The 144,179-nt window shown below is 39.5% G+C and overlaps 6 protein-coding genes across 8 annotated transcripts; 3 read left to right on the forward strand and 3 right to left on the reverse strand.

Annotated features, from left to right (window-relative positions):
* The first annotated feature begins 13,053 nt into the window (after positions 1-13,053).
* Positions 13,054-34,750, forward strand: htra4 (HtrA serine peptidase 4). The gene is made up of 9 exons (XM_084947356.1): positions 13,054-13,563; positions 21,297-21,396; positions 21,491-21,695; positions 27,662-27,856; positions 27,975-28,007; positions 28,592-28,718; positions 28,808-28,865; positions 29,744-29,839; positions 32,653-34,750. Exons 1-9 carry the CDS (start codon positions 13,140-13,142, stop codon positions 32,816-32,818), a joined length of 1,404 nt encoding a protein of 467 aa, XP_084803482.1. The 5' UTR covers positions 13,054-13,139; the 3' UTR covers positions 32,819-34,750.
* A 4,253-nt stretch (positions 34,751-39,003) lies between these two features.
* On the reverse strand, positions 39,004-51,702 carry tm2d2 (TM2 domain containing 2). Its single transcript, XM_084946619.1, has 4 exons — positions 51,347-51,702; positions 50,894-50,984; positions 50,686-50,801; positions 39,004-42,772 (listed from the first exon to the last, which is right to left on the reverse strand). The coding sequence occupies exons 1-4, from the start codon at positions 51,577-51,579 to the stop codon at positions 42,559-42,561; spliced, it is 654 nt and encodes a 217-aa protein (XP_084802745.1). The 5' UTR covers positions 51,580-51,702; the 3' UTR covers positions 39,004-42,558.
* Positions 51,703-54,319: 2,617 nt separating this feature from the next.
* Positions 54,320-61,138, reverse strand: LOC146375745 (uncharacterized). Its single transcript, XM_084947492.1, has 7 exons — positions 60,626-61,138; positions 60,279-60,546; positions 59,876-60,022; positions 59,686-59,762; positions 58,600-58,706; positions 57,734-58,179; positions 54,320-56,146 (listed from the first exon to the last, which is right to left on the reverse strand). Exons 1-7 carry the CDS (start codon positions 60,955-60,957, stop codon positions 55,841-55,843), a joined length of 1,683 nt encoding a protein of 560 aa, XP_084803618.1. The 5' UTR covers positions 60,958-61,138; the 3' UTR covers positions 54,320-55,840.
* A 21,457-nt stretch (positions 61,139-82,595) lies between these two features.
* Positions 82,596-93,406, forward strand: lman2lb (lectin, mannose-binding 2-like b). The gene is made up of 8 exons (XM_084946669.1): positions 82,596-82,855; positions 84,053-84,171; positions 84,457-84,574; positions 86,308-86,390; positions 87,634-87,795; positions 87,950-88,064; positions 88,259-88,378; positions 89,057-93,406. The coding sequence occupies exons 1-8, from the start codon at positions 82,651-82,653 to the stop codon at positions 89,197-89,199; spliced, it is 1,065 nt and encodes a 354-aa protein (XP_084802795.1). The 5' UTR covers positions 82,596-82,650; the 3' UTR covers positions 89,200-93,406.
* Positions 93,407-95,929: 2,523 nt separating this feature from the next.
* Positions 95,930-117,454, forward strand: LOC146375747 (leukocyte surface antigen CD53-like). Of its 3 annotated transcripts, none has more exons than XM_084946782.1 (7): positions 95,930-96,054; positions 96,483-96,564; positions 99,981-100,169; positions 102,756-102,866; positions 103,148-103,255; positions 115,150-115,233; positions 115,450-117,454. In XM_084946782.1, the coding sequence occupies exons 2-7, from the start codon at positions 96,502-96,504 to the stop codon at positions 115,513-115,515; spliced, it is 621 nt and encodes a 206-aa protein (XP_084802908.1). In that variant the 5' UTR covers positions 95,930-96,054; positions 96,483-96,501; the 3' UTR covers positions 115,516-117,454. The 3 variants fall into 3 exon arrangements, with proteins under 3 accessions (XP_084802908.1, XP_084802909.1, XP_084802907.1); XM_084946783.1 differs by lacking the exon at positions 95,930-96,054 and adding an exon at positions 100,750-100,824 and having other exon boundaries at positions 96,068-96,564; XM_084946781.1 differs by lacking the exon at positions 95,930-96,054 and having other exon boundaries at positions 96,068-96,564.
* On the reverse strand, positions 106,918-108,256 carry LOC146375748 (uncharacterized). The gene is made up of 2 exons (XM_084946784.1): positions 107,256-108,256; positions 106,918-107,150 (listed from the first exon to the last, which is right to left on the reverse strand). The coding sequence occupies exons 1-2, from the start codon at positions 108,178-108,180 to the stop codon at positions 107,056-107,058; spliced, it is 1,020 nt and encodes a 339-aa protein (XP_084802910.1). The 5' UTR covers positions 108,181-108,256; the 3' UTR covers positions 106,918-107,055.
* Positions 117,455-144,179: the final 26,725 nt, after the last annotated feature.

The raw sequence follows: 144,179 nt of genomic DNA on the forward strand, positions 1-144,179 counted from the left end.
AGGGGCTTTACAATTTGCCAAGCATATAACAGCCTTTCTTCTCAAATCATCCCTTTGGATACAGAAAAACACCCAAAAAATGTTAACTGAAAAAAGGAGATCTCAGGAGAAGCAGTTGGGGAACGTATTAAATGAAAAAAAAAAAAAAAAGTAAAAATACACATTTGTTTGTTCACGTGTATGTAAATGCACTGCTCCAAAAATTAACAGCACGCTTAAATCAAACATTGAATCTTGATTAACAAAATATTCAGTTTGAAAATCTCTGCTCTTATAAATCTCTTATGAATCTCCTGAGAATAAAATGACAGTCAACTTCAAATATAAATCATAGGCTGATCTAACTTTGGTCATAATGTGGCTCAGTGGTGTGTGTGAACCTCATGTACCTGTTTGCATACCCAAAGAAATTTGGGCATACTCCTTAGGAGAATGTGCCCTGGGGGTCTCCGCTGTGAAGAGAATAGGATCTCCCAGTTCTGGTGTTCTCTTTTACGAATGCGAGTGGAGCTCTATGGTCTTGGGCTATGACTAGTGATCCAACTAAAGGATTTTGGGATCTTGTACCATGCTCATGGAGTCTGTTTCCAACAGTTCGGTTAGAAGAATGCACAAGAACAGGCAGGTGAAGGCCAGTTTGGAAGTTTTTGGCAGTGCTCCTTCTGTTCTTCCGCATTCCATTATTTAATTATTACTACACCCTTCTACAGCCCTGGCCAGGTCTTCTCATGTAATGGCTTGTCTCCTGGTAGCTTTTTCACACTCTTGAGACTGTGCTGGGAGACAAAATAAACCTTCTTGTGGTGACATGTATGGAAACACCTAGCAACAACAAATGGATGTGCTTCAGTGATTTAACATCATAATAAATGAGTTTCCTTTTGCTAACCACCTTGGCTAGCATGTGTGATTGAGAGAAGATGAAGTGTGAAAAAGTTGATGGTGGCTCCTTTAGTGTATAAGCAAGGAAAACTGTGACAATGATGGAGAGGGGATGGCAATTCTGACCATGTCTGGTCCAGTAAAACAGGCAAGTTGACCAAGTGAAGGCTCAGATGGCGGCACTTTCAGATTAGAATCTATAAGCATCACATCATCTGCTTGCCTTTCTGTAAAACTTACTGCATGCCACCAGTACATGCTCCATCCATTTGCTTATCCTTTTCAGGGTTGCAGGGGGCGCTGGAGCCTATCCCAGCGGTCATAGGGCAAGAGGCAGGGTACACCATTTAGACTGATCAATTAACCTATCCCCACTAAGTGCATGTCTTAGACTGCGGGAGGAAGTCAGAGTACCCAGGAAGAACACAAACACACAGAAAGACACTGGCCTGATGGTAGACTTGAACTCAGGACATTCTTGCTGTGTGGCAACAGTGCTAACCGCCGTGCCACCCTACTACCGTTTTCCTCATTACCTATTAAGAGATCATTTAGACTAACTCTAACCACTTACATAAGCTGTATGTGGACATAAAGCCATACATTGCATAATATGCTATGAATTGTATGAAACATTTGCAGTAATTTGGAAGTGTTCCGACCTTTGGGGGTGGTAGGTTTGATAAAAGAAGTTCCTGTTTTCTATGGCTCTTACACTCTTACATAACTAAATGCTGAAGTTGGGGAGTGATAAAATATCGACTTCTTCTATAGTTTGGTAATGAATCAAAATGTACCCTCTATGCTTTCCTTATCTGAGGACACATATACTGTTTGTTGGTACTAAACCGCTTTCCCAGCTAATGAGTTTCTCCCAGATCACCACTGAAGTCGCCCTCACCTCTTGTTCCTGTAGAACTTCCTGACATTAAGAAGGCTAATTCCCAGACACTTGTGCCCTCAATTTCAAACTAGCACCAAATCCTCTTAATAGATTACGCACCATCAATCAGCACACACAAAAGCAAGTGAGGGAGTAAGCTCAATACCCATGACTAAGCTTATTTGCCCTGGTGGTGATATGACAGCAACCATCGGAGAAAGGGATGTTGAGATGCACTTTTCCACCACATTACATCTCATCCACAACAGCAGACAAGGCTAATGAAATAGGATATGGAGAGTTCCCCTCAAACAGCCTTGCCTGTGACAATTGCCATATGGGACCTTTAAAAAGCTGCATCTCAGATAATCCAGAGGGGCTGTCATTTCGCTTCAGTTTCATTTTCAGTGTCGCAGAGGCAGCCTATAGCCAATTAGTCCAGCGGTCATCAGTGGAAGAGGAGATGGAGCTGCGGTCACTGCCGGTCCTCAGATGGCTGACCTTGGGAGCAGCAGACTTTCCCTGCATGCATCTGGGTCTATAGAGGAAGTGGAGCTTAAAAGCATCCTCCCTACACCTCCTGCCCCAAATTAGATAGAAGCCACTAGATAGCACATAGCATCAAATCTGGATCACTCCTGCCCCCTACTGGCAAGAAACCGGTATACCAGAGACCAACAGCAGCAGCACAAGGTGATGATCAAATGTTGCACTGATGGCTTAAAAGAGAGGACTCTGGAAAAGGTGGAAAGTTGCAGAGGCTTGGCTCACAGCACAACACATGACATGACAAATGCTGAAAGTCCTGTGAACAAGCACTTTGAGTGAACTAGACTTCCGAACACATGAGTACAAACTGACTTCTTTCAAAGTCACCTAAAGAATCTCTAGAAGTTAGGAGACTGAACGGTTTTAGAAACTGTTCCTGACTTTCAAAACTAGGCCACTCCTGATTGGGGAAATTTCACAAAGGACGCACAGCAGCTTCTTCAATTCACACCCTTTGTAGTGAGCTTAGGAATTATGAGTTTTCCAGGGGAAAAAAGGGGATTTGTATGCTGAAGGAGCCACTGGAATGACAGCCGCTATAAATGAAAAAAAGAAAAGAAAAAAAAGACTCACACAGTAACAGTAAGCCATTATAGAAATGTCAGGTCACTTCTTTTGCCTCTCATATAACGCTTCTATGTTAAATGTAATCCATTTACTGTGCGGACATACTGTAATTATAATAATAACAAAATAATCAGGAAATTAAATTCCATCCCAGTCAGTCATTATTATGTCTTTGACAATTACACAGTGAGCTGGGAGGGAGAAATGCAATGTGTCATTCTTTGAAAGGTCTGTGCCAATTTTACAGTTTTCACCACGAAAGCACAACGGACTCTGCTTCTGAGCATATTAAATAAAATACAATCTAGATAAAAACATTATCTACATCAGCCACAAACACACTTACAGTTTATCAGTGATCCCTTCATGTTAAATTTGTATTAGTTTTCTTTTTTTCCTTCAAATGAGGATGATGTGTGGTTGGCAAAAAAGGGTTTTCAGCACAAATACAAACTGTTACAGGCGGAATGAACCCTGGCAGATGCTCCTGGTTGGTTCATCTGCTCTCTATCACCATATAATGGAACCTGGAAGGCAGTCAACACATCATACCGTACCATGTGATTGAGCTCCAGCCAACGGGTGAGCCAGTTGTAATGCCAGTATCATTACTTTTACCCAAACTGTAGCATTATCATCAAGGGCTCATTAAAGCCATCATGCCTCCATATGTTTTAATCAGCCTGTCCAATTACTATCACAAAGTCCACCCCCAAGGTGCATCTGAGCTAGATGTGGATCATATCATTTTTTTAATGACATATGACTTGACATATGTTAGGTCTGAATTTTTTTTTAAAAAAGCAAGAACAGCAGGGTATTTTCCCTGTTTTTCTGTTATCTATCTGTAGATCGACAGAAAAAATCAAAATGTTTGTAACACTTTAAGAAAAAAAATAGGGGGATCTCTGGGAGTCCTCATTGTCATATTTTTTTATTTCACGATGTGTTAAATGTTTTAGGTGGTGAAAAGTCTTGACAGCTGGCCGGTCGGTTCAGGACAAGGACTCCTCTACTATGAAGTTGTGCTGTTGTAAGAGCTGAAGAGTGTGGTTTAACATTACCTTGCTGAAATATACAGGGCCTTGCCTTAAAAAGATGTTGTCTGGATAGGAGCACAAGTTGCTGTATGTGCAACATATGTTTTCATGTTACACCAGCCCTTGTAACCTTTCAAATCACTGAAAACAAACAAACTTTCTTAAGCCAGTTGAAGTAGAAATATCTCATCTTAAAATATTTAAACACATCCATAATTGCAGTGCTGCTCACTGGCCATGATAATTTCAGTTAAGTTCTGCAGAGAGGGATTAAAAACATAATCCGTAAACCCAATAACTGCATCTGAGGCCTGCCATTGAGTCCCAGGTAAACTCCTTCAGACGTGTTGTAAGTGAGTAACTGTGCAAAAATGTCCTCACTCAGATCAAACAGAAAACTTGGTTGTTATTCCCACTTGCTGCCAACCAGCTGGTTTCATTCCAGAGCATTACTTCATACCTCAGATCTGTGCATAATACTGTAAATCTCATGTAGGAACCTTGTTTTTATTTTGTTTTGAAAGATCTGTGTTCAAAGTCTTTTTTTTTCAATAAAGACTTTTGGAAAAGGGTAAACCGCTTTGTTTTAACGACTTTGAGAGGTTGTCCATGCTTTTCTTGCATCCAGACTGGATTACAGCAGATGGCTGAAAATACTGCCAATAGACTCTTGACTCTTACATGTACAGAAACATATTTCACCTACCTCAGCATCACTCCACCAGCTAAACAGAGAAGATGTATTGCTGGACCACTGAGGAGGACGGTAGGACACCTGTAGAACTTCAATGATCAACACATTTTGACTTTTGGCTTTCATCAGGTGATGTATATACTACAACTTTAACATGGAGCCACATTTGCAATGTAGGATTATTTATAGAGCTTTTGGTTACATATATGTTCTTGCAGAGGCTTGCTTCTTCTTTTTCCCACACAGCTTGTTCAGGAAAGTCGAACAACAGTTGGCAGACTCTTACTAGCTATAATGATTTAACAAAGAACATAAATCAGATCTTGTTTAAAAAACAATACTAGCTGTTTATCTTCATAACTTACAATCAGACATCTCAGGACTGATGAGGAATTAGACCTCACAGGGTCAAATAAAAGCAGAATATCTGGATATCAATAAATGTATTAAAAGTTCATACTAGAGAGTAATCTACAGCACGGGAACAACTCCCCTTCCATCTTAGATTGTTTATCTCACCATGTGTCTTTACGTGAACACTATAAATTACTTCTAATTGTGTTCCCTCATTGTTTGTTCATTCCTTTTACTAAAGAGTTTTTAAGTCTATCATAAATTAAAGTAAGATTATTATATTATTATTATTATTATATATTATAAGATTATTATAAATTAGGATTATTTTCTAATGGCATCCTAGTATAAAAGCCATCTCAGTCACAGCGTAAATTATATTTGATGACACCCCTGTACACACACTCTCGTGTCAAAATCCAGCATATTTTGATTCATAATTAAGCAAAAATCATTAGACCAAAAAATTTACAACACTGAGGAGACGGTAAGCGGAGTCAAAGAGCCACCAGTTAAATATACTGCTGCTCAGATCACAGACAGGTTGATGCTTTTATAAAGCCTGGGTGCTTGTCAGAAACTATCGAGCTGTTATCAAGATCTCTTTTGCTGTGCAGAATGAGAAGAGCAAAAGAATTTAAACTGTGTGCAATCACAGTCTGACTGACACTGAGAAAATAAATACACCGATGGACAATCTATGTTTTCCAATCAACACTAAGTAAATAGAATCGTCTAAACGCTATTGAGCGGCTGCTACCAAATCATATCATTGCCATTACAAGTGAGAAAAATTTTGACTCAAAAAGTGAGCTTACAAAAGAAGCAAAAACGAACAAATGTTATTTCAACAACCAGGACTGCTTCACAAATACTGTACACAGCCACTTCCTGAATCACTGTTTAGTTCACTTCAGTTTTACTTATGAAGCGTATGTTCACAGCAGGCACCTTAGTGTGCTTGATACTGTAAGGTAAGTCCCTACATTATTAGAGAGAAAACCCCAACCTGTATGAGAGAACACTTGGCAACACTGGGAAAGAAGAACTCTCTTGAATAAGGTTATATTATAATTTCAGGACCATGGACAGCAGTGTGATCTCATGAGCTGTGCTGTAACACAAAAGTTCTTTTAGTAGTCCCAAGCCCTCCAAAGGTCTATCTCCCCTCACCACACTCCCTGCCGGTAACTGATGCCCTCAGGGGTCGGTGCGTTGGTGGTTCTTGGTGTCTGGGGCTGGGCGCTCAGGTATGTACCAGCTCACTCCCGGTGACTACTTGGCGGGGCCTGGTGCCTGTTGCTCAGTCAGGCCTCTCCCGGGGCAAAGGAGTCGGTCCTACGTGCTGCACAACAACATTCAATATTTAGTATTTACTGCTGTTTACACTTAGCTAGATTAACGTGATGATGTTGTGTTTAGTATGTTGCTCTGTTTTTTTTTTTGCTTGTTTTCTCTTCTTTTTCTCTCAACAGGTGATCCAGGAGATTTTTTTTCTCTTCTTTCTCTTTTTAAGTGCCCTTTCTCACTGTCCCTCTTCCCTTCTGTTTTTCTTTTCCTTCATCTTTCTTTCTCCCTTTCCTATCCCTCAGTCATGTCTGTCCCGTCTGTAACAACTGAAAACAAAATAAAATAAATAATAACAACAAAGGCTGATCAAATGGACCAATACGGCAAGGCCGTGATGATCCATTTGGCAAAGTAAATCCACTGGGTATCCTTGTTGGTCTTCAGACAACAATTCTGACGGCTAAAGAACCAAATGGGACAGGCAAAAAAAAAAAAAAAAGAAGTAGTGGATTAACACAAATTACACTGTATAAAGAATAAATCTCATTTGTGTTAAATGTCTGCCTTCTACTTCTCTTTGTTTTGAAAACAAACACACACATCAATAAAACCAATAATAATTAGTTTGTTTGTTTTTAAAGTTTATTAATGTAAATGCACTGTCCGAACAAAAGCAAAGACCTCCTTCATGATATTAGAACAAATCAAATCATTAAAATAAAAAAATGAGCCGCTTTTAAGACTTCCTGTCTCTGACGTCCATAAATGATTAATTTAGTTTAGTTTAGTTCAGTTTATTAAGAGCTGCATTAGCTCCTGCAATAGAGTTGCTACTCTTTCATGAACATGAAAGACAAAAAAGACACATAAACAAGAAAACAATACAATTAAAAACAACAGCTCTACATTAAACATACAACATTAAACATTAAACGTACGTTAACTGTTACAAATAATCTATAGGATTCACAATAGCTCATTCGTGCTTATTTAAATTATTAATTCTGTCCCTGGGACCAACATGCTCATCACATAAAACGTCCAAGACCTAAGAAAAAATAACAAATTTTGAGGATTATTCCTGTGTAAATATATAATGTCTCGATTCCTTATAAAAGGTTGCTTTGTTCATTCTTAAAATCAAAAATTGTGGAAGTTTCTCCACTCTTCAGCCATTTTGCTGTGAACTCCACTTTTTAAGGCTGCAAAAAGAAAACAGCCTGAAAAATGTTGAAAAGAACCCGAGGCCAAAAATGGGATGGAGAAAATTTGTTTCTGCTGGTATTGTGTGAGGTCGATGGCTCCAGTGCATGTATGAATTCCAAACCATCTCAGCCTTGCCTCTGTCTCCAAACTGCTCAACCTGAGCTCTCCTTCTGTTAGAGTCTGATCCTGCAGACTGATTGGAGTTAGTGTTGTAGACCAAAAAAGCAGACACATAAAGCAAAACCTGGTTTTAACAATAAGCTAGCTGTTTAATAAGGCCGGTGAAAAAATACAAAACAAAGGACAAAGGTGGACCGAAACTAAACTAAACAGTAACCTAGACTGGGTAAACTAAAACCATGAAAACCTGGAGTTGAGAAACATGAATACCTGGAACATGATACATGGTAAACAAATGACCTGACAACGAATGACAGAAAATTCAAACACTTACACAGAGGTCTGAGGAGGGAAGCGAAAACACATGGGGAACACAGCTGGGAAGAATAGACCTAATGGCACAAGAGGAAGCAAAACTGTACATGGGTACGAGAGACTATCAAAATAAAAAAGGAAACGCACAGACCAGGGAAGAAACAGAAATAGGAACAGGAACAGGGGACAAAAACAATTACATTGTTGAGAGAGAGAGAGAGAAGGACACAGAGAACATAAATGAACGCACATGACAGACAGGGGAGACATGAAACGAAACACAAGGAGAAGAGCACGTAAACTGAAAAGCGTGGGGGACTCTAGGACACAAAGGGAACCTAATAGAGAACAAACTATAAACTGCAAAGACAAGGAAACTGTAAAACTTGAAATTACACCATCTTTATAATATGAAACTCACAAATAACACTAAACTCAAAATGCTGGACCAAATGACCCAGAATCATGACACCCTCTGATATACTCATTTCTAATACTCTCCATTCTGGTCACTCCTAGGAAAAATCTTGTCATCTTTAGCTCTGGCACCTCCCGCTCCATCTCCTGCCTTTAGGTTAGTGCTACTATCTCCAAATTATACAAAATAGCTGCTGTCTTTCTGTCACAAATCATCACTGATGGTTATTTGCACCCACTCTACCTTGCTTGCACTCTCTTCCTCACCTCTCATGGGCACTGTATGTTGCTTTGGATTGTTCATGCCATTAAACTCGCCTACCAACACTATTTTCCTGCATGTTCACCTTTTCCTCTGTTCATTCCACTTCTTTCCACTGCATACCTTCACTTCTCCAGGCTCTCTCCTATCACTACACAGATCACAATGCCATCTGCAAACATCATAGTCCATGGAGTTCAGAGTCCATCCCTAGTGCCATACTACCTGTGCCTTGAATCCATCTGTCACTCCTACCACACACCTCACCACTGTCTACCTGTGCTCATACATGTCTGCCACCACCCTCACATACTACTCTGCCACCCCTGATCTTCCTATGCAGCACCAAAGTTCCTCTCTTAGCACCCTATAATATGCTTTTTCTAGATCAACAAAGATATATAATACAAATATAAAATATAATAATAATATATATAAAACAGGTCCACGGCTCCGAACCGTAGTAAAGGGACCTCTGGCTAATACGTCGGGTACCGCGTCGGGCTCATAACTGAAATCTAGGTTTACTTTGTTGTCTGGGTCAACTTTGCGAACGAGAGACAGAGAGGGGTGTTGAAAGGCTGCTCCAACAGAACATATTGTATTGGAGGAAAACATGAACACAGTGTACAGTCGAGTCTTAATAGCTTACTTACAACTGGGCTCGTCAGGCACTCTTTTTGGCTGCAGTGGTTATTATTATATTTACATGCTTCCATCTCTCGTTTCTGGTCGGTGACAACTCTTAATTTTCGACTGTCCTTTTTCTCCCTCCCTGGCGCTCACAGATACATGACGGGTATGGCAGTCCATTCTCCCTGCAGCATGGACTACACTGCCCATGAGGCTACATACTTTAGGGTTATGCCTGTAACACTCTGCCTATTGCCTTCATATTAAATCATTTTTTGAATAATAATTTTTAATAATATTTCTTCACGCCATTATGCGGGCTGCAAGTAGAGGTGACATGGGCCGCGAGATTGAGACACAGGCATTAGAACCTCTTAATGCGTGTTTTGTTTGAGTTTCCATCGGTCTGGAATTACCAAAAATAGAGAGGGGACAGCCTAACATATGAAACAGGAAAAGACCACCGTGTAATCCATTTATTTCAACAAAGTAACTGTATTCTGAATACCACCTTTTTAAACGGTAACTGTAACGGAATATAGTTACTCATATTTTGTATTTTAAATACGTAACGCCAGTACATGTATTCCGTTACTCCACAACAGAGACTGGGAGGACACAAATGCTCGGGAAAACAAGAAAGTCTAAGGAGATAAACATAGAAACATGGAATGACACACACAAGGAAGGGAACATGGGCACAGAAAATGGAGATAAGGCACAAGGACTAACACACCTAAACACAAAGACATGAGGGGAGAATAAAGGTACAAAGGTTAACATTGAATAAACTCAGGATTCCCACTAAGAATAATAAACCATAACACAAAAGGTCATAAAAAAACACAAGAAACACAAAATGCAGGTTCAAAGGGACCAAGAACCACAACATGAACCGGACAAAGAGGTTTTGAGCTTGGTGTCCATTCTACATTATCACGCTATGAGTGCATCAAAGGGCACTTGGGATCGTTCTGAGAAGCCCTTCCACATGACATGGGTGTGACACCTAGAGTTAACATTTAACTAGTTTTAAGGAACAGTGTCAAATAGGTTCTACCTTCGGATCAAATGGAGGCACTGGTCCTCCAACAGGTGTAATTATTATAGTTAATTATGAGGCCGAAAAACCCGAAGAAAGAACATCATGGGCAAAGCAAATTAGAATGAAACCTGCATCGTTTGAAAGAAGCCGACTTGAATATCAAGCGCAAGTGTGAACAAAAGATTGAACAGCGTTATTTATTTAAAAGAAAAAAAATTGGACAGCCTGTCTTTGAGCTCAAGTCAAGTTTGTGCAAGATAAAATCATAACTGATGAGTTATAAAGCTATGCTCAGTGCTGTTTTGCTATAACATGTTAACTCTGAAATTATTTTTGTTATTATTATTAACAAGTTAGATATTAATAATTGCAAAAAATTGGAAAAATGTTTAAGAAGTCATCACAGATTAAGTCACCCTAGCTCTACTCTAACCATATTTTGGAAAAGGCCAAAATATACCTTTTGAGATAAAATGTGAATAGTTTTTTGTTTTGTGTGATGGAGTATGATTATTTTCTTTGTTCCCTGACTTCCAAGACTCAGTAGAACAGTTTAATTAAAACAAAAAGTGCATGTTCTGATTGCCTAGTGTTTGCAGATCTACGTCAGTTTGGTTAAGTAAATAAAGTAAGTAAAAGTAAACAAACATTTTCTTTGTACCATACCTTTTAACATAAATAACACAAAGTGCTTGAGAACAAAATATTAAAAGCATAAAGACAATGAGTTATGCAAAAGGAAGTAGTTTTTTGTGGGCAGGGAACCTGCTGGGGTTGTAAGTGCACTGGTGTATGCTGGGGTTGCCCATACAGAGCTCTGAAAATCCAAACTAGAATATTAAAGTGGAATCCAAAGTTAACTGGGAACCAGCGCAACTGAATTAGTAATTGTGTGACATTTGTGTGCTTAAAAGGTTTAGTCAGTGCTGAAACCGCTGCAGACATTCAAAGGAAACTTTTTTAAGACAAGTAAACAATGAATTACAATAATTCCAACAAAATGAAATGTCCAAATCTAACAACTATTATAAAAATTTAAATCAAATATAAAAGATTTATCATACCATTTGTTACCATCGGTTATTTCATCCGTAGTCACTTCATCATTCGGTATGCCTTATTTCTGGTCACCAGGTCACCGCAAATCCAGTGTATGTGGCTTTATCTGTGTAGCATACAGTAAGTCAAGACCATCAAAGTGCATATATAAAAAAAAATTCTCTCTCGCCCCTGTGGGCAGTCTTTATCCTTCCAGCTCGGGTCCTCTACCAGAGGCCTGGGAGCTTGAGGGCCCTGCGCAGTATCTTTGCTGTTCCTAGGACTGTGCTTTTCTGGACAGAGATCTCAGATGTTGTTCCTGGGATCTGCTAGAGCCACTCGCCTAGCTTGGGGGTCACTGCACTGAGCGCTCCAGTTACTACTGGGACCACTTTTACCTTCACCCTCCACATCATCTCGAGCTCTTCACTGAGCCCTTGGTACTTCTCCAGCTTCCTGTGTTTCTTCTTCCTGATATTGCTGTTATTCAGTATCACTACGTCCATCACTGTGCCATCTTCCTCTGTTTGTCCACCACCACTATGTCAGGTTGGTTAGCCCATCCGTCTGTATCTGGAAGTCCCACAGGATCTTAGCTTGGTCATTCTCGACCACCCTTGGGGGTGTTTCTCATTTTGACCTCGGGACTTCCAGGCCATATTCGGCACAGATGTTCCTGTATACTATGCTGGCCACTTGGTTACGGTGTTCCATGTATGCCCTGCCGGCTAGCATTGTGCACCCTGCTGTTATGTGCTGGATTGTCTCAGGGGCATCTTTACATAGCCTGCCCCTGGGGTCTTGTCTGGTGTGGTAAATCCCAGACTCTATGGATCTTGTGCTCAGAGCTTGTTACTGTGCTGCCATGATTAGTGCCTCTGTGCTGTCTTTCAGTCCAGCTTTGTCTAGCCACTAGTAGGATTTCTGGATGTCAGCCACTTCATCTATCTGCCGATGGTACATACCATGCAGGGGCCTGTCCCTCCATGATGGTTCCTTCTCTTTCTTGGGTTTCTGCTGCCTGAGGTATTCACTGAGCATTCAGACGTTCATGGCCATCTTACTGAGATAGATAGATAGTTAAAAAAATAGGGATTTTTCCTTCTCCAGTCAGTAAGTGTTGTCTGTACTGCCAGATATGGTGTTATTTTGACTTTCTGACTTTATGTCTGTGCAAAGTGCTCAATAAATAAACATTACTTAGACAGTGACTAGGGTTACACCACCTGTTGCTCTGGTGTGCTTTTGACTGTGCATGTCATTACTTTTGTGTGTTTTTCATGTGGACCTTAAGAAAAATCCATTTTTTAAAAATACACAAATTTTGGGGACTATAGCCTTAAAGCGTCCACATGCTGCAGTTTAATGTTCACTGTTAGAAATTCCCAGGATACACACATTGACATGGAAAGTGTGACAAGTGATAAAAACAAATGATTAAATGATGCATTTACTTGTAATTGTGAGTTCTGATCTGTTCGGCCTTCTGGCTCGCTGCAGTATTAAAATCCTGCGCTCTAATTATACACCACAGACTAAAGACAAAAACCATTTATCATCATATGCATTTTTATCTCCATTAATTGGAGGCCCTACACCACCCTTGCTTTCTCACACAAAAGCCGCATACATGTACCATGAACCGTGCTGCAGCTGCATTCCATTGTCCTTTAATGTGATACAGCATGCAGCAATACGAAGTAGAAGCCAGGAGCAACATGCTGCAACTCGAACCTCACTGCCATCAGTGTTGGGGGCTGTAAGAAGAGCAGCTCCGTTTAGGTGCATTACACCTGCAGCCTCTTTAAGAGCACAGAGACTGCTGCAAACTGATTCTTCACACGATGAAGAGCCTCGCTTACCTCACGCTTGTGTTCTCTGCAGTCCATACAGGCCTGCTAAGAGAAAGACAAACCTGCCCACAGGTGTGTGCCACCTCTCAGTGTCCTGCCCCACCGCACGCGTGTTACTACGGCCAGGTAAAGGACGCCTGCGGCTGCTGCGTGGTGTGTGCGGCCGGGGAAGGTGAAGCGTGCGGGAAGCGCAGCAGCGGCCACCTGCCCTGCGGTAACGGGCTACGGTGCGACTCAGGCCCGGGGAAAGCCGGAGGGTTCCACAGCCTGTGCGTGTGTGCCTCCTCCGGCCCTGTGTGTGGCAGCGACGGCAGGACATACCCCAGCATCTGCCGCCTGAGAGCCGAGAACAGGAGAGCCGAGCTCGGAGAGTCCTCCCCAGTGTTTTTAATCCAGAGGGGTCGGTGTGACTCTGGTAAGCTGTGGGATATTAGCTTTGGTCTAATATCCCATCTTTGTTGTTTTCCTCTTTCTTTCCTTTTTTCTTTAAAAAGAGATCTGTGTATAACTGATATGAAACAGCAATTGTTAAAGTTAAAACTGTGAATAATACTGAAGAATGATCTTATGACAACATTTTCTGTGGAGCAGGTAAATTAACATATAAGTGATTTCAGAGAAGCCAGAGTGCATGTCCTGACGCGTGATGACACCGTAGCCTCTAAACAAAGGGGGTAACCTACTTCTGCTGCACAAAGGGTTTTTGTTTTTTTTGGGTTTTTTTTACATAAAATCGATAATGAACCAAATTAAAAATGCATCCTCATACTTCTGTTTCTCTTTATGTTATACTTTTCTGCTAATTAAGGGTTAATAGTTTGATAAAGATGAACTAAATTATACAGTGGCGTTAATAGAGTAGTATAAGCAATGCTATAGCTGTGTAATAGCAATCAGTTTTCACATATGAACTTGGGGACTTTTCTTACAGGTCTCTAGACTTTTAAAAGGTAATGATGTTGAACAGCATATCTTTCCTTAACACCAGTGTTTCTGACAATGCACACGTTCTGCTGCTATTATACACTGTGTATAAAAGATGAATACAGTGATGTCACCCAGTTTAGCACCATGTTGAGTTTTTGGTGAAATTTTCTGGACAAGCCTCTTACCACCAACCATCCATTTATGACCACAGTGTATCCATCTTCTGATAAACCCAAGAACAGGAGGGCAACAAGCCAGTGAACTCCTAGTGCCAGTCCTAAGCCAGGGTAAATGGGGAGTGTTGTGTTAGGAAGGGCATTTGGTGTAAATTCTTGGCCAAATCAAGCATGTTGATCATAAAGAATGATGGAGTCCGAATTAACGACTCAACCTCAGAAAACGGTTCAGTAACCCACTGAGCCAGTTTCTGCTGACTAGATGTCAAAATGGTCTACTGTATAAACATCAGGGCTAAAATCAGTTTAAACTGGGTTCGGAGTTGGAATTTCAAAAATGAGTGGCAGATCAAATGCACTGGAGGATAAAATTATGCCCACTTACTGCTGAGTATTTTTTTAATTAGTTAGACAGACAGAAATGCTGTGATTTAATAAATATTTCTGGGGAAAATGTATGTGGGAGTTCCACTTAGGTGCTTACATAACTACAAAACTCTTGTCTCTCCTGGGATGGTAGGTCTTCTCATTGTGTGTTGCCTGGTGATATTATTTGTATGGCCCCGTGGACAATCAAAACATACTGTTCCCACATACTAGTGATGACACAATGGTTAGTACTGCTGCTGCATAGCAAGAAGATTCTGAGTTCTAATCCATAAATTGTCAAAGGAGTTTGCAGAGGTGTTGAGGAGGCAACAATTTTCCTTCACTTTTTAGCCAAATTTAGGGGGAGAGGGTGGTATCTTCTCAGCAAGCGTTAAATAGACATCCGGCAAAGTCATCTAAAGAAAAGCAGTGACTGCTGTTGCATTATGGGGGGTATAGGATTCACATTTCTTGGATTTATTCAAATGTTAAGCCTCAACTGGTCTGTTGCTGCTCCTGTGACGCTGAAGATTGCTGTAAATCTCAGATTTTTCTATTTCTGTGGTTCGTGGCTACTCATCATCACCTGTGCTTTTTAATTTCACTCATAAAGCTAATAAGTCATTCCCCAGAATGTGTCGGACTCAAAATCATCTACCTTGGGAAAAGTTGTCTTCCTGGAATATGCTGATATAGGGAGCCTCATAATGTTCTGCATATTCATGCGACATAAAACAGTGCATTCTCAAATTCTCCACTGATGGCTTTTCGTTCTCCTGAGAGAAACCCAGCACCACACTGCCACCCAAATATATCCTCTTCATTTTCCCTTCCTGTCCTATCCATTTTCAGTTGCACGTTTTATCACAGCCTTCCAAAGAGGTGAGAGAATACATCATGCATTAGACCTCCAACTGCTCGCCTATGCAAGCTGGTTTATGCAAATCCCTGAGCACTGACAATGTAGATGAGGCCGTAAAATATAAAATATAGCAAAAAGGAGATGGGAATATCCCTGTCAGAAGGATTAAATATAGCCTTCACTTTGCTCAGATACTGGCATCATAGATATGTGACCTCCTTTGCGGTATGTGAGTAGAACGGTATAAATCAGAATATATCACAAAGGAAGGCTGCACAACACAAAGTAATCCATTCACATCCAATTAGATTTACCCTAAACAGAGGAAACTCTTGTGTCTGGTATCTGCCATTTATTTAATGGAAGAAGTGGAGATGGGGACACTCAGTTTTCCCCAGCATGCATCATGAAATGTAACAAAATACTAAGCAGAGATGAATGAATGAATGAATGCCTTTATTTGTCGCTTGCAGTTGCCTGCATCAAAAGGTCTTGTGCGTAGCATGGAACAAAACTGCAAAGACTCAACTACCCTAGTTGAGTCTTTTCCTTTTTCACCTGTCTGTATATCTCAAATTGAAATCTGTTGTCTTGTGGGTTTAAACCGAAAGACCTTTCTAAATAGACAACTTAGTATCCCAAGCAATTCCTTTAAGATGTTCCCCCACTTTCAGTCTACATTCAGTTTTTAATGTTCACTGTCAGTGCAGCAAGTAATGTGCCTTTGATGAAAGCGGCTGTTTTATTCTTTGTTACCATGGTGTAGTACAGCCACGCTTAAACTTCTCCAGAAATTTACATGTAGTCTTAAGTAGAACTTTTTCTTTAGCAAAGGCTTCACTGTCTATGTTGGCCTACTATCACTAGATTTCTTTATGTGTCACTACTACCAACTGCTGCCCAGTGAAAGGTCTGTCTTTTCAAAAGCCAGCTACACCAGTGAATGAACTTTGCGATGATAATTCCTGCAAACCTCTGTATAGCTGTCACAATAATATTTCAAAATAAAATGATTCTTACGCAATCTAAACATGTATATGTTAGCACACTGGATGACTTCTGTTGTTATATTTCCAGCATCAGGACTGATCTAGCCTTAAGCTACCGTTTATCTTATTAAAATCTTTATTTAGACTCTCATGCATACCAGAATGCTCCAATACAAAACAGACTAATCTAGCTTGTCAACCACACTTAAAATACTTATCTGAAAATTTAGGTTTGGATTTATGTAATTTCTGTGGAGTGAGGTGAGCTGATAAAGGCAAGTCTGCATTTGGAATTAACTGTAGCTGACAAACTATTATAGCATAAATCTGACCCGAAGTGTTCATAAGTATATATATTCACTCTTGATTTCTGCAAAGCTGGCTTTGGAGTCTGATTCTGTAACACAGATCATGCTTTACAAATACATTTTTGCCCTGTATTGTGATGAACAAGTCTCTGCATCAGTCATAGCAATTTGAGGGCCTGTGCTTGCTCTAAAAAAGATCACAATGCTTGTTGGGGAGATTGCATTTGCTCTTCAATTGTTCAAAGGACACAAAATGTCAATTTTCATAACAGTCTTCCACATACTGAATCCCCTTTCATTGCCATATATCCACAGTCTTCATCAGATGTACGAGTTCATTTAGTCTCAGAGAAATCTTTGAAGACAGTCCAAGTTTTCAGTCCAAGAGTTCTGTGACCTTTGCACCAGATTTTAACCAAATATCACATATATGGCTAACCAGTTGTCACTTTAGACTCACTGACTAACATTACATTGTATGTGTTTGGACTGTGGGAGGAGGCTAGACAACCTGTGGAGAGTCTCAGGCTCAGGGAAAACATCCAAACTCCACGCAGAAAGGTCATACAGCTACTAGGTCCTGGGCATAACCGTTCCAAGAAGGAATCCTCAGCCTCACAATATCTCTTTGAGTCAGTAATTCCACTGATTGGTGGAGCTTCTCTTTTTGGGAAGTGACATTGCTAACTACTGCACCTCCGTGCTGCCTATAAGTCCCATTAATACAACCTATAGGTGGCACATGACGTTGATGACAACATTATCAAATGAATGTAATTAATTTTGTATTTAATAAGAATTGAAACTACTAGTTGAAGAATTTTCTGCAAGGTTTTTTTGCAACAACAAATGTGGCCCCCTACTGGCCATTATAAAGAAAGCAGGTTTAAGTCAATTGTACTGTGGTTTCAGACTTCAGACCTCGAAGTTACATCCATCTTTTCTATACAGTCTATGCCTTCTCTTTTGCTCTAATCATTAATATAAAATGCCAAATATGCCACTTGATCATAAGCACAGATTAGGGACTAGTACTAGGACTTAGCTAATATATTAAATTGAATATTCTGATAGTAACTAGCACTTGGGTAAAGTAAAATGTGAAGTGAATTTAAAGTTTATATCAGAAATTGCTGATAACCTCACTGCTAGCAGTCTACATAAGATAAAATGAGGACACTGCTGCCCTATGACTTGCAGATAACAGTGTGTATGTCGGGAGTCCTGTCGTTACATTTCATCACCTTCCTCTGCTGTAAACAAGGTGATCAGGAAACAGACAGGCGAGAAATGTTGGCATATTTACGGCTGCTATTTCTGTTGATACAAGATGAAGATTGTGTGTGTGTATGTCAGAGAGAGAGAAAGAGCATCAACTAAACAGAAAGTGCTCAGTTGACTCTTGAACTATTTGTGTTCCTTACTGGCTGTGTGTAGAATACCAGGTAATATGGGCATTATTTACAGAGGAGCATATCTTCAGTGGCTTATAAAGCACCTTAAGTTACATGAATAAAACATGACTGAAACTGGAGGATGGAATCACATCCCTTCAAGCTACTTTGTCATTTGATGTTTTGCTGATAATGACTACAATAGAGAGTGCCATCTAAAACATCATTCAGTTGGGTTGAGATTTGTAATTGCTTAGGTCATAGCATGTGAGTGACGGATGAGATCTTTGCAGTGATTTGCTGCAATCTTGTAAAACTATGCCAGCATAATGGCCCCAACACTATGGATCCAAATTTCTAGATGGAAGCTATTTTAAATTTACATTGTTTTCATTTTCATTTGTATATTTCAGGTCTAACAAAAGGTTAAACTACTTCATCAGTAGGGCTGCGCGATATGATGAAATATATTGGATACACTGTTTATTTAATTTTTTTCATTGTTTGGATGGTCATCACATGGATGCAGGCACAGAGAATACCAGCATAGCCATTAAAGATGAGGCAGAAACAGGTAGCTCCAAACAGAAGGACCAGTCAAAACAAATCAAGGACCTTATTCCTAAACTAGTCCCCACCACAGAGTCAAACATGACAAACCTCTTCTACCACATACGCAAAAATCACATGAAAGAGTATGGAGAGAGTTTACGGATGAGACGCAAAAGAAGAGCCGTCAGGTGCTCAAAATAAACCTTACACACAAACGTTAGAACAGGCTTTTCCCCGCAGCACACCATGTAATAAATACTCACAAAGAAAATTGCGGAAGTTACAACTTATATTTAACAATGCATAGTTTCATGCATCGGTCAAAACACTCGACTCCAGGTACACAATGTCCAGCTGAAAACACTTCACACAAGTTGAGCTGCCCGAGAGTGGCAGAATTTACAGAAAAAGCACTATTTTGCCATAAACATCGTTGTTGGGATGAGAAATGTCTTTTATCGGGATATGAGATTCTGGTTATATCACACAGCCATCAGGTAATGCATGTAATTTTCACTTTACAACTTTTTTGAAGTGCCTAAGAACAATTCCTGCTAAAAACAAAACAAAATATAATTTACTGGGCGCTGGTTTAGCTCACTGGGATGAGCAGGAGACCATATGCCGCACGGCTGAGAGCAGCTGGTTCGAGTCCGACCCCCCATGTCTTTGTTCCGCTTTCCTGTTAGCCTTCACCATCCCTATCAAAAACAAATCCATAAAAAGGCCCCCAAAAAGTTTAACAAACATAATTTACGGTATAAATTCTTAATAGAAATGTTGAATTTAATGTGTGATGACAATATGAAAATTTAATAGCAGATTAGCATCAAACGCTGTATTCATTTGATGGAAGATGGAGGGACATGCAAGCTGGCAATGCTGTGTGTCATTTGTGTAATTGAGAGGATACTGAAAGCTACAAATTTATCCTGTCAATGCAGAGCTCACTCTTGATTTGTTGGAAGAGCTTTCAGAGGCAGAAATAGTTGGCATTTTGCCAAAGTAGCTTTTGGCAAAAACACAGACTGTCATTTGCATTTAAGACCATTTCTGCACAGACAAGTTTGTTTGTGCAAACAAACACGGCGTCAGCTCAAGAACCTGGCAGCTTCAGACCAACAAGTTTGTTTACCGAGCTAAGGAGAACTTGGGAGATATTGCCCCCAAGTGAGGAAAATACTGTTTTCCAAAGCAGGGTAAATTCCATTTCCTTTCATGAGCACTCAAGCATCAGACTTATTTCATGTCAGATTAATAGGAAGCTTCTAATCTATACTAGCAAAAACATATGGGTGGGTATTGTGTGTGCTTTTGTATAAACCAATGAAGATGTTTGTGTTCGCAGTAAGCCTGTGATCCCACTAATATTAAAAACCATACAAGCTCTGAGTGGAGTAATAATGTGCCAGTACTTGCCTGATAAGTATTCTGTAAGTCTGATAAGGAAAGAATTGTAAATGAAACTATTATCTTCATGTCACATGATACACAGATTCAGAGACATGCAAAGCAAAAGTGTTGATATAAATGTTGGAATTCTGAATAGGAGACTGAGTAAACTAGTGCATACAGGTGTAGGTGTTCTGGCGGAGGGCCAGGAAACACGGACACAGCAAAACAACTGCAGGGCAGATAATGTCCTTTTCTCCCATCTTGGCTTCTCTAATGGCAGCAAAAGTGCAGTCAACTTAATAACAAGTAAATGACTGCATTCGATCTAGTTAAGACCTCTCTAAAATGACAAAACCCTAAAAATAATACTCATAAAAAAGCTTTACTGCTCAAATGAAAAATCTATAAAAGGCTTCATTAATAAGACAAGCCAGTAATGAACTTAACCTAGTAATAACTAGGTTCGACCAAACATTAACAGAAGCTGAAGATGTTTGTTGCTTCCAGCTCTTTGTATGAGTCTTTTTACTATGAGATGAAGTATCTGATGATTGACTAATAGAAGCATCTAGATTCTGAGTTGATTAGTAGTTATTTATTTATTACACCTGTCTAAGAGAACCATGCATGATTAGTTTACCAGCAGACAATTTCTGGAGTTCTTTTGAAAGTTAAGTTGCTGTTAACCAGTTAGTCCTTCCCCTTCCTATTGTGTTTTTGTCATACTGGCTGGCTTGGTGTCTGGGTTGATTTTGTGACAAACCTAAATATCTTATCTAGGTTATAACATGGTTAACATTAAACAGTGTGCTACCATTCATTATGAGGATTTTTGTATATATATTTGCTTCAACCCTTAGTCATACAATCATTGTTAGCTTTTGTAAAATCTGCCTAACCAGTGTGAAGTTGGCAAAACGGAGATGGGAAGATGGAGAACACCAAAGTCAACAGGATTCATTTCCCAGAGATGATAGCTACAGCACAAATTTATACAAGTTGCTTGATGTTGACTAAAATTGACTAATGGACTAAGGAGCCATTTTTACAGCCCCACTTTCTTTTAAACGATACATGACTGTTTTGGAAATAAAGTCTGTTTAAGTTTTAAGATTTCATTTTTCTATTAAAGAAAATTTTTTGAAAACTTTTATGCCTTTTCTTTTATACTAAAAGGGGCACAGCATCCGGGAAGTATACGCTACAAGTTTAACTTCATTGCAGATGTGGTGGATAAGATTGTCCCAGCTGTGGTACACCTGGAGCTTTTTCAAAGGTAAACCAAACCAAAGCAGAAAAATTAAGTAGCATTTCAAAATGCTCTTTTAGATGCAAAATGACCTTTGCTATTAATCTTTTTTTACTGCCAGAGTGCCATTTTCCAGTGAGGAGGTCTCTGTGTCGAGTGGCTCTGGGTTTATAGTGTCAGAGGATGGCTGGATTGTCACAAATGCTCACGTGCTTACCAACAAACAGCGGATAAAAGTTGAGTTGAAAAGTGGCGTGCATTATGAAGCTGCGGTCAGGGATGTGGATCAGAAGATGGACATCGCTCTCATCAAAATCGATCCAGATGTGAGTGTCCTGCTGTTTTTGTGGGGCTCCCCAAGGGTTTAAGGAAAAATCAGTGGTGCGTTTCCTCTTGCTGAGTAGCTTGTCATCAGAGGCTAACATCAAAGTGTATTAATCCTGCACACAAAGCAGTGAGAAATCCAGGGAGAGAGTCATCAAGGGCCTTTGCCTACCAAAATTAGACTCTGTTCCTTAACATGGCCAATTTGCAGACTGAATTCCTTTGGGGTGCTATTTGTTCATGTATCATGAATTCAAAGCCCCAGCTATTTTTTGTGTGTATACTTACAAGAGCGGTTTTGAATAAAACATGTTCCAACTTAGACTTGCTCATACAGAACTGGCTGCTTTGTATGGTAGCAGGTGCTCTATTCCCAACCACTTCAGTCAGACGGCACTCAGTGTGAAGCACATGATTAACATCTTTAGGGCTGATCTGAATACAGGAACACCTCAAGATCAGCAGAAGTTAACCAGAAGCATCACTGGATTTAACTGCTTTAAAGCTGAAGGAGTTTTCTCTTTTTAAAAACCTGGGAGTGGTGACAGTTGTACAATGCTTTAACACTCTGTGATACATTCTTTGCAGAAGGGGTTCTAAAGCTTGCCTAAAAGGCATATTTGTTGTGACATAAGAGCCCATACCCCGGGAGGTGCAGCTATAAATTAAATTAAGCATTACAATTCACACTAGAGATAAATGGCGTGAGCCTGGCAAAGGAGGAACCAGGCAGAGTCAAGCTGAAGCATATTTTAGTTTGGCGTACAACTAAATGTTTTTGTATTAAAAAATGCACTTTAAACACTCATTTCCACCGTAGGGCTTTGGCAACCTTTTCCAACCAGTGACAGTTAACCTTCATCAACATCAACAGAAATCTCAACAGAAAAAGAAAAAAACTGCTAATAATAATGTTTGAACAAGTGAGTGACTGGAACAAGTTATGCAGTGGAAGATTTTCTAAAATTCAGCAACATGATTTTTGCTTGCAGGACTAGTTTTGAGAGACCATAAACAGCTGGTCTCTGAATGAGTTGAATTTCACAGAGGAAGGATCGTTTCACCAATGGAAACCTTACAAAAAAGTATAACAGTTTTATTACTGGTTTATCTCAGGTTTAGTGGGCAACTCATATCTTCTGAGGCTATTGCAGAAGCTAGCAGTAGAATCTGCCATGGTCCATTTGCTGTGTCTCCTTCACGGTTTCTTGCCGGACCCATACTTAAACTCCTCCTCGGAGGTGGTGATTCTTATTCCTGCTACTTCTCAGCAATGAACTGTTCCACTGCAAGCTGGAGGCCACCACCTGGTAAAGCCAACATAAACACAAAAAGCAGAGACAAAATCCACCTACAAATTCTGTCTATAAAAGTTGCAAACAGAATTTGTGTCAAAGGGCAGCCCCAGCAAAGTCCAACAGCCACTAGAAACAAGTCCAACTCATTGTCGTCAATGCAACCAAGTTCTCTCTTCCAAACAGTCCATTTTTTTTTTTTTTTTTTTGTGTCCCGTTTGGATCTTTAGCCATCAGAATTGTTGTCTTAAGGCCAAGAAAGATGCCAAGCAGATTTATTTTACCAAGTGGATCATCATGGCCTTGTCATATTGGTCCATTTGATTGACCTTTATTATAATTATGAATTTATTTTATTTTCGGTTGCTACAAACGGGACAGACATGACTGGGGGATAGGACAGGGAGAAAGAATGAAAGAAAGAGAGGGAGAGAAAGAAAACCAAAGGGGAGAAGAGACGGTGAGAAAGGGGGGAAGAAAGAAAAAGAAAAACAAACAAAACACCTGGATCACCTGTATGGAGAAAAAAAAACAGAAGAGAAAGCAAACAAAAAAAGAGCAACATAATAAAAAACAGCACCATCACAATAAACTAGCTAGCAGTAGATAACAGTAGATACTAAATATTAAACGATATTGTGCAGCACGCAAGATAGACAGCGCACAATGTGCTTTGAGGCAGCAGCCAAGAAAGGTGTAGTCCGTGTCTGTGAACACCCGTGTGTACACCTGTGTGCATACCTGTGTGGATCAGCATGCTTGTATTCCAAAGGTTTCTCCATGTAACGATCTGCTAGGGAGTGTGGGGAGCCATAGCCCCGTCCACCAGGGTATGAAGCAGGTATAGAGGAGATCCAGGCCCCAGATATCCAGAGGCCCCAGAGTACAAGGACCCGAGGAGGACCACCAAAAAGGGGGGGAACCGTGCCACCCTCCTGGGAAGAGCTGAGTAGAGCCCCAAACGAGAGGTCACCCAGCAGCTACGGAGCAGAGGCCAGAGGGGGTTGCAGTGGCGTGCCCGCGGGCTCTGCCGGCAGCCAGCTGTGCCAGAGAGGACCGAGCTTCAGGCCCAGAGGCCTGAGGGCATCCCACCCCCCGGAAGGGGCCCAGCCGGGCCACAGGCGCCAGGCCCTGCCAATCGGCCACCAGGAGTGAGCCGGTACATGCATGAGCGCCCAGCCCCAGACAACAAGGACCACCAACACACCAACATCTGAGGGCATCAGCCACCCGCAGGGAGTGTGGTGAGGGGAGATAGGCCTCTGTACTTTGGAGGGCCTGAGATGTACCCAGAGAGGTTGAGTCTAAGACCCAACCTGAAATATATAGACACAGACGAACAGGCGCACGCGGTCACAGTCCATATTTTCAAAGTGCCTCCAATAGGATCCCCCAAGGGATGATGTCAAACACCTTCTCCAAGTCCACAAAAAACATGCAGACTGGTTGGGCAAATTCCCCACTCGAATATCTCAAGAGGATAAAAGCCAGGACAAAAAACACATTGTTCCTCTTGAATCTAGGTTTGACTAATGGACAGACTCTCCTCAGTAGTACCCTAGTGTAGACCTGTCCAGAGACCCTAAGTAGTGTGAGCTCTCAATATTTAGAGGACACCCCTCTACTCAAAGATGGGAATCATCACCCTAGTCTACTAATACAAAGGCATTGGCACAGATCTCCACATGATGTTGCATAGGCGTGGCACCAAGACAGCCCTACAACACCCAGGATCTTTGGGAATTCAGGGCAAATCTCATACATGCCAGGGGCACTGGCATCAAGGACCTGTTTAACTGCCAAAGTGACCTCACCCCCAGTGGTGGGTGAGTCACCCCGCTCATCTCCATACTCTGCTTCCTCTATGAAAGGCATGTTAGTGGGATTGGGGAGATAATCAAAAATATTCCTTCCACTGCAGCATCCTGTCAAAGTTCAACAGGAAGTGGGTACTTGTGATCTTGCTAGACGTGCCGAATGAATCCTCACTATATTTGGGTTCCCCCCCAAACTCATCACCAGGTGGTGATCAATTTAAAGATCAGCTTCTCTCTTCACCTGAGCATCCAGAACACGCAACTATAGATCTGATATATAGGGTGGGCCATTTATATGGATACACCGTAATAGCATGGGAATGGTTGGTGATATTAAAGTCCTGTTTGTGGCACATTAGTATATGTGAGGGGGCAAACTCCTCAAGATGGGTGATGACCATGGTGGCCATTTAGAAGTCAGCCATCTTGGATACAACTTTTGTTTTTTCAATAGGAAGAGGGCCATGTGACACATCAAACTTATTGGTAATGTCACAAGAAAAACAATGTTGTGCTTGGTCTCAACGTAACTTTATTATTTCATGAGTTATTTACAAGTTTCTGACCACTTATAAAATGTGTTCAATGTGCTGCCCATTGTGTTGGATTGTCAATGCAACCCTCTTCTCCCACTCTTCACACACTGATAGCAACACCGCAGATGACCCCAAAGATAAGAGTCTAAGGGAGTCAGATCGGGAGACCTTGGGGGCCATTCAACTGGCCCACGACGACCAATCCACTTTCCAGGAAACTGTTCATCTAGGAATACTCAGACCTGGCACCCATATTGTGGTGGTGCACCATCTTGCTGGAAAAACTCAGGGAACGTGCCAGCTTCAATGCACAAAGAGGGAAACCCATCATCATGTAGCAATTTCAAATATCCAGTGGCCTTGAGGTTTCCATTGATGAAGAATAGACCCACTATCGTTGTACCCCATATACCACACCAAACCATCACTTTTGTTGTTCCAACAGTCTTGGAGGGATCCATCCAATGTGGGTTAGTGTCAGACCAATAGCGGTGGTTTTGTTTGTTAACTTCACCATTCACATAAAAGTTTGCCTCATCACTGAACAAAATCTTCTGCGTGAACTGAGGGTCCTGTTCCAATTTTTGTTTTGCCCATTCTGCAAATTCTGTGCGCCGATCTGGGTCATCCTCGTTGAGATGCTGCAGTAGCTGGAGTTTGTAAGGGTGCCATTTGTGAGTTGCTAATATCCGCCGAAGGGATGTTCGACTAATGCCACTCTCCAGTGACATGCGGCGAGTGATACGCTGTGGGCTCTTGCTGAATGAAGCTAGGACAGCCACTGATTTTCCTTCATTAGTGAAAGTTTTCTTGCGTCCACATTTTGGCAAATCCAACACTGAACCAGCAAGCAGTTTGCTAACTGTAGCATGGGAGATGGGTGGTCTCGTAGGGTGTCTTGCATTGAAATCTGCTGCAATGACCCGGTTACTGCGTTCACCAGATATCAACACGATTTCGATCCGCTCCTCACGTGTTAACCTCTTTGACATGTCAATGGCTGTGAACAAAGAGAAACTTGTAAATAACTCATGAAAGAATAAAGTTACATTGAAACCAAGCACAACATTGTTTTTCTTGTGACATTACCAATAATTTTGATGTGTCACATGGCCCTCTTCCTATTGAAAAAACACAAGTTGTATCCAAGATGGCCGACTTCTAAACGGCCACCATGGTCACCACCAAGGCATTTTATAATGCCTTGGTGCCACTGGATTTAAACATGTTCCACACTCACACTATAAGACAAATGGTGGGGGTGTAGTAAGGAAGTTGGGGGAAGCAGACCACTCCACAGGAAGAGTATTTTGTCTCTTCGAGGACTCTGGGAGGTAGCAAGGGAGTGTGAACCCTAAGGTGTGAAACAGCTGTGTACTGCCTTTTGTTCCTGAAGAAGGTATTTAACTGAGAGCCATGCTAGGCTCAGTGAGACTCTGCTGACCGTCTGCCCCGCGGTCATGCAGGCTCTCCACAAGCTTGGTTGTCTGTTTTTTGTGTGTTTGGATTAAAGAATGTTAGCTACCGCTCACCGCTCGTCTACAGGCTTTATTTAAATGGAAAACTTTCACAACTCCCCTCACATATACTTATGTGCCACAAACAGGACTTTAATATCACCAACCATTCCCATGTTATTATGGTGTATCCATATAAATGGCCCACCCTGTAGAATTACAAAAATGATCGACCTGTGACCCAGGCTGTCCTGGTGCAATATGCACTAATGACACTTATGCCCAAAATATGTGGTTAGCACAGAAGTCCAATCACAAAACACCACTCGAGTTCACATTATGCAGGTTGTTTCTCCCAATCATAGCCCAGTCTCTAGATATTCATACAGCAATTTATTCACCTTTCATCCATGGCCAATTAACCTCTCTCTTGACTTTGAGAGGAAGCTGGATCACCCAGAAGAAACCCACACAGGGAGAAGATGCAAATTCCAAACAGAAAAGCCAGAGATAGGATTCGAACCATGTTTTAGATCTCACCCTAGGTCAGCACACCTGAATCAAATGATTAGTTCATTACCAGGCCTCTGGAGAACTTTAAGACATGTCGAGGAGCTAATTTAGCCATTTAAATCAGCTATGTTGGCTCAAGGACACATCTAAAACCTGCAGGACACCGGCCCTTGAGGCCTGGAGTTCCCCCACCCCTCTTTTAAGCTGTTACCCTCCTGGACTGCCCTTTCACCCTCTGTTTGGATCAAACCCCTCTGCTATGACAGTGCCTGTATCTGGCTCCCCAGCCTTTTAAGTTCAAGGTGGTCCTTAGGCCGGTCCTGTCATGTCTCTTTGTGGCTCACTCGCAGGGTCCCTTGCCCGTGCTGCGTCTCAGCCAGTCCTCAGACCTGCGTCCAGGTGAATTTGTGGTGGCAGTAGGAAGCCCTTTCTCTCTGCAGAACACTGTCACCACTGGCATTGTCAGCACTGCCAATCGCAACAGCCTAGAGCTGGGCTTTAAGGACTCTGACATGGACTACATCCAAACTGATGCCATTATAAATGTGAGTGAATAAGCATTATAAACCTATTGATGCCTTTCATTTTAACTGCCTTTATTTGTTTTTATTCTTAATGAACAATGGGTAAGAAAATGTTTTTGTTTTTTTGTATTATTCATAGTATGGAAACTCCGGTGGACCGCTTGTCAACTTGGTAAGAGGATTTATAGTGCTGTCACGTGTAAAGAGATAAGACCAGGCCATTTCCATGTTTGTTATGCTTGCTGCTATGTAGGCGATTTTCTTGTTTTATTTATGACTGTGTGGACTAAGGTCATGATATTGTTTTATTTAATACCCAGTATCTTCACTCTACTCCCTCAGGTTCAAAATTAAGCCTTCCACAAAATATTTTAGGACAAGACCCGATTATGGAGGTCTTTGCATTGTTACTATGGAATAAAATGATACAGATTGTATATTCATTTATCAAGGTTGCTGCCTCCAGCCTGCCTTCCCGAAAATTGCAGCTTTTTTCTAAAGGAGAATAGTTGCTATACCGAGCATGCATTTTTTTTTAATTGTCCTTTGCTGTGAAAACACAGATAAGTTATGACAATAACCAAGACTGATGATTTGCATTGTGGGTAAAAAGAACACTTAATAGACACTGAGTTGTGTTATGTGCAGTGGAAGAAAAGGACACAGTACTGCTGTTTCTTTCTCTACATGAGGCAAAACTCTGAAATCAATGAAGACCACAGACACAGCTGCCCCTCTATTTTGTGCTTTTAACAGGATGGAGATGTAATAGGCATAAATACTCTGAAAGTGGCTGCTGGAATTTCTTTTGCCATCCCTGTGGACAGAATACGTCAGTTTCTTGCCAACTCCTACAACAGACAAGCCAGCAGTGAGCAGAATCGTATGTTTTTGTCACAGCCTCCAGGAATTCAGTTCATGATAACATTTATTCAGTGATAAAGTCATATATATGTGTTTATTTCCCCTCAGGAAATTTACTACCAAAAAAGAAATTCATAGGTGTCCGGATGGTACAACTCACACCATCGTAAGTAAAGGAAAATTCATTTTTCCTAAACTGTCCTGCATTTTAAATGAAGCTAGTACCAGTGCCTTAAACCTTCCTGTTTTTTTAAATGGCCAGCAGACTCTGACTGCAAAAGTGCAGATTCATGTAAAATGCTGAAGTAACAACCTGCTTCTATTTGTGGATAGCATATCTTTGCCTCTGGAGGGTATAATTGGCTGTTTTTGACTACTTTTGATTTTATCTTTATATTTCACCTTTGAAGACTATTTACGTTGCCTTGTTTGGCATCATTCTTTTCAGCACAACTTCACATGTATGAATTTACAGTTTGTTTTCATTTTGTCATACGGATCTAAAATCACACAAAAAAACTCTGAGTAGGAAAAAGTTCCTTTTTTTTTACTTTGAAAATCACAAATATTATATCAAATGTCTATATTATCAAATAAGTGGCCAATTAGCAAGGAGCATCTTCATAGGAATTATAGTTTAAAAAAAGTAGCATGTGCAGTTACCATTACCTATCGATCAGTAAATATCACAATATAGATATCAAAGATATGAAGAAACAGTAAAATAACCAGATAAAAGTAAAAAGATAGATGCATGGTTTTGACCAATTTTATTAAAAAAAAAAATACAAATTTCTTATCTGGTGTTCCTGTAATGTTGTCTTGCACACTGAATTTCAGTAGTACTACCACTCAGAGGTTTAGCTGAACTACACCTTTTGTACTAATTATTGCCCTTTTGAAATATATAGGCATGTATTTAATACTGCATAAAACTATAATTACTTTTGTCATTTCAAAATAAAATGTAGATGTTTGATGAGATATGAAACAAATTTCAACCAATGGGATAACCTGTTTCTCTGTTGTTGTGTGATTGTCCAGTTTAATCCGAGATCTCAAGGAACGTGAGCCAGAATTTCCAGATGTGAGCTCAGGTGTTTACATCTATGAGGTAATACCTGGAACAGCTGCATCCAGGTAAGAATTGTGCTGCAATACATTTATTCTTTTGTGAAAAACTGAGATTTCATGTAGCTTGAAAATTAATAGGTAGGGGGCAGAAATGTACTATTAGAACTTGGCATCCGGAGCTCAAGCTCTGGATATTTTCTGAAAAGCGTCAGATTTCTGCCTGACCAACCTGCCCTAATAGTAAGATCATAGTCAAGGATCCATGCAGCATATTCAACTTAACACCTGCACCTGTTAGCTTCCATTGTTGTTTAGTGTAGGTCTGACAATCTACATTTAAAAAAACAGAGACTCCAGCTGCTGGGTTGCAAAGCAGGCTAATCTGGTGGTAGCCAAACATCTAAAGAACTTCCAGCACAAAAAGGCGATGTGAGAATAGTGGAGAAGGAGTTGCCTCGTGTTGCTTATGTGACAAATATGGGGCAAAAGATGGCGCTGCCTTGGACACACACTTGTTTTAGAGCCATTAGTGCTTTCAGTGCTTCAAAGTGTTTATTGTTATAAGTTATGGCTTCCATCTCTGACACCCCAGAGATTCATGCATATCTCTGATCTGTGGGTATTTCCTGCTATCCCCTGATATTGAGGGCAATTATCATATTGTAAACATCACATCAGGAATGCTGTTCGGAGTGATGTCAGGCTCAAATAGCAGCACCCTCTCTCTTCTTTCTCCTCCCAAAGTGTGTGCAGGGGTACATGAGAGTGACAATGCTCTGTGTCAACTTGACAATGCTCTGTGTCTCACTCTGAAACTCTTATGATTCCTTATAAAAGATCTCAGATCATTATGTCAAAGCAAAATATCAACAAGTATGTACTTTAATGCTAAAACCTGGGCATGGAAGTTATGCACCCAGTTCTTGTTTTCAAGTCTTTCAAGATGTATGCTGTACAATCATTCCACCTTGGAAAAAAAATGATTATAATAAGTTAGAAAAATATATATTCACCTCCACTAATAGTTGGTTAAATATCCCTTAGTAAGTTGCAATTTAACCAGATATTATTAGTAGCCATCAATAAGCTTCTGGTAGGATATTTGACCACTTTCTTGGCAGAATTTTAGAGTTAATTTAAATTGATTGACTTGGCTAGTCCAGAAATTTTCAAAAGGGTTGAAATGGCCATCCCACAAACTTAGATTCAAGCTTAGAATCATCAGTCAAACAACTGTAAATAAGTGCAAGTTATTTGTATGTGTCTCCAGTTTGCCAAGGTCTGGAAGAAGACCCAAACTGTCTTCCTCAGATAAGAGAAAATTATTTAAGACCCAGGAATTACTAAGGCTTGAGCCTGCCATGAACTAGAAATGGCTGGAACACTAGTGTCACTGTCAACAGTGAAGCGAGTGTTACATCACACAGACTGAGGGGGTGTCAACCAAGAAAGAACAGCTCCAAAATTGAAGGGCTTTCAAACTTGAGAACATTGCTGTTTAGCTGCCAGTACAGTGCAGCTAAGCTTCCACTGTATCTGCTGCATACACTGGAACATTGCACAGAGTAGGTGGAATATTTAATAAATCCAAGTTCTTCAGATTCACCTTAAATCAATAGTTTGACAGTTAAAACTTGGACACAATTCAGTGTTTTGACTTGTCAGTGCTCTCAAACACACATCCATGGATAAAGCAGGCTAACATTAGACCCAGCTCCAACCTGACAAAAAAAATTGTGGACTATGCTTAAAAACTGGGTCTGTGCCAGAAAACCAACAGATTGAAATGAACTCTACCAATTCTGAAGAGAAAAATAGTCACATATATAACCATACTTATTCCAGAATCTTGTTGATGGCTATTTTTCAGCCAACAGGTCTATTTTTGTATGCATGCACACACATCCACCTTGATGACTTCTGATTATCTTTGATTATCAGAAGTTTGATTATCATATTGTGTTATGATTCATCACAGGTGATAGTTTTCTTACTCACTATTGTGCTAAGTTTACTAAAAGATACTAACACAGTCTTTAGAGTTGGGTGATACATTTCCTGGGGATTCATTTGAGTGTAACTTTCCCATTATAAACTACACAGGAAAGGCATTGCTTCTTCAATATAATATCCAGTGCAGCTTTAATGTTATGGGTTTTGTTTGCTGTATTTTAAGTCTACATTGTAGAGATTATTGTAGACACTTTCCTATTGTTATCCTAAATGCTACACTGTTTTACAGATTAAATCTTTTCAAAGTTGGATACCACAGCTGTGGGCTTCATTTATTTATGTATTTTCTTATTTTTATTGCAAAGCTGCACAGTTGGGACTTGTTTTGGTACTGGTTTACAGAGTGTAACAATATCTGCTGTGAACTGGCATTTGGAGGCCTTTCTGGGTGGATTAAGAAATTTCTTGCAGGTCTCAAGGCTTTAGATTAAACTCATTATTCTTGCACTTCCCAAAGGCAATGCTGACATCTTTTTTATGGAAGACAGAATCCTTCTCTCTTTCTTTAGACTCTATATTCTTAATTGTCCTCCCATGACATTGAAGCCTTATGCTTTGCACAGAACACAGCAGTTGACTAACATCCAAGCATTACAGCACAGCCTGTCAATTCACAGTGACAACTTGGATTGCCAGTCTAGTAACCTACTAACCTACTGTCATCCTGCCAACAGCAAGACAATCAGCAAATGTACATACCTAACATGCAAATATCTGCCAGTGAAGAGATTTACAATCAGTGAAGGGGTTTTGGGGGGGGCTGACACAGGAGCAGGCTTGTCTTGTGTGAAAGTTACTGGTGTTTTCCTTAGAGTTTGACACCTTTTCAGCTTGTGATTGATGGTATGGTGTTGATATCTCTGCAGGGGAGGTATGACTGATCATGACGTCATCATTGGCATCAATGGACAGCCTGTCCACACCACTCAGGAAGTGAGCGATGCCGTCAAGCACAGCACCTCACTCTTTGTTTTGGTGAGGAGAAAGGATGGAGATCTTACGCTAATGATCATCCCTGAAGAAACTGACTGATACCACTGTCTGTCTGCAAGTAGCTGGGTTTCCATCCAATTGTACTGTGCATTTCCAAAAAGCAGAAGTATAAGAATTAGCAGTGCCAAAATGCCCCAACATGCTATTACCTTAGTTTTATGGTTCCCTTTTAGGAGGGTTACAGTTTCCTCATCATAGAAAAGAAGATGTTTTTTGGCATTTTGGTTCTCAGTTACAGTGTAATGAATCTGTTTTACTTTGCTTTCAAAATTGTCAGAATTCTGAAACAATTCACAAGTCCAGAAGAGCAAACAGTTGGATATCAGCCACAAGTTGGAAATTAGCACCAGTGACACCATAAGATCTTTCAATGATGTAACATGTTCAAAACACCATAGTAGCATTTATAAAGATCTATGCCTTTTTTTTCCTCAGCTGTTCATTAGTCACACAGAAAGTACAGAAATTAAATTAAATCATCAGAGGTACAAATGAATATTTCCAGTCTCAAGTTATGAAGTTATGAGCACACTGCTCATAATTCAAGATTCAAGATTCTTTATTCGTCACATGCATAGTTATACAAGTATAACACGCAGTGAAATGTAACCTGATACGCTCCTCGACTTGTGCAAAAGGGGGAGAGAAGAACAACATTATATATTATATACATTAGGTGAATGTGCAGTAGTAGATTTGTATGCAGCAAGCAGGTGAATTCTGTAAAAAATAATTTGATTTAATTGACAGTACACATGTCTGGTTAGATCCAGCTGTTTAATAGAAACCTGTAAGAAGGAAATAGACAGCTAAAGTTAAATTTGCCAAAACAGGTGTGTTCAAATTAATCCCAGTCCATACAGGGAGGTCTGGATTTCTTTCCCAGAAATTTAGAAACATGTTTCTGTAGTCCATTCCATTTGTGCTCCTCAAATTAAAAAAAAAAAAATTGTTTTTGCACAAGCAGACAGCGTAACTTTTACTCTGGATAATCCACAGACATCACTGTGAAGATTTAGAAGTGCTCTTGACAGTGTGTTCTTGGATTTCTTCAGAGTAATAAGGATGCTGGGGGTTTTTTTTGGATTATCAGCCCATACCCCGTTAAATTTTGTGTGTCCCAAGTCAGTTTCACACTAAACTCTCTGTAAGGTGTCATGGGTATCATTAACATCATTTCCTGCTCTACTTTGTAGGCAAATTTCCCCAGAAATGTTACAGCAAAATGAAATGTAATAAATAGCTGTGTCAATGTTGGCAGAGGACCTGAATCATTGTCAGAATGTGTAGGTGTTGACACAGTTGTCAGGGGCACCATCTTATCAAAATTGTGCTATTTTAGTTGTTTTATTTACTTATATTAAAATCATTCAGATTCATGAATTCCCTGAAATAAAAAATGTAGAAGAAATTCTTGAATGCCATGAATATTCAGCAAGTAAACTTCCCTGACAAGGTGGGTATACTGTGTACTACACATTGCAGTGAGCCAACATTTGCATTTGCACACTTCTATGTAGTGTCTGAATTATGACATATACATTTTGTAGAGCTTTTGAACACACATTAAAAAAATTACACTGAAAATTATAGTTTAACATTTATAAATAATAGGACTCGTTGCCTATTATGTCAGTGTAGCTGACAACTAGATTGCTAGAAGTTTCATTACCATCACTCCTGACAATAAATATATTGTCTTCAGGTCAGCTGTTGTATGGTCCCACCCTTTCCATGGTGATCATTGTGGGTGAATAAGTGCATTCAAACTATCAAGCACAGGCAGTGTTGGGAGTAACGGAATACACGTACCGCCGTTACGTATTTAAAATACAAAATATGAGTAACTGTATTCCGTTACAGTTACCATTTAAAAAAGGTGGTATTTAGAATACAGTTACTTTGTTGAAATAAATGGATTACACGGCGCTATTTTCCTGTTTCATAATGTGGCGGGTCAGGACTGTTTGGGTTTTGTTTGACAGCTATGTTCTGTTGTTCCAGGCGGCAGCGTTACGGTTGCCATGGTTACAGTACGGTGGCCCCTAGAGACAAAGCACATGCAAACTCCAAAACACTTGCAAACTGCAAAACACTTGCAAACTCCAAAACACTTGCAAACTCCAAAACACATGCAAACTCCAAAACACGTACAAACTCCAAAACACTTGCAAACTCCAAAACACTTGCAAACTCCAAAACACTTGCAAACTCCAAAACACATGCAAACCCCAAAACACATGCAAATTCCAAAACACAACGGAAGTGCTCCAGGACGCTAGGGGCAGTGTTGAGCTCGATTTGCAAAATAAACGGCAAGTTTGTCTGTATGGGACGGTCTAGTCTCCGTCGCGCTTCCCAGGTTGCCTAGCAACCATGATACTAACCGCTGGAAACGTGTCATACAACTTTGTTTGACAGAAATGAAGGAGAACATATTTTGTTCATTTGTTTGTTTGTTTCTACAAGAGCTTTGTGTGATTTGATAAGTATCTGAGGCTGAGACCACGGGACTGTAAAAACATGATTGTTGGGCTTCATTTCTGTACTGAACAGTCATTTTAAGATTAGTTAGTAAATAACAATTAGCTTATGTTGTTCATGAGACTAAAGTCATCTCACGTTAGTAATGTAAATATAATATGGCCAATATTATATTTATTATTCGATTATTATGATTTGTTAAAGCAGTGAACTTGAACTCTGTGTTAAATACTGAGCTTCAGTAAAGATTCAAGTTGCATTTATTTGAATTTCCTATCACCTTAAATCTTCACTCAAAGACAAGTATCTTTGACAGTGTATATATAGATGTATTATATATAAGAGACAAATATTGTTCGTTTAATATGTTGGCATTACTAAATTTGGCGCAATGCTTACATATATGTGTAAAAAGAAAATGTACGAGCTGTGAAAACTGTTTCTGATAGAATGAAGTGTAGACTTCATTCTATTAAATATTCCTTTATTGGGTGAGAAAATCATACCATGTCATAACTGCTTTACGTCATACAGAATAGATATCAGAGCCTTAAACAGGCTGATTTCTGCTAAATGGGTCAAACTGGGCAGAAAGTATACAAACACATAACATCCTTAAAGAATATGATGTAATACTATAGATCAACTTACATCAGAATATATAAAGCATATAAATAATTACAGCAATATGATGCAACAAACACAGCAGTACTACTAATCCAAAATACTCAAAGCTTCATAGAACTGAAACAAACATTTATTTTTAGGTCCATTCTGCTGCTGATACATACTTTAGGTTTCTGAACATTAAACTGGTTGCTGTGTTTCATAGTGTTTAACTTGAAGGCCCTGAGTACTTTCTCCCACACTGAAAACACTGGAATGATAAAATTATTTGAACATTACCTAATAAGACTGATTCAGGACAGACAATTAGTTATGTTAAACTTTTCTAGCAATCCTTCACAAACAGGGAGCAGTCTGTCTATTCTCTCCATCTGTCAGCTGGTGCTGGCTCTTCCTCCTCCTCTTCCTCACACACTGCTGAGTTTGTCCTGGTGCATCATCAGGGGTGCAAAGCCTCACAGATGATGTGCAGCAGTGGGTCCCTCAGTCTGTCCTCACTCTGGACACTTGCAGTTGTCACACATGGAAATCAAATGTGTGATAAGCTGCAGTATTCAAACACAAGTGTGACTTATAAATACATGTTCATACGTTTATTACACAATCAGAGAGAAAGAAGGAGATAGAGTGCAGGACAGACAGACAGGTGACAGTCTCAGGTGTATACACTGCTACAAAACAGCACAAGAGAAGGAGGATTTAGTGTTTGTGTTATTACGAGTGCTAAACAAGAAGAGTTCCCAGATGGTACAGTGGACACGTGTGACTCCTGTGATTAAAGCATCTTTCTTTCAGCTTAACGAGTGAACTGTCAGCTCGTTCAAACGCACGTTAAAGTCCATTTGGCTCGACACCACCGAACAGAGGCAGCAATATAACATAGCTAACATTAACAGTGCAGTGAATCCTGTTTGTGAATTATACATAAAATCATTACATTCTCTGTAAGATTAAGGTCAACTATTGAACAGCGTATATTTTAAAGTAAAGGCTTTAAAACCAAGCTGACGCTGAAAGTACTAACATCACTAATGTCACATAACTTTGCCGACACGTGGCCAACAGTAATGTTTTAATGTTCTTCATTATTAAACATTCGCACATAAATAAGTGACATAATATTCAGCACTTACTTTTGAAAGTTTACTCTTTAGCCACCCCGCTTCAGGCATCCGCCGTTTTTTTCCGAACAAAATATCCACACCCACCGCCGCGCTATGAATTGTGGGATATATGGGACCATTGGACCACACTTCAAATTTGGGGAAATGAACTGCACATTTGTCAACCGCATTTGGAGTACACTTCGAATTGGGACACCCTTCCTAGCGTCGCTGTGACGTAATCGGTCTCCAAATGCACACTACGAAGCGTGCGGTCGCTGGATTGGGACACAGCCCTGAAGTCCTCCAGAAACCTGGTAATGAACATTTGATTCAGGTGTGATGACCCAGGGTGATATCTAAAACCTGCAGGACACCGGCACTTGAGGCCTAGAGTTTCTCACCCCTGATCTAAACTAACAGCTGGGAAACAAAGTCATTAACATCTATCAGTATTGAAAGACAGAACCCTCCCAGGAGTTAAAGGATTACCAAAATGATTCTATTATTGTGTCAACAACTGATCCATGACGTGTCAAACGAAACCAGAACAACATGTGAAGAACTGTAGCCTCAGCTAAGGTCAGTGTTCATATTTCAACAGTATAAAGAGACTGGGCAAAAATGGCATCCATAGGAGAGTTTCAAGGTGAAAACCACTGCTGACTAAAAAGAACACAAAAGTTCATCTCATTCTTTTCAAAACAACATCATGTTGATCCCCAAGACATCGGGGGATCAACATGTTCTGTGCACTGACGGGACAAGTAGACCAGAGCATCAAGTTCATGCCCTGAAGCACCAGAAAGTTCACCTCTGAATGACTCAAAAAAAAAAATAAAGAAAGAGTGACCTAATCAAAAGTGGGGACTGATTGAATTGTTTTGACATGTTTTAAACATGACATTAGTGCTTTAAAATTCTCCAGTGTTGTTGAATTTATACCGTTCTACAAAGAAGGGTGGGCCCAAAAGACTTACCATTATTGCAAATACTTGATTGCAGTTCTTGCCGCCAAGGATGGCATGGTGGTTAGCACTGTTGCTGGACAGAAGAAGATCCTGAGTTCATTTCTACCATCAGACCAGGGTCTGTCTTTCTTTCTTTGGAGTTTGCATGTTCTCACCGTGTTTGTGTGGGTTCTCCCCGGGTACTTCAGTTTCTTCCCACAGTCCAAAGACATGCAGTTAGTGAGGATAGGTTAATTGATCAATCTAAATTGCCCATAGGTGTGAATGTGAGTGCAAATGGTTGTCTCTCTCTCTGTGTTAGCCCTGCAACAGACTGGCGACCTGTCCAGGGTGTACCCTGCCTCTCGCCGTATGACAGCTGAGATAGGCTCCAGCGCCCCTCGTGACCCTGAAAAAGGATAAGTGGAAGCGGATGGATGGATGGATCAGGTATGTTTGGGTAGAGATTTTTAAAAACTTATGTCTAATAATATGTGTAATATGTCTAATATAAAAATCTGTACATACATAAGCATCACTGACTGATGTAGATTAGAGGAGTTTTTATTATCTAAAATTTAAAATCTATGGCTATCCGGTTATTTCATAAGTAAAATAAATAAATAAAACCAAAGTCAGCAAAACTGATGAAGTGTTTTATGACCACCTGTCAAATACAGTAAAACAAGACTAAATAAGCGCATACAAAATTATTTAAATGTTGGTACCTGTAGTCTGTTTGCTGAAACACTGTGCTAAACCACTGATAGAAAAAAATAGTACTATGTAGTTATATGTGTAATATTTTATAGTATTAATGCGTATTTCTAATGTTTGAAACCTAGCACCTTGAGGCGACTGTTGTTGTGTTTTGGCTCTATATAAATAAAATTGAATTGAATTGTCTGAAACCATAGATAATATCAAAAATGTTTTTTTTAATCATGCCAAATCTATAACCTCAGTCAAAATGCAAAGTACTGAGAGGAGGCAACACACTCTTTTACTGACATTCTACCCCAGCACTAACTAGACTCCAATGAATGTAAAGAACACCATGTCCCAGATACTTTTTATTGGGTAATAAGGACTGTGAACAATGAAAACATGAGAAAGTTTGGATTTTTTTTAACACCATCAGAAAAGGGAACATTGGACCTCCTATGCACACACCTGGTTTAAAGGCTTAAGAGTACAGAAAAGAAAAATACGTCTTATAGTAAACATTGGTCTCAACAATGTACACTACCAATAATATTCCCATGAATTCATCTTTTTTTTTTTAATCAACAGATGAAACATAAATTAGCAATGTGTGGATCAAAGTTAAATAACATTAACACCCAGCTCAGGTGACGCTTCCATCAGTTGGATCCATATCATATACAATATCTATATCTGTACAAGCTGAAAAACTCAAGAAAATATATGTCTCAAAACATATTAATGTAGGGCAAGTGTACAGAGCTTTAAGGAGGACATCACACTAAAAGAGAGATATGGTACCTGGAAAAAACTGTGTGCAGATCTTTTTTCAAGTGGCATATAAACCGTCACTCTATGAATTAAGTGGAAAATTAAATTATGTAAAGCAGTGTTTTAATGCTTCACTCTACAAAGGATGTTTAGCCAGCTGAAAATATATTGCCTGTTGAAAGCACACTCCTGCTGCTGGATGAGTCGTCACATTGACGATGGTGTCTTCTTCAACTTTTTACGATGAGAGCTAAGAGGGTTTTCACATATCCTTAGGTAATGAAATGAGCTCTATCTATGGAACAGCACATAAACCCTGGGTCCTGGTAAAGATTAGAAATTTAACAAAGTGGGAGATGAAGATTTGAATATTTAATGTGAGACCTGAGCCTCACTCCTGAAAGTCAATGGAGATCAAAATTTGTTTTAGTTTAAGACATTCGGATGAGATGAGGTTTTGGAGGTAAATGCTTCCACACAGCAGACTTTTTTTTCCCTTCCAAAAGTAAGGAACCTTGAGTTAATACAGAAGACTGCTACATCGATATCTGAAATGTGACTAATAGGACTGCTGTGCATGTCCATGCCTGCTGTGCTGCTTGCTTGGAGCTCCGATGTTAATCAGTCCAAGTAAAGAAAGAACATATTAAAAAAAAACCTGCAATATATAAATACAGAATTCAGACAGCTCTGGTGGAAGAGGCAAGTGAAGGGTCAATTCTGGTCTGTCGAGTAATTTGACAAAGGGAAAAAGTGATAACTTGTGTATGATGTTGCCCTCAGGAGAAGAAACCTGCTAAGCGTTTTATGGAATGGAAGATTCTTGTTCAGTTTGTAAGTCACATAGGTAACAAAATGAACCGAGCCACAGAACTTGCAGATTTAGGATATATCAACACTGAAGTTTCAATTTTCTATTCCTGAGACATTTATAGCATATACAAGGCTTCCAGGATATGAGGACACATCGACACCACGTGGTCACCGGTGCTGATGTGCTTTAACTTGTTTGTAAAGACCGATTTATGCTTTCTCTGTCTGAGGTCCAGTGTTGGGTAATGTTACTTCTAAAAGTAACTTGTTATATTGCATAATTACAGCATTAACAACTGAAAACTAATTACCTTTAGAATATTTCTGCATTCAAAAAAATAAACCTTTCTATTTGAATTTAGTCTGGGTACACTAGTTATACATCTAGGAGTGTAATCTACTGTAACTCTGAATGTAGCTGATAGTGGCAGCTTGTGCTCTACCACATAACCAGAAACACACCTCATTTACCTCAGAGTGACGGGTTATTGCAGGTGCTTCTTCAAAATGTGAACAGTAGTTCTCTAATGGCTCTGTGGTGTACTGGTTAACACCTTCACTTTACATGGAAGAGGAGCTACAAACACAGCCAGGGGGTCACAAGCTACTCCTAGTGCTGGTCCTCAGCTCGGATAAATCGGGTGTAAAATGTACTGCTTTGGGAATGGATAAAGTGCAGCTGAAAGTACCCAACTCTAATATGTGACTTTGCACTTTACAACACGATACACCCAACACTGCTGAAGGACTGATGTAGGCTTATATCTGTAGGCCATATAAAAGATGGATGAGCAAACATGAGGGGGCAAAGGCTGCGGGTCCATATGTACTCCTGGTCCTGTAACAGTGTATGGGAAAATACCTAGGTGAGGGCCGAGGGTCAAACACTTTCCTGATGAGTTTATGTTATCAGTCACTCATTTTGAGTCATATTTAGTCCTAAGTTTGAGAAAGCAGGATTATCTGAGATATGCTCATTGATTAACAACAAGCTGGCAGCCAATAAGTGTGTGATTTGTCCGATCCACACCGCACACCCGGCTTTAAAACACCAAGATGAAGATGGCCAAAAAGCCTCATCTCGAGGCTTCAAAACGGGTGGCATGATTGACTGTGTCAATTTTTTATACAGGCTATGCTTGAACCAAAAATACCATAACTGATAGTTCTACTTTGTCCTCCCGACAGCAACAAAGAAAGGAGCCTGGTTCATTGTCTTTACTGGATGACATAAACAAGTCCAGAAACTTAAACTGTAGACGCCCGCATAAACAAGGAAGGCGGCCCAAACATCCACTGAAAGACATCAAAAATGAAATACTCGTGAATCACAAACGAACTGAATTGTCCTCAGAATTAGAGTTCATGCTGTCTGCACCGTGAAAAACAAACACACTGTTGCTTTAAATTCTGGATTTCCACAAAACTGTGAGCATGTTTGAGTACATTAAATGAGAGTATAACACGCCTAAAACACAAACTCCCATAAAATCCTCCATTTGGTAGTTTTGCTTTCACACCTCCACCAGAATTGTCCTTTCCTCATGAAATCTCAGTCTGCACCAGCTTTAACAACACTTTTGAGCCAAACGGGCAGCAAAAACTGTTACCCAGGCCCGGACAGATGTGGTATTGAGGCAACCTTTGGATCATGGGGCCTCCGTTTGCTTCCAAATGAACTCTGGTGGCAGCCTGTGCTGTGAAAGCAAACTGATTTCTATCAAGCCTATCTACTGAGCATCAATGCTAAAGAAAGCTGCAAGTCTAAACCCTTTGATATAACATGTTGTGCTTGTGTCCTAATCCATGTGAATCTGTATGCTTGATTAGAAAGTGGGTGTAACAAACCAGCTACACTGGAAATATACTCATCTTTCTCTCCATTGTGGGTACTGACATTCAGGATGCAGGATGACATTCAACAAAATAAAAAAAACAGAAGCCCATTCCAGCAGACCAGAACTAAACGGCAACAATGAATCATATTGTTCCACTCATATCGGACAAAATGAACTGAACTACAAGCATGAAAGTGACCTTTTTTGAGAAATCAGGAAACTGGAAAAACCACCATCACTGTAGCTGTGGTAAAAGCCTTGAGTTTTATGCATTCTCCAAGAACTGAATTTATTTTAATGATAGCAAATTATTCCTCCTTTTTCACTGGAGCTCCTGGGAACCCCATAGGAGCCCTCAGGAGGTCCCCGATTCCACTTCTAGTAAGCCAACTCAGGCAGAGGCCACGTCCTGGGAGTCCTCCTTATTAGGCTGATAAATATCAGACAGCAAAGTGGCCGGAGTCCTTAGTTGCGGTTTGCTGTCGCTCTCAGTAGTATGTGCACCAGTTACTGTAATCGCTGGGCATCAGTCCACCGGTGATAAGCAGAATTAGGTCCACAAACCACCAGATTCCCAGGCCTCCCAGAGTGAGCAGCTTCCCAACCGCAGTCCCTGTGTGGCCCAGGCAGAAACGATCAACCCCAAAACAGCCCAAGAAGAAGGAATACAGCAGTGTGGTGATGAAGTAGTGTCCAGTGTATCTGTAAAACACATGGCAAGAATTTAGATGAGTTGCAAAATGTATTTCATTTACACACCTGGACCTCAGCCAGGTTCCAAAGTTGGAAAGAGTTTAAATCGGCATCAGTTCACTTTATTTCAGGTTGCAGCAAGTTACTGACATTTCACAGTCTGGTTACGACAATCTCATCCTTTGTGGATGCCCCATATGGCTCAAGAAGGTAATAAACAAACACATAAACAGATATATATTTTAATCATAATGATGAAACAAGCCACATGATTAAAAAGAAAAGGTGTAGACCACCTGCAGTTGTGATCTACAAGGAGCGGACAGAATAAAAGAAACACCTGCTGTGTATTGTATAATTGGTGGACAGAGGCACGGGGGAAACTGAGCATTTGAGCCTGGTTTATCCGAAGCCTGGGCGGCAGCACAGTCTTTGTACAGGTGCTGCTTTGATTGTGCCCGTTCACTGCAAATGTCTGATGTCTATGCAGTTACTATAGAGATTAGCCTGATGTGCTCATGAATGCTGTGTGTGGTGTGAAGTTATGAGGGCAAAAAGAAGTTGTGATCCTATGGCTAAACATTGCCATCTAGTGGTGAGCCTATGCTTTGTCACTGTGGAAAAGTACCCTTCCTCGGTCTTTAAAGCACAAATGCGTTCCTCTATAAAAGATCCATGAGAGCAACTTGATTTTGACTTTATAAAATCCTTCCTGTGGAGAAAATTACTGAAGAGGCAAGGTGGATCGTATTCATTTTGAAAATAATGTATACATCAAGAATAGAATAGAATAGAATTCAACTTTATTGTCATTGCACATGCACAGGTACAGGGCAACGAAATGCAGTTTGCATCCATCCAGAAGTGCTTTAGCCATGATATAGATATATTACAATATATATTAGCAATAATATAGATATGTGAGTATATTACAGAAATGGGTCTATTATGGTATGTTATAATGTACACGGTATGAAGTATGTTATGAATATTCTATAACTATAAGTATGTACAGGCTGTAGTGAGTACAAGCTATGTACAGGCTATGAACAGGATATAAATATGAAATAAAAAACTATACAGAAATCTGAGATATACAGTTATACAGAAATGAGAAAGAAGTGACCATATCTGGGTGAGATTGTGGAGTTCTGACTAATAAGGTAATGAATATGTGCAGGATCCACAAACTACATAACATACAGAGACGTACAGCTGCTAATAGACTAGTACACCAATTTCACTGACCAAAACCACAGCACAAACATCTACCACAGAGCAGACCATGTTATTTGTCAGACAACACTACCACAACAACCAGCTGGTCTGTGCAAAGTCAGGCAGAGTGCACATGAGGAAATAAATAACTACACATATGTATCGATACATATGTGTAGTATCGGTCAGGCTCTGAAGTCTATGGCTATCGACTCAATTTTGGAGTCAGCTTCAAGTGGCCATTAGAAGAAAATGCTCTTTTTGGTCCTTGTGTACTGGCTTCATTTTTCAGGTCCATAGGTTACTGCTTGGTTTCAGCGGCAGCAAGATGATGACAAACACACACCAATAAATAAATACATATATGCATACATACATTTTTAAAAAGTTCATTAATAGCCCGAGAAACACAACAAAGGTCTCAAGACACTGTTTAATTCTGTGTAAACAACTGTTATTCCAGGCACAGAGTGAGTCATCCTCTAGTCGAAAGGTCAGGGGTTTGATTCACGACTTGAATTCCAGTCTGAATGTCAATACATTCTTGGACAGGATACTGAACTCCAAATTGCCCCGATGTATCCGTGGTGGCGTGTGATGTTCTGTAGGAACGTCTTTGTGAATGTAGCCTGTAGTGTAAGACTGCGTAATTCAATTTCTAGAACAATAATTTTAAATTAGTCAGAATGTTATCTAAAACAAATGTCGGATTTCAAAGCTTCACAGCTAGAAGATCTCTAAAGTGACAAAGAACGATATAAATATATGCTTTTCATGCCACACTATCAAGATATTGGCGCTAAGGGTCAGGTTGTTCACTGAGAGATAACTTAGAGCTGTAGATAATAAATATTACATTACACCTTCAAAATACGATTTTGGTTAGAGCTGTAACTAACTGTTATTTATCAACTGTGAATCTGTCATTTATTTTTAGATGCCGCAAGTTTAATCATGATCATAAATAACCCAAAGAGTTCATAATGTGCAAAAGAAAAACATTCTCTTATGGGAGGCTGAATGAAATAGCTGTGGTAGTTTCTGAAAAAAATCTGACTTCAAATTAGGTGCCAATTCACTTCCTGTCAGTAAGCTGATTAATTAGATGTTTCATCTCTGATTTGGACATATGAAGGTGTGTGAATAGCAAGTTAATCATTCCTTATGTCTGACAGGAAGAGATCATGCCTGATCAGTGGCTTGAAGTCTAATTTAAATAACAATTTGAGGCTCCAGTCCTGGCTTCAACACCACCACACAGCTGCTAAGAAATCGTAATCTTCTGATAATGTTAATCCTAGCTAGGTACTGAGGTCATGCCGCCATTGTGTGTCAATTTCCTTCTGTCTGTCAGAAACTAAAGGCCAGCCAGACCTTATCATCCAGATAGCAGAAATGAAGTCAACTGATTTTTTGCAACGCTACAACCTTTCAGTTGCTGCAAACACCTTCAAGTCTTACATTTTCAAATGGAGCCTCTTAGTCATACAAAAACATCCGTCTAGCACAACCATCATCCCTGGCTCTGGCTTCTCTCATAGTCCCTTTCCATTAGTACTTACTCAGATTGGCTGAACTTGTTTTCCATTTCAATAGAGTACCACCTAATGTGCGCAGGGTCGTTATAGCAACACGGCCGAATATCCCATTATGTCGTGTATGAGTTTTTGTCAGATTCTGGGACGACGGTGTTGTTTTTTGTGCAGCCAATTCCCTCGTTGCCGGGTTTCAAAAAGGGCGGTTTTGATTTTTGTGAGGGAGACACTCTCATGACTCGAGTGATGCCACTGACTAGCCAATCTGTGGTATACAGTAAGTTGACATTTTTGGATCCCTTGGAGCCCCAGCAGAGTTCAAATCAAATCAAATCAAAATTTATTTATATAGCACATTTAAAAACAACAATGTCAATCAAAGTGCTTCACAAATTAAGAGCAAGTAAAATAATTTACCAACAGTGAGACAACAGCAACACAAGACAAACATAGAAAAAAAAAAGTACTGCAAAAATATCAAAAATATATTACTTTTCTGAAAAGTAATGCAGTACATTACTTATTAATTACTCACTAAAGAAAACAATTTATTACACTACTCGTTACATTACTTTCATGATACTCTGAAACATGACCTCCAATGCATTGGGACTAGAACCACCTGAGAAGCCTCACTGTGATCGCCACTGTACAAAGATATACGTGTAGAAGTGGAGGCTACAATGATATAAGCCTGACTGCTCATCACTGTCTGTGGGAGATCAGCTGGTACGGGGTCAAGAACCAAAGTTGTGTTAGCAGCATAATGATGTCATTTCTGTCCTGGATGCAGTTTGCACTTTACCACAGGGCTGTTGTCCATTAAGGCAATAAAATAAAAGTAATGAATAAGAGTAAAAAGTTCAGTAAAGCAAGTAATAAATGTCCTTATCACAACTCATCAAAAGTTTTCGAGCACTTATTGTAGGAAAAGTGCACAGGAACAAACACGATTTTGATGTTTGTTCAGGTTTTTTTGTCCCCCCCCGTGATGGCTGCCCTTATAGCCACACAGTGGTAATATCCACCATGTTAGTGTAGAGGCTTATACATAACATTGCATTCACATTTGTCTGTCTTTAAATATAGGAATTAATTTACAGGACAATAAATAACTGGTTTTGGTTTAGAATTAATTCACATATCCACATAACACTGCATTCTAAAATAAGTGCGCACGTTTTAGTTTACACTGTTATGTATGATTAATCTTTTGTTTTCTGAGTCACCTTAGTTGCAGCTGTTCCAGTCCCTTAATTAAGGAGCCAAGAGGTGGAAAAGGGGCAGAGCGAGCTTTAAAGGAAGACTGCAAATTGGTTCATGCCATAACGCGGGACCATGGGGGGGAATTGGAGTTAATTATGTTAGGTTTTGTGTGTTTTACCCCTTCTCGTGTTTTTTGTGGGCTGATCAGCCACTATTTAAGTTTCCTCTTTGTCTCGTTAAGTTAGGTCAGTTTGTTTGAGTTATCAGTAGTGTTGTCAACTTTAAGTAGAGTTCTGTTATTTTGACCTCTTTTATGTGCCCAAGATTTTGATTCTTTTTGCACGAGTTAACCAATTATGTTTTTTGGGTTAAATAAAAAAATCATTTTTTTGGACTTTAACCTGTGCCTAAGTTTCCTTCACTGCGCAGTCCACCCCCCACCCCCCCCACACACACACCTATAACTAGTGTTATAGATACCTATAACACTAGTTCACCTTTGGTTCTAAGATGTTACCCAACCATTTGCTACTAGCTGGGACTGCAGCTCCACAGATTGCACAGTCCTTCTTGCTCAGTGTTATAGAAAGAAAGTTTGGTTCTGCATACACTGACTAGTATGTAGTTTGTATCAGTGTAAACTGGCACAACTACCCACAGAGGATAGGCTAACCATGTTCTGTACAGGAGTGTGGATGTTAGCCAGTAAGGAAAGAAGACTGCTGCTGTAGAGCTGCCAGCATCAGCTACACTCAGCAAACCAATGTAGAACGCTTTCACAGTAAGAGGTAGCACACATTTCAGTGGTATTTCAAATAAAACCGGGTTATTGAAAAATGAAATTAATGGTTTCAGTTTCAAATGGCTCACAAGTGAATCACTGCAAAGATCATTTTAACCTCATCTGTTAGGTAAACACTGAAAATTGAGCACACAGTGTTTTCTTGGTTATGTGAAGAGTGTTGTATTTTTTTTTGTCCCACTTAGGTGCCAAGGAAATTAGTCAGCAGGAACATCTACGCTTTTGACACAGATTCTGTCTTAATCTGTCCGCTTGTTTATTTTCCACATAAACCTTTCACAATAAAGCTCAAGATCCTGTTGCAAAATAAACTGAATCATGTGAAAGAGTATGCAGAGTATTTACAGATGAGAAGCAAAAAAGAGCCGCCAGGTGCTAAAAGATAAACCTTAGACTCAAACATTAGAACAGGCTTTTCCCCGCAGCACGCTGTGTAATAAATTTTGGTGATGGAGTTTTTATTTTGGTGATGGAGTTTTTATTATGAATGAATGATGAATTTTTATGAATTATTATGTCTATTTTTTATGCTTAAGGACAACAGATGGAAATTAGCCCTTGGCTATAATCTGGTATGTTTACATTCATGTAATTTTTTATTTTTTTACATTTATGTTCATTAACATGCACTGTCCTAAATAAGTTTAAGAAAAAATACTCACAAAGAAAACGGCGGCTGTTACAACTTATGTCTAAAAATGCATCGTTTCATGCATCGGTTAAAACACTCGACTCCAGGTACATGACGCCCAGCTGGAAACACTTCATGCAAGTCGAGCTGCCCGAGATTCACAGAATTTACAGAAAATGTTAAATTTTTGTGATTTATATCGTTATCGGGACGATAGATGTCTTATATTGGGATATGAGATTTTGGTCATATCGCACAGCCCTAGGTGTAAATATCAAAAACTATGACCATATGTGAGAACTCTACAGTAGAGTAAAACTAGAAAAAAAAATCTACAGATAGGGGAAATTCAGGAGCAGCCATTTATATATTTAAATACATGCTACCCATGTATGGACTACAGACTACTGCACAACACCCTGGCAATCATGTGCTGAAACTGGTCACAAACAAGGTGATGCAACGAAAACCTCCTCGTGATTGCTTTGGTCGCTACTAGATTTCCACTAAAACCCATAGTTTACATCAAAGACACTGACTTGTCAGGAGGGGCAAGTCAGGAAAGGCATCCAGCGTACAAATCTAAGCCAAACATGCAGATTAACAAGAATGACATTCATATACTGGATCGCCCTGGGTTAAAAATGACTCCCTCGCGTGCTGCTGCCCAACAGGGTTCCAGTACTTCTGACTAGGGCTGGGTGATATGGCCTAAAATCCATATCACGGTATAATTTGAAGCATGTGCGGTAACGATATATATCGCAATATATTCTTTTCTTCTGTACAACGTATTTTACACACTATAAGGCACACTTAAAATCCTTTAATTTTCTCAAAAATCAACAGTGTGCCTTATGTATGAATTCTGGTTGTGCTTACTGACCTCGAACCGATTTTATGCAGCACACGGCGCGCAGAAATCTGTCAAAAAATGTTCTAGTACAACTTTGGTAAGCTAAACATGATATGCCATGTTCTGACTGAGAGATTTCTGAAAAAATTAAAACGTACAGCTCTGCTATCACTTCCAACATAAATGAAGAGAGAAAACTAAACAGCAGTGATGTTTGTAGGATTACTGAAGTTGGACTAGCTGGTGTATAATGATGTCCTACGTGATTGCTAGCAAAGCAGCTACATTAGCATAACATTAGCACAGTGAAGCTGAAGGATGAACGCTAACATTTTTCCATTTGATAAAAGTTAACGTAGGGTTTCAGGTGGTTAGGGACAAATGCAATTGCATGGCAGGATGCTATAAACGGACCAAACTTCAGTCAGGAGGACAACTGAGATAATCCAGTCACAATACGAGGTTAGTCATTAACATACTGCAACAACATGGGAATAGAGCAGCTGCGAGAGAATTTAGCATTAATGAATCAATGGTACGGAAGTGGAGGAAGCAAAGTTTTTGGCTTTCCCCATATTCCAAAAGTGCGTCGTCTCTTTGCTACTACTGTCGCCCGGCATAATTTGCAGATGATATTGTTTGCAGCCGCTGCAATGCTTTCGACCAAAATAGGCGCCGCTTGGTGACACCATCAACATGTGCTATCGCGGTAGAGCAGTATAGTCAAAATCTCTACTGCTGGCCAAATTTATATCGTTTCTACTGTATACCGTTTATACCGCCCACCCCTACTCCTGACCTAACAACACCGTCAGACAAAACACCCAAACACAAGCTACAAATTCATAGAATCATCTCAACAGGACAAGGCTCAGCTGTACATCTGCATCTAAAGGATAAAGGTCACTTTTTCCAGAATGCCAATGTTCGCATTCTGGAAAGAGAAGACAGATGGTTTGAGAGAAGTAAAGGAGCCTCATATAGAAGCTATGAGCCACCTACAGTGCAGTCTTAAGATCCCTTTCCTGGCATTTTGACCCCACTCACAACCTGCTTCAGGTGACCTTAATAGCTCACATGATGGTGGGGTGTGGCAATGTCTCACAGAGGTTTGACTCATTGGACCTGGAGACAAAAATGACTAACACCCTTTTAAATACTTTGGCTCATTTGACAACTCACATGCTCAACAGTAGGTCAATAGTAGTCAACAACCCTTCAGAGACCACCTCCAAAGGGGTGCAACCATACTAGGAGTTAAGTAGCTGGCACGCTCAGCTTGTTGTTTTAGATCTGAAGAAGCCTGTTGGATGAGAGGTGAAAACTCTTCATAAACCTGAAGCGCAGCGGCCTTCGTTTTTCAATTTCTCAAGACTACCATGACCTGGATAACTAAAAACCTGGACAGACATTCTTTTCAACATACATACTGTAAATCAAAGCCCAAGTGATTCCTGTGTTCTGGTGTAATGGAAATACTGAGAAAAGCAGCTGATTCATGTTTACATTCACTGAACAACAATCTGTTTGTTCTACATATTTTGGATGCATATGGAAAAAGAGGCAATGTTTGAACATTTAAATATGATGCAGATCCACTCTAAAATGAACCCAGAGAACTTAACATGGTTTTATATGAGGTAACAGCTGTTTATCCAGTGTGGCATCTCTTACTTGATGCAGGGTACATTCTCTCTGAGGAACTCTCTGGGTCCGGCACATTCTATATCATCGAGTGCAGTGCAGAAAACCCGTGTGTGGTTCACCTCTTTTTGGGTCTGGCCACCCCACTAGGTAGAGATAAAAGGCGCAAAGTCAGACATGTTCTCGATTACTCAACACTAACTAACAGTATAATGTCCTAAACACCAACAATACCTACCCCGATGCAACCAACATGTTCCATCTCCTGATAGGCAGTGTAGTTGCCCGCGTGATCCACAGGGTCTTGACAGTAGATGAATTCCTCCGGTCTTCACCACACATTGAATTTAGAAAGAAAGCAAAAGACACAGAGGTATAGTTCAAAGAAACTACGGTGTGTAGTCAAGCCAAACTGAAATGTGTAAAGACAGCCCGAGTTTTGAAGATATTATATTGGAATCTATCAACAAATGTTTTTTTTTTTTTAACAAAAAATAAGTTTGGAAGGGGAAGTGCGGTGCTTCCAGTTCAGTGTTACTGGTGCGTAAGTAGGCATGAATTGGCAGATTTATAAACGTAGTCCTGTGTCAGTTTAGAGTTAGCATTGCCCAATGCTAACATGCTAATAGCTACTTCCAGTTAACAGCATCTCTGAGTTACTTCCAGTTAACAGCATCTCTGAGTTACTTACAGATAACTGCAGAGGACAACGGGTGACGGAGGTTTGTACTCGAGATCCGTATAGTTTGCAGTGTCGGGCGGTTCGCTGGAGGGGAGCAAAGTAGAAACCGGACCGGGAGAAGAAGCAGGAGTCTCCGTTGTCGTCGAATTTTGCGAGTGGATTCCTTCCAAACATTGTAACAATATGGCCGTTAATAGCAGCAGGAACTGTCCGCACATCAGAATATAGCTGACCGAAATCATTGTCAACTCCAAATACTACTAAGCTATTCCTCAAAGCTGTTCATGGCAACATTTGGCTAGCCACATTCAGCTAAAGATGTTTGTTTGGATCTCGATGGCCGTCTCGTGTGAATGGCGTCATCAATGAGCGTCGCGAGATGAAAGTCGTTTCCGTTGAGCTACTTTTTTTTTTTTAATCAAATTGGCTTCGTGTATATCCTAATATTATAATATGATAATATTAAGAATGTCTTGATTGTACGATATAGCTTTAGGTAGTTTATGTTTCTATGTCACAAGAATATGTTGTATATACTAATATATATGTATATATATGTATGTGTATATAAAACATAATGACAGAGATACAACAGTGAGTTGTATCTGTAAAACACAGTGGAGGCTCTGTCGTGGTTTGGGTCTCTATTTCAGCCTGTGGTGTAGGGGACCATGTCAAAATTGATGGAACACAGAAGGGATCCCAAACACACTGCAGATGCAGTAAAAACATACATGGATAGAGCAGGTTCATCATGAATTATCCAAGTCAGAATTTTCATTTGGTGTGCCTCCTCAACTCGTATCTCTAAACAAGCTGCAGCTGTGTTTTTAACAGTGTTGGGTAAGTTACTTTAAATTAGTAACTTAGTTACATTACTAGTTACTTCTATCAAAAGTAACTCAGTTACTTCAAGTTACTCGTTACTTTCAGAGTAACTAGTTACTAGGGAAAGTAACTTTGGTTTTACTCAGAATTCTCTTGTTAATGTGTTGCTTCCGTAACTGGATACCCAGCAAGATTGCCAGTCTTCTAGCTTGCTTACTTGCCACAACTGCACTGTGCCACCTACCAACAGAAAGGAAAAAATAATGTGCACATTTCCACGAGAGAAATCCCACACCTGATTCTATCCTAGCCTGCTTTTTACATCCAACACAAAAACTGCAGTCGTGGTGCTTTCGATTGTACTCAGAACTCGGAAATTCTGCCTTCTGAATAGGAAGATGTAGGTAACACCAGACTGCAGATGACATCTCCTGGTTTCATCTTCATGTTTCCCTCTCACCACATATCCAAACCGATATCATGACCAGCAGCTTTACAGCTGTGGCTCCAGCAAACATCAGCTGATACTAGAAATTAATATTAAATAAATTCTAACAACAGCTGATCAAGCTTAAACGTGCTGCTGTTGTTTAGCGCGACATCCGCTGGTTTCCTCTTTCTGGCGCAAAGTGGGCGATAAATAAACGAGAGAAAAGCCGATCAGCTGATCATTGATCAGTTTCATGATTGAAGTAGAAACAGGAGAGGCAGGGGGAGAGAATGAGAGAAGAAGAGGCAGCTGTGCAGCGTAAACACAGAATAACTCCAGCTTTGTGTCTTTTTCATTGTAGCTGAAGTCCGGGACAAACTGTGTTCCTTTTCACCTCAATACGAAACGCGTAATATTTTCTCTGGATACGAGACGATTCCGTTTTTACGGGACAGTTGGCAACTCTAATAATTAACCTTATGAACAAAATAATGTTCAACATCAGTAACATAGCACCCACCCAGCTGTATAGAAACTCCGTCATGCTAGCTAGCACGCAGTACGAAAAAGTCAGCATAACGAAAATAAACTCCAACTAATATTGGTTCATATCTGACCCAGATGGACTGCAGGTTATAACTTCTTACCTGAAGTTCAGTTCACCTGACACTCTCGGACCAGCGGCCGCTTCGGGTCTCTCCTCTTGCCTCCCTTTTCCTTCATCCACCTGCTGGCTTCCACCACTTGCTAATGTTATTGAATCTGTGGAAGCTCCGCGATAGCCACCACACGAAGTAACGAATAACGAGCCTATCTAAATCCCAGTAACGAGTAACGCGTTCCTGGTTTTGGCATAATAACTAGTTACCGTGCTCGTTACCACAATAATAACGTAGTTACTGTAACGCGTTACTTAATAACGCGTTAGTCCCAACACTGGTTTTTAAGTACAAAAAATGTATTGGTTTGTTTTGCTAGTGATGCTTGAATGGCTCTACATTGTTTGTTTGTTTGTTTTTTTGGTTTGTGAACTTGAATTGTTTTATGTGTGTATTGTATACGAGTATTGCATTGTATATAGTTAAACAACTTTTACAACTTTACTACCTGGAATGATTGGGGAAGCCAATGCAGAAGTCCCTTAAACCTGTATTCTATCTGAAGGCCACCAGATGGCAATAGATGTGGTTGTGAAAAAAAACTTCTGGTTCTGTTGAAGTCTAGTGGAAAGTGGCTCTGTCCTAACCTCTGTAAACACTTTCATGCTGGGTTTATCAGTTCAGTCCCTCACTTGAATCATTTTGAATAAAAAAATCAAGTCTATTTTGTAAATCTTGGTGATATAGTGTTTTAACACGGAGGACTATTTGTGCAGAAAGACCTGGGTGAACACTGTGGGTAAATAACCCTTGGCTTCCTTTCTCTGTGACCTCAGTAAACACTTCCTTCAGAACTTTAGAGGCTAGTTTCATATTCTATTGAATAAAAAAAATGCAGTTCACATTATAAATTATGGTCATTATTAGAGTAAGAAACATGGATTACCCAGGGCATGCTCCTGGGCTAATGACTGGTCGATTACAAGTTGTGAGCATCAAGAAGTTCTGCATGTCTTTATAGAGTCATTAAATCATTATTCATGTAATACATCAGACAGCATATCATTTCAATCATGATCTAAGATGTTATTTATTAACTAATTTACATTTTACATTTCCACAACAAGAATACTAGATGTCAAGGACAGTCAAGCTTCATCAGTATTTTAATCAGTATTTAAGAACATGTTAATGAGCTGTTTCAAAGCCAACAAAGTTGGTTAGCAAAGTACGTAGATTTTACCACCATGCAGTATACTGCACATATATAATGGGCAAAATCAAAATATCTTCAACAAAGAACTTCTAAATACTGAAGAACTCTCATCTCTGAATTCCCAGTTTCAGAGGCACTCATCAGAATGAATTGGGTCCTATGGAGTTGTAGTCCAAAATAAAGTTAATTTTATGAAAATTGTAATGTTTTCAATAGATGAGGTTGAAAGACGAGTTAGGCTTCCATTTTTTATTTTTAATCGTACTAAAATATATGTATAAGAAACATAAAAAAAAAAAAAACAACTTAAACCTCAACACCAACTACCATTTTGATTTCAGGTATGAAACAAGCACCACCAAGGATCACCATCATCCACTACAACCAACTGTTTCTCATACGTACATGGAAGTTTCTGTTGTGATTTGAGGACTCTAGACAAGTGGAAGACAAAAGAAGTAGTGGCAGGTCTAAAAGAAGTAATGTCATTAAGATTCATCTACTGTTCTCTGAAACTTCATCAGATGTGATCCGAGTGGAAGGGTGGCTGTCAAAAAAATGTACTCTTAAGGAAAAGAAACAGGGGGAAAGGGCTGAGGTGTGCCAAATTAAACAAAAACTAGACTAAAAATCAGCATCCAACGGTCTCACGGAGTGAGGAATCCAAATTTGGAATTTTTGGTTCATCATTTGTCAGTATGTAGAAAACATAATGACAGAGGTACAACAGCGATTGTTTACAGCTATCTGTAAAACACAGTGGGGTCTCAGTTTCAGCCTGTGGTGCAGGGGACCATGTTAAAATTGATGGAACACAGAAAAGAGGGTTCAGATTATCATCCGCCATGCACAACCAATTGGAGAGGGTCTAATTGGCTAACCACTTTGTTTTTCAGCATGACAGGGATCCCAAACACACTGTAGATGCAGTAAGTCTTTTAGACAGTGTGGTACGCTTACATTTGGGGTGAGCAAGAGGTGAGACCGAGAATACAGATCTGTGCCGAGTGGTTATCAGATTCTGATTACAAATGCAAAACAAATGTATTTAGATTTATGTTCTTTGGAGGGGAAAACTAACAAATGGAGACAGCTCACATTGTTTCAGACATTGTGTTGATGTATTTTACTTTCGTTATTTGGCAAAACCTCATTCACAAAGCAACATGAACCTGCATTAAGGAGGCATTAGATAAGCATATAATGCATCAGACAGCAGAGTTTCTATAAAAACACACCCTAGAATATTGTAGGGTGTATTTTGTTGTAATGAAAAGTCTTTGTTACCTGTTCATCAAAGCTGCTGATGACTTGTGAGATACACAACCATTCCTTATGAGTTTAAAAGAGCACCAAATAAGGAATTTAGAAGGTTTTGGAAACAACCTCAACAACCACATGCAGGGACACTAACAAGCAGCAGAACTCCCTCACAGGTCAGTAGACTCCCACTGTTCTTTACTTATCCTGGCTCCAGTCACTTCCTGCTCTGTCTTTTCCTCCATCTTAGGCCATGTAAGCCAATCTGGGGTGAGATATTTGAAACTGCCACTTGCTGCAGGAACAAATGAAAATATTGCCGGAGAGGAGAAGTAATCCCGACTGCGGATGCTTGGACAGCCTCTGAAATCCAATCCGGACTGGCCTTGTGGGTTGAGGTAGTGGGCCGATGTTGCTAAGAAGCTGGAATTAGGATAAAACAGAAATCCTCCAAAGTGTGAAAGGCTCATCAGGTCCTGATAACAAGAATAAGATAGATAGAAAAGATTATCCGAGGATCATGGACAGCAACAGCCCAGGTCAAGAGTCGTTTTCAGTCCAGAAAGACTGAAAAAAAAAAAAAAAACGTACAACACACATAATGCTCTAGCAGTGTAAATACATTACATGATTATTTATTGTATTGTGTATTATTTTCAAAAAACCTAAAAGTACAGTAGATCAAGTAATAATAGGAATGGCTTTCATTTTAGTGTTAATTAAAAAAAAATTAAAAGAATTCCTACTTGTACTTGTCTACTCATTTTTCCAGGGGTACATAAATGCAGGTAATTCTGCAACTATAGCTATTCAGCTATATAGAGTATCTATATAGACGCATTTTTTAAAAATAGAAAACTCTGCAAATCTCTTTGGAAACCGTTTGAAATACTAAACTAAGGCATATCCACAGCCTCTGGAAACTTCAGGTAAGAAAGTAGTTCAAACAATATGAAGTTAAGTCAAAAAATACAGATGAAGACAATTTTCTCAGTCATCTATAGCATGAGTTAAAAATAAAACATGAGGGTACTTACAGAATGTAAAAAGCAGACACATTCTTCATTAAACTTACAAGTAATTATGCTGTAATTTCTTTAAAATAATCCTTTTGATTTGAGGAAAAATACTATTTTTTTTAATTTAAAATTATGAACAACATCCATCCATCCATTCTCTTCTATCCATCATTTTCAGGGTTGCAGGGTGAGGGAGGGGGTGGGATGTCTAGTTATGCACAACTATGAGACATTTTAATAAAAAATTTACAACTTTGAAAATAAAATCTGACATCCTACTTTTCTGCTCTTCACTACATTAATTAATGGGCTATATTTACTTAAATTAGGATAAACAATGAGACCACAGTAAGGTAACACACTAGTTGACAATGAGTTATCCTTTCCAACCTTTTAGGTTCCTGTGCAGACAAACCAGCTATATACGTTGTTAAAACATAACCAGTGCTTTGTCCTTTGTGTTTCTTTTAGTATTAAATGTGGAGTGTGCCAGTCTGTACATGTATGACCGGTCAGAAAGACTCTTCAAAAAGTTGCAGTCACATGAGGGTCAAAGCGCCTCTCTCCAGCCTTTGGAAATACATTCTTTGGAAATGCTGACTGCATTTTTTAACAGATATAAGACTTGTTGTGCATTCTGGGTAGTAAGCACCTTAAAAACATGACCAATGGAAAATGCACTAAGTTTTGCTATAAAAACACTATTTGTGCTTCATGTGTCTGTTCATATTTACTCTGTAGTTGAATGAAAGTAAAAAAAAAGATAAGTAAATAAAGTATAAGTTAACAGTTAAAATAGGCTAAATCTGCACTTTTTACAACAATTAAATGCTACCTACAGTAGTATGCATAATAAGTATTAAAACACACCATTCTTTAAGTTTGATTACTAATAATACTTCCTATGCTCTAAGTCTCATCATGTGAGCCTTAATGCCTCACTTTGACAGGCACTTAAAGGCTATGGGTGCCCTAATGGTTTTCTGAGGTTATGCAGAAGTCATTTGATATAGCTTTCAAATTGTGTTTTGTGTTGCTATGTACCTGTGCCATTGCATGTTGTTGATTAATAGGAAGAGGAGTCAGTGCTGGACTCAATCCACATGGCACTACTCTGTCCACGTTGGCACAGCTGTGCCAGGTGTTCAGCCGAGATGAGTGGAAAAGGCCATTTGAAACACTGGGATCCCACAGATATCTGTTTAATTCTGGAGAATAAGCACAGCTGTATGCAAAACCGGTGGAGACATCAGACAGTTGTTCTGTCTTTGCATCTTGTTTCTGGCAGCGATTTGCTTGGTCAGTTGTTAGGCTGCTGACATGACTTTGTCCGAGGTCCACATCTTTGTGGATCCTGGCTGTAGTCTGCATGGTTGCTTCTGTGATGGAAACCTTTGGCTCTGGTTCTTTTTCCTGGTGTGTTTCACACACCTCTTCTCCAGGAAGCTCCTCAGAATTTGTGTCCTTATCACTGTCACTCTCATGGGGATCTTGCAAAACCAAAATAAACAAGAAACAAGACATATTCATGCTTGTTCAAATGTCAACAAAATTCCATCGTAGATCACTGTCTTAACACAGCCTATAAATATTGAATACAGGTTAAAAAAATATATATAGGTCACTCATATACAAAGTTAGTTTAGCAAAGATAATTCAAGTTAAAATATGTTTAACTTTAAGTGTACTTATTTTTTTAATCTTCTATTAAGTGTATATATACTGAGCCAATCATATCGTATTAACAAAATTAAAATACTACGAAAACTGTGAAAAGTCAACGGTAATCATGGTCATCTATCACGTTTTTAAACCCTTTTCTTAGTTCTGTAAGCTTTTGTGTTTTTTATAGTGTAGGGGTTGCACTGACATTATGAATACTGCGCAGGTGAAGTGGTGAATTCGCTCACCTGAAGACTTGGAATTGTGTGAATGCTGTGGAGAGTCTTTTACAGGTTCATGTTTCACGTCAGTCAGCTGTGTCTCTTTAGAGCTGTGGGATGAGTGTTGTAGTTTCCTGATATAACCAAGAAAAACACAATAAGAAGAAAAAGGTCACCCGTATCATTGCTGAGTAATAGTGACTTGCGGCAGTTTTGTTCAAACTGACATTACTTTGGTGTTCAGTCGTAAAAAAATGGAACTTCCGCAGTTTTGTTTTGTTTTTAACTCAGAAGCTCAGAAACAGATTTTATGTGTGAAATTTGTCGTCCTAGAGTAAAAGAGACATTCTGTAAAGCAAAGCATGCAAAGACACATTTGACCTTTTTTAATGGGAAGCTGAAATTTATAGTAATATTCTGTAAACAAGATTAGTGGCTTACTGGGAAAAAATGTTCTTCTAAAGTAACATTAATTTTTTTTTTTTTTTTTACAAATACTGATGGCTGCAGTTACCAAATTGAGGCCAAAGTGTCTGTGTTTTTTCAAGAAATGTGGGAATGTTAGCACTGAGTTCATAATTATACTCTGTGATTACTTCATGAGGTTTTAGATGCACATTTGACTCCTCGAGCAGTAAAAAGAATTGTCACAGCTACCTGGATTCAGATTTCTTTTAGTAGAGAACACTCTGAAATTGAATTTCCAGTTAATTAAAACTGCACAAACAAAATAGGATAAATAACACATAAAAAATACACTTGAGGAAATTTTGTTTAGGTTTTGTTTTGTATTTTCCTAGATGTCTCTAGGAAAGAATGAAAAAAAGTGTCCATAATGCTATAAGTAAAATTAATTGATAACTTTGTTTATTGTTTTAACTTTGTTTGAGAAAAAACAGTTATATAAGCACATGTTATCATGTTATTGGCATGATGTTTAATTTTTTAATATCATTGTTATCACCAATACATATAATTTTTGGAGATAATTTTCATTTACTCCTTTTTGTACTTCTACACAACCACAACAAGGTACTGCAGGGTTTGGTTTCATATAGAAACAAACATGTACATAGTATTTTCTTTTTTCGTAACTTATAAGAAATAACTTGCCTCTTCTCTCTCCTTCCATTGCCAGTATCTCGGAATCCCTTGGCGAAAGGATTGTTGTCTATTTTCAGCTGTGTGATCTAATATTTGATACAACAACAAAACAACAACAGATAGAAACATTTCTTTATGATTGCAGACTCAAAGTCTTCACCTTCCTTTCCACTTTGTTCTAGGGAAGAGAATTCCTTACCTTGTCATTCTGGTAAGCTGTAACTGCGATGAATTCAGTCTCAGAGAACACATATGTCCTAAAAGTGCAGTAAGGGAGCGTTAGGATGTCGTGTGCCTTTACTATATGAAACCTGGGCTGGTACTTGTGCATCGAGTTGAGAATTGTCTGCAAATGAAAAGAATTAGAAAAACTCAAAATTGGAAGCATAGTGCATAGCAAAAATAAAAGGAAAGCGTTAGTAACACTTAAGTGAAAACAATTTCCCAGCACCCCCAAGCTACTTTACGCATTGAGCGAATTTACTGGATTTCTGTGTTATTGCTCACTAAAAGACCATAAACAGCACGTCTTGATGCGCTCTTTGACAGCATGGTGGTTGTTCAAAGCCACCTTTAAAACAAGGTGTTAGGTGAAAACTTACAAATCCATGCTTGTCTGATATGTTGTTGGTTAGTTTCAGCTTGAGGAAGTTGACCACTTTGGACATCCACTGCTCTCCCGTAGCCGGACTGTCCGGGTGTATGTACATGCGTTTGGGCATCTCGGGGTCCGCCTTGCCCGCCACCATCCAGCGTGAGTTATGGAATTTATATCTACAGTCATCAGCTGCCACGATGTCCATGAGGAGAATATATTTGGCTTTTCTGTCCATCCCCGTGCACCTGGCCCTGAGCGGCGGAAACATACGTCTGCGAGGAGAAGAGACCGTGACAGGAAGCACGCATTCATCAACACCTTTCCATTCATGCGTAAATGTTAGAAAATTACCTCCCAGATTTTGTAATGACCATTTCTGTTCCGCATTTGTGGAACTGTCTCCAAAGCTCACTGGCTTCTAAATAAAGTTTGGGCTCATCTTCTGCCGTTTCCTCGATTTCCACAAGTTCACGAGGCCGAGAAAATAGCGCAGAGCTCTCCGGCGTAGATGTGCGAAGGATCGGATCTACGCTGGAATCCAGGCTTCGGTTTGGCGGTCCTCCCGTGGATGCAATTGGGAACAAAGTGAATCCGGACAGGAGAGTCGCGCGGGGAGCCGGATCTCCTCCTGGAAAAGTTTGAGGCACCGCTGCTGAGACGCACAGCTCAGAGAAAGTGCGCATGGTTTCCAAAGAGAAACTTTATTAGGAAGACCTTACACTTTTATGCAAAATAAAAACAGTTGCACATAAAAAAAAAAATCAGCAAAACGTGTTAGAGGAAACAGCTGTTATACTTGTTTATCAGCCGAAGGTCCACTACTCTCTAATGCCTCCCAGCTTGTGTCGAAGCCGATTTGCTTATTGACACGTTTGAACTCCTTGTGACACTCGGCAGTGGGTGGGGTTTATTTATGTGGAGAAAAGTGCTGTCCTAAGTTGAGTGAAATTCAACTTTATTAATCACAAAACAAAACAGCACATTACACACGAACAACACTGAGATATACAAATAACCCCGACTTGGCTCACTTTAAAATTATTATTATTTTTTTAAGTTGCCATTTATAATACAGCACCAATATGCAACATCGCCATAAATATGAAATTATTCAAAGTGTCACTAAAAATTACAGTTTTTTTCCTAAATAATTATTTTCCTATTTTATACTATTTTCTTATTTTAACACAAATACGGCTGTGACACAGGAGCAAAAAAGTATTTAAGACACTAAAATGAGTGTATTTATTTGTGATTTACAGTTACCCTAATCACGTTATCATTTCTATAAAATTATATTTAAATCATAGCATTTTCCCGTATTAGGGTTAACTTGTAGAATTCAGAGTTTAAAAAAGGGGATTAAGAGGTTAAGAATCCAATAATGGATCTGTGAGATCGCATCTTCTGTAAAAGATCATTTATGAGAAGTAGCATACAAACACACAAAAAATGTATAAAACCTTGATTTACAAGAGAACTCTTTTGTTCCATTCTGTGTTTGAGTTGGGACAGGTTTTGTACTTGAGGGTGTGATTTGTCTGTATAAACCTGGTTTCTGGACTTCAAAATGGAAGTCCAGAAACCAGTTTTATACAACATTTGGTCAAATTTGGACCAGAAGGTGGAGTGCTATTAGATATCGGCTAATTATATGGGTACAGCACACACACACACACACACACACACACACACACACACACACACACACACACACACACAGATGAACAGCAACACATGATATAACGATATATTACAACGTGCTGTCTATTAAGCACACCCATTATTCATACACAGGGACATACACTCCTAGGAAGATTGGCAGCTATACTAAATGTTTTCCACTTCAAGGCACAAGAAAACTGTCAAAACGTCTGATTTTATAAAGTTGGTCACGCTTTCTACAGATTAATTAATTAAGTGCATTTGATTATCAGCTCCTGGTTGATACTTAACTTAATTCATATGGAATACATGTAGTTAGTTTTTCACTCACTGCTTTTGCATTTTGCTAATTTTTCTGTTAAATACATAATAACAAAGTGTAATTTTTTTTCTGAGGACCTGATAAGGACCAGATTATGTTTGATTATGTTTTCATATATAAAAAAACTTCATCATTAAATTCATATAGTTCAAACAGCCAAATAAAACACAACAACTGAACTTATCAAAACTGTAGCACAAACTTCTTGAAAAAACTGTACTGCGCAGCAGGCCATATTATTTTCAGGTATTCCATTAAAATGCTCCAAAAGGCACCAACAACACAAACCCAGTGGAGAGGTCCAGTTCAGTGACCCTGATTAGTGGAGGTGAGGCCTAGCAGACCGCTACCAGCTACAATTGCCTGTATCTGGACACCTGTCAATCAAAGAGGCTTTTGAGGCTCTCCTTTTTTTCTTTTGTCTTTGGTACTTCCATATTGGTTTCATTTGTCAGCTCCACGATTTGTCCATTCAGCCTTTTTGTTTTTTTACATTGTAGTGTAAAATCCATCTACTAATTAGAAGGTTGGTTGTTCAATCCTCGTCTGCTCCAGTCTGCATGCCAAATATCTGTACGAGATACTAACCCCAAGTTCGTCTCCAGTGCATCCATTGGAGTATGAATGTGTAGGAATGTTAGACTGAAGCACGTACGGAGAAAGCATAGAAAAAAAGCGCTTGTGTGAATGTGTGTGAATGGGTGACTGAGGTAAGTTGTGTAAAGCGCTTTTAGTGCTCAGATAGTGTAGAAAAGTGCTAAAAGAACCAGTCCATTTACCCATCTATGCTTTCTTCAAGTTTTCTGCTGCATCATGCGCTGTTTCTTTTAGGGTTTTTTTTATAGCTCAGGAGAAATTGGAAACACATCTTTACAGTGGTGCCCTATATTGACACCACAGACAGTGAGCTACTTGATCAGAAAGGCAAGTACCTCAGACATGCCATAGAGGTTATCAGTGGAAGTTTCTTCAACAGGTCTGGGAGCATGAAGGACTGCATGATATCTTTGTAGGTGCCAGTGAATGCACAGTCCTGACAGTGAACCCTGAAGGTGAAAAGGTTTTGGGAGAGGAGCTCTCTAGATGGCATCATAAATGCCTTTTGATAAAGCAAACACTGACTGACAACATGGCTTCTAGTCTTCAAAAAGGAAATATTCCAGATGCTCAATGGTGCTCAAAACACTAAAACACTGAAGTGTTTCTAAGAAGAAAAAAGTCAACACTTTTATCATTGCTGTGTGTGTTGTTGTGTCTTATAGTGGGCCTAGGTGTCTAAAATAAACTGTTTTAGCTCTCGTCCCTTTGAGCTCATTTTCTTCCAACTGTCTCCCCTCGCCAACAGAAGGTTTAAACCACAGTATAAAAGATGGACATAGCTTCTGGGTCTGAACAGTGAAGGCAGCATGGAAGTGCCTTTAAACTGCATTCTTTTTGATGTCTACCAAGAGGACGATAACTGTGGTTGCAAAAGACTTCCAGCCCTATAAAAGTCTATGGGAAAACAGCCCCCTGGTCTGACCTTAGTAAACTCTTCTCTAATGGGTTTATGGGCTCACTCACTCATTTCAGGTCAAATTGTATAAAATATAAAGTCCATTTTGTATAACACAGTCTGTCTTAGATCCTGCATTTCGGTTTGCATAGAGGTATACTCAATATTGTTGGCTGACTCAAGGACCCTAACCTCCACTCCCCACCTCCTATAAACACTGTAACAAACACCATAGCAGCACCACTAGTGAAATCTGTGTAACAAACAAACCTTCTGTCTTCCCACATCATTGCCATGCCTTGTGGTTTCATTTGCTCCACTGATGTGGTCTCTCTATACAGTGCTGCATGGGGACAGTGTGGGAGGATTCGGCTCTGTGGAGAAGCAGCCAGTGATTTTCCCGGCTGGATTAGACTCTAGATTTGGTTACAGACTTTTTATTGCTCAATGGTCCATGACACTGCAGGGAAAACTTTGTGTGAGTGAGGGCGGCAGGTTCGGGATACAGTTGTATCACACGTGTGTACAACACAGGAGGGGCTGGACAGCATGTCAGCATGAGGAGATAGCATTGAGTATAAAGTCACATAACATAGTTGTGTGTGAAATTTTACTGTATGTAGTCCTAATACAAATAACAACAACAGAAACATTATTAAAACCAAAGTTCTTGAAAATGAAAATTGTCCTTTACTAGAAGTCCAGTTAGTCCAGGGTAAGGGGATTTTAAGAAGTATGTCCAGCTGACAGAGACATTATATCTTTGATGTCAGAACCTGCAAGACATCCAAGACAAGGCAGCAAGAAAAGGCCACCAGCTGACCATTATTCAGTGATGAAATGCTTGCTGGGGGCATTTTTTCCACTTTTAAGTCAAATATATAACTTAGTTTTAGGCCACTATGTCTCTACAAGTTAATAACAAACTATTTGACAATGTACAACTGGTGCTATCAAAGACTGTGGCTAATTCAGACCGCTGAGAGTAACATTATGTTTGCAAAAGCCCTCAGTAGTTACTGTAGCCTACTAACACATTAGCATTAACTTGCAGCTGACTAGATGTAGAACAGGATTGCCAACTGTCCCGCTATTTTGCTCAATTTACGGGACATCCCATATAATGAGCAAAATTAGTTCGCCCCTTATTCTACCTTAAATGTCCCGAATATTGACCATTACCTATGATGTCCCCAACAGATGGCACTCTTACAAATACCAAATTAGATTTGACCACAGCTGTATCAGAGGAGAGCTTGTGTCCAGTCACAACCATCGCTGACGGCCCATCACACACACCAAATGTGAGGAGTAATATGTGATTTGTAAAAATGTGGTGGCATTTCGTCTGTGTAGCATAATAAAGTGGGTAACTGAATCCTATATTTACAATATTTTGTTTGGATATTTTTTGCTTATTTCTCAAAGGAAATGGCCATGTGATTTCGGTTATCAGTTATTTTGTTTTTCTTTAATGTTTTGATGAGGTATTGATTAAACTAAATAACATTTTACTGCATTTTTATTATATTTACACAATGCCCAGCTGGCTGTGCATTGTTGCAAAAAAATTTGGCAATGTACAATAGCCATTTGACAAAACCTTTCTAGTATTTTTAGTGAGCTAAAGGAATTTTGCTAGCATTTCGTCTCATATTTACATCTCTGAACTGTTTTGTGCAATTCTAATGTTTTTTTTAAAAAGGTGGTCAAGAAAACACAGCCAGTGCAGTAGTGACCTTTGAATTACAGCTGGCAATATAAAAGTCCAACTGGAGCTTCACAGAACTGCATGATGGTTTTGGGCTGAACTTAAATGAAAAGAGTTAATCTGCACTGTTTCATATAGTAGTGTCATCTAGCTGCTCCACCGCACTGTTGAACAATCATTTTAGGTGATGCACCACAGAAATAATAAGATAGATGCACTTGTATCTTTGTCAGTATTGCATAGGTCCAGATGGGCTCAAAACTTGATGTTTTGTAACACTAACATATGCACTCCGTATCGTTTTAAACTGAAAACCATTCATATAAAGGTTTCAGTGGAAACTTTTACCTCTCTAGGTGTATGATCATTGGGGCATTTTCAAATTGTAACAGATATATGCAAGTTTATTTTCCTTAGAACATAAACTATACCTGAAGCTCAGTATTCTGTGTCTGATAGTGTGCTACAACTTTCAAGTTGTTGCCTTTGATGAAGCGGTAAGGCCAGTTTTCCAAAGGCAACACACTGAGGTTTGTAGTACAGTGAGGATTCTGCTGTGAAATCAGGAAATGCCTCACACTGGACCTTTTGTTACAGCTTCCCCAAGATTCTTTGATCAGATGCCTAAGTAAGCACACATCTTAACCAGAGGTCATTCAAGATATGTGGTGGGTGGCAGAACTGTTGATGACCCAGTCTTTTTCTATCAGGGAAGCAGGGGAAAACCCTGTCTGTTCATGGGCCTACTTCAAAGAGTCAGCCAGTAATCTGAAACAGGCCAGAGAATGATGGTAAACAAGACGGCTGGTGTTATTTGTGGGTTTGGCCCATGAGTTGTGTGTGAAACCTGCCACTGCGGATAAACCCACAGATCTCCACTGGGTCACTGCCCAGTAACACACTCTCTGCAGTAAAACATCCACATTGCTGGATGGATCCTTTTGGGTGCCAATAAGGCAAGAGAAGCTTGATGAATAGGGAAAGGAAGTTCCATCACAATAAGCTTAAGTCCTGGGTTGGGTCAGTTTTCAGTGGGGTTATCTGACAGTTCTTCTTTCATACCTGGAACTTACATTACCCACAATACAGATTGTAACATTGTGGCAGGAGATCTGTATGTATAGTCATCAGACCAAATTGACCAAAATTTAATTTAATTCATAGAAATACAAAATCCAACCAGCAAGCTGAAACAAACAATCGCCATAACCTATGTCAGCAACATCCATCATCACATTATCAAGCAGTCAAAGATCAAAGACCCATGCTAAAATATTCATGAACCCAGGTTGAACCCAGTATGGTAAATGTGGGCATATTTTTCACTGGATCAGTAAATTCAAGGCCATCCACACTGACAGGTAAATGTCTGAGCCCAGAACATTAAAAAAATTTATACAGAAGATGTTGCAATAGCCTAAGAAGATGAGAATTTTGGTTTTCCTTTTAGGCTATGTACAGACAACAACCTTCACAAATAAGATAAGGCAGCCTACATGTCATATAACCAGTGTAACCTGTTTCGATCCTATCCATCTCTCCACTCATCCATTATCTTCCACTTAACCTAAGTCAGGTCATGATGACAGCAGGCTAAGCAGGGTACTCCAGCCACAGTTTCCACTTCTTTCTGCGGCATCCAGAGGCATTATCAGGCCATACAAGATCTATAATCTCTTCAGGAGGTTCTGGCTCTATACTGGTCATATCAGCAGGCTGTGGCATGAAATGGAAAATTCACTTTAATTAACATTCACAATATATATCACTTATCAGTCCATGGGTATCTATTTTTATTGATGGTAGGATGGTGCATTGCTGCGAATTATGGGACAGAAACATCTTATGTCCTTTCATAAATGATGGTCTGGTGTGTTTTATGCTAACAGAGTTAATAAGGAAGAACTGAAGCACTTTTCCTTAATATTTAGATCATTAGACCAGCTCTTATGGCTGCTGGATCTTCCAGATCACTTCACTGGCAAAGTTCCTGAGGAACACTATCTAATCGACCATAGCCTTCTATGTCAAAACACAAAGCATGTTGTGGTACTTTTAAAACGGACCCCAGAGAGCCAAAAAGAGTAAAATAATATTTGCGAAATGAAAACATAAACACAGACAAACTTTAGAAAATGTTTTATGAAGACAGAATAAGTCTGACCAAGTTTAGCTGACACATACTCACAGCCAGGAGCTCTGGAAACCCTCCAAACCTGTCTGCCCGCACTGTCTCCCCTAACACCTCTCGTGTTTGGACAGTTGAACGTTGATGAATGGCCTAATGGTAACAGGTTAGTGTGAGTGAACATATTTGGGCTATGGAGGTGGGAGGAATGTAGTTTAGCAGCGGAGCAGAGGTGCTAAAAGAGACAGAGCTCTGAGCTGATATCAAACACACTGTGACCACATGTCTCAAGGTGGCAAAAAGAGTCATGAGAAATTCAAGTTTGGCAAGTCTCCCTTCATTTCATATTCAGACAGCAAAGTGGTGTCATTTTTGGCACCTCTTAACCTCAGTGAACAACATAGAACAGGAGTTAGGTTGCTTGTTTTGCTACATGTTAAACAAGCATAGTTTCAAAAATATTTTTATCTTTCAGATGAACCTTTCCACATTTATCTTGGACCCAGTTCTTCTGTTAGAAGATTTCCATTTGCGTATACCATACAGGTGAAAATTCTATATTAAGGGGAAGATGTGAACCTAACTATCCAATCTTTACCCTAAACAGATCACTGGTGACCCACAGGCTATTAGGACTCTGAAAAGTGTATATAGGAAGTTGGAGTGAACCACAGTTCATGCGTCATGCACTTTAGAGCTTTGTTTTATTCTTTGATTATGGTTACATTAGCCCTGCATGTTAAACAGGACCTTTAAAGGTACCCAGTATGCACGAAAGGTCCTGCCCAACCATCCATAAATGAGGATTTGTGAGAACCTTTTCAGTCATAGCCCCTTAAATACACCATTTACCTGACTGTGACATTATATCTCTGAAGCAGTTCTGTTCCATCCTTAGCACAGCTTCAAATCAAACCAGGAACATTTCAGATCCAAAACATTCATTTTATTTTGAATGAATATTGGCTGGATTCTTTTTGAGTTTCTTTTGTGAGACCTCCTGTTTTTCTCTCCTGCTCTCTGCAGTTTCACATAACTTCTGTTAAAAAAAAACAAAAAAAAACAAACTGTATAGATACATCAGCATGTGTTACTCAAACCATATATAGACTGATCGGCCTTCACAGTTGTGTGAAGTACCTCGATATGGGTGCTAAAATATGGGTCATTATTGGATTGATCGGTCCAGCTCAAATGAGCTTTTTCTCAGAGAAGAAAAAGCTCAGCATTCATGCAGAAAGGAGCTGCATTCACTAAAAAACAATTTCAGAACCTTTGCTGATCCTATTCACTAATTTCAAAGTACATAGGGTCATGCAAATTCTATCTCAAGGATCATGAGTGTCAAACTGATGATGCCTTAACATCATGGTCATATTCTGTTTGCCATATCCCTTGTCTAAAACAATTTAATAAATCTGTATTCCCTCCTTTCTACTCCATTTTTAGGGGTAGAAAATGTTCTTTTCGTTAGTATATTTAAAGTCCATGACCAAGAGTCACAGTCCTGGTTCGTGCATTTGTTAGAGATGTATCTGTAGGACATGATTCAACAGTTTCAGTTCAGGCATTACAGGGAGTGCAGAATTATTAGGCAAATGAGTAGTTTGTCCACATCATCCTCTTCATGCATGTTGTCTTACTCCAAGCTGTATAGGCTCGAAAGCTTACTACCAATTAAGCATATTAGGTGATGTGCATCGCTGTAATGAGAAGGGGTGTGGTCTAATGACATCAACACCCTATATCAGGTGTGCATAATTATTAGGCAACGTCCTTTCCTTTGGCAAAATGGGTCAAAAGAAGGACTTGACGGGCTCAGAAAAGTCAAAAATAGTGAGATATCTTCGAGAGGGATGCAGCAGTCTCAAAATTGCAAAGCTTCTGAAGCGTGATCATCGAACAATCAAGCGTTTCATTCAAAATAGTCAACAGGGTCGCAAGAAGCGTGTGGAAAAACCAAGGCGCAAAATAACTGCCCGTGAACTGACAAAAGTCAAGCGTGCAGCTGCCAAGATGCCACTTGCCACCAGTTTGGCCATATTTCAGAGCTGCAACATCACTGGAGTGCCCAAAAACACAAGGTGTGCAATACTCAGAGACATGGCCAAGGTAAGAAAGGCTGAAAGACGACCACCACTGAACAAGACACACAAGCTGAAACGTCAAGACTGGGCCAAGAAATATCTCAAGACTGATTTTTCTAAGGTTTTATGGACTGATGAAATGAGAGTGAGTCTTGATGGGCCAGATGGATGGGCCCGTGGCTGGATTGGTAAAGGGCAGAGAGCTCCAGTCCGACTCAGACGCCAGCAAGGTGGAGGTGGAGTACTGGTTTGGGCTGGTATCATCAAAGATGAGCTTGTGGGGCCTTTTCGGGTTGAGGATGGAGTCAAGCTCAACTCCCAGTCCTACTGCCAGTTTCTGGAAGACACCTTCTTCAAGCAGTGGTACAGGAAGAAGTCTGCATCCTTCAAGAAAAACGTGATTTTCATGCAGGACAATGCTCCATCACACGCGTCCAAGTACTCCACAGCGTGGCTGGCAAGAAAGGGTATAAAAGAAGAAAAACTAATGACATGGCCACCTTGTTCACCTGATCTGAACCCCATTGAGAACCTGTGGTCCATCATCAAATGTGAGATTTACAAGGAGGGAAAACAGTACACCTCTCTGAACAGTGTCTGGGAGGCTGTGGTTGCTGCTGCACGCAATGTTGATGGTGAACAGATCAAAACACTGACAGAATCCATGGATGGCAGGCTTTTGAGTGTCCTTGCAAAGAAAGGTGGCTATATTGGTCACTGATTTGTTTTTGTTTTGTTTTTGAATGTCAGAAATGTATATTTGTGAATGTGGAGATGTTATATTGGTTTCACTGGTAAAAATAAATAATTGAAATGGGTGTATATTTGTTTTTTGTTAAGTTGCCTAATAATTATGCACAGTAATAGTCACCTGCACACACAGATATCCCCCTAAAATAGCTAAAACTAAAAACAAACTAAAAACTACTTCCAAAAACATTCAGCTTTGCTATTAATGAGTTTTTTGGGTTCATTGAGAACATGGTTGTTGTTCAATAATAAAATTATTCCTCAAAAATACAACTTGCCTAATAATTCTGCACTCCCTGTAGTGTGGTTTACAGCTGAACTGTGTATGCAGACGAGTCTGGCAGCAGATAACCTTTGGGCTGTGGGGATGAGTGTGGGGGTTTAAAGCCGAAGATTCTCAAGGTGATGCGAAGCATTCTTCACATTTCTCGGATCTTCAGATCTCTGGAAAGAGTCAAACAGTTAAGATGTATTTGCTCATTAGGCAAACAACAATACCCATGAGAATTTTTTTCTGTCTTCAGGTTTAAGGTGAGTTCTCTGAAGGTTAAAACATTTGAAAAAATAGGTGAAAAAAATGTATATATGTCATTTAATCTACAGCTTTTACTGTAAACAGCTGCAAGCTTTTGTCCCATCCTCCCTATTTTCCTCTCTGTGAAGTTCAGTCTTGTTCCTGCATTTCTATAATTCAGCTTTTATGTTCATTTCCTGTGTTAGTTGGTAGCTTTTTGTCTCTTGTGTCTTCTGTTTAATTATACTTTTTCCCATCTCATTGTCTGGATTGTCATCCCTTGTTACTTGTTAGCGAGCTGAAACAACCACAGACACACAAAGAAAGTTGTTACTAACATGGAATAGGACATATGTAGATACAAAACTTAAACTAATCTAGGAGTCATGTTAATGGGGTGGACCGCTGTCAATTATAGGAAAACCCAAGGATGTGTCATATCAAGCCAGGGTCTTTAAACCCATCTTGACTTCTAACATCCAAAAGATCTTACTATTTATACTTATATTACATTTATTGTTTTTTTTTTTTTCTTAGAGTGTACACAGTGATGCAGAAGTAATTTAAAGTAAAGCCAAATGTATTTATTTGCTTCCAGTTCATTCTGCTCAGACAGCAAATTTGACCAAAACCAGAGAGGTTTGTTAAAAAAGAATAAAACAAACAGAAAAAAACAACAGGGCCATAAATCAGTTTCTAAGAATGTAAGTGAAAAAAGTGAATGGGAAAGAGCTTTGGAAGGAAGAGGCAGAAGGCCCCTAGAAATCAATTTTTGTCACTTTAAAACTATTGAGAGGTGAAAGATGGATTGAAGGCTGGACATTAAAGAGAGCTGTAACTGTAAAACAGCTTCTCTCTTGATTAGCTCTCTGGCAAGTGATGTTCTTTAAGTGAGCTCCACCCAAACATTTCTCCGTCATCACTTTATGTCTGTGGGCATACGGAATAAGACTCTGCTTCAAAGAGTGTCTAACATTTGTATGAAAGGCTACTGGAAGGTAATGTGAAATGCCATTTAAAATTGTTTAAGAAGTACAGGGAATTATGAATATTATATTCCATGTATGAAAATAGATTTCGTTGTGGAAGCACAATGCAAAAGATGTCACCAATGCATCACCCATTGATTAGTAAAGATGTCAGTAAAACCTTGAGCTGGTTTTTCTACTTTAGACACTTTGATGTTTTGAAGTTGGGTACAGGAGACTACATGCTCATGGGCTACAACCTTATGACTGACACGTTGTGGAGCATACCCAGTATAATCCTCCTTTCCGACAATAATAAACGGACTTCATCTTCTTTATAATATGGCAGCTGAGACCCTAAAGCGATTAGGAAAGTGTTTTTTGTGACCAGATGCTGACCATGAAAAATAAGGCTGGTTTAAGGCATTTCTACTTTTGCTTCACTTTTCATACCTGAAAGCTACACCTATCAATTCCCAGGTCATCATGTAGAGCAGGTCATCTGCCAATCAGCAGGGTGAAAATTTCATCTTGGGCTGCTCCCTAGGTGTCTGTGAATGTTAGACAGAAAAGCACAGACACAGAAAAAAGTGCTCTTATGAATGGATTAATACTATATGAAAAAAGGAGTTACACCCCAGGACTCACTACTTGTAGAACCACCTTTAGCAGAAAATAACTTGAAGCAATAGTTTTCTCTATGAATGTATGACCCACCACAGCATTTCAATCAGGTTTGAAATTTGACTGTGTTATTTAAACACTTTTGTTATTATTATTATTATTATTATTATCCATCCATCCATCCATTCGCTTCTGCTTATCCTTTTCAGGGTCGCGGGGGGTGCTGGAGCCTATCCCAGCTGTCATAGGGCGAGAGGCGGAGTACACCCTGGACAGGTCGCCAGTCTGTCGCGGGGTTATTATTATTATTATTATTATTATTATTATTATTATTATTATTATTATTATCATTATTATTATTATTATTATTATTATTATTATTATTATTATTATTATTATTATTATATCATTCTGTTCTAAATAGGCTGGTGCTAGAGATCACTGACTGAATTTAACACTAGAATATTTTGGTATATAGAGTAAATTGTTTTTATTACATGACTATTGTTTAAAATTATAAATTATATATGATAAATGTAAAACTATAGTAACAAAAAGGCTACACAAATTACTCCTGTATAAAAAAAAACAGTAGAATAAAAGTAGGATAACAGAAAAATGCAGATTTTTTTGTGCTCTTGGCAGTATAGTTTATTAGTTACCTCCTCCAAGGATGTTGTGTTTTTATTGTCATTTGTTTTGTTGTCATCTTTTTCAGAATCAGAATCAGAATCAGAATACTTTATTAATCCCGAAGGAATTGTATGTCTTTCTTCTTTTTGCTCAGTCTTCTTTAGGCTCGAGTCTCCAGGTGAACCTGATAACAATAAGTGGAAAAGAATGGATGGATATGATTATCAAAACAAAAGCACAATCTAAATATGATTATTTTTATATTGAGCACTAAACTGTTGGGTGTTGCTAAGCAACATAAAAGAATGTGATATCTGTAAATAACAATGACAAATGCCATCAGCCACTCCAATTATCAGAAGTGTTTAAGTGATGGACACCATGGTTATCCATCAGCCCGTCTTTTCTCTCAGCTTGTTCAAGTTTAGAGCCCTACACTGACCATCAGTGCACTTTTCAGGATAATTTACAGAAACTGGCAGACCACTGTTAATTTTCTGGAGTAGCTCCTGACTATGTGAGAAAGTCAATCTTTTTAAGAAGACGCATCCTCTGCATTTGCAAATTTGCTGTAAAACCAAACAACTTCCCGCTCTCTCTGTCTCACACCGGCCAGCAAAGCTGAGTCAATCCCCTGAAAACACTCCATCATGCGTTCTTTAAGGCTTTCTCTCCAGCAATATTTATATATTAAAGTTTAACTGAATAGTTTTTAAAAAGGAATGTATTCGTCAATATGTGATAAATGAAAATATGATCCCTGAGATGGCCTTCTAAATGCCCTCATCGAGGCTGTGAATTAAAGTCAGTAGACGTGTCAGAGTAATCCATCGCAAAGAGAAAATAGCTAGGAAATGAGTGTTTCAATTAAGAAGATGTGTTTTCCTTTTTGTCAGCACAAACGTGGGGGTTGGGAGGGTGAAGCACCTATTAAAGTGTGTCTGACTATATTTCACCCTGCTGCTGACTGATGTGACAATATTGTCTCAGGCCTGTTCATTTGAATAGTGTGAATATTTATGTCCAGAGGTGTTTGCCTGTTCTTAATGCTTGCGCTCTTTAAGCAGGCAGTTATTGTCTGTTGTAAGTGGTCATTTACTAACAGAGGAATGCCCCGCCAGAGGAAGCATTAAGGTCTCCTCATTATTTAATCATTCGCTGCTTCCCTTTGCAGGAAGCAGGAGGCTGGATGTGTCAGGTTAGCTGTGTGCAGGACAGCATGCTCACATCTATTAAAGACAAAGCAGCATGATTGATGCTGATAGCTCATAGCTGTGATGACACTGCAACACATAATATGCTTTTTGGTTCATAGAATCCAGCTGCAGTATGTTGTATGAAGTATGTCAGGTGCATACAGATAAATAAGATAAAATAACAGAAGAAATTATTCAGTTGGGGATGGAAACAGTTTGTTACAGTCACTGACATGATGAAGAAATCGGGGTAAACCAGTGATGAGTAACAGTTTGTTCAGTGAGCTCCTCTACACCACAGATTCAAAAGTATCCATTTTGGAGCCAATCAAAGAGCCAGCCAGTCGATTGGTGTCACCAGTGCTAAAGCACATCACAGCAAAGTGTGCACTGTGCTTGCCACAATTAACTGATATAAAATCTCCATCATTTTACTGCACATGTTGAAGGATCTCACCTTCCTTAAGGGATAAATAGCACCCCTTTGTGTATGCAGCATCTGTGTGAGGCTGTGTTGGTCAGTTTAGCTTGCCCAGGTTCTTGTACTCGTCCACCACATCAGCATTCTGAAGCCATCCTGTCCCTTCCGAAGCTGAACACCATCTCTCTCATCTTATTCATATTCAAAAGCAGATGATTCAGTCTCCCTATACTCTCTTTTTAATTTCTTTTTCCTATTGCCTCTCAACCTGTCACAGCAGATGGTTGCTCCTCCCTGAGCCTGGTTTCTGTTACAAGGGAGTTTTTACTTTTCAAGAATATTATACCTTACAGTATATAACACTTTAAGATGATTGTTGTTGATCTGGCACTAGATGTATAAACCTGAACTGAGTTGAGTGAAATTAAATTCCTTCCAGACCACTCCAAAAAATGATCAACTAGTACTCTGTACTCCTCCTGCTGCCCATCACTTCAATTGCTGCAGAGTTATCACAGTATACCTGTAGGTGGTATGACCTGGAGTTGTACTGAAAGGCTGGGTGTACAAGGTGAACGGGAATGAAGACAGCACCATCTCCTGTGGAGCGTCTCCTGTGGAGCGTCTCCTGTGGAGCGTCTCCTGTGGAGCTGATGTACTGCACATCACCAAATCAGGCAGAGCTGCCCTGTCTCACATATTGCAGGCTGTCATGTAATCAGTAATCCACGACATGGCGGATGTGATTACTGATTTTTCCTGGCAGTTAGCTCTCTGCAGCATGTAGACCGTTGTGTCATCCACCCCAAAATCGGGTGTGTATTCAGACTGCAAGGGATCGAGGGATGATCTCATCTGTGGTCTCTGGTGCCTTCGTGACATGCAATGTGAGAGCAACTGGTCTGATAGTGTTGACTGCTCTGGTGCAGGAACCAGAAAGGATGTTTTCCATAACATTGATATTCTCCTGCTTCAAACTCAGGTTGTAAATGTGATTCAGATTTCAAATAATATCACAGTAAAATCCTGAATTATTGTCATGGATGTCTTGTCTCTTAAATCCAGAAGGGTTTCCTGCCGCAGAGAACATAAAGCTGTTTCCAACCAGATTTTGTTGTGTTGTTTCACTAACACTTTTTATGTTGTGTCAGATAGAAAAGACAAGTCACCATTATGATCAAACTCAACCTCAGAAGTAACAGGTTTATAAAATACTAGAATTTCACTCATCAAAACTGAAGCACAGTCTGTTTGGACAAGCTGTCCTCAAGAGTCCCACTAACCTGCAATAAAAAACATATTTACATTGAAAAATACTCACCATGGATAGTTCATCTTTCACAACAACTCCCAAAACAAGCCACTGGAGCCCAAACTGTCCACTCGGCCTCACCGCTGCCAGTGTAAACCACTGAGCTGGGCCTGCCAACACATTTGTGCTGTTTTTGGTTTTTTGGAGCATTTAAATAGAGATCTATGACTGACTTGCTGCGTACCACAGACTTTATAACATGGTTGTGTTTTAGGCCTGATTAGTCAAATTCTAAGGAGTTATTAGTCTGTATGTTTTTCTTAAGTGCTTATTGTGTCAGTGTAGGGAACCTGTATAGTTTATGAATGCACTTCACTAACCAAGCTTGTATGTGGAAGTCTGGTGACTGACCCAGATTTCTTAAACCAATAATGTAACTTCATACCGATACTGTTTTGCTTGTGTGGTAACCTATCCTTCGTATTCTCATGGCAGAAAAGACACTGGTGCATCTGCATTGTGTAATATATTGTTTCTTCCTTTACAAGCCTGGACAGCACATTTGAGCTACATTGCTAGAAGCCCGAGTGTGTGACTGTGTAAAAGTCATGCCTTCAGTCCTCCTGGGAGACATTCGGTTCCAATTGTTTATAACAGGTGTGGACAGCTTTAATAAAGAGGAACACTGAAACTCACTGTGGCCAAGGGATATTAAAATATCACTGTGACCTTGCAAACAGGGATTAGAGTGCAAGTCTGCCACAGCAGGAGGCGATTGCACACAGCATGCCGCGCGATCCTCTCCACTCAATAAGCTGGGGCAGAATTTATGGCCCCACAGACATCTCAGCGCTGTAGGCTTTGTGTCAGTCTCTGCTTATGGGACACACAAATGGTGATGTGGGGGTGTCAGGAGAGATGCTAGAGGCGGATGTTTCCAGTTTCAAGGTTCAGCTGGAATCCTGCAGCTTTCGATATGGAAGTGAATAATACCTTCCCTGGGGACACAGACAGGAAATACTAAGAGCCCCAAGTCACCGCTGGATCATAAACACCTTTATATTTGCAATCTTATTCCCACTCTATCTTTTTGTCTGTCTCTAAGGAGTAATAGCATCATCCTAAAGATGGCTGCATTACTGTAATTCCTCCGAGGGTCCCAATACAACCCTGGCACTCAGCATCACCTGCCAATAGTTCACTTGGTGTATTAATTGAACCAAGCATCATTCTTTTGTGAGACACAACAGGCTGGGTGAGCGAGCCAGCAGGTTACAGAGATGAGTTGCAGTAATTAATAAATTCTGTGTTTATGTTATAGTGCCATGAAAAAGTGTTGTTTTTATGATTTGCTAATTATAAAACTTACATATTTCAGATCAGATTTATTAGATAAATAGAGAATATTAGAGACTGTCAACCTAAATAAATACAATATACAATTTTTAAATGATGATTTTATTTATTAAAGGAGAAAAACTATACAAGCCTACCTGGCCTTGTGTGAAAAGTAAGAACTGTTTGTGTGACTCTTGGCAGCAAGAACTGCAATCAGGTGTTTGCGATAACTGGCAATGAGTCGATAACTGGCAATGAGTCTTTCCCTTCACAGTCAGGAAATTTGCCCCACAGTTTGCAGATCTATTCTAATTCAGGCACGTTGGAGGGTGTTTGAGTTTGGACAGCCTGTTTAGGGTCATGCTGAAGAATCTCATTGGAATTTAAGTCTGGACTTTGACTAGGCCACTCCAAAACCTGCTGTCTTTCAGTCATTCAGAGGTAGACTTGCTGGTGTGTTTCAGATCATTGTCCTGCTGTATAATCCAAGTGTGCTTGAGTTTCAGGGCACAAACTGATGGCAGGATATTCTCCTTCAAGATTTTCTAGACAGCAGAATTCAAGATTCCATCAATTACAGAAAGCTGTCCAGGTCCTGAAGCAGCAAAGCAGCCCCAGAATATCACAGTGTTTTACAGCAGCTGCACTGTCTAGCACACTAGATGAAGCCTTTAATGAAGATAAATAAAGTGCTGTATGGATGTGCATAGTTGTGTAAATAGAGCTTAAATTAATCTAAAGTACCTCAAGTAGCTATTAAATCTCATTCTTTAGAGCTTATTCGTTGTGGAGCTGTTACAGGTTTTAAAAGTAAAAAAGAGAAAACACATGGTAAAATTGTAATACTCTAACCTTATTAGATGAAGGGATCAGAACTTTGATATTTTTATGAGTTTAAAAAGGCTAATTTAATATAAACTCACCATTAATTATGGCATCATCTTATACAGAGTCTCCGAAATAAATCTTGAGAAAAATGGAATGAGTTTGAAAACATTAGCCTTTAAATTCCAACTTTACTGTCCTGTCAAAGGCTGTTATAGCTAGTAAAATAAAAAATAAATAAATAGATGAAGAGAAAAAGAAAATTTAGGTACAATAAATGTCACTGCTGGGGCAGCAGTTGTGTGGTGTTTGGAGAGGAAGGACCCAAGTTGCAGACAACAGCAGTGATGCGAGTGAGGTTTATTGATGACGGGTGACAGTGACACAAAGCAGTGATAAAAAATTACAAAGTAAACTGAACTGGGAAAGCTAGTAAGCTGACCTGAAACATAACACAAAGGAAGGACACGAGGCGAGGAGCAGAGAGACACAGAGAAACACAAAATAACACAGACGAACTGACGAGGAACACAGGCAGGACACCCTATAAATACACACAAGGCAATGAGGGAATGACACACCAGAGGGGAACACAGCTGGAACTAATGGCCATCACGAGACACAGACCTTCAAAGTAAAACAGGAAATTCACAGACTGTTTTCCAAACACAAACTCAGAGACACGAACAGAACACCGGGAGAGGACACAGGTAGGGATAACAGAAACACTAAACACAAAACCCAAACCTTAAGAACTAATACAAAAACAGAAGAAACTAGAAAATAATAATAATAAACTCAAAACACTGGGTCAGCGACCCAGGACCATGACAATAAAGGGAAATAAATGTTGCTGATGTCAAAAAATTGTCTTTAAAATACAAGCATTAAAGTTCAAAATTGTGTTACTACAAAAGAAAATTAAGACACTAAACATTAGATGCATAATGTCCGAATTATGTTTTGGGCTGAATTGGAAAAAACAGAATGATAAAAAATATTGTTAATTAAAAGAAATCTAAATTTTGGACAATATTAAAGTTAAATGTTTGACCTAAAAGGTGAAACTCGAGATAAATTAAAAAATTAGTTTAAAAAGACAAAATCATTTTTAATATATAATTTTGATTTTATTAATAACAAAATTGACTTGATGGGACTCTGTTAAATCATCATTAGAACTCTAAATGACAAAATCCTCACCACTGTTACTTCTTACTGGCATTAATGGACATTCATATACATCCCACTCAGGATGCAGTTGCTATGTAGTGTTGGTCGATACACTAGAAACCCATCTGCTCTTCTTTCACATTAAACACTGATCACATTCACTGTTTGTCCAAGTGTTAATAAATCCAACTTCAAATGTGTTATCTCCTTCCTTTGTGTACTTTGTGGATTCAGCATGAGGATGAACTTTGTTACCAGATGATGGCGCTGTCTGCTACCAATTGACTCAGAACCTCCCACCAGAGATTATGGGGAACTATACCCCCCCCCCCCCCCCCTAGATGTGGGTCATCATTTATCTTGGGTATTAAGAGAGCAGACTCTAAGTGTGTGTGTGTTTGTTTATTTTAGTAAACATTGTGGTTTTTTAAATTTTGATTTGTACCATTTCTAATAATTTAGGTCTGAGACTGCAGTCATGGATTCACACAGGCATGTCGTGTGAACAGTATTTCATGATTTTCCAGTTAGTTGTGAGAAACCTGTCTTCCTTGATTCTGCAGAGATTTTGTCATGTTTTCCAGCCTGGAGGCTTCTCTCTCTTTCACTTCTTTCATTGTCAGGTCTATCAGCTTCCTTCTGACTTGAGTCGACTGAGTGACTAAACATTTTAACTGTTTTTGATTAGAAAGTAACCCCCCTCCTCTCCTCCCATTTGTATTATATACTTATATAAGTTATTTAGATATTCTATTCTATTCTATTCTATTCTATTCTATTATATATTTTTATATTTAAGGAGAAGCATATCAAATTTTATTTAAACTTACTGATAATGTTATAGAATTTGTTCATTATAATTCTGACAGGAAGCAGAAAGAGAGGGCATATTTCTCTGATGTTGGCTTCTCTTCATTGGGTCCCACTGAAATCCAGAATCTTCTATGAGCTGATAGAGGACAAAAATGAGAGCGAGAAGAGGACAGATGGAGGACAGTTAGTGAAATGTATAGAGGTTTAGTGAGGAACTGAATCCATGAAAAGGATGAAAAATGGAAAGACGGCTGGCCCAGATGACATACCTGTGGAGGTGTGGAAATGTCTTTGAGCAAGGCCAGTGGACTTTTTAACCAGATTGTTTAATGCAATCCTGTGTGTGAGGAAAACCAAATGATAACCAATGATTTATAGACCTTCTCTGCGTTGAATCATACCTGTTATTAATCTCTGTCTCTCTTCCACAGCATGTCTTTATCCTGTCTTCCTTCTCTCACCCCAACCGGTCGCAGCAGATGGCCCCGCCCCTCCCTGAGCCTGGTTCTGCCGGAGGTTTCTTCCTGTTAAAAGGGAGTTTTTCCTTCCCACTGTCGCCAAAGTGCTTGCTCATAGGGGGTCATATGATTGTTGGGTTTTTCTCTGTATGTATTATGTAGGGTCTACCTTACAATATAAAGCGCCTTGAGGGGACTGTTGTTAGAATTTGGCACTATACAAATAAAATTGAATTTAATTGAATTTAATTGAAATTGCCCTTTCTCATGAGTTCTAGGTATAGTAAAATATCCTAGATTCAAAAGTCAAGCCATCTGTCAGGCAGCTGAAGACAGCTGAAATTAGGACAGGAAAATAATCCCAAACAGACAAACAGAGAAACAGCCATTCTACACCATGGCTGAAAAAGAAAAAAGTCAAGGTGCTATGATGGCCCAGCCAAATCCAGACCTCTACCTAGTTGAAATAATGTGGTACATAAACAAATGTCCTCAAGCCTTAATGAACTGAAACAACCCTTAAAAGAGTAGTAGTCTAGAAAAAGAAAATATTTTAGACATAATGTGGTACCTATTTAACATCAAGTCATGCTTTCTAATGTTGAAAAACTGTTAAATACAACAGCAGCCCTCTATCCACCACAGCGCCTTTATAGTATAAGCTGCAACATTATCAGGTACACTGTTTGAAGATTTTTGCTAGGACTGACCAGGAGGGAGAAGATTAGAAATCAGCTCATCAGAAGGACATCTGAGGTTAAGTGGTTTGGAGACAAAGTTAGAGAAACAAGTGTGAGATGGTTTGTGCATGTGCAGAAATATATTGAAGAAAAGATGTTGAACATGGAGCTACATAGGTGAGTTTTGACCCTTTTTGAGGGTGCTCAAGTGACCCCAAATTTTATCAGAGCATCCTTAAAAATAACTATTAATAGTATCAATAACAGCGCATTTTTGTATTATTTTCTAGAATTATCTTCAAATGTAATATTTATTCTTATAAAGTGTCTGCTTATTTTTATTTGTTCTCTAAATAGCATTGGCTAATGAAGCTTAAATCATCAGAGATTATTAGCTAGTTTTAGCCATCTGGTCCAGTAGTCTGCTGGGATATCGGGAGTTGCCAGCCAAGGAGACGATGTGTGTTATTATTATCGAATTGGGCTTCAGTGTTTGTTTACTGTACAGCTCCAGATTCAGGTGACAGCAAGTGAAAATGATCTTACCTGTCTATGTGCAGCAGCACACTGTATTCAGTTTGGATATTGCTGTAAACTGACATGGATCACTTTATGTATTTCATTTACTGTAATAATGTGTTTTCCTCACATTGATTGGTGATGATTTCACATAACTAAGCAGTATGCTGTACTGTTGTTGACTGTGGATCCCCCACTTACTCCTATAATAATTTTTATATGATTATGTTTTTGTTATTTTCTAGTTTCTAGTTGAGTTACGAGGATGCATTCAAAATAAATATATAAAAAATATTTTAAAAAGAATATAAAACAATGCTATTACAGTTTGCTCTGTGTACAGGTCTATAGAGTGGCAGCGTGATTTTTTTTAGTTTCTGTATTGAATAATACTATTTTAAGCGCTTGATGATTTGGTGGACTGCCTCTGTGTGATTAAGAGACTAAAATAATGTTTCTCACCTTATCTGTCTTGCCATAAATGAAGGAAGACCACAGAGGAGGGCATGCAGATGGTTGGTGTGACAGGAGAGACTAAGGGATAGGATGAGACAGACGAGGATGATCAAAGAAGAAAAAGATCTCACAACCCATTCTTTTCGGATAGATGCTGCTATAAAATCGCGAGAGCTAGTCTATTGGGGAGAATTTGATGATTTTCAGACGCTACTACTATATCCAGAAGATGGCAGTAATGCCAACCCCACGGATGAGTGTCTCCACTAAACCCCAGAAGGGAAGAAGAACATTTTTCTTATGGGTTTGCTTGAAACCACGTGACATGTGTGTAGTCGGGCTGTAAAGATGGTTTCCTCCGTTGCCAAATCAAATCTGGCTCGACTGAGAAGTTTCTGTTTTTTAAATTCAGTGTTTCACTTTAGGAACCTCCGTGAGTTAACATGGCTACTTATTACTATTTGTTACTTGACGAGTCAGTCGCTGGCAGACGACGGGGACTTTATGGAGGAGTTTCTGAAGCGGGAATATTCTCTTGTGAAGCCGTACCGCGGTGAGTTTAATGTTAAACTAGAATTACGTTACCGCCAATGTTAGCTAACATTGGCAACTAACATAAACGTTGACAGTAGACAGTTTGTCACCGTAAAGTAGGCTTTGGCTTAAATTCATTTTTTTCTTGGATAGAATTGTGTGGCGGAGGATAATAATTAACTAAGAAGAACTTTGTGCCTCTCTGTCGTTACACATCGTGGGTAGCGTTACAGCAAGCGGGATAATAACTGTTGTTAACACACCACTAACTATTGGCTATTCCATAATGCTAATGAAGACTAGCCTACCTACAGCTAGCTTTAATCAGCAGAGCAAACCTGTCTGATTACGGTGAGGAACTCTAGCAAAAAACAACAATAAAATTCAGGAAATTAAGCCCGTAACGCTCTCCATTATGAAAGAGCAGTTTTTCATTGTCTCAACAAAGAGCAGTTTGAGTAACCTTCATGGCCACTTTTTATATTAGCGTATATTAGTTAATTCAAAGTAATTAGAAACAAAAACTGATAACTAGAAAATGGGGGCGGGCTTATAAAGAATACATCAGAACAAAGAACGATTTAAAAAAACAAAAACAAAAAAAACCCCGTTTTCGTTAATTAAAACTAAAATCTAAAAAGTCATAACAATAATAAGGGAGTTTTTTTTAAACGTACTGAAGCGGTTTTGTGTGTACTGAAGTTGACCACAGGTAATAAGTGTATTTAATGAAACTGTGAGTAAGCTGCCTTAGTAGGGTTGTTGTACTGTTGGGCCACTATTGCACTTCATTAAAGTCTTTTGCAATACACTCCTGCCACTTTGCACAGGCATTTTATCGTGTGATATAATACAGTGTGTTTTTTATCTGTCTTGTTATTTATATTTCTTGCACAACAGTCAGGTGAAGAACCCACAATATCGTTATATAAGTACAATGAAAATAAAGGGCTATTGTATTCTAATACCTATTTTGAACTTTTCAAGTCATACTCTAATAAAGACCCTTGATTTAAAGTAATAAAAATAAACAGTACAGTACAGGAGCCACTGAAAAGGAAACATTTGTATTCAATAAAAAGTATACATAAACTGAATGTTACAACAAAAGATGAAACGCAACGTAAATGGTAAAAGCTGATGTCTAAGAAAAACAATAGTAAACTTCGGTGTGGCCTGCTGTGAATGCAGAAGTGTTACTACTGTTGTTTTGCAGGCTTGGGTTTCTCTAGCTCCTCACAGTGGGATCTGATGGGCACTGCCATGGTGACGCCTGACCATGTGAGGCTAACCCCAGACCTGCAGAGCAGGCAGGGAGCTGTGTGGAGCCGAATTGTAAGTCAAATGGGACAGCCTGCATTATCAGGCTTGCAATATGCAATGCATTGTTACCCAGCAAACCACAATTTCCCTCACTTCCTGCTTTAAACTAAAAACCCTACTTTATATGGCTTTGGTTTAACAATGAATGTTATGCAGCATTTTATAAATAAAATATAAATGATACAAATCAGTCTGTTTCAAAAGGATGATATGTTACTCATATCTGATGACAAGTGCATGCTACACATTGCTGAGTGTAAGAATAACCTGCTTTTCTTCAATGCTGTTGCTTTTCAGCCTTTGCTTCTGCAAGATTGGGAGCTGAGAGTACAATTTAAAGTCCATGGCCAAGGGAAGAAGAACCTGAATGGTGATGGATTGGCCATCTGGTTAACCAGAGATCGCATGAAAAATGGTAGGTTAATGCTAAACGTGTTTCAGCATCGTATTTGCAATTTTATAATTGAATAGCCCTCAAAGTGAACAGTTTCTCCTAATGAGCTTGTCATTTTTTTCTCAGTCACATGATAAGATATCATTTTATTAGCACATCCTGTGCACAGTGACTTGAGATACCAGGGAAAGCAAACAGAATAAACAGTCTCAATTTTCAGCTGCAGGAAACACTGCTTACAAAACTTTACATGTTCATTCATTGTTTCAAAAACACATTTTAGTTACTTTTCTTTTGTTTGTTTTGTTTTATTGTTTGTTTTTAATCCAATTAGGTAAGTTACCTGTAGTATTACACTGCTCAAAAAAATAAAGAAACAATTTTAGATTTAGAACGTTAAGCCAATTAAACTAATGAGATAGTGATCCGGTTGGTTAAGTAGCAGAGGGGTTATTTGTTAGATTAAAGGTTTTGGTGTTAATGAAATTAACAGCGGGCAAATGCAGTGGTTAGCACTGTTGCCTGACAGCCAGAAGGTCCTGGGTTCAATCCCATCATCTAACCGGGTCCTTTTTGTGCGAGTTTGCATGGGTTCTTTCTAGGTACTCCAACTTTGTCCCACAGTCGACATGCAGTTAGTGGGGTTAGGTTAACTGGTGATTCTAAATTGTCCATAGGTGTGAATGTGAGTGTGAATCATTGTCTGTCTCTCTGTGTTAGCCCTGCATCAGAATGGCAATGTTTCCAGGGTGTACCGTGCCTCTCATTCTCTCAGCACTGAGACAAAACAGGAATGGTTTTACAGGTGGAGACCAAAAACTTGTGTTTTGTGCCAAAACATTCTTGGACCTATTGTCAGACTGGTGCAGTGGATCCTTGGTTCCTCCTCAGTTATGCCCTGGTCCAGATATAGGATGAGATCCTATCCCCCGAACACAATCTCTTGTCTCATTAGGAGCATCCCCTGATGTTGTCACACATGTGTACAAGCATGTTGGGGCCAGAAAAGTACCATTTTGAGTTGCTGCAATGAAATCTCAACAGAATGCGCTATCCTGCTGCATCTTTTTTTTTAACTTTGATTTTCAAGGTGTTTTTTAATCAAGCCCTCTGTAAGTTGATGCTTTTCATTTCTATCACATTACCCAGTCCATGTCAGTGTAGCTATCCAACTTTTTTCCTCATTGAGAACTGATGTGTTTTCTAAGTGTTCCTTTAATTTAATTTTTTAAGCAGTGTGTTGTGCGCCTGGCTAAAGAGAATTATTCAGTCATTATCATCTATTTTTTTATGCTTTTAAGTTTGTTACATTTTTGTTGCTACTGTATTTAAATAAAGACAACCTATGCTGCGCTGGTCTTAGTTTTTAAAGGAAACTTCCAAATGGAGTTATTTTTCCACAGTTTGTGTTACAAATGTTTCTGTCTACATGTAAAGACAGCTGTCATCATCAAGTGACTCTTTATCACAGTGTGTGTGGACTAGTTGCCACACCCCCAATGATATGATAGTGAGCTTTAGAGCATTTGGGTGGGATTAGGATAGTACAATCGTTTCACGTGAAAATGTTTTTTTTTTTTTTAAATTAACTTCCTGCATGTACTAGTTTGTCTGATTACATTTTTTCCTCCAAAGTGCTGAAAACACAAAGAAACTGTTGGAGAAAACTTAAGACTGAAATTTAGTCCCAAATTAAATTATATTAATTGCTATGTTTCAGCTTTATTATCTCTGTGGTATTCCTCTGTTTGCAGGCCCTGTATTTGGCAACATGAACCATTTCTCTGGACTTGGAATATTTGTGGACACTTACCCCAATGATGATAAGACCCATGATGTAAGTGACAGTCTGTAGCATTTATTTTATTTTTTTTTAAAGCCTGAGTTTAAATCAAGACTTTGTTGTCGTGTGGAAACCCACACAACATACACACAATGTTTCTTTTTGATGACTGAATTTCAGCCAATCTGACATGCAAACATGTGCTGTTGCTAATAATGTAAACTTATACTGACTGACAACGAACCTGGCCAGAAAAAAGACAAGCAGCAGTCCTGGTGAAGTTTGAATTATTAACATTAATCATCAGGATGCTCATACCCTGGTAGTGCTAATGTTTTAAGGTGAAGCAGCAGTAGAACTGCAGTTTTCAGGCTGACTCGGCTGGATTACTGTAATGCACTTTATATTGGGGTCAGCGCATCATATATTAGTCATCTACAGAGGGTGCAAAATGCCGCAGCTCGTCTTTTAACTGGCACTCGAAAGTTTGAGCACATTTCCCCAGTTTTAGCTTCACTTCACTGGCTGCCCATTTCTTTTAGGATTCATTTTAAAATTCTTTTATTTGCTTTTAAAGCTCTCCATGGCCTAGCCCCATCTTATCTCTCTGAGCTGCTACAGCCTTATACACCCACCTGCTCTCTCAGGTCAGCTGATCAGCTGCTCCTGATTGTACCCAGGACTGGGCATAAACTTAGAGGAGATCGTGCTTTTGCTGTAGCAGCTCCAAAACTGTGGAACGAGCTTCCTTTAGAGATTAGACAGGCCAGTTTTTTTATCTGTTTTTAAGTCACTCTTGAAAACCCACCTCTTTACCCTGGCCTTTGACACCACGTGAGATGTTGGTTTTTATTTTTATTTCAGTTGTTTTTAGGTGATTCGATGCTGTTTTATCTTGTTTTTGTTTTAATATAGGGCTGTTTTAATTTATGTATTATGTGTTTTATTTATTTATTTTTGCTGTTTTCTGTTATTCTATTGTTTTAACTTGTTTTCTGTATAGCACTTTGTTCCTGTGCTGGGTATTTTAAAGTGCTTTATAAATAAAATTGGATTGGATTGGACTATTTCAACTTACAACAGTGAACAGCTCAGATTTTAGAGTTAATTTTCACTGGCTAACCAGTGTCCAGTGTTTTTGTTCTCTCCCCCCCCCCCCTTACTAAGAAAAGCTTTATGCAATATAACATCAAACTGTTCAGTACTGCTGTTTCATGTCTCTGTGAAATGAACTACCTGTGGAATGGTGTTTGTGGTTCCTGCTGATGAAGTTGTGACTCCTCTGTCTTCTTCACAGAGGACCTTCCCTTACATATCTGTGATGCTGGGGAATGGCACCCTGTCGTATGACCACGATCGTGACGGTCGGTCCACAGAGCTTGGAGGATGCACAGCTATGGCACGCAACTCGGTCTACGACAACTTTTTCCTCGTTAGATACTCCAAAAATCAACTGACGGTATGGCTCATTATCTGCAGGACCTGTTTCAGGGTGTCACTTGTCCTTAAAGGTGACATTCTTGTGTAATGAAATTAAAACTGAGTAGTACAATGAGGCATGAAAAGTAGAATGTTGATTGGTTTATTCAAACCATTTGTTCCTCTGCCCTTAGCTCATGGTGGATGTAGATGGTAAGCAGGAATGGAGAGAATGTGCTGACATTACAGGAGTGCGCCTACCTACAGGCTACTTTTTAGGTGCCTCCTCTGCCACGGGAGACCTGTCAGGTATGAAATCTCAGAATAATGCTTTGACCACAGGATATATTACAAAGTGAAGCTATAAAAAAGATCTATAAAAAGATTGGATTATAAACATGGCATCCAAACTAGATGAATTAAACATCAACTTCCTAACAGCTCAGGTTTTAAAATGAAGTCAGCTGTTGCTTAAGATGTTAATTACGGGTGTGTTCTTCTAGATAACCATGACATCATCTCCATGAAGCTGTATGAGCTTACAGTCGAGAGGACTCCACAGGAAGCGGAAGAAGGGGAAGTAGTCACCATCCCCAGAGTTGACAACATGGAGCAGTTTCAAGGTAAATGCAGCACGATCATCATCAACCTGAAGTCATCCTTCTCAGCGCTGCACCGTATCGGCACCATTACTCAGGGCGGGGTTGCAGCTAGTGTGAAGTCTTGAGGGCCCAGTATTACCGGGCCCTACACTACCAATAGCAACATTGCACTCCCACTGGTTTTCATGCTCACCATAACTGCAGAGGTGGCCACTGCAGTATTCTCCTGAACTGCTTAAGCAGAGAAACAGAAGGCGAAGAAATCAAAATCAAGTTTTATTCTTTCCCCACAAAGTCTTGTCTTTTTAGATTGTTGCCACGTCTCCCTCTGTGTAATCTGTGAAGCTCTGAGCTTAAAAAAAAAAAAAAAAAAAAAAGAAGCATGATTGTACACATGTATTTAACTGAACAGTTTTGTACTCAGCATTTTTTGTATGCTGAGCACAAAGTTGATGTAACAGAGCAGATGAGTATAGTATAGTCTGCCACTATACTATACTGCTTCCCGCATGATGATAAAAGGCTCAAGTAAATGGATGAGGCTGATACTGGCAGACATGAATCCAGTATGTGGGCACATCTCATACATGTAGTATATCTAATTGATATTATTTGTTCATGTTTACAGCTGGGAGAACAGAGGGCTGAAACTTCAGCCATTTTTTTTCTTTTCTAATATTTTTTGCTTTTACTTTGCAGTGGAAGTGGAGGAGGAAGGGATGAGCGGAGTCCAGCTGTTCTTCACCCTTCTCTTCACAGTCGTGGGCCTGGTCGTGCTGGGAGTGGTAGGGCTAATAGTTTACGGGCGCTGGAAGGAAAACAAACGCAAACGCTTTTACTGAGGAAAGATCAGCCAGTCCGCAGAATGTGTTTTTAATGAACAAACATGCAAAGACTCAATGACACAAATCGAAAAAACTGAACTTTAGTGGGTTTGAAGCATAGAGCCATGAGAACAAATGAATACATGAGCTGTGGTTTAAAATATTTAAGATTTCTGGAAGATGGATGAGATAAAGCTCTGCTTGCTGTAGTGAAGCAAAATCATTTTAAAAATATGTTCATCTAAACTTGAAGCACGGTGGGACTTTTTATCTGCACTAACTGAGGCACTGTTTCTACCAGCAGGAAGTAAGAAAAACAACAGAATGAGTTACTAAATCAGATGCTGAGTTTGCTGACATTATGTTACACAGTTTTGGAGTTTGGGGTATCTCTGCGGACCTGAGCCAGCGCAGAGTGGGTAGAAGTCATCGTAGCCAAGTTGGGCGCTTCTTTCATTGTCATTTAAATTTTTTGTTGGCAATTCACTAACTTTACTAATAATCCTGTGTTTATTTTATTTTCTAAATACGTGACCCTTAAAATGCTTATTTGTACATCAACATTTTCCTTATGACTTTTCATTATATCTGTGACTTACCTGCAACTTTCACATATCAAATCAGATGGGACTTGGGCCTGTTTGTTAGCTTGCCCACTATAGAAATGCTGTTTTGTAGGTAGCTAGCAGAGTGGCATAGATATGTGCACATATTCTGCCACTGGTATGTCCCGGATAATTAATCAGACTTTTAAATTCTGAATGACAATGTTAGCTTCCATTAACATTTTAAAAAGTTAGCTTAAAATGATTCGTCATAGATCAAGCACATCTCTACAGAGGGCCTGTTGGCAAGTGGTTGCTGCTGTTGCTGGGTGAAATCATTACAAAGAAGTTGCACCAAAAACCACCTTTTGATCGCTGTGGTTGGAGTATGCTAACATTATCATTACTCTCTGACCTGTAGTGAAACTTTGGGAAGAAAAAAATGCAACACAAATCAGAGTAAAAGTTGTGCCGTTTGAAATGTGTTGGTGCAAGAGCAAGGCACAATTTTTACTTTGAAGGCAAATGTTTTTAGTTTGTGTTGACCCTTCAGGTTCACTTCTGCTTGACATGTACTTTGTGTTTGTAGGCAATTTGTCATCCAGACACAAGCTGCTGGTGACCATGCCAACCTGCTAGCAAACAGTCTTTTAATGTAGCAGCATTATACCAACTTCACACTAGCAACCTCGAGCAATCACTTGCCAACCAGTCATGGAACACACACTTTTTGGTGGAGACTGGTGGTTACTCATCCCTCAGTCGATTTCAGTGACTGCCAACAACTGCTCACAAGCAGTTGGAAAATACACAATTAAGTGCCATATGGCCACTTAAAGGTGTTTTGTCTTTTTGTGTGACTACCACAAAGGCCATTGTGAGTTTACTGATCCCTGGGCCAGCAGGGACTACTTGTTGTGAGATGAACTTTATGCTTAAAAACATCCCCTAATCAGGGCCTCATTCCCAATTGGTGATGTTTTAAGTAGTCATAAATTATCAGTTGCGTCACTAATGTACCATACTGCAACAGCTAGCTTAAATGTATACCTGAATTACAATAGTTAGAGCTACGTAGCATTATTCAGATGCACTTGTTTTGTGTGACGATTCCCAAAAGAGACAGCTGAATTTATATTTCCAACAGGGTTCACAGTAGACTATCAAAATATTCATGTTAAACATTATATTATAGAAGTAGGTTAGGATGCACTAAGCCTCGTCTCATATAAACATTCAGTGAGGTCTGATTGTTTTTAATATTTGAAGAACTTCTCTCTCCGTAGACCTTCATGCATTATAAGACCTGGCTAAGACCTGAACAATATGGTGGCTGCACTGAGAGCAACAACTTATGTGGCATGCCCATCAATGAATGTGTGGGAGAGTAGTTCATCTTTGACTGTTGTTCTTTGTTCTCTTCAGCCAACAATACACGACAATTACAACTGATGGTAACGATTTAATTCCAGAGTAGATTTAATGAACAAACAGGTGCAGAACTTTCTTGCCTGGTTGATTCTACAGTTCATGCTAATGCACCCACTGTAAATGCCTCACGCACATGGCTCTGTGATGTGCAGAGAGCACCACTCTAATTTGACTTGTAGCTGCTGTGAAGACCAGTGAGCCTGTGAATCTTTTTATACTTTTTGCTGCACTAAAGAAAAAAAAACTGGACTGTCGTTTTATTTGAGATAACTTTATACAGCAATCCAGCATTCATTCAACAAGTGAAAATATTTATATAAATATTGCTGATACGTGAGCTCAATGCTATGTGTAAAAGAATAGAGTGGCGTTACCAGTGCTGAATAAAGTGCCTCACTAGGACCGTTACAGGCAAACTCTCATTTTGATCCTCTCTGCAAGTTTGAGCTCAACATTTATTTTCTGTTTGACATCACTTCCATGGCTTGATCTACACTCTGACGTTACAAACAGGTCTCAGAAATGATAAGCTGATTTAAGAGTTTATCTGAGAACAGTTTGTCAGTGTCACTCTTTGTGGAGCACTGATGTTTTTAGTTCTTCCACCAACCAGTAACTTAGTAGCAATTGATGTTTTGCTCTGTACACACTGTTACATTAACAGCCATATGCTGCATCATGTAGTCATGTGAGTTTGATTAAACTGATGACTCAAACCAAGAGGAAGAAAAAACAAAAAATGATGTCAAGCTTTATTGTGTCTATGAAGAAACCTCGAGTACTCAGTAAAACCGCAAATATCATGAAACTCTCCAGCATGGATGTAGAGCTCACACCTCACTGGTTAAAGAAGCACTGATGTGCCATTCATTCAATAACCATGCACTGACAACAACTATTAGAGACAACTCGGTGAGCAAAGTGATGCAATCATTTCTTTAGATTTTGCAGTATTATCATTATTGTGATAAATGTGAATAGTCAGTATATAAAGACAACCAGCCAATGTATCAATATTGGGGGTACAGCAAAACACAAAATGTTAAGTGTGTCAGTATCACATGATATCATCAATAATTGTGAGCCTGACAGATTTTAACAAGCTGATAATACTCAGGAGTAGCACAAATGTGTAAATGAAATAACTGCACAAAACCAAGATTAGGGAAATCTCATTGTGTTTTGTTCCTTGGAAAAAAAGAAAAGAATATATATATATATATATATTGGGGTATCAGATTTTGATATCAATATTGATATTGGTAATAAAAGTCCTAAAAATTGGTCGTCTCTGACCACTTCTATGCACTTGGAATTTTACTTTTTTGTGCTTATAGAAAAATGTCATTCATATTGACATTGCTAATAAAAACTATAATAAATATCACAAGAATTTTAATGGTTAAAATCTGTTAGACGTATATCAGGAAAATCTGTAGATATATCAATATTTGTGGTCACGACAGCATCAGTGAATGGATGATAATTGGGATATTTAAAAACGAGATCTTAATATTGTATTAGCAATGCGCCTATAATATTTGTTAAAAAAAAATTGTAATTCATGTCTTTGTTTGCTGTTGTGCAGTTTTGGGTTCTCACCACTTCCATGTACTTGTAATTTGAGTTTAATAGCTTCACTTTTAATAGCTAATAGTTTAATAGCTTACCAAAAAAACAGCACGCACTAGATAAAGCTATAGAAGAAGTTTGCTACCAGCATTGATGCAGGTTTTTTTTTCAATTATCAATTTTTTTTTTTTTTAATTTGATTTGATTTTTTTTTTTTTTTTTACACAGCAATAATAGTACAAATAAAACTCTGATATAATGACAGCCTTAATTCATTCCATCCATTCAATAACAGACTAATCATTCAGGAAGACATTTGCCCAAAAAGCACTTCAGTGTTTAGTTCATTGGAACTTTGTGGACAGTTTCATAGATTTTTGAAGCAATATCAATCAGTACTTCACTCTAATTAAAATCAGTTTCCAGCCTTTAAAGAAAAAAAAAGGTACAGATTTGTTTTTTGGTTTTTTTTCTTTTTTTAATGTAGGTGTTTCATTTTTGTGTCATTCAGCGTGTGCTGTCACTGGGGAAATCAGCCATTTAGGGATTTTTTTAATAATAGTGTTCAGCTTATTATCAAATTAAAGAAAAAGAAAGCTCGACCCTTGTCTGAAAAATGTGTGTAAATCTTGTTTGTGTGTGATTATTTTTCTTCAATAAAAGTTTGTTTATTTTTTTTTCGTTGTGGTGCTGTTTTTAGTTTTCTCTGCAAACGTTTTTCATGTACAGTGCCTTGTGTATTCAAGAAATTGAACTACAGGGTGGGCCATTTATATGGATACACCGTAATAAAATGGGAATGGTTGGTGATATTAAAGTCCTGTTTGTGGCTCATTAGTATATGTGAGGGGGCAAACTCCTCAAGATGGGTGATGACCATGGTGGCCATTTAGAAGTCGGCCATCTTGGATGCAACTTTTGTTTTTTCAATAGGAAGAGGGCCATGTGACACATCAAACTTATTGGTAATGTCACAAGAAAAACAATGGTGTGCTTGGTTTCAACGTAACTTTATTCTTTCATAAGTTATTTACAAGTTTCTGACCACTTATAAAATGTGTTCAATGTGCTGCCCATTGTGTTGGATTGTCAATGCAGCCCTCTTCTCCCACTCTTCACACACTGATAGCAGGAGAAATGCCAGCACAGGCATCCAGTATCCGTAGTTTCAGTTGCTGCACATCTCGTATCTTCACACCATAGACAATTGCCTTCAGATGACTCCAAAGATAAAAGTCTAAGGGGGTCAGATCGGGAAAATTTGGGGGGCCATTCAACTGGCGATGTGTGATTAATTGGTTTATAATCACTTAAACTAGTGACCTACAAGGAAGTGTAGGATGAGGCTCGAGGTGTTCAGTTAAATGCAGTCTGCATCTTCACAGTTATCACAAGCCCTCCACACTGTATGTTTAAGGTTAAAAGGTTTAGGTTTTGGCCAGAGGGGCCGATGGCGCGATATGGCAGCCTCGCTTCTATCAGTCTGCCCCAGGGCAGCTGTGGCTACAACTGTAGCTTGCCTCCACCAGTGTGTGAATGTGAGAGTGAATGAATAGTGGAATTGTAAAGCACTTTGAGGGCCTCGAAAAGCGCTATATAAATGCAATCCATTATTATTATTAAAAGTTTTATCAAGACCGTGTAAGAAGATGAAAGTTCCCAGGTGAACGTGAAGATGGAAGTGCCGAAATCTCTTAAGCCTGTCTTCTTTCTAATGGCCAGCGGGGAAGGATGGAGATGGTTTAAGCCATTTAACCCTTGAAGTCATTTCAGTTAAGGCCTCAGCAAACACTGATGAGCTTTTGTCTTCCTGAATACAACGTGATACAGTATTCAATTTTACTTTTAGTCATGTACATTTTGGACAAGGTGACTTAAAAGTATTGTAAAACAAAAACAAAAAAACATTTGTTCACATTTTTGAAATGATACTTGACATCCTGACTTATCAATCAGGAAATATTAGTTACACTACAAACATGGTGGGCAACAAATAGAAGTGAAAATACCATAATGAATGTTTTAGGACAAAAAACTGAAAGTTCCTGTATTGTATCTGTACTGTATGTTGGAGTCAAATTGTTAAATGTTGTCATTGTGTTACTTAAATTTGTAAGTCTTGGTTCAAACTATAGGATCAAAGACATTTGTTTCTGTTGACCTCCCCAGACTGTTGAACGGTGGGGGAGGCTGTAGTGGTTTATTATGGGACATCCTATGTAAGGGTTCTGTTTTGTTGTTTAGTAAGCTTCCTGCCTTTATGACCCTTTTGTGGGCAGGAGGTCACACAAACGCACCCCCACACATACACTCACATGCATACATGCACACACAGTACCTTATCTCTTAGAACCATAGGGGTTTTTTACAATGTGTGGTGCTTATGTGTACTGTAACTGTTTTCAATAAAAGGCGGCAAGGAAGGCTGTTTATTTGAAGTTGGCTAGGAGACAGGTGAGGAGCGTTTAGCTCCTAGAGCCTGGTTCCGACCAGCCTCCCTTGCTAGCAAGTAAAAACCGGTTAAAGCTGTTTGTCTTGCTTCCTTGTTTTGTTAACAGGAATAAGTTTCTAAACCAGCGGGGCCTGTGGAAGCGCAGACCCAACACTGTATAACATATTATAGATCCACAGCAGTATCATGCAAGATGATCACCTCACTGTCCCATCTGCTTACTGTACAAGTTTTCCAATCGCATTTATACTAGATTTATACTGACTAGGGGTTGGAAAGTAATTCTGATCATTTATGTAGCATCTTAATTATCTATTGTTGAAGTCAACTGAATAAGTCCACAGAGAGCATTAAATGTCATCAAGCGCACAAGCCACCTGATTGCAGACTGTAAACGAAAAAGAATCTGCTACAATAGATTTCATCGATCTCCTACCTGGAAATTCCAATTTTAGCCTCTGACTAATTGCATTTCTGCAGTGAAGCAAAGTGGTAGCATGATGCCATGGTAAGCAAAAAATGAGTCCAGCAAAATTCAAGAGGTCATTGATGAAAATCTGCTTCACCTGAGACTGTGATATGGTTAGTGTTTTTCAAAGTAAATTCAACTGTCTTTCAACAGTTTTGTTATTTTTTCAAAATGTATTTTATTACAGACCTCTCTCTTGCCAGGTGTGAATGCCCCTCCTCTTTAATGTTGTTACTAAACATACTGGGTAGATACACCCAGTATGTCAACTGCCCTTCCACACCCTTTTAGTTAGTTTTCCTTCCTCCTTATTGTTAGTTAACCCTGGCAATGAGAGAAGCAACGCTGGGCTACTGCTCACACACGTCTGTCACAGAGATATTGCTGGATACAGATTAGTCAAGGTAGGTCCTTAGATTATTCAATTGGTTTGTTATCTCAACCACAAAATTAGTGTCTGAATTTATCATGTCATTTGAATTTATTTACATGTTTGTAATAAATTAGGAAGCACAAGATATGGAAATTTGGTTACAAGTGAAGGTTTTGTGTTGTGCTGTGAGCTGCTGTCACACAATCACATTTAGATACAAACTTGCAACAAATGGTTAATGTGGAGATAAGAGCAGATAACAATGATTAACAGGAGCCTAAACAGAGCACAGGTGTCCATTGTGACTTAAGGGTCAGTGTTGTCACATCAAACAAAACTGTACTGTAAACAGTAACTGTCTATAGCAGTATTATGTCTCAAACATTTAAGCCCATTAGTGAGACTAATCTAAAGTGTCATTTTGTATTTTATGGTAATAAATGTGACAAACTCTGACAGAGGAAGATTATCAGTAAGGATGACTAGCGCCTGTGTGAACTGCCTGAAATCTCTGGTGACAGCTCTGCACTTCCTCTGCTGGGTAGGTACGTTGGGGTAAGAGACCCACGCAGACTACAGAAAACATGGGTTGTCATGTAACTGTGAATTACCAGTTCCAGTCAGATGACATAGCACACTTACAGTATACACTGTACAGTATACGCATTTATAGATACACATTATGGTAAATAGTTATAGATAGATAGACAGATAGTAGTTGCCTACCTTGTCCAACAAAATGGGGGAGTGTTGTGTCAGGAAGGGCATTCGGGGTAAAATCTGTGCCACATAAACATGCATATCCATCTGCTGTGACCAGCCCTTGGGAAATAAGGGAGCAGCTGGAACTACCTTCTACTTCTAAATGTGGTGCCACAGTTCCTGAACATTGAGCATTCATTTGCAATTGTTATCAGTCAGGAGCACCATTTAATTTCCACAGGCATGCACTTGATTGCGTTTGACCACAAGAGGGGATTAAAGTACCATTTTAGGCTCCGATCAAACGTTCAAAATTTTTACTTGTGATGGAAATAAAATGGTCCCTCGTTTATCACGATAGTAAATAACCCGCAATAGGCGAAATCCGCGAGGTATCTAACTTTAAAAAACAACAATTATTATAGATGTTTTATGGCTGTAAAACCCCTTACTACACACTTTATACACTTTTCTCCGACAGGCTCGGACATTTCCCCACTTTTCTCAATGGTTTAAACACTCTAAAAGTTCAAACCTTCGTAGAAAAAGAAGTCCAGTATTCTAGAATGAAACCAAAGGCACCCGCAGATGCCTTTGACGGTGCAAAACGTTTCGTCGATATTTTTGTGTTTGTTGGAGAAAACTTGCAAACAAACATACAGTACAGTACTTCAGAGTCACACTGCTAGCGATCGAAGATTTAGGTAAATTTGACAAGCTGAACGCATTATGTACTGTACAGGAGACACGGCATGAGATTGATTGGTCTACAGCCAATCAGAACGCAGAACACAATACGCTGTAAAAAAAAAAAAAAAAAAAAAAAGCATGCAAAATTGCACAAAAAAATCCGCGAAACAGCGAGACCGAGAAAGGTGAACCGCGTTGTAGCGAGGGACCTCTGTAATGCACCCGTAATGCTCCAGTGTTTCATTTTAATTCTAGAAAAAAAAACAAAAAACAAGATTAGCCGGGTTAGTCTGTAGTAATGCATGTTACAAGCTTATTATGAATTATGTGCAATGTTAATCTAAACAAAAACTAAACAAACAAAAAAAAAATAAAAGTAAAAATACACTTTTTTCGACTATGCAAAGACATATAAATTAGTATACTGAATACAAGCAGCTTAAATTGTACAGTGTGTGTCTTGTGTAAATATCTCTTTAGCTACTTCCATAAATCAGTTGTCAGTCTTCTTATTTGTCTTTACAACATGTTCAGTATTTTATGGTGGGTCTCGGGGCCAAACACAACGTTTCATGTCTTGTAAATGTTAATGCACCATTTTGTTTAGTTTATGATGGAAATGACTTTCTGTATATAAAGCAAATCAAAAATGAGGCTCTAGGCAACATTTCATAAATAAATAGAAATAAATACAAAGCTGTGAGAACTGTATCGTTTTCCTAGTTGCATATATAGTGTTTACTTCACTCTAGATGTGAGTCAGTGTGTCATAAGTTGACGATTCTGTCTAACATCAGACGTCTGCTGTTTTTTTATTTGGGAGAGTAAATGTGCGCAATTTCTCTGCTCACAAATTAAAATCCAAACTTTCTTGATTTTGAGTGTAAATTCAGTTTTAGTCCATATAGGCAAACCCACATACAGGGAGTGCAGAATTATTAGGCAAATGAGTATTTTGTCCACATCATCCTCTTCATGCATGTTGTCTTACTCCAAGCTGTATAGGCTCGAAAGCCTACTACCAATTAAGCATATTAGGTGATGTGCATCTCTGTAATGAGAAGGGGTGTGGTCTAATGACATCAACACCCTATATCAGGTGTGCATAATTATTAGGCAACTTCCTTTCCTTTGGCAAAATGGGTCAAAAGAAGGACTTGACAGGCTCAGAAAAGTCAAAAATAGTGAGATATCTTGCAGAGGGATGCAGCAGTCTCAAAATTGCAAAGCTTCTGAAGCGTGATCATCGAACAATCAAGTGTTTCATTCAAATTAGTCAACAGGGTCGCAAGAAGCGTGTGGAAAAACCAAGGCGCAAAATAACTGCCCATGAACTGAGAAAAGTCAAGCGTGCAGCTGCCAAGATGCCACTTGCCACCAGTTTGGCCATATTTCAGAGCTGCAACATCACTGGAATGCCCAAAAGCACAAGGTGTGCAATACTCAGAGACATGGCCAAGGTAAGAAAGGCTGAAAGACGACCACCACTGAACAAGACACACAAGCTGAAACGTCAAGGCTGGGCCAAGAAATATCTCAAGACTGATTTTTCTAAGGTTTTATGGACTGATGAAATGAGAGTGAGTCTTGATGGGCCAGATGGATGGGCCCATGGCTGGATTGGTAAAGGGCAGAGAGCTCCAGTCCGACTCAGACGCCAGCAAGGTGGAGGTGGAGTACTGGTTTGGGCTGGTATCATCAAAGATGAGCTTGTGGGGCCTTTTCGGGTTGAGGATGGAGTCAAGCTCAACTCCCAGTCCTACTGCCAGTTTCTGGAAGACACCTTCTTCAAGCAGTGGTACAGGAAGAAGTCTGCATCCTTCAAGAAAAACGTGATTTTCATGCAGGACAATGCTCCATCACATGCGTCCAAGTACTCCACAGCGTGGCTGGCAAGAAAGGGTATAAAAGAAGAAAAACTAATGACATGGCCTCCTTGTTCACCTGATCTGAACCCCATTGAGAACCTGTGGTCCATCATCAAATGTGAGATTTACAAGGAGGGAAAACAGTACACCTCTCTGAACAGTGTCTGGGAGGATGTGGTTACTGCTGCACGCAATGTTGATGGTGAACAGATCAAAACACTGACAGAATCCATGGATGGCAGGCTTTTGAGTGTCCTTGCAAAGAAAGGTGGCTATATTGGTCACTGATTTGTTTTTGTTTTGTTTTTGAATGTCAGAAATGTATATTTGTGAATGTGGAGATGTTATATTGGTTTCACTGGTAAAAATAAATAATTGAAATGGGTATATATTTGTTTTTTGTTAAGTTGCCTAATAATTATGCACAGTAATAGTCACCTGCACACACAGATATCCCCCTAAAATAGCTAAAACTAAAAACAAACTAAAAACTACTTCCAAAAACATTCAGCTTTGATATTAATGAGTTTTTTGGGTTCATTGAGAACATGGTTGTTGTTCAATAATAAAATTATTCCTCAAAAATACAACTTGCCTAATAATTCTGCACTCCCTGTAGACTCAAATTCAGAATAATAATGTGACGTGTCTCTTGTCCTATTTATGTGTGTATGTGTGTTTGTTTGCTATGGTGAAGCTAAGCAACGCCTTTGTGGTGGCCTTTGGTGAATTCATGACGATGCACTCCAGGTTTGCCTCTCTAGTCACCTCCTTCTGGCCAATCTACCCTGCCAACACTCTGGTGGTCACTGGTACCATTGCCACCTGTGTGTGCTACTTGGGAGTGGTTGGAGGCATGAGGGAGAACCGCTGCATGCTCATAAGCGTGAGTATGAAGCAGTGACTCAATGTCGCCCAGAGATTTTTAATGAGCTACTATAAAATAAAAATAAATTTTATAGTAGGCGATCGTGGCTCAAAGAGTTGGCAGTTCGTCTTGTAAACGGAAGGTTGCCGGTTCAAGCCCCGGCTCAGACAGTCTCGGTCGTTGTGTCCTTGAGCAAGACACTTCACCTACCGCCTACTGGTGTTGGCCAGAGGGGCTGATGGCGTGACATGGCAGCCTTGCTTCTGTCAGTCTGCCCCAGGGCAGCTGTGGCTACAACTGTAGCTTGCCTCCACCAGTGTGTGAATGTGAGAGTGAATGAATAGTGGAATTGTAAAGCGCTCTGAGGGCACCGAAAAGCGCTATATAAATACAATCCATTATTAAATTAGCATAACTATGCTTTTAATGAGCTTTGCATTTAGTTTGAATGAATGCAAATACAGTACACTGAAATTAGCTGAGAAGATTCAATTCAATTCAATTTTATTTATATAGCGCCAAATCACAACAAAAGTCGCCTCAAGGCGACTTTTGTTGTGAAATGTAGTCATGTGGTGTCCCATTTTCACCCACACAGTTTTATGTCCTGCTGTCCTTCCTGATATCTGTGGAGCTGGCCATGGCCTGTGTGTTTTTTGTCTACAACAGAGAGGTAGGACAGTCACTATCTGTATCCATATGTGTATACATATACCAGGTTATTTAAAGGTTTCTATTAGAAGTACACCAATCCAATTTTTTCCAGTTGTGATACCAAAACCAGAGGAAAAGAATGATTACTTTATGTGTAGCACAATATCGGGTTTGATATTTTGACAAAATTTGTAGCATAAAATGTATCAAATAATGGCAACAGAACCATAATAAAGAAAATCTATGCACTTTATTCACCTCTATAAGCTGTCTAGCTTGGTTCATGCTGCTATCAAGTTCACATGGCCTATTGAGTGGTTGTTTTTTGTCCCATGATGATTACCCCTCTAATGCCAAGTTACCATGATGCCCACATCCAGTGCTGACATCAAAACTAGGTGTGAATTCTATTAAATTGTTTAGTCTCATAAATGTCTTAGAGTGTTGTTACACTACGAACCAGATTCAATCATTCACACACTTGTAGGCTCTTTTTAAAATCTATTTTGCACATATTTACATGCCAGTGAAGCATAAGGGGCAGTTTAGGGTTTGCAGACTGGTGAAGCCATTGATAAAACCACCTGTGCTACATAATCTGAACCACCTATTCTACTTATTGTCACATAGTGTTACCTTAAGTGGAACAAAAGCTTCCCGGCAAGTATTAAGAGACACAAGTAGCAGAAAGTGATAGGGTGAGTTAGCCGTGTCAGCTCACTTCACCGCATTTGTAGTTAAGCATAAAGCACAATATACAAAAAGACAAGCTGTTAGCATTGCATTCATGAAAAACTAAGTGCTGTTAGCTTCCTCCAGCTCTTCTGCTAGTAACCAGTGCACTGCTGCTACTTATAGTGTAGTAAACAGGACAACATGGAACTGGACTGAATTAAAGTCCTATCCAAAGCAAATATTGCCACTGGGTCTTCAGGTTTGGTCAGGTATTTTGTACAATTTATTTAAATATAACTTTAATTTTAACAGCCACCAAAACATAAAAACTGTATGCTTAAAGTTGGAAATGAAAAAATAAAGTTTCAAAGTTTACTACTTCAAAACAAGGGTATACTTCTATTATCGTCTTTACTGTTGTGGAATTATTTCTTAGATTGAGAATTTTTTATGTTACATACATAGACATAGATGGCTTCTTTCACTCCTCTTTCAAACCATCTGTCCACTGTGAGCGACCATCTTTGAACAGAGGCGGGGGTTTACGACACCAACTCTCTGCCATCTATAATCCAGTTTTGAGATCCCTTCCCAGACGCCTTAATGCCCACCCACATCCTGGGCCATCTGACCTCAGGAATTCGCATGATAAGGTGGGGCCAGGTTTCACAATGAACACACCCGAAACTCTGGCTGATTGGGACCCACACCCAGTTTCACACCTTGGCTCAGGCGATTAGAGGATCATCAGGGGGTCCTTTTGTCCCTCTGTGGGGGGATACTCGCATTAGGTTTATATCTGGGACTCTCCACCATTTGACCTTAGAACTGAAGAAGCTTCTCGGATGAGAGGTGAAACGTCTTCAAGTAACTTAAAGAAGTCCAGACGCTTTTCTTTGCAAGCTCCTTTGACTACGATGACCTGGATGACTGAGAACCTTCACAGACACTTAGATTGAGAATCTGTTGAGTGCCACATCTCAGACACATTGATTGGCCTGTTATTACAATACTAGAAAAGCTGAAGAAAGAGTCCATCACATACTGAAGTGTTGTATACTTAGTTTCTATGTAGATGGACATATTAATTTAACCAAGGAGCTAAGTTCATTCTCCAGACTTACGGCATATGTTCTCGCATTTTTTTGACTTTTTTGCTTGTTTGGTTTGATTTGGTACTGGTATTTATCCCCACTTGTATCTAAACACTGTTTTTGTTCATGTCCAGTAGGCTCCAGTATATTTCTGTTCTTTCGCTTCCTTTCTGTCATGCAGATTGGCACATACTTTGAGAAAGATCTGATGCACAGCTTGGAGGTCTACAAGATATCGGGTCCAGGAGAAAATCAGACACTCAAAGATGACTTTGATGCCATCCAGTATCTGGTAAATGATAAGCTGCTTTCCTCTGTCAGATTAATCATGCATGTCCTGCTCCACCATTTAAAGCTAAACACTGCTCATATTAACACTGAATCATCAAACTCAGAAAAACAGGCTCATTGAAGTAGAAACTTGTAGCTTTAAATGTAATACTATGAATATTGAGTTAGAGAATAAGTATATGGAACTGGATATAAACAGAATAGGAAATCATTTTGTGCCTTTCCCTGCTCAGATAGCAGACATGTTTACTCCACTGAACCCGAGTGTTGTGTTTTGTACAGTTTAAGTGCTGTGGAGTCCACGGTGTGGCAGACTGGGGGGGAAATGTCCCAATATCCTGTTGTACTCTGGACCCTTGTAATGTCACTGACCAGCCCAACTGGCAAGAGGTTAGTTTACATTATCAAACCATAAAACACTGTTTTTAAAAGAGTTTAGTTTTATTGAGGTGAACACACGTTTAACAAAGAACGTAGCAGAAAAAGGGATGTTTGAAAAAAGATTTTCAAAGTAGACAAAAGAACAGGTGAAGTAGTAGTTGTTCCAGAAAAAAGGTAACACAGGAGTTTCATGAGACGATAAAAACAATTTCCATTTTGGATATACATTAAGAATTTGGGAATGTTGCTTTCAGATAAATTACAGCATATTAATTCATCAATAACAATTCCAAACTTCAACCAATATAGTTTGTGTTTGTTTAAAGCTAAACCCCAATTCCAGATCTGCTCTCTGTAATGATAACGCTTAAACACATCCCACATTGTCTTACACAAACATATGAATTTGACCAACATTCAGTTGTGAAACAAACTGAAAAAATCTACAATCGTTCATTTCATCTGACTTACAGTTCTAATAACAGTGTTTTTATGATCTGGTTAATCTGGTTTCTCTTTAATGTTTCACTGGTAATGACGTTTTAATTATACTGCAAGGTCTTTTAGTCTTTATTTAGAAGGCTTTATCATTCTCTCACATCATTGTGGAGGAATTTTGTCTCCACTTTACGGTAACATACTGGCGTCACTGTTGCCAGCGTCATACCGTGACGCCGTGTTACGGTAGCTTACCGTTCTGCAGGATGATACCGCTTTTTGCTGTTGTGGTATAATACTCCTGGACAAATTATGGTAACGCACCGTAGCTTTTTTTATGGTATCTCACTGGCGAGTGACGCCGTTATGTCGTTATGTCGTAAATTACGTCAACAAAGTAACATCATACTGTGATTAAGAAATTGGTATACTACCGTTTATTCACGGTATGTCACTGTAAGCCCGCTGCAAGGTAATAAACTGCAATATATTTACCAGTAACTTACCGTTATCACGCATCATCAGTACCAAAAATATTCATCTCTGCTAGAGGATACGGTGATCCTACAGGCGGTCATTTACTGTTTAACAGGTCATAATTTACCGTAATTTCAGGAAACAGTAACATACTGTAAGAGACTGCAAGGTTCCAAAAAAAAATTGTATTGTATAAAAAAAAATGTATCATTTATTTATATGTATTTTTATTTATATATATATATATTATTTATATATATATATATATATATATATATATATATATATATATATATATATATATATATATATATATTATTTATATATATATATATATATATATATATATATATATATATATATATATATATATATATAAATATATATATTAGGGGTGCAACAATACTTGTATCGGTATTGAACCGTTCGATACAGTGCTTTTGGTTCGGTATGCATATGTATCGAACAATACAAATTTTTAAATTTATTTGATCAACTTTTCTTCTGACGATGCTGTCTGTGTTGAGAGCTCAGTGGATCTGAGTTCCACTACTCTGCCTAGGCTGCACTGTCGAGCACAGATCCACTGAGCGCAGCGTGCTCTTGTGTGTGTGTGTGGGAGGGGGGCAAGCTAGCGAGACAGAAGCTAAGATCGTTGCAACATGGCAATTGCCTCAACGCTACCCGAAATTGAACCTCCCCCACCGTCATTCAGATCGTTTGGCATTTGGAACTATTTTGGTTTTTGTGTGAAGCATGACCCTGAAGGTAAGCGCGTCATGGACAAAAGTAAAACAGTATGTCGGATGTCCCACGCAATGCTCAATTACATTGGTGGGAACTAGTGCGTTAGCGCAGTTAGCTCGTTAACGTGTTGACGCCGTCCAGCCCCACGCACGGGGCGATCTGCAGTAACTCGTTAAGGGAGATTTGCCACGTTATGGCGTTAACGTCATTTTAACGAGATTAACGCTGACAGCACTAGTGGGAACACAACGAATATGAGTGCACATTTACGCTGACATCATCCTAGTGCAAAGACAAGTGGAAGCAAACAAAAACAACAAGCACGCATGCTACAAACTTTACCCGAGTCATTTAGACAGCCGTTAGCACATGATTCTCCTTATGGGGACCTGATATGTTTAATATGCTGCTGAGAATATAGCCCAGAAAAAGCGTATAGTATAGCTTTTATTTTGGAAAGAGCCATTTCTCTGTAATAAACTCTCTTTTCCAAAGATGAGTGATTTCTCGATCAGATAGATTTTTTATTTTTTTTTTCTTGTTTCAGCAACATTAAATTTAAAAACTGTACTTTTGAGTTAAAATACAAACAATAACGATATTATGTCATATCCATATCATGGCAGACAACATATGCTCAAGTGTTGGGTTTTCTTAGTTATATTTTGTAGGGTCTTAAACCTACAATGTGAAGTTGGCACCATACAAATAAACTAAATTGTAATGAATATAATATCAAGCCCCACACTTCTGCCTTTATATACACTTTGTCCAAAATACTGGCTCACACCACCAAATCAATGCACAAAGCAGGGTTCACAAGGACATGGATGAGCATGTGTGGTGTGAAGGAACTTGACTGACCTGCACTGAACCCTGACCTTGCTTTGTGGACTGAGTTCATTGATTTGTAGGGTGAGCCAATACATGTGACAATTAAAGTGTAAGTAGCTGAAATAATTTTTAACAAATGGGTAAAAGAAGGAAAAAAAACCTATTGGACAGAGACAGCTTCTTGCAAGATGGCGAGAGAGCTTGTCTTCATTGTTGTTCGACTCGTGTAAATGTCCAGAAAGCATGGGCCATGGATCGTCTGTGGAGACACAGGTAACAACACATTGTTCACTTAAATTATATAAGAAATTCACTATAAATGGCAACAACAGTTATCTAATTTGAAGTTTTCCACTCAAATTCAGTAAGCCGCTGGAGGAAAGTTGTGACATGAGGGTTAATGTGAACAACCTTTCGCTTCACAGTGGTCCCAGTCTTTCTGCTTGTCCCAACATTGGAGGTACATTTTGTTCCCTCTTCAGGGTTTATCCTTACAAAAAAACCTTAAAACATGCCATAATAAATAGTAACATACAGTAAGTTGAGATTTGAAATAAGTTGAGTTACTTAGGGATAATTTATTCATCATCTATCACTATTAGCTAACTGTTCAAACATACCTCTGAATTAGTTCCAATGTTGCACACACTGACTCCTGGTATTCCAGGTTCAATACATAGAATGAACCAAAGAAGACTGACATCGCATCAGCAAAGGTGTTCTCTCTGTCAAGCTCAACAATTACACGCCCCTCTGCACTCACCATCCAGCAGGTAGCGGTCATTAAATTTTGTCCTTAAATGCATAGGGGCAACATTGTCATTATGCAACATAAAATAATTTCAATATTTCACTTCTTCACACTGTCTAGATAGTCATAAAGCAAATAGCTACGTACAGATAATTATCAGTGACCTTATGTACATAAGTCCATTTTAACATATTATAATTGCACATAATTGGGAATTATTCTGCACATTAAACACACCTAACAAAGACTCAGCCCAATTAAATTACCGGAGATGAATCAACTGTATGGTTATTTTGGAGTTTATAGTTTGTGCTGCTGTTGAACTTTACAGTATTGACTTCAGTATTTCTGCTGTTAATGTAGCTAGACTACCATGTTGATCAGTAATATGTAATGTGAAATTTGATATTGTTACTTAGCTGGATTCACTGAGACACATGTCCAACAACCTTGGTTTATAAAGGAAATTACAGAAATTTGAGCTAACAAAACAGAGACTGGATACCTGTGTCCACGAAAAGCTCCTGTGCCAAACAGAAATTGTAATATTGTCTAATCAGCTCTATTTCAAAAATGACTTCTTACCAAGCATGATCAGCCTAGGGGTGATTGGCAGGTTGCTCTCTGCTTCAAGAAACATCCTGGTAGATGTTTCGTGCCAGAAAAAGGACCAGGACATTTTATGTAACAAAAAAAACAACAAAAAAAACAGGACAGCAAGCAACAGCATTAAACCTAGAGCTGTATGAAAAAAGCTTACATCTGCTAAGACAAAGAGGGAGTCTTCGTCTTCCTTGTCATACTTCACCATGAGAAGTATGGCTGCTGTGCCAACCTTGTTGTTGGTCAAAACTCCCTCACTTTCTATCTGCTGGATGAGTGTCCTTATACCAAGTTTCCATTTGAGCTTCTGGCTGGAGAAATAGTTAATAATCCTTCTGCCTTTGGTTATGAGGGCCTGACCTAAGCGCTCACTGATATCGATGGCTGTGAGTTTGTAAAAGTGGTTCGAAAGACCTTTCCCAGTAAACAAGAATGGCCACTGCTCCTGAATTTCAGCTACTGAAGGTGAGAGACAACTGTTGATAAGCTGAGAAATATATGTGAGGCACATGAAGTCATCCACATCAGGTCTCTCCACAGCTCCAGGTCCTTGTGAATTAAAAATTGTAAACAAGATGTGTTTCTTTTCCTCTAAAGAAGCTGGCGTTTCCCCCTCAGGAAGTTCAACTGGCTGCCAATTAATACAACCATAGCTATCAACAAGGCATCTAACTTTTTTAGGTGGGGTTGCATTACTGTTGGGACTGCAATCTTCCTCATTCCTGGTTCTCTTTGTTTGACGAAGTCTATGTGTTGTATTATCTCGATTAACATGTTCAACTCTAGATTTGATGCTTCTTAGTAGTGAATAATGTCCACAACCCAGTCTTTCTCCCTTTTCAGTAAAATCTGCAAATGTTTGAGGGTATCTGTTTACAATGATTTCAGCAACTTCTTCACAAGATGCACGTTTAGGGTTTCTGCAGTGAACTTGCTTGCCCTCTACAACAATTCTAACCATACTTCTCCTGTCCTCTGGATGACCTCTGTCTCCTCTTGTGATTGCATGCGACAGTCGGAGTGGAAATCTTTCCCAAGGAATCTGTAAGTGTGAGACCCAAGAGCTGGAGTAATGGTTGTACATAGTGGTGGACGTGGAGGAGGAGGGGTGAGGTGGATGGCTTGATGTTTCAGCTGATGCAGCAGGGCAAAGCTCCAGAGTAATGGTGTCATTCAGGTTCTCTGGTCTGTTGCCATCTTAAACAAAAAAAAAAAAAAAAAAAAAAAAAAAAGATCATTGGAAAAGCTACTTTAAAAAGCTACTATGTCAACAAATATGTCCTCACTAAAAGATGAACCCTACAATTAGGACTTAGTAGTAACGGCAAGGCAGTTTTGGGGACCTTGTCTGAAGATGAAAAGAAACAATCCAAGGACTGCAAAAGAACTACAAACTCAAGGTCTTGCATTGAAAAGTCATAATACAATATATTTTACAGTATGTCACAATTTCCACCCTTAGTTGTACCACTACCAATGAAAGGTTAATGGTGTTAGATTTTGTCTACTTTTGTTTATTTTTTCCGTGTTAATTATCTACCAGACAATGTGAGCCCCAAAACGCTCTTCAATATTTTACTGTCAAAGTACATGAGTAGTATGGTAAAGAGAAAAAAAAAAGCTAATCAAGCTAATCAGTGACATATGAGTCTATGAGTGACCTTCAAGTCATAGACTCAAGTCTATGAGTTGTACAGAACCTACACAAACCTCCTTTAAATGCAAGAAGTAGTTTACGTATTTGAATTGGTGTGAGAAAGGGTTTGAGATCTTCCGCCTCCACAAACAAAAGATCACTTTTTGTTGTACACCAATAACGTCCGTCAGATGTTCTACAATGCAGATTATTTTCTCTCTGTCTAGTGCCGGCAGGAGGCTTGTGAGTTCCTCTTCAATTTCCATCCCTGAAAAAGAATTAAGAGGAAACTGAATGGTGTAGGGAGACAACAAAAAGGCCTGCCATATTATAAAGTGGTAGTGGGTAATAATCCATCAGACTGTCAGCATTTACACACACACTTCTTTCTGTAGGGCAACGCAAGCAGTGAAGTCCAAGGTCAATGAGAAGTACTGAGTGATGCAACTCGAGCACAAGGTACAATTCAGAATCGTTAACAAGTATAACAGCTATCTTCCCAAAAACCAAGCCATCATCAGTGTCATCTACAATGGAAACATAGCCTTTGACATACTTGGTACCTTTGTAGACAACTGCTGACACATCCAAAGTGGTCTGATTAGTGCAGCCTGCTTTTGCCACAGCTTCTTGAATGACAGCGTTGTAAAGATGATGATTATAATCACTTGCTTCTCCAATGATTTGAACTGTAGGTGGAAACATTTGGCCCACTGAGAGGTAGGACTGCAGTAACTGATGCCGTTCTGTCAGTCTTGCATAAGTTGACAAACTTGTGCACTGTTCTTGTACATGCTTTGAAATACGAGTGCTTGCTCTCAAACCTAAGGGTCCACAAATGAATGAGTGGTCCAAAGTGAAGGATAAGCTCTGCATAATGTAACAAATAGTGATGTTTAGCTTTTAAAGCTTTGTCAGGAAACCTACTGTGTCTCAGATGTATATAGTCCTCTATCAGTATCTTTAGGTAGGCAATGTCATTGTGACTTATTTTGGGGGCACGTACAAGATCAACAATGTCTCTAAGTTTAAGGCATAACCGCCAAACCTCACTATCCACAGGATGTTTTATCTTTTCACCAATGTACAGAGGCAGAAGTCGTAGAAGACACCAGTTCTGTGCTGCTGAACCCCCCAGCCTCTGCCCTGTTTTCACCTCACATGGCTTACTTAAAGCATCACTTCCTACGTGTTTGAACTGTACAATTGCTCTGTTTAACTGGTTGTATATGAAATGCCCTTCCACTTGCACAAGGGTATCAATATATAGTGACAAGTCACTGGAAACCACTCCTTCAAATAAATAATGGCCCAAACATGGAGGTAACCCAGAGCACACATGGAAATACTTCAGTGAATTAAACACGGAGTCAAATTTAATGCCATTCACAACCAAGTGGACACTTGTAGAGAGGACCTCAACACTGTCCTTATACTTATCAGCTATTCTTTTTTGTCCAAGTGATAGTGGATCATTGATAAAGCTTTCCCTGTCAATTAAGCAGTATCTGCAAAAATGTTTGCTGCAGCTGAAATTCTCAGTGAAACCACCTATGCAGTGGGAGCCCAGATTGTCTCCTAAGATGGCTATCAAAGCTACCTTCATTATGGTTCCATCCTCCACCAGAACCCCTGTCTCTTCCGTATCTTTAAGGTCTGCAATAAGACTTCAAAACTTTGTTATGGCCAAAAGTTTTGAAGTCAGTGTCCCTGCAAAGCAGAACAAGTTGCATTGCATCAACAGAGGACTGGTTGTGTGGTAAGATCTCACCTAGAGTCATGTACACTGCCAGGATTTTATGTTTCTTTTTGCCAGACCCTAATGGATTAACCACTTCAAATGCATCTTGGTAGAGAATGAGTGAAAGAGATGATGGATAGTGCTGTAAAAGTGCATTATCCTTGACATTTTGACTGTCTGAGACTTCCTCTAAAACCATGTCTGGTGATCGGCGCAGTTTTGACTGTTTGTACTGTTCTCATATTGTGGGTTGTCTCAAGAGAGACTTCAGTGTTTCTTTAATTGACACATACTGAAAATAACGCTGTTTGCCTGTACTGTCAGATCCTAAAAAAAATTGAGTGGGTTCCACATAACTGAAATTTTCTTTGAAAAATGTCTTCCTTGTTTTGTCAGATCTCAACACACCTTTATTGTACGTTAAGACATCATTCTGTGAAAGTTCTTGAATGATTTCACCAATTTCTTGTTGCCTTGACTGTTGAACTGTCTGTTTATGTTTTCGAGAAATATGGCTGGAAAATGATGTTCGGACACTGAAGTATTTAGAGCAGCCTTCAAATGGACATAATACTTCTTTCCCGTCTTTGATGTGAAATCTGAGATGGGCACAAAGACCTGTGAAGTTTTGTGCAGCATACCCACATCCAGGAACTTGACAGCTGAGGTAACCAGTGAACTTATAGAACTCCTCCTCAGTGGTCTCTGTTCTTGTTCTGTGATTCCTATGCATATGTGAACGAAAGGCAGAAAATGTTCTGAACGTGGCAGGACAGTTCTCAGTTCCACAGGAAAACCTATAGTTAGCTACATGTTTGTGGCTTTTAACATGCAAACTGAACAATATAAATTTCCGTGCACGGAAGCCACAAAATTTACAAGTAAACATAGTTGCAAAAGCTTCAATGACAAATTACCTATCCAAAATGACATATGCAATGCAAAAAAAACAAAAAACAAAAACAAAATAAGAGTATAGGGACCAATTTCCAGTTTTTAAATGATCAAAATTATTCACAAAAGGCTTCAATAAACACAAAATCTGTGCCGACAAAAAGCACAGTAAAGACAAGTGAGCAGTGCACAAAAATGAAAAGATATTCGAGCTCGACGATTGACTGACTTTAGCCTGACTTAGTTAGCACCCCGCACCGTACAGGTAGTACAAGCACACCTGAAAACACTGACCATTTACCAGCTTTAAGCATTTGGGCGCAACCTCATTAGTTTGCCAATTCACCTGTTGCAAACGTCCATGTTTCTATCAAGTCTCATAAATTCATCGGCAACTATTACTAACTAGTCTTTTGAGTCTCCACATTCATAGCTATTGACATTTTGTCTTAGCATTTGATTGAAAATAACCTGGCACGGTAGCAGAAAAGTCAAAACAAACAGTAATAAGAACACATTTCTGACTTCTCTTGAATAAGTGAAAAAACACTTACCTTCAGACTGATTAGCTGGTTCCAATTCAACTTTAATGTGTCCCATGTCAGTCAGTTTTAGGGAAAAAGTGTTAAGTTTAGATGTTTCATTTACTTTTGAGATACTCCCGCATTAATTGGATGAGAAATTTGGAGTCTAGCAGAGTTGTCACGAATAGTATACAATCTTCAGATATAATCCAATCAACTGTGCATTTAACCTGACGGAACTCCATCCAGTTACCTCTGACTACATCTTAACGGTTCGCAAATTGTCTCTGTTGTTCTTCCACCATCTCATCATCAATCTGTGCTGCAGCAAACTGGGACTGTGGCACAGAATAGTTGATGGTCATGTTGTTCTCCTGCTTTGCAGCTTTGTTTGAGTCTGAATCGCGTCTTAAACGGGCACAACTAAGAAAAGCAGATCAATATTTTCTTCTTGTTGTTATTTAATGATGGTTGGCAACCAGCGAAAGGAGCATTAACCGCCTCGATCACTATCTTCTATCCGCCATTGTTGTTTTGAAAGTGAATACCCGACGTGTGCGCCATATGTCACGTTGTACGTCAGGTAAAGGTGTGGTGTCGGCTATGGCTCTCCGATTGAGATGTGTAACAAGTGCTTCACAGACCTGTCGCATAAAACGCTTTAAAAATGTAACAGTCACTTTAAAAACACAACCCAACGCGCTAAACATGAACAAACAAAAACACCCGTGTTACATTATCATGTATATCCAGGACATCTCTTCTGAACCAAGACAAAGTGGTGCTACAAAGGAATTATTTCTATAGGAGAGTGCATTTAATAGCAGTCTGGCCTGCCACAAAATGCACCGCTAAAAATACAGTTTCTGCTTGTCCCAGAATTTATTAAATTTAAGAGTGAAGTTGTAGGACTGATGCTGGTTAGTGGTGTAGGTTTGTGGATGTGACACCTGAACTTGTGTAAAATGACGACCACAGCATATTCTTTTCAGTGAACTTTTGGTTAGTTCACTGTAGCTAGGCAGAGGTGTCTTAAAAGTACCACCTTGTGCAGAAAAAAATGAAGTTCCAGTATAAGAAAGAATAAGAAGAGAAAGAAGCTACACCCTGCTAAATGAAGTAACTTTTAAACATTACTCTAAATGTAACATATAGAAAGGAAAAGTATACGTTACCTAGTAAGTATACTACTAATGCTTCTTGGGACTATATTGGCCCCCGTTTTAGTATATTGAAGTATACTTGAAATTAGCTTTTAGATGTACTTTTTGTTCACTATAAATGTACTAGCATAATGTCCTTTCCAGTCTATGAGAGTATACTTAAAATATACTGTACTCTAACACAATACTAAACTTCCAAGTATACTGTTAATTTACTTTTTAGTTTATATTTGGCTTACTTCTGATTGAAACATAGTAATTAAAATCCAGTTGAAACATATTTTTCACATGTAACAAATCACTCCATTCCCCAAACAGTCAGATGATAGTTCCAACTATCAGAAGGCTTCCTTTGCAGAGAACTACACTCATAGTTCAAGTACCAGAGTTATATTGTAAACAGGTGAGAAAATGATTTGAGAGTTGAGGTTTATTAACCATTAACCCTTTTCACTCACGGTTTAAACAATTATTTTCATTCCACTTACTCTGTTCAAAAGGTAAAAGACATTACACAAGAATTTGTGACAAATTCTTGTTTAAAACATCAATTATTTGTTTCATAGTTGTTTTAATTTTACAGTTAAAACACTACAATGCATGCTGGGTATTTCGTTGTACTTCTTAGTATACTTCAGGTATACTTCAAATACTCTACATACTACATAGTATACTACAAGCACTACTATACTACAAGTATAGACTAATTTTTTTTATACTTTTCTGTATATATATATATACTTCAAACTGGACTTAAAGTATGCTTAAATGTAATGTGGTCTAAAAATCTATAAAAGTACATACAAAGTGAACTAAAAGTATACTTCCTTGTTTTCAAGTTTTTAAAGTTTACTTATAATATACTTGAATATTCTTTTTTGTAAGGGTGAGACTGGTTGTTTGATACAAAGTGGACTGTAATTATGTTTCACATTGTTTGAATAAACAAATAAATGTATTAATATATGAGGTTCAATTCAAGAAATTCCATTTTAGTGTAGCTGCAACTTACTCCTTAAGTTAAAAATGATGCTGCATATTGTAGTTTACATGTCATAATACTCTCACAATGAATTGCATTTTATGGTAATACACTCTGAATGAGGATTTAGGCAATTACTCTTAGATCTACAGTAGAAAACAACAGAAATCCAGATGGTGTAATAATATAATCTCAGTAACATCACCAATTAATACATTTGCTGTATTTTACAGCTGTTTCCATGAGTACAGTGAGTTACCATAAAAATAATGTAATCTCATGGAATTTTCCCACAATGACATGCAAATTACAGTACTAAACTGCTAACATCCTTTAGAGTTTTTTACTGTTGATTTTGCAGTACTAAGCTATGGAAATTACTGCAAAGGCTAACAGTGTACTTTGTGTTAGAGCTGCTGGTTGGTTAAAAATTGATTTGTGAAGAAATTCATGAAGACATTACTTGTTCAGGTGAAAAAATGCTTGGCTTCTCGAGCTCTGACTCTCTCAGTCTGGCTACCATGTGGGAACCCCCCCCCCAAAAAAAAAAAAAAAAAGCTTGTTCTTAATTTCTTCAGTCAGTGATGAGTAAAATGTGCTACCTTTGTGGGGAATTATTTTTTTGTATAGAGAAATAAACTGGTTTCAGTGTAAATCATCTAAATTAGTGACACTCTATTTCCTTGTAGCTTGCGGGTTATTTGTTTTAAGGTGCACGTTTCTGAGTTATGCCAGGGAATCGTGCATCTCTGAGGTACCAGGATCAAGGATCAAGCAGGATCAAGCATAAATGATTACACAGATATCAGTATATGTGTGCGGTATCAGTTATCAATGTTGTGCCACAGTTTTCCATTTTGGACTCTGTGTTATGCACTACCTACACCAGTAAGACTCAACAATAAAACCACTGACAGCATAAATGAATGCATTGATCTGGTGGGAAACTTCGGCTCCTGACATTCATATGAACACTTTGTCATGCACTGCTCACTTAAACATATGGAGAATTTTTCCCCTTTTTCTCTTCTTGTGCTTGAGGTATAATTGCACGTATGCTTAGTATCGTAATGTGTATGAGTAAAGGATAAACATAAAAATGTTGCCTTTCAGGGTTGTGTTGAGAAACTACAGGACTGGTTTGCCAAAAACTACCTAAGCACAGCGGCAGGAGTGGTCTCCATGTTTATCTTACAGGTACAGTTTCTCCCCATTACAGCAGCCAGTTAGGAATGCAGCAGGTGTTGTCCACTAGTGGAAACCTTAACATCCATCAGATCAGCGATTCGTCTAGGGTTGGGGTTGTTTTATTTATTTATTTTTATTTTTAGGGTAAACTCAAACATTTTCTCGCTAATGAGATTTTAACAGAATATTGTCAACTTTTTTTCTCTGCTCTTCTTTTTTTTACAGTTTCTTTGCATGTCTATCACCCTCCCTCTCTTTTGCTGCTTTGCTGTACGTGGACAGGGTTACTGAAAAAGGTCCAGAGAAACTCTACCTGCAATTCACAGATACTTTCCACATGTCAAGACGATGCTTTTCCCTATCTCAGCTTTTTATTAATCTGTTCCGAACACCAAAAAACCCGCTGCTATTTCCATCTGTCAAAAAGGGAGCTAGCTGATTATCGCCATTAAGAATGTCATATGAGGTGACAGATCATTAAATGTGATACGGAGACATGTAATTGGATAAATAGTGATGACATGATTGTGTTAGCACTATTCCAACCCTGTAGGATGTCAAGACATTTTCTCCCTGTGAGTGCTGGGTGTTCACCACTTCCTTGTATGTTAGACTTGAGATAGACTAAAACCATAGCAAAAGGACTCAAAATCTTGTAGGTAGTGTAGTGGTTTTTAGTACTGACATTTCACCCCCTCTTCTGTAAGAATTAGCCAACACCACCTGTCTTAGAAATGTCCTGCTTCTCTTCTAATTAAAGTCCTGGCTAACGTCACATCCTGGTGTTTTTAAAGTGAATCTGAGCATCTTCCATCTTCTACTGTTATCAGCTCAGTTTGGTAGACTGTCTAAAACCAGCATGTAGGCTTGTTTAGCCTCTTAACATCCGCCAGGTCATCAGTGAGTTGACTAGTATTAGCCACATGCTAATTAGGAAAATTTTTGGGAGCTAGACAATGTTACTTTTCAAATGAAGTCACATACTTTTAGGCATTACAGTTTTTCTGATAAAAGCTTACCCCTCACCCCTAACACTAACCTTTGGTTGCCAGTGACAAAGTGGATGTAACTGAGGTTAAGAACTAGCATGATGTTGTAATGAGGTCGAAACTCTCAGTTGACTGCAGCAATGTTCTTAAGGTAGTGCCATTAAGATCAAATTATCTATGACCTGGTGTGCTGTGGTAATAAAGACATCACAGTTGTCTCAGTTTTAAGTTGTGAAGTGTTTTAATTTTTTATGATTTCTTTATTTAATCACGTTTATGTGTTTTCTGGTTTAGCTGATCCAGCTGATTTATCCTGTGAATTTCCCAGTAGTTCTTGAAAAGAGGGGCATTTAAACTTGTGTATGGTCCCTTAATGTGTTTAATAAAATAATATATATGCTGATTGTGATCTATGGTGGTTTTTGTGTGTGTCCGTTTGTCTTATCTGCCAGCACACTTTCTAAGAGATGAGTCAGAATGCAAGCCCAACCCACAGATCTCTGGTATTTTTAGGATGTTCTTGTTTGGTAGGGCCCAACTATTGGCCCCAAATTATCTTAAAGACCTCATAGTACCATATCATCCCATTAGAGCACTTTGCTTTTAGACAGCTGGGTTACTTGTTGCTCCTAGAGTATTTAAGTATTTAGTATTTGCTCACAGGGGGTCATATGATTGCTGGGGTTTTCTCTGTTTTCTTTGTTGTAAGGTCTTTAACTTACGATATAAATCGCCTTGAGGCAACTGTTGTTGTAATTTGGCACTATGTAAATTAAGTTGAATTCCCAGAGCTTCTTTTCTCATTATATCCGTCATACTCCACTAACAAAAAACAAAACAATCAAACAAAACAAGAAAAACACTACAATACTCCAAAAACATATTTGCGTACCTCCAGATTTTCTTTCTCTCTCTCTTTTGCTCTTTTTTAATTTAATTTTTTACGTATCTGTCACCCTTAAATGTTTTTTTGTCTTTCTTTTTATGTATTTTTGTGCTGGCTTTGAAAAGGAGAGCAGCTTCAGCTGTCTGAGAGCAACTTTTTAGCCCTGAAAACACCTAAATACAGCTTACAGTTAAACTGCTAAAGGTGACATGGGAGTAGTTTCCTGCTACTTTCGGCTGCTCCCTTATCACAAGGGGTCACCAATGAGAGCAGTGCCACATGTCTGATTTGGGAGATCCCCTTCCTGATGCAATCCCAAAGGCAAGTTGTCTTGTCTTGTTGCTGGAGTCTTGAAGAGTACCATCGCAAAGTTAAAAAAAAAAAAAGGCAAAACCACTCATCACCCTTTAAGGGTAAGTATGTGGGACCTTTAAAATATGATGATCATTTAGAGTATTATGTAGGATTAGGAAGAAGTAGGTATCTCTGAATTATGAACCGGCACTGCATGAAATGAAGAAATGTATTTCTAGATGCTAGTGCAATGAGCATCAATCTGGATCACTGTGTCTGTCTTTTGACTTACATGGCAGGTATTAATGTAATGCCTGTGGCCATGTGGAAGCTTTGATAATGAAGGTGATGTTTATTTAAAAGCATCTCTGTGGCGGCAGAACCACACAGGATGCTTGCGTCTGCGCTGAAGATTTATCAGTCTGGCATGGCGAGAAATGCATGTTAACAACATCCTCCTGTGGTGTGATATTTGTCCTGATTGATGTCTCCAACAATTTCTCCTGAGATGTTTTTATGATCGCTGTCTTCTTTCGCTTCAGGCATCCTTTGAGTGTGTTGTTGTGGAGTGGCATATTTAACCCTTTAAGACCTACCATAGAACCAAGTCCACCAGAGCTTATATTATATTTTTTATATGTTGTAGTGCCATTTTTGGGAGCATTTCAAGTTGATATACATCAATACAATCATTATAGTCCAAATTTTAATAATATGTCTGCATTAAGTGCATAGTAATTACATAAATTGCAAAAAAGTGCAATAAACTACAAAAAAATTTAAAATCGTTTTTGTTTTTTTAACATATATTTCTAGTTAGAGAAATTTAAGAGGTATATCCCTCAAAACTGTAAATACAAAAAAATTGCACAAAATGGTTTCCCACCACAGGAAATTTATTTTGAGTGTCTTCAGAGTTTTATTTTTGAAATACACCAATTTTTATATACTGCAGGAAAAACAAAAATAAATATTATAATGCAAATTTGCAAAAAAAAACAGCATATTCATCAAAATAAACTATTTCCAGCAGTGCAATTTGAGTCCTAAGCATCCCAGAAACAACACAGAAAGTCATAAAGTCAAACATAACTTTTAAAAACACCAGTATAGGCTCATAAGACCCTGATAGTAAAAAACTACATTTCCGCAAAATGACGTCACTTCCGGTTTCGGGCAGGACATGGAGGACATGCAATAGTTCGTGCTGATGGACGTAGGACGTGTTACAAACAGCTGATTGGATTGGTGTTTCTGGAATATTATGTTTTTGTTGCTGCAAGTGCTTTTTATGCAGTTTTTGCGTGTGGAAGGAAACTGTGACCTAGGACGACCTGGTGGCATAAGATGTAAGTACAACTCCTCCTGGTTTCATATGCAAAAAAAATTATTGCGCTAGCTTAGGTGGTTGCAGTGCTACCCGGATTTAAAAATAGTTATGCAAAACAGAGCGTGCCTGCTCTGACCGGCTTTAAAGGGTTAATATCTAATAGGTTTGCTGCACTTATCACTTATATTTTTTAATTAGCTGGAACAAAGAAAGTTTGAGAGAAATTGTGTCAAATTAAGTGTTCTATCATGTACTGCACCACCATGTTCACTGGCCCACATAGCAAAATTGGTATGGCCCGGATCAGGCCCACACAATGTGCTTACACATGGCCCACATACCGCAAAGAATGACGGCCCTTTGGTGGCCCAGACCTGGTTTGCCAGAGGTGGCCCACACATGGGCCAGCACAAGGCCAGTTGCATACACACTGGTGGTCCTGTGCTGGCCCATGTGTGGATTACCTCTGGCAAACCTGATCTGGGCCACCAAAGGGCCGTCAATCTTTGCGGTATGTGGGCCATCTGTAGGTGGTGGTCAGCCACGGGCCAGTTGTAGACACACTGCTGGCCCTGTGCTGGCCCAGAACAGTTTTACCTCTGGCCCCAGATGTCAGCCTAATGTATACCTTAATCAAGCCATGCAATAACAACATGTGCCAGAACATGCAAAACAGTGCAACAGTAACAATGCCGTTAACTCTGTTCAGACAGTGAATGGACTGATTCTTATATAGCACTTTTCTACTCTCCCAGATTACTCAAAGTGCTCTATACAACATGCAACCCAATCACACAATTTCACTTAACTGAGTGCATTCATACACATTCATACTCTTGACATGCAGACTGGAGTAGCCAGGGATTGAACCACTAACCTTCCGATCAGTTTGTAACCTGCTTTACCACCTGAGCTACAGCCTCCCACTGGCAAAGATGCGTAAACCCTCACTAGGTTTTGGATAAAGTGTACACTCACAAACCTGTCAAACCTGCATTTGAAACATTGGCTACCATAGCAGTATAGTATTGCAACATGGCATTTGGGTCTTCTAACTAAAATAGGAAAATAGGAACATAAATAGTGCCATTATTGCCAGACGTGGCCCACATCTGGTTGACATACACCCTGCCATGACACCAGTCAGTCAGAAGTGCCAGCTTGATGCGAGGTCCGGGCTAGACCTGTTTTCCATGAGCCTTGGCCCCATAACCCAAACCATAATCGGGCCAGATATTGCATGCCAACGCATAAACAGTGGCGTCATTGCCAGACCTGGCACACATCTGGTTGACATACACTCTGCCAAAACACCAGTCAGTCAGAAGTTCCAACTTGATGCCAGATCGGGGCCAGACCTGTTTTCTGTGGGCCTGGGCCACATAAACCAAACCACAATCAAGCCAAATATGGCATGCCATCACATAGACAGTGCCATCTATGCCAGACCTGGCCCATATCTGGATGACATACGTCTTATCATGCCAGAAGTCAGCTAGCAGTGCCGACTTGATACCAGATCCAGGCCAGACCTGTGGGGGTTGGTTTTATAATGTGCTAACAAGATGGACTGATGAGAGCACAACATCTGTTTGTTAAACAAGCTGAGGGAACAAATGCAGGTCAGGGACTGTGTTCAATGATTACAGAGTTAAAGCACAGGATGAGCTGCATTTGCAGAAAGATTTGGGCCAAAATCAATCCATCTTAGTTGCTTTGTCTTATTAGACATTATGAGACAGCTCTATAGCAATACTTGTCCTAAATACATGTTGCAAATATAGACTGTATATAAAAGATGCACAAACACACTGTTAGTTCACCCACTGATTTCTAGACTGATCATTTTGAAACTTTAGCATTAGCATATTGGCGGCCCATGTTGAATGAGGAATAACTTTGGAGTAGAGAGTGGTCAGATAACACTAGCATGGTTATCTATTTAGGTTCTCAGTCATCCAGGCCGTGGTAGGCTTGCATGCTCGGTTAGCAATCTGTATCCATAAACTGTACAGGAACAGGTAACATAACTATGTCCCTTTGATACAATTATGAAAACTGCAAAATGTCCAATAATGCCCAACCTGTTTTTGTACCCACTGGGTTATTTTAACATGGGAGGTTATAGGGATGGTCTTAGTTTTAGAAACAACCTCAAGTGTCCATGATAAGACCAAAATGAACCAAGCAAGACAAATTAGCATAATTAGCCACAATCAGGAAAAAAGTGCAGATAGGGAAACATAGACGTGATGGGAGTTTATGTGATTTATAACGCATGCTTTCCTTCATCTATTCGAGAGCGGAGCTGCTGGCACTAAGAACAAAGGGACAGACCGGCATGCGACACAACATCCCGGCTGAGATAAAGAGGAGCTACAGAGGCTGCAAGGCTGGAGCGAGGAAAGAGGTTCACCGGAGGCGATTCAAACCATCAATCCCGACAGTGATAATGGGCAACGTGAACTCGCTACAGAATAAAATGGACGAACTGTGTGCTCTGAACAACCACCGACTATATCGTGAGTGCAGTTTGTTTATCTTCACGGAGACGTGGCTAACCGAGCTAACGCCACAGGCTAACGTAGACCTATGTGGTTTCACATCCGTGAGAGCCGATAGGGACACGCAGGCCAGCGGAAAAAGCAGAGGTGGGGGACTCATTGTCTACGTTAACAACAGATACTGCAACCCCGGACACGTCTCCGTTAAAGTTTCGGTATGCCGTCCGGACCTGGAGCTGCTAGCTGTTAGCTTGCGGCCATATTATCTACCTCGGGAGTTCAGTCATGTGATCTGTGTGTGTGTTTACATCCCTCCGAGGGCCGACGCAGCAGCTGCCTGTGAGAAAATACACACAGTCACAGCAAGACTTCAGACATAAAACCCAGAGGCTTTCATTATTATATCTGGAGACTTTAATCATGCCACACTGGATTCTACTCTGGCTGCTTTTCACCAGTTTGTGAATTGTCCCACAAGGAGCAACAGGACAATTGACCTACTGTATGCCAATGTGAGAGATGCATACAGAGCCACCCCCCTCCCCCCACTAGGGAAGTCAGACCACAACCTGGTTTACCTACAGCCACAATACACACCTCTCGTCCAAAGGCAGCCTGTCACAACACGCTCCATCAGGAGATGGACCCCAGAAAAGGAGGATGCTCTGAGAGACTGCTATGACACCACAGACTGGGATGTGCTTCTGAGCCCACATGGTGAGGACATAGAGGGGGCGACACACTGTCTGACAGACTACCTCAACTTTTGTGTGGACACAGTCACCCCTGCTAAGACGGTACGGTGTTACCCTAATAACAAACCGTGGGTAATACAGGAAGTCAAAGCTGTCCTCAACATGAAGAAGAAGGCTTTCAGGAGCAAAGTGAAGGAGGAGATGAAAGCAGCACAGCGGGAGGTGAAACGCTGCCTGAGGGAAGCAAAGGACACCTACAGGAGGAAGGTGGAGCAGAAGTTGGAGAGGAACAATATGAGGGAGGTCTGGAATGGTGTGAAAACCATCACAGGCCACAACACCAAGAAAAGCACATTGGGGGGGACTGTGGAGAAGGCAAACGAACTCAACAACTTCTTCAACAGGTTTGACCAGCCCACAACCCCCCCACCCTCACCTTTACTACAGAGGCCTCTCCCCACTCTCCTACCTCCCTCACCTCCCCCCCTTCCTGACACTATGATGACACCCCCCTCTTCCAATCCCTCTCTCAACAGCAAGACATCTCCCCCCCCCCTCCTCCCAATCATCTCCCAGTGTCACAGTGGATCAGGTCAGGAGACAACTGAGGAAGCTTCGCCCCAGAAAGGCAGCAGGTCCAGACAAGGTGTGTCCTAGGATGCTAAAGGCGTGTGCTGCTGAACTTGGGGAGCCGCTACAACGAGTCTTCAATCTCAGTCTGCGACTGGGGAGAGTGCCCGCCCTATGGAAGACATCCTGCATCGTCCCGGTCCCCAAAAGGAACCGGCCCAATGAGCTAAATGACTTCCGACCGGTGGCACTGACGTCACATCTTATGAAGACTCTAGAGCGGCTCTTCCTCAACCTCCTCCGACCACAGGTACAACATGCCCAGGACCCACTACAGTTTGCATACAAGGCGGGTGTCGGAGTGGAGGATGCCATCCTGTACCTCCTACATAGAGCCCAATCACACCTGGATGGGGGAAAAGGCACGGTCAGGATCCTGTTTCTTGACTTTTCCAGTGCCTTTAATACCATCCGGCCCTGTATGCTTCAGGAAAAACTGAACAGGATGGAGGTGGACCCCTGCCTGGTCGCTTGGATCTCCGACTACCTCACCGACAGGCCACAGTACGTCAGGCTGAAGGACATCACGTCTGACACTGTGGTCAGCAGCACAGGAGTACCACAGGGAACTGTGCTGTCCCCTCTTCTCTTCACCCTGTACACCTCTGACTTCTGCTACAACTCTGAATTATGCCATATTCAGAAGTTTGCAGACGACACAGCCATCATGGGGTGTATCTGGGATAATCAGGAAGAGGAGTACAGAAGTCTGGTGAGGAACTTTGTCGCATGGAGTCACACAAACCACCTGCAACTCAACTCCTCAAAGACTAAGGAACTGGTTGTGGACTTTGGGAGGTCCAGAGCAGGTCCACTGCCGGTTCAGATAGAGGGGGAGGAGGTGGAGGTGGTCAACAAGTACAAGTACCTCGGGCTGTGGGTGGACAACAAACTGGACTGGTCATGCAACACAGAGCACCTGTATAAAAAAGCTCAAAGCCGACTGTACTTCCTCAGGAGGCTGAGGTCTTTTAACATCTGCAGGAAGCTCCTGAGGATGTTTTACCAGTCAGTGGTTGCTGGAGTACTTTTCTATGCTGTGGTGTGCTGGGGGAGCAGCACAGCAAATAAGGACTCATCCAGGCTGGAAAAACTGATCAGGAAGGCTAGCTCTGTGGTCGGCATGAAGCTGGACACTCTGGTGACAGTGGCAGAGAAAAGGACACTAAAAAAACTGATGGACATTATGAACAATGCTGGGCATCCTCTGCACACAGCCATAAACAACCAGAAGAGTCTGTTCAGTGACAGGTTGCTTCTCCCAAAGACAAGAACTAACAGACTTAAAAACTCCTTTGTCCCACACGCCATCAAACTGTTTAACTCCTCTCTGGAGGGGAGAGGGAGGGGAAACAGGAGGACAAAGTAGGGGGGAACAAGCAAGCTGTAGTGCCTCTTCACTTCACTGTGCAATTACCTTTTGTGCAATACTTTTGTTAATAGTCAACGGTGCAATAGACTTCCATACTTGAAATGTGCAATTTCACTTGTATTTTTATTTTTTATTTTTATTCCTATTTATTCTATTTATCCCCTTTGTATATTTTATTTATATATGTCTCTGTATTTATATATATACACTCTAATACATTAAAGGTCAAGATGGCTGCTAGGGTGCAGACACACAGCTTGGCAGGTCCTGTGCGTTTGCCAAAAAAAACACCTAAAAAACCATCTAAAAACCCCTGGATCTTGACATCAACTTGTCTTTTTGTTTTTATACATATTTATCTTCTGTGGAGTTTGACATGTCCAAGAAAGCTGGATAATTATACCACTTTCCCAGCCAAATGGAGTCAACATCTTTTGTTCACAAGATTCTTGGATTTTGGTCATGCTAGACCACCCCCAGGTAAACATGAACAATCAAATATACCACAACTGTCGCTGGAGATTCTGAAACTTGTTCTGATGCTACTTTTGGCTGGTGATATAGAACTAAATCCTGGACCTAATTGAAACATCAGTGATTTGGACTGGCTACAACTAATTAGCCTAGTTAGCCTAGGCCTGCCTGGGCCTCCATCTCAGCTGCCTGGGCCTCCATTTCAGCTTCCTGGGCCTCCATTTCAGCTACCTGGGCCTCCATTTCAGCTGCCTGGGTTTCCACCTCGGCTGCCTGGGCCTCCACCTCAGCTGCCTAGGTTTCAATCTGGGCTGCATGGGCCTACACCTCAGCTGCCTGGGCTTCCACCTCAGCTACCTGGGCCTACATTTCAGCTAGCTGGGCTTTCACCTCAGCTGCTCGGGCCTCCACCTCGGCTGCCTGGGTTTCCACCTCGGCTGCCTGGGTTTCCACCTCAGCTGCCTGGGTTTCAATCTTGGCTGCCTGGGCTTACACCTCGGCTGCCTGGGCTTACACCTCAGCTGCCTGGGTTTCAATCTTGGCTGCCTGGGCTTACACCTCAGCTGCCTGGGTTTCAATCTTGGCTGCCTGGGCCTCCACCTCAGCTGCCTGGGCCTCCACCTCAGCTGCCTGGGCCTCCACCTCAGCTGCCTGGGCCTACATTTCAGCTAGCTGGGCTTCCACCTCAGCTGCTCGAGCCTCCACCTCAGCTGCCTGGGCCTCCACCTCAGTTGCCTGGGTCTCCACCACAGCTGCCTGGGTCTCCACCTCAAGCTGCCTGGGTTTCAATCTCGGCTGCCTGGGCCTACACCTCAGCTGCCTGGGCTTCCACCTCAGCTGCTCGGACCTCCACCTCGGCTGCCTGGGTCTCCACCTCGGCTGTCTGGGTCTCCACTCGGCTGTCTGGGCCTCCACCTCGGCTGCCTTGGCCCCCAACGCGGCTGCCTGGGCCCCCACCTGCTGTACCCAAACTACAGTCTCCGGTAAAGGGTTTCTCATCATTAAATGCTCATAGCATTGTCAACAAAAGGACAAGAAATCCTGCTATTAAAATTTACAGAGGAACAAAGATCTGCAAGACATTTAATCAGGCTAAAGTAATCTGGGACACTAAAAATAAACCAAAGGGGCTTCTATGTGGACACATTAACATTCGCAGTATGTTACCAAAGCATGAGCAACTGGAACATATTCTAAGCAATTCCAATATTTCTATTTTGGGTATCTCTGAATCTTGGCTCACAAGTTCTTCTCCTGAGTCTGCGGTTGTCTTTCCAGAGTACACAGTATTCAGAAGGGATAGAATTGGAACAAGAGGAGGAGGAATACTTGTGTATGTAAAAAAACACCTGGATTGCTCTTTACTTAGTTCACCAATAGATGTCGAAATAGAACATATTTCTGTTAAAATCACTCTTTCCCCAGAAATGTCATTTACGTTGATCTGTTTATATCGCCCTCCTTCCGCAAAGAATATTTTTTATGAACAACTACAGATATTACTTAAATATCATACTATAAATAATAAGTCTAATGAAATAATTGTAATGGGAGATTTTAATGTCAACTGGGACTGTGAAAAGGACAGAAAAACACTCAAGGACATAATGGAGACTTTGAACTTTACTCAACACATTGAACAACCCACAAGAATAACAAGACACTCTAAAACTAAAATAGATCTGGTTTTCAGTAATAAGCCCGAGCGAATTATTAAATCTTATAATTTTATCACTGGTATTTCAGACCACAATTTTATATTATTTTCTAGAAAACTTATAAAATCACGGGTTAAGAATGACTTTCAAAGTTCATCTAATAGGAGATCCTTTTATGAATTTATACCAAGAAGTCAGCGACAAAATGTAGCAGAAGCATTAGCATCAGTTAACTGGGAGCCTTTATTGTGTAGTGATGATCCACAATTCTGCAGCAGTCACTTCACTGACATTGTCAAGGATGTTATATGAACATACTCCATTAGAGGTCGACAAAAAATAAAGACAACATCTAATTTGCCCTGGTTAAACAAAGAGTGCAAGAATTTAATGAAAACAAGAGATCAATTACTAAAGCAGTTCCTGAAAACAGGTCTAACTCTGGATAGACAGAGATTTACTTCAATGCGGAACAAAGTAACAAGAAGTTTGAGACAGGCCAAAGCAAAAATTTTTATAAATATAATTGAAAGAGCCAAAGGTAATGGTAAAATTATCTGGCAACACTTAAATAAATTACTTGGCCGTCATTCAAACAAAAGTAAAAATACAATTGAACTTTATGTAAATAACTCTATTGTTAGAGAGCCTCTATCTATTGTCAGTAACTTAAACACTTTCTTTATTTCATCTGTTAAGGAGATCAGTCAGAGCTTTGACTCAGTCGTATGCTCTGATAATGTGAATGATGTTGGTCAAAATTTGTTCACCATCACTCATATTTCAGACACTGAAGTTGCTAAACTAATTACAGGTTTAAAACAATCAAAAGCACTTGATGTATATGGTATTAACCAAAGGTGGAAAGTAACGAATTACATTTACTTGCGTTACTGTAATTGAGTAGTTTTTTTGTGTATTTGTACTTTTTAAAGTCATTTTCCAAGTCAGTAATTTTACTTTTACTTAAGTATATTTTTTAAAAAGTATTGTACTTCACTACATTTTCAATCACACCCGTTACTGAGTAAATTAAAAGAACAAACAAAAAAAAAAACAACAACATTGCGCTTCAGAAATACTGCAGGGAATGATGGGTAGTAGAACAAATTAGCGTTGGGTCACGATAAAAATGGAGTCTGACATCGGTGGTACGGATCCAGCGAAAAAAGAAACCCCATCGAATTCTGCTGACCCTGAACTCGAAGAAACCGATGTGAACCCCTGGCCGTATTTAAGGGACCATTTCGGCTTCAAGTGCAAGAAAGGCAACAGCTTTATTATGCAGTGTAAGCTGTGTTTGCCCAGAGAGACCGAGTTAGCAGCTTTTAAAAATTCCACATCAAACCTGCGCAAGCATGTAGAGGTAAGTTAAATGAAACTTGTACATTTATTGTAGCAAAAAAGGCTGTGCTCAAGTTAATCACATTAAGTTAAGACATAAGCTGTTATTGGGCACGTTGTTGTCCACGCAACTTAAAATATTTTTACTTGATTGCCAAAAGAAAATGTGTTCACTTTTCCTGTTTGTTAATAATAATAATTTATTTAAAAAAAAAATTAGTTAAATTAGACAGAAGACAGAAGCGGCTACTTTCTTACTTAACCCACATATGTTCACACTGCAGGCAAAAGAATAACATGTGCTATGTGCAGAGGTGTTTTTTTTCTGTTCTCAAACTGATCTCCCTGTTGGAGCTCAGTCTAGGGGGACTTATTTTTTTCTCCTTATCTTTCCTCACGTGGTGCATTTTCCATCATTATACCTCTCTGACCTGTCTTCCGCATGTGATGTTTGTGTAATGTATGTATGGTCGGAGGGTAAGATGACGCTGGCAAAGGTCGGCAACCTTAACCCAATTTCCTTCGGGGTCAACCTTCAGGATCAATAAAGTTTTATTGAATTGAATTGAGTTGCTCCTCAAAATTAACAGAGCAGGGCCAAGTTTAAAAAATTAAAACACATTTTTATAGCAGCTGCCGTACAGCTCAATTCAGTACTTGTTCTCTTATTTGACAGTTTAAAACACATTCACATGTAAAAAAATTATATGGTTTTGACAGTTTGGTTGATTGGTTTGGTGACCATTATCCATTTTGATGTATAGACTTGCAGTTTAACTGCCACTGCGCTTTAATTTGTAAAGTTTTTCTTTTAATTAAAAAACAACTACTTTGAGATTTATCCCATTGTCTTTTTTGCACTACTCAGAAGAGGCTGTCCTCCTGCTGACAAAAAAGTAACTATGTAACTTTTACTCTGAGTAAATTTTAAATGAGCTACTTTTTACTTTTACTTGAGTAAATTTTTAGACAGGTAATTTTACTTGTACTTGAGTAAAATTTCAGCAAAGTAATAGTACTTTTACTTGAGTAAAATATTTTAGTACTCTTTCCACCTCTGGTATTAACACAAACTTCCTAAAGGAACATATGGATTTGCTTGTACGTCCAACAACTCATGTTTTGAATATGTCTTTCAAACACTCCATTGTTCCAACAGATTGGAAAATTGCTGCAGTTACACCAATTCTCAAAGCAGGTGTGAAGACTGACATTGCTAATTATCGCCCCATAAGCATACTCCCGGTCGTATCTAAAATAGCTGAGAAGTGGGTGGTTAAACTCCTCACTGCTCACCTAGAAAACACCCAACCCTCATTACATCCATTGCAGTTTGGCTTTCGGGCACATCACTCCACAGATACTGCCCTGTGTATGTTAGTGGAGAACTTGAAGAGCTTGCTGGACAAGAGTCCCTGTGTTGGAGCTGTATTTTTAGATCTGAAGAAGGCTTTCGACTCTGTAAACCATCAGATATTGTTGTCCAGATTGACTCAGTTTAATATCTCCAGTCAGGCTCTTCAGTGGTTTGCCTCATATCTCTCACACAGGAAACAGTGTGTGGTGTTGGATGGGGTTAAATCTCCATATTTAGACTGTGATACAGGGGTTCCTCAAGGATCTGTTCTTGGGCCCTTATTGTTCTCTCTTTTTATCAATAACTTACCTGAAGTCTGTCCAAATATATTTACTCAAATGTATGCGGATGATGCAGTTATATATACGCAAGCAAATAGTGTCCAGCAGGTGGCAAAAGATCTTACAGCTGCTTTAGCATTAATGCATAGCTGGCCGGAGGACTCATGCCTAATGTTGAACACCTCAAAAACTGTCTGTATGTATTTTTCAAAACGCCCCTTAAACTTGAAGCAGTCAAACATATTCCTGGATGGAGTAGAGCTTGAATTAGCTCCAGAATTTAAATATCTTGGGGTCATTCTAGACCCAACATTATCCTTCAAGAGTCACATAAATAAAGTGTCCCAGGTACTTAAATTTAATAATCGAAATTTTAATCATATACGTAATAATTTAAATATGAATGTTGCAAAAACTTATTTTTACTCAATGATCATCTCTCATATGGACTATTGTTTGACGTCCTGGTCACTTGCTTGTCCAACAACACTTAAAACTATTGAAAACATTTATAAAAGAAGTTTAAAACTACTTGACAAAAAAACGACTTCCCACCACCACTGTCATGTGTTAAAAAAACATAAATTACTGAACTTCAATAACTTAGTGAAACTTAAAAGAGTGTGTTTAATATATAAAGTCTTACACTCCCTTGCTCCACCACCACTAAAGCAGTTCATTAGGCATAAAGAAAGCTCAGACAGGACCACTCGAGCTTCAATCCGAGGAGACTTGTTTATACCCCACAGACGGACAGCATTTGGGCAGAACGTCCTCTCTGTCAAGGGAGGCCATCTGTGGAACAGTCTTCCTCAACCCATTAGAGAATGCTCTACACTCAATTTGTTTAAGGCAAAGGTTAAAAACTGGTTATGGACAAATCAAGTGTGTGATCATGTATGAGTTGTATAGTTTTAATGTTTTATTTGGGAATAGAATGGTGTGTATGTGTAAGTTTGGTGATGGAGTTTTTATTATGAATGAATGATGAATTTTTATGAATTATTATGTCTATTTTTTATGCTTAAGGACAACAGATGGAAATTAGCCCTTGGCTATAATCTGGTATGTTTACATTCATGTAATTTTTTTTTACATTTATGTTCATTAACATGCACTGTCCTAAATAAAATAAATAAGAAATATGTGTGTATATATATATAATATTCTGTAACTCTGTAACTTCTGTCGGTGCTGTGCTTTTTTGGAAACCGAATTTTCCAGAGGAACCCACCCGAGGGATTAATAAAGTTTTATCTTATCTCTCTCCTCTTATCTTGCTTCTTTGGTGTTCTTTTTGGAGAGAAGATGAACAAACTTAAATTATACGTTTTCAGTAAGTTTTCAAAATGTATGAAATGGTTGAAGGTTCAAGTTAACATGGCGCCATAGACCTTCGTGTGTTCAGTGGACCAGACAGACAAATGGTGCCACTCCCAGGTGAATAAAGTTTTTACATTATGGTACAAACAAGACATGACTGTGATTGGTTAAAAAGTTGGGGAAGAGCCTTGGCTCTCCCTCATTTGGCACTTGGTTTGACTCCTGGCTCATCTTACATTGCAGTCCAGTCGGGCATTTCCCTGTGAAGAGAAAAAGGGGAAAAAATCTCCTCCCTACTTAGTCAAAGGAGCTTGCAAAAAAAAGCGTCTGGACTTCTTTAAGTTGCTTGAAGACGTTTCACCTCTCATCCGAGAAGCTTCTTCAGTTCTAAGGTCAAATGGTGGGGAGTCCCAGATTTAAACCCAGTGGGAGTATCCCCCCACAGAGGGACAAAATGACCTCCTGATGATCAGCCAGGGTTTCGGGTAAGCTCATTGTGAAACCTGGCCCCACCTTATCATGTGAATTCCTGAGGTCAGATGGCCCAGGATGTGAGTGGGCGTTTCACAATGAGCTCACCCGAAACCCTGGCTGATTGGGACCCACACCCATTTTCACACCTTGGCTCAGGCGATTAGAGGATCATCAGGGGGTCCTTTTGTCCCTCTGTGGGGGGATACTCCCACTAGGTTTAAATCTGGGACTCCCCACCATTTGACCTTAGAACTGAAGAAGCTTCTCGGATGAGAGGTGAAACGTCTTCAAGCAACTTAAAGAAGTCCAGACGCTTTTCTTTGCAAGCTACTTTGACTACGATTACCTGGATGACTGAGAACCTTCACAGATATATCCTCCCTACTTACACACCAGAATCTTTGCCCTGTCCATTGTGTCCAGTAGCTTTCCACTATAGGCTTTTGGTTGTATGGCTGTGGCATTTTCTTTTAACTCTCTATTTTATCCTACCTTTTTCTCTTTCCACAGACTGAAGAAAGAGGAATCCAGGACATCACAAACACAGAGGTGGACATGGCGCAAAGAATCCAGAGGGTCATCAGTTGTGACCAAAAAGCTGATGTCCACCAGTCAAGAAGGCTTTCTAAGCCATTTATCAACAACAGCACAAATAAAAGGAAACTGCATGAATCCAGTCTTGATGACTGTTATGTGACCCCATTAAAAAAGCCCTTTGATCCAAAGGCTTTGTCCCCTGACCTCGGGTGTTTTGTGGACTACTGCAGCACTCCTCTGAGACATTAATCAACTCAAAGGATGCAAAGTATGGGTCTTCCACAGATCAAGGAGGCAAAAAAGAGACCAAAGCACAAAACTTGATGTGTGAGAGGATGCTCTTAAACCCCTCACCAACATGATCTTTTCCTGACACTCAGCTTGCAGCTGACTCCATACTTCACACTCTCTCGTCTCAGGTCCCCGGAATCAGGAAAAGGAAGAAGACGTCGTTAGCACCTGGCCAATCAGCCTTCCTGGCAGAGCACCTTGGCTCCACTGCAACACCGCTCCGCTGCAGCGGAGCCAGAGACCACACCCCTGCCACAAATTTAGACCTCACAAGTTAACTGATAACTTGCCTTTCTATTTTCCGTTCATCCCACAGACTCTCCGGAGCTGAGGGAGGAGGGCGATGCATTCTATCTATCCTGCTAGGAGATCAAACAGAACAGGATTACACTGACTGACTCCCAGAAAAAGAAGAAACTCCTAAAGGAAAAGCAAGAGAGCTCTGAAGAGCATTGTAGTACACAGCAGGTATCGTTAAATAAAAAGGAAAGCAACAGGATGATGTAATTGCCACTGATTAGTTGGCAAAATGTTATATGACATTAGCCTGAAATGTTGGAGTGTTTCAAATCTGCAACTCATTCAGCTTTTAATGACAGAAAAGTCATCTTATCAAAATTCCAAATACTACACACAATGTTTCTGTTAGCAGTTCTATTGTAAAAGAATTGTTCAGTTGTTTTTCTTAAATAATCAAAAGAACCAGATTTTAAAATTCCTGATCATTACCACAGAGTAGAGATTACGATAAATACAAACACTGTGATGTGTGTGTTTCACTACTCCCTCTCTCTTTTTTTTCTCCTTTCCTTTCCCTGTATTTACAGGTGCCCGGAAAGTCCTGCTGGGAAGGTCTCTGCTGAAGTAGCTTACTGTATATACCGTAATACAGATTTAAAGTTGGTTTTGTCAACAAACAGGTACAATAGGAAAATATTTATGCATTTGTAGAGCAGTTTTAAAGTACAAAAAGTGCATTTTCATTTTGCTTTTGATAGAAAACCAGTGCAGTGCATAAAACTCTTACTTGACTTCATCACTGCCTGAATGACATGACAATAAACTTATTTTAAAATTACTTTTCTCTGTTTGTTCAATCAAGTATACTTTTTATGTATGATTTTTACTTACTTTCACTTCAGCATTGTTACTTACACAGGATACTTTCACTTGTATCTACTTGTAAAATATTATATTGGTTCTATTGTAAGATATATACACATTTCTGCAAATACAAAATTTAAATAGTCTTCTATATGAATTTGCCCAAAAAAACCACAAGGTGGGAGCATCAGAAAATGGCTCAGCCACTTGAAGTAGATGAACATGTGTTACAATGTTTCTTTCATACTTGAATATAGTCATAATTTGTAAATTATGTCATATACAATGCAGTGAATTTATCAGAGAATGTATCTCTTTATTCATTTATTTAAGCTGGATAAAATAAAGTGGGATCAGCAGGCTCCATTTCCACAGGAAGCTGAGATGTGTGCAGTAAAGAGGCGTGTTCTCTGCTGCGGTCAACTGGGGAGCAGCCTCGGAGCTGGGGGAAACCAACAGACTGACTACACTGATTAAGAAGGTTGGCTCTGTGACTGGCTGTAGACTCAACACTTTTAAAGCTGTGATGTGGAGGAGGTCACTGAGCAAACTGTTACCCTTCATGGATAATTGTGACTATCCCATACTTCACTTACTTGACAGGCAGCAGAGCAGTTTATACGGACAGACAAAAAATCCTTTATACCTCTTGCTGTTCCCCTCTGGCATGTTCTCTGTATTTAAAAATTTTATTGCCATTAAAAAATATACCATATTTATCTATCATTCTATGAGACAGTGAGAGAGATGACACAGAGAGCAATGAGATTTAAAAAACAAAAAACTGTATATATATATAAGTATATTTAAAAAATCCATGAATATAGAATAATAATTATAGTAAATGAAATGATGACTTGTTATGTCTACCCTTTAGGTAATTTGAGATAAGGTGTCTAAAATAGTATAGCCAGTAGACTTAATTAAAGTTACAGTTAGAGCTTCGCATTCAGAAATAAACAGTTTAATCCAAAACCTGATAACATATAAACCCTTGGTCCTGGGATTTTAAAGTTTTGACATTATCTTTTTGTCTCTCAGCTTGTTGGTTGGAGCTAAGCTGCTAGGTTTTCTAAGCTGCATCTATAAACCATAGAGGTGCAGGGTAAAGCCAAAACTGACGCTCTAACTTCTTGAACAGTGTGTGGCCATATTATTTGTCAGATAATACCATAAAAAATGCTCTAACATGCACCAACAGCACAAATCCTGTCAAGAGGTCTAGCTCAGTGACTCTAATTAGTGAAGTAAAGCCAAGGAGACGACTATCAGCTATAGCTTTAATTGACAGGTGTGCTGACAAACCTGTTAATTAAAGCATCCACTACCCAAACTGCAAGGCTTACCACTATCAAAATAGAGGAAATATATATAAAGAAAATTACCTGCACACAGTTGTTACTCTAGCCTCAGAGAGCAAAACAAGTTTTTCAGTAAAACAGCAATAAAGAGTGCGGTTTCAGTGCATGCACAGTCACATGCAGTTTCACACATAAACTGCAAGCAGCTATCCAGCACATTCAGTGTTAATAATAATAATAATAATGGATTGCATTTATATAGCGCTTTTCGGGACCCTCAAAGCGCTGTACAATTCCACTATTCATTCACTCTCACATTCACACACTGGTGGAGGCAGCTACAGTTGCAGCCACAGCTGCCCTGGGGCAGACTGACAGAAGCGAGGCTGCCATATCGCGCCATCGGCCCCTCTGGCCAACATCAGTAGGCGGTAGGTGAAGTGTCTTGCCCAAGGACACAACGACCGAGACTGTCCGAGCCAGGGCTCGAACCGGCAACCTTCTGGTTACAAGACGAACTGCCAACTCTTTGAGCCTAACACCCTTTTAACTACAGAATGACACAAGAAAGCCAGATATGTAGCACTGCAGCTATCCACCCAACACACGCCACCTCCCCTTGGGAAATGAATGATATTCTATCTGGGCTAGTGGCCTGCATCATTCTGTTGGCAAATGGTGGTTTCACCTCTATCATCACACTCTTCTTCCTCCTCCAGGTTTCTCTGGGCTTCTGTGCCATCATATGTCATCTACAACGTAAAACAAAGCAGGTCACTCAGGTAAGTAGGTCATCGCACAGCTGAAGTTGCGAATCCCTCCGGCTTCAGCACATGGCTATGTACTGCGCATGTTGCTACTCTGCCAACTGCTCCCCAAAGACATCAGACATGTGGAGACAAGGCACGTTTCTCTGCTGGAGACTCAATGTGCCAAGTGACCTGCTCGTTTTCCACCCGCGTCAGCTCCTGCCTTAATTGAATAACAGGAATTCTATTTTTTCCTCTCTGTTTGTCTACTTTCTTTACAGCATAGTTTGTACTTGGTGGCAACAACAAACACATTCATTTTAGCTCTTTAGCTATGAACTGCAACCAGCGACATTAATCTTTCATGTATGGAGGAGTAGCTCTCGAGAAAGCTGCATTCTCCCTGTTCTGAACAGCCTGTTTTTAATGTTCAAAATCTGTTTGTTTGCTTTTTTTTTCTGGTCTGGTGCACTGGTAAGGTGCACATTTACCAATTACCTGCATGTCAGTGTATTAGCAAATATCTGTAAACTGTAGTACTTACATTTTCAACCTGTAGCAGAGAAATTTGGGCACAAGAATAGTTTTCACCACAAACAACTGCATCCCTATGGTTATGCCAGGTTGCCAACTCTTTTAATTTTAATGCTTTTGGTGTCTGAAACATTTAGTCTCAGAGCCACAGCATCCATCCATTGAAGTAGAGGGAGCCTCAACCAGGCCTGTGGTTTGATTCCGAGCTCTTTGCACGTCGAAGATACTTGGCAAGATACTGACCCCCTGAGTTACCACAATGTGGACATCACAGTGTGTGTGTATGTGAATGCTTAATAAAAAGTGCTCAAGGTTTTGAATGTGCGTGTGAAAGAGATTTGAGTACTCAGTTACAGTAGAAAAGGACTGTTTAGGTCCTGGTCCATATTCTCACAGTGCTCAAGGAGTTCAAACAGCTTTTTTCAAAGAGATGAGTTTAGCATCAGCAGTAAGGCCCAGTATAAGGTGAGTAAGGATTATTTTGCACTGCTTTATGCAAAGCTACTCTAATAGAGTCCAAGAATAAAGATATGAAGGTATGCAAATGTGCAGAATGGGTTACATTTTAAGAACAAGTCCCCCTTCCCTAAAGAAATATACTCATATATGGAGAGAGAGAGACAGACAATTTTTCCAACCTTTCCTTTTTGAGATTGCACACTAGTTGAGCCTGAATAATTATACACATGCACCTGCTGCAGGTCTTCTTTTCTCTATGGCCTGCAATTAAATCCTGCTGAACAAGACTAAACACTCTGTGGTGATGCCTCTATGGACTCACATGGTTCTTTTTCTTTATGGAGGTGTGTAGCCAGTGGTGAGAGTTAATAACATGGTCTTAACCACATGAACTAAATAAGGTTCCTGAGCACACACTTTGTTAACATATACACTGACCAGGACAGAGAAATAAATTGCAATCCACTCAGTTTGACAGATTAAACTGATTAATAGACAAGTACTGACTTCAATTGACATAACACCTAAACGTTTACCTCTTCTATATCCCCTTTTGTAATAACATTAGCATGTTTGAGCACTAGCTCACAATAAGAGTTGTATAGCATGGAATAGGCTAATATTTTTTTCAATATTTAAAACAAGATGTTCATAGAGCATTTTAAAAGCATTGTTTTTTCTAAAGAAATAGAACATTTTTTGAGTCAGCGTGTATTTTGGGGTTCACAAGAAACCCAAAACACATGAGTTTCATCAACCTTTGCTGATGAAAATATCATCAGCAAAGGTGAGAGACAGCATAAATTGGTTACTATGAATTAGACAATAATTGCAGGCCAAGGATGAGCTGAAGTTTGCATGGGTAGGCAGGACTTTAACTAGTGTATGCTACGTACAAACTATTTCAAAAAATGTCTACAAGAAGGATCTTAACACTTTGGAGTCTAAGTCATAACCATGATGAACCTTAACCCTAACTCTACCCCCAGGTAATTGCAATTTGTCCTTTTTTTCTAATATGTTTTGCCAATCAAGGAATAAAACAACAATCATTCTAACTGACACATGTCAAAAACAACTTACATTTTTTCCAAAAATCTGTTGAGTACATCACTGCTTTCTGTATGCTGCTGCTAAACGGCCATCTCCATATATCTGCAGACTTTCCCATTGGTTGGTATTTATCTATAAATCTCTCCTTGGGCTGGTTCCCTCTTATCTGTGTGTTTATATGCGTAAAAGCTACCACCAGTATAGCCTTCACTCTCATAATGTTGAATGATTGTCCTGAGAACAGAATTGTGAAAAAATAAAATTATTTAATACTCTGCACCTGTTTCCTGGAATGATCTACAGAAGGAAATGAAATTGTCTTCTTATAGTTCAATGGGATTTAGGTGTCGAGCCTCACCAGATGCAGAATGCATGGAATGGGTTTCTACCATAGAAGTTCAGTCCATGATGTTCTCCATAGACTGTTCTTGAGCCAATCTGAAGGCAACATGATGTTTGCAGGTCTGTAGCGACTGACTGCAGAAACTTGGCGACCACTGCACACAGTGCCCCTCAGCACCTACTGACCCTGCTGTGTTATTTTACATCCCCTACCACTTCATGGCTGACTTGCCATCATCCCCAATCCCTTCCACTTTATTATTATACCACTAACAGATGCCCGTGGAACACAATATACAAACAGAATAAACAAAAGACTTGGCTATATCTGCATTGTATTCATAACTAGCCTAGTGTACTCTACTGGACTCAAGTAAACAGATAAGGTGCTAAACACTTCCAGGTAAAACAAAGAAGAAAGAAATACAGGCTCCACTGTCTTCTAAATCTCTATCCTAAGCCACAGATGACATCCTGTGTTTCAATGCCCAGCCTCACCTATTCCTGTGTCAGAGCTGACCTCCCCTGTTCTGGTGTCTAAGGTGGCTTCACCTGTGCCTGTCACTGTGTTGTTCTCCCCTTTTCCTGTTCCATTCACCTGCCTCCCTGTCACATTGCCAGCCTCACAGTTTCTGTCACAATGCTGGCCCTCTCGGCTCCTGTCAATCTGCCACTCCAAACAGTTGAAAATGTAGGCCAGTATACCAGTAACACCTGGGTTAACCAAAAAAATGTTTCTAGGACCAGAGGTTTTCTTTTGGAAATATGCCATCAATATGTTCGGCCTCTTTGGGTGCTCACAGACCAGTTCCAGTATGTTGTGCGACCCAAAAAACAAGTTAGTTTAAATTTTGTTTCCATGTACAAGTACACATCTGTATATGGAGTGCAATATAAAGAAGTGCAATATGGTAAATTACCCCCCCCACATGCAAAAAAAACAAAAAACAGTCTTTACATGCACAGGTAGACCACTTGTTGTTGTTTCTGGGTTTGCTAATGCTAATGCTGTGAAGAAGAAAAAAATGAGAACATCTTTTTTAAATCATTGCTATAAATAGCAGCTGCAGAGATCTGTGTATGTCTATTTTGGTTCAGTGATGCTTGCATGCTTAGTTGAGACGTTTGGGGATGGGGGTGGTGGGCCCTCTTGGTGTGAGTCATCGAGTCGTCAGACATCTAAAAAAAGCACACTGATCACAATCCTCATGACTGGCGTCACCAAAGAGACCCAGTTTTCACATCAGGTGTAGAAAGTTCTGAATTGTTACTGCAGCAACACCTCGACTCACAAGTTCAATACTATTGCTAAATTTTATAGAAAGGCCTCAGCGTGAAAGAGCTCAAGGCTGTGTGATTAATGACTGCAAACAGCTGTTTATTCATGTGTCTGTCATACACATACTCACTAAATCAGAACATAAAGATTTTAATGTATGCTTGTGTGCTCTGTTCTGTCCATCTATTGAACCATCAGTACAACTGTAGGGGTTTTACGCCTTGTGGTGACAGTTGTTGTGATTTGGTTCTATATAAATAAAAACTGAACCGAACTGAATTGAATTGAATTGAATCTCACTCTGGGTTTAATCCTTTGTCTCATTTATGTCACTTAGATTGATACACTAAATTAGCTCAAGAAGTAAAGTCCAAGGGGCAACCTCTGCAGCTGAAAACTTAAGCCAGAATTGCCAAAAACTGCAGTTCCTCAACAGGCTCTAAAACGCCAACTTTAAAACTATATTTACAGCCTGGTTCAACAAACAGGTTTGACTTCTACGGATAGTTTTGACCTTTATGACAATTCTGCATGTTTTCTATCATCCAGCTGAATTAGTGGTGTGTTCATATTGAGTGACAGGTGTCCCAACACAGAAAGCTAGAGCCTACTGGTGCGTGAGAAGCCTCATCCACTACTTTAGTCGTTAAACTGGACACCTTCGCTGTGTGTGCTTTTGGAGCATTTTGGATTCTGTTATTATCTGTTAACAACAATGCGACAACACTCCCCAGATCCCAATCTGATCCAGGATCTTTGAGACTTTCCAGTGAAAACGCTCCAATGAAGGCACATTCACAAAAGCCTCAACCACAGAACCTAAAGTCCCCGTTCCAGACTCTGCAGGATGCCCCTTAAGGTCCCAGGTCTATGCTCCAACTTTTCAGAGTTGTTTTGGTGGAAGAAGGGGGAGCTACACAATCTCAGGGGTGAGTGGTTGTTGCTGACTGTATTATCTGCTTCACCATCTGGTTGCTATAAACCTTCATGGACTTGCAGTCCAGCTGCTTTTAGGCAAAAAGCTTTTTGCTTTCTGATCTTCTTGTGTACTTGAAAAGTGGCGGCAATAAATTGATCACAAAACTAGTTAGAAGTATGTGACTCTTCACAAAGACAGAGAGAGTGAGAAACTTTAACTACTGCCAAAAAAGAATATGTTCAATATGCCCAATGATCTTGAAAGAACAAGTTCTAATAATTGATTTAATATTATATAACACATTATCCGCAGGTGGGTGTTAAATATTAATCAGTTTATTAATCAGACTATTTAAATCACAGATAATAGACAGCTAAGGCGAATAACTTTACATACAGGCTGGATCTGGAACTGAGAAATATGGAGAATGTAGGTTCAAGGATATGCCATCCAAAGCATAAATTGCAACTCTTAACCTCTACGCCATTCTTGGCATGCTCTCAGCATTGCTAGACTAGTGATATATAAATGCATTAATACAGAACTTCCAAGGTTAGAATTTCCCTTTTAAATCAATGAAGGGCAAATAGATCTCTTGGCAAATAACATTACCGTAAGACTAAAGGCCGGTAATGATAAGAAGCTGCTCTGCTAATTCGGTATCCAATATTGTCAGGTGCACTTTTTCAGCTGCAATTTTAACACTGGTCAGCAATATATCTATATCATTTATATTCATAACTCAGGTGTTTGGGAAGACTGTCCTTGAATATTAATTTGTAATTTAGTCACGTGTCACAAGAGTGTGTTCCTATACATATAACTTGGACTAATAACACCAAAAAAAGGTTTTCAGGAAAATTGCACAAATCTTTGAATTATTTTACCTCCATACTGCAAAAACCTGATTTAAAACAGCATTTCTTCCACAATGATATGTTGACCTGCATGTGACCTACTACACAAAACGTTTGAAAATATGAAATGAGGTTAGAAAATACGACATGGACACTGTGAACCTTTGCTGTTTCTTTGTCTGCAACCCTGTAGTTTTACAAATCTGCTAAGTGCATTCCCTGCCTCATAAAACATTTATAAAGCAGATTTTTAATACACTTTAATCTGGCATCAGTGTTTTACACAATGCAGTCTTCTTATTAGCTAGCTTTGACATCAAATTTATGAATCTATGTTGGAATGTATTTCTATCTTTATCCCATGGTCTGTCTGTCTATCTATCTATCTATAAAACCATATCATTAGGACATCCTGTTCTTCTTTCTTGTTTTTATCAGACGAATGGGTGAAATTTATGAAAAATGTCTGCATAATCCAACCACAACGGTGGTTCTCAAAAGATTGCCAAATTACTCTGAAAAATGCGGCTTTATATGGATCACACATTTGTTCACATATCTTTGTTTGTCTTATTTTCTGAGCTATCCTAAATATTGGTGCCTTGACACAGATGGGAAATGGTTGGCTTATGCTGATGTCTGGCAACCAGTTTTACTCTCCAGTGCTCTGTGCTGTATGAATTAACCAATTTGCACCCAGTGACGGATGAGGGGTCTAATTTGACAAATTTTACAAACTTTTTTCATGAACCAAAGTAATGGACTAAGGAAGAGAGAAAGCTGAAGAATCAAATGTATTTTTTAGAAATCCATGGCAATCCTTTCACATTTTGCTGAGATATTTGAGTCTGGGTCAAAAGTGATGGTTTGAAAGACTGATATACATTGCCATCCCTGGAATCAAGCAATAAAGCTTTCTTTCCCACTGTCACCAAAGTGCTTGCACATAGGGGGTCATATGACTGTTGGGTTTTTCTCTGTAAGTATCATTGTAGGGTCGTCTTTACTGTATAAAGTGTCTTAATGCTGTATGAATAAAATTGAACTGAACTGAATATAGACTGAGATGCTCATTACTGAATGGATTACATTTCATTACATTGGTTTAGTTGGACGTGCTTTTAGAATCTTTAGTACCAAAAACATTTTTGTTAAGGTCTAGGCGCAAATCGAGAGAAGTTTTCTTTGGGTGGCATGAGGATGGCATAGAAATTGGATACAGACATTCTCAAGGAATTGAGAAAAGATTATCTCATCCTTATCTCAAAAAATAATAACAATAACATATGAATTTGTATTTTGAGTAACAAACAAACAAATTAACCCAATCACATAAGCTTGATGGTGGTAAAATTTTTGGTTAAATCTATCTTTACGCAATCCTGGGTATCTTTTAGTCTGCAAATGTTCATGATTTGTTTGTATTACTATAAGATTAATGATTAAAACTATATGCACCCCATATAGTGTAAAAATATAGGTTTTTACTATAAAATTCTTCACAGTCCTAAATTCTGTGTAAGTACCAGTGACAGTATAAGGTCTTCACTCCCTCTTGTTAACATCCACATAAATGCAGTAATTCTGAGCGCTGAATTTAGATCTAGATTTAGTGCTCTTCGCCCATCTTTTTCAATGCCTTGGCAGTTACATTGTAATAATGAGGTCAAAGTGATTGAGCATTGCCTGAGAACAGCAAGAGACTCAAAACTTTATAAAACATCAGTTAAAAGTGGAGACTGACTGTTGCACAGCAAGAACTGGCTGTTGTATCCTTGCCTATAGGCAAACCACAGGTTCTGTACATACATTATGTGACTGCCGCGCTCCTTCTCCAAGGAAGGACCAGTGCTGCTGAGCACTGATGGGACTTTTCCCACGGTCAACATTTTTCTTAAACATGTTGATGGGACTTTTTCTTCCTATCGGGTGTCTTATTCACGTAATCTGTGTCACTGAGTTGGCACTCATCTTATAAGGAACACTGAAGACTGGAAACAAACACAGGTAACAGAACTAGAACACGGTCTACTGGCTGAAAATGGCTACTAGCTCACAAGCAGTGTGCAACTTCTTCCTAAGGGAACTCACATAGCCTGTAATATGCTAAGTGTGGTCTGATCAGCAAGCCACTTCTCCTGCCACAACTACAGTGGTTTACATACAGTCAGCCTGAAAACCAGCTCAGCTGGACTAAAACCAAGTGAGTCCTATGTGGTTTCACGAATGGCAGACTACAACAATGACAGCCCACTCTTTGGATTCTACACAATATTTATGCAGCATGGATTTCGAAGCCTGGTAGAAACCTCCTAGCACCCCCTGACTCTCTCAGTGATCGGCACCTTGTGCTTAATAGGAAGCTCTGATATGATCTGTTCAATAGTGAAGACACAGGATGCATTACATGTTTATGTGTCCATGTGTGTGTATGTGTCTGAAGTAGGCAATGAAAATGGCATCAGAATGCTGAGCTGTTCTCTAGCTATAGCACAAACACAAATTATCACTTGGTATTGAAATAACACAAAATTACTTTTTATTTCTGTAGAACATTAGACCCGTTCAAGAATGTGTCTCGAAATGTCCACCAAATCACCAAGCTTATGAGCCTGGGCACACCTAACGATGCATGCCAGAAAAACTGAAGAAACATCAAGCGCAAGCTCAGCATGAACACTCACATCAGTGCTTCTGGAATGGTAAGAAACACTTTCCCTACAGCCAAATCATTACCAAGAATCAGGTCAACCTAGCAACAGGCAGCTGATCCCGCACTGTGCTAGAAAAAATTATAACTGTGTGAAGTGGCAAATGCAAGACACTCATTTTTATTCCCCACACCATCAAATATGAGCCACAGCATGACTGGCTAGAAAAAAAGCACTACATCATGTAGTTCCACATAATGTTTCACACCAGTATCTCTCAAAATAGTCATCGGAACATGAGTCCACCTCATTGTCAGACTGTGAAAAGAAACCCTGAAACACTTCATCTGTTTCTGCTTTATGTGACAGCAGAGTGACACTGAATTGGCCCTACATCAGGCAGACATGGGACAGAGGAAGACTGGTAAAAAAAAAAAAAAAAAAAAAGATATATTTCGAGGTTAGGTGATTCTGGATGAGCTTTCAAGTGTAGTAGAGAAATGTGATGCTTTGGGTGTATTGGTGTCTCCGGTTGTCTTTGCAGCTCATTGCAAAGATGAATGCAAATATGTGTTTGCATGAAGAAAATGTGATTACATTACTTGTATACTTGTAAGTCTTGCCAGGGCAATGATGTGGACATTGTAAAACCTCTGCAGTTTACTTAAGGCATGAGAGGGGAGGGAGAGAGAAGAGCTGGTTTGGTGGCATGACAGTGGCATTACAGTGCCGGTAACAGACAAGAAATGACAACAGGAGAAAGGGGAAGAGACTTTTGACATTTATACCTCACTGACATTTGGGTCCACCACAGGGACATACAATTATCCAAACTACACTAAACATGATCAGAGCTCACTGGTTGAGTAGCATCATCCATCTCTGTTTCAGTCTGAGCATGTGCTGTGCTTTCACGTTCATGAATGGCTCCCCCACAATTGTTCTCATTCCTCCTGCCTATATTTCATCCTTTCCTCCAGTCCTGTAGCTTACAGTGGCTGAGAAATGGCAGCAAACTATTGGAGAAGTGGGAGCATCGGGTAAGTCCACGTCTCCAGTCAATTACAGGATCTTGGTTTAATTGTTTAAAGAGGTAGAGAAGTGAGAGGACGGGAAAAGAAGCGGTGGGAATATATTTAAATAGGTGCTCATAATATTCACCAAGTAGTTGACTCATGGAGATTGAATTGACTGCATATCCTTGAGCATTTGTAAGCAGCTTGAATATAAAAGCATCTTTAATGTGCCCCACATTGCACTGGGAGAGA

The sequence above is a fragment of the Perissodus microlepis genome, chromosome 12 (genome assembly GCF_051167445.1).
Source record: "Perissodus microlepis isolate ML-2025 ecotype Zambia chromosome 12, ASM5116744v1, whole genome shotgun sequence".
NCBI classification, from domain to species: domain Eukaryota; kingdom Metazoa; phylum Chordata; class Actinopteri; order Cichliformes; family Cichlidae; genus Perissodus; species Perissodus microlepis.

What these genes read in the sequence shown, in the direction of transcription:
- htra4 (XM_084947356.1), top strand. Translation starts at nt 13,140, where the DNA reads ATGAAGAGCCTCGCTTACCTCACGCTTGTGTTCTCTGCAGTCCATACA. An exon ending in AAACTGATGCCATTATAAAT is followed by an intron (nt 27,857 to 27,974) that starts GTGAGTGAATAA and finishes TATTATTCATAG; the next exon opens with TATGGAAACTCCGGTGGACC. An exon ending in ATGGTACAACTCACACCATC is followed by an intron (nt 28,866 to 29,743) that starts GTAAGTAAAGGA and finishes GTGATTGTCCAG; the next exon opens with TTTAATCCGAGATCTCAAGG.
- tm2d2 (XM_084946619.1), bottom strand. Translation starts at nt 51,579, where the DNA reads ATGATTTCGGTCAGCTATATTCTGATGTGCGGACAGTTCCTGCTGCTA. An exon ending in AACATGTTGGTTGCATCGGG is followed by an intron (nt 50,802 to 50,893) that starts GTAGGTATTGTT and finishes ATCTCTACCTAG; the next exon opens with TGGGGTGGCCAGACCCAAAA. An exon ending in GAGAATGTACCCTGCATCAA is followed by an intron (nt 42,773 to 50,685) that starts GTAAGAGATGCC and finishes TGTGTTTTACAG; the next exon opens with ATACACTGGACACTACTTCA.
- LOC146375745 (XM_084947492.1), bottom strand. Translation starts at nt 60,957, where the DNA reads ATGCGCACTTTCTCTGAGCTGTGCGTCTCAGCAGCGGTGCCTCAAACT. An exon ending in TATCAGACAAGCATGGATTT is followed by an intron (nt 60,023 to 60,278) that starts GTAAGTTTTCAC and finishes TTTCATTTGCAG; the next exon opens with ACAATTCTCAACTCGATGCA. An exon ending in AATGGAAGGAGAGAGAAGAG is followed by an intron (nt 58,707 to 59,685) that starts GCAAGTTATTTC and finishes TGGTTATATCAG; the next exon opens with GAAACTACAACACTCATCCC.
- lman2lb (XM_084946669.1), top strand. Translation starts at nt 82,651, where the DNA reads ATGGTTTCCTCCGTTGCCAAATCAAATCTGGCTCGACTGAGAAGTTTC. An exon ending in TGCCACGGGAGACCTGTCAG is followed by an intron (nt 88,065 to 88,258) that starts GTATGAAATCTC and finishes GTGTTCTTCTAG; the next exon opens with ATAACCATGACATCATCTCC. An exon ending in CAACATGGAGCAGTTTCAAG is followed by an intron (nt 88,379 to 89,056) that starts GTAAATGCAGCA and finishes TTTACTTTGCAG; the next exon opens with TGGAAGTGGAGGAGGAAGGG.
- LOC146375747 (XM_084946783.1), top strand. Translation starts at nt 96,454, where the DNA reads ATGGTAATAAATGTGACAAACTCTGACAGAGGAAGATTATCAGTAAGG. An exon ending in TTTTTGTCTACAACAGAGAG is followed by an intron (nt 100,825 to 102,755) that starts GTAGGACAGTCA and finishes TCTGTCATGCAG; the next exon opens with ATTGGCACATACTTTGAGAA. An exon ending in TTGATGCCATCCAGTATCTG is followed by an intron (nt 102,867 to 103,147) that starts GTAAATGATAAG and finishes TGTTTTGTACAG; the next exon opens with TTTAAGTGCTGTGGAGTCCA.
- LOC146375748 (XM_084946784.1), bottom strand. Translation starts at nt 108,180, where the DNA reads ATGTACAACCATTACTCCAGCTCTTGGGTCTCACACTTACAGATTCCT. An exon ending in CTCCCTCTTTGTCTTAGCAG is followed by an intron (nt 107,151 to 107,255) that starts ATGTAAGCTTTT and finishes CCTTTTTCTGGC; the next exon opens with ACGAAACATCTACCAGGATG.